The sequence below is a fragment of the Asterias rubens genome, chromosome 5 (assembly GCF_902459465.1).
Source record: "Asterias rubens chromosome 5, eAstRub1.3, whole genome shotgun sequence".
Lineage (NCBI taxonomy): Eukaryota > Metazoa > Echinodermata > Asteroidea > Forcipulatida > Asteriidae > Asterias > Asterias rubens.
In genome coordinates, this window is record NC_047066.1 from 8,895,614 (window position 1) to 9,039,792 (window position 144,179).

General features: G+C 38.5%; 4 protein-coding genes across 4 annotated transcripts; 2 read left to right on the plus strand and 2 right to left on the minus strand.

Moving 5' to 3' along the window:
* Positions 1 to 2,035: 2,035 nt before the first annotated feature.
* LOC117290121 (fibropellin-1-like) lies at positions 2,036 to 35,545 on the minus strand. The gene is made up of 34 exons (XM_033771377.1): positions 35,490 to 35,545; positions 32,653 to 32,823; positions 30,462 to 30,708; positions 28,630 to 28,685; positions 27,947 to 28,066; positions 27,634 to 27,756; positions 27,384 to 27,506; positions 27,139 to 27,258; positions 26,889 to 27,011; positions 26,644 to 26,763; positions 26,405 to 26,521; positions 26,154 to 26,276; positions 25,904 to 26,026; positions 25,659 to 25,778; positions 25,420 to 25,536; positions 25,169 to 25,291; positions 24,919 to 25,041; positions 24,535 to 24,648; positions 23,139 to 23,258; positions 22,794 to 23,051; positions 20,636 to 20,752; positions 12,103 to 12,219; positions 10,956 to 11,066; positions 9,926 to 10,042; positions 8,811 to 8,962; positions 7,198 to 7,489; positions 6,449 to 6,559; positions 6,169 to 6,326; positions 5,258 to 5,371; positions 4,530 to 4,600; positions 3,994 to 4,034; positions 3,577 to 3,673; positions 3,077 to 3,182; positions 2,036 to 2,527 (listed from the first exon to the last, which is right to left on the minus strand). The coding sequence occupies exons 3-34, from the start codon at positions 30,659 to 30,661 to the stop codon at positions 2,456 to 2,458; spliced, it is 3,999 nt and encodes a 1,332-aa protein (XP_033627268.1). The 5' UTR covers positions 30,662 to 30,708; positions 32,653 to 32,823; positions 35,490 to 35,545; the 3' UTR covers positions 2,036 to 2,455.
* An 11,787-nt stretch (positions 35,546 to 47,332) lies between these two features.
* On the plus strand, positions 47,333 to 62,000 carry LOC117290340 (phthiocerol/phenolphthiocerol synthesis polyketide synthase type I PpsD-like). The gene is made up of 5 exons (XM_033771678.1): positions 47,333 to 47,506; positions 53,644 to 53,944; positions 54,080 to 55,551; positions 56,040 to 56,133; positions 56,296 to 62,000. The coding sequence occupies exons 2-5, from the start codon at positions 53,677 to 53,679 to the stop codon at positions 61,845 to 61,847; spliced, it is 7,386 nt and encodes a 2,461-aa protein (XP_033627569.1). The 5' UTR covers positions 47,333 to 47,506; positions 53,644 to 53,676; the 3' UTR covers positions 61,848 to 62,000.
* A 6,039-nt stretch (positions 62,001 to 68,039) lies between these two features.
* On the plus strand, positions 68,040 to 70,370 carry LOC117289937. Its single transcript, XM_033771140.1, has one exon. It carries the CDS (start codon positions 69,062 to 69,064, stop codon positions 70,091 to 70,093), a length of 1,032 nt encoding a protein of 343 aa, XP_033627031.1. The 5' UTR covers positions 68,040 to 69,061; the 3' UTR covers positions 70,094 to 70,370.
* A 38,458-nt stretch (positions 70,371 to 108,828) lies between these two features.
* On the minus strand, positions 108,829 to 126,923 carry LOC117290122 (solute carrier family 13 member 5-like). Its single transcript, XM_033771378.1, has 13 exons — positions 126,918 to 126,923; positions 126,501 to 126,766; positions 125,036 to 125,177; positions 123,295 to 123,458; positions 122,747 to 122,971; positions 121,574 to 121,693; positions 120,862 to 120,981; positions 120,125 to 120,241; positions 119,541 to 119,629; positions 118,633 to 118,751; positions 116,427 to 116,588; positions 114,812 to 114,949; positions 108,829 to 109,147 (listed from the first exon to the last, which is right to left on the minus strand). The coding sequence occupies exons 1-13, from the start codon at positions 126,921 to 126,923 to the stop codon at positions 109,016 to 109,018; spliced, it is 1,800 nt and encodes a 599-aa protein (XP_033627269.1). The 3' UTR covers positions 108,829 to 109,015.
* Between the last annotated feature and the right edge of the window lie 17,256 nt (positions 126,924 to 144,179).

Genomic DNA, 144,179 nt, shown 5'->3' on the forward strand with positions numbered 1-144,179 from the left:
TGCATTCTACGTGACATCAATCTACAATCTATCGTTAACCTGCTTCTGTACATTTTATTAAATTGAATATTTATTAAATCAAACAAATCGCTGTGCCCAATATTTTATCTGTTTTTTGCCTTTAATGACTGCTTTGATTCCTTTTAAGAGTTCTGATGTCATCATGTAGTAAAGTTGGCAAGTCACGCAAGCAAGCCAGTGATAGAGCTCTTTCCTTTATGAAGCACCGGCTCTCCCATCTCTAAAAATACTAAGCCGTTTTGTCCTTCAAAAAGGGTTTTAAGACCTACCTATTTTCCTATAGGCTGTGGCAAACTTTGAAATTACTTCTTGCCCTGTTGAATGAAGTAAACTGAAAAGAGAAAGTTCTCCAAGCGAAGTGTTATTTTCAAGTACAAAGTGTTACTGAACACCAATAAATTGGACTTTATTAGTCTTTGAAATAGAAGATGCAATAAATACCTTTGAAGAAAGTAGCACAGTAACACCGCAAATAAGTGCAGTGGCCATTAACAATTTTACAACAACTCACAAACATGCCCAATAGTAGCATTTCAGAGTTTACTTCAATCAGGCATACATTAATCTTGTAATCCCGTTATTCACTTTTCAGATAAAATTATGTTACATTATACGGTTTTGTGCTTGTCTTTTTGTGGACGAATGGTGATGTGAATCCTTAATGTAACTATGCCGGTATTACCGAGATGGGGGTGATTAGGTGTAATTGTACGATAATCTTTGGGGAACAAACTCTATCAAAAACGAAGACGTCATTTTCGTTTTAAGATGCACAAGTCTCTGTATTGCATGCATGCATTTCGAATCCCAAACCGCTTTTCATGTAAAAGTTTAAATAAAATATTAAATTAAAACAAAAAGGAATAACAATAACACGAGTTATGTTCACGGTGTCCCTCGAAACTGATTATGTTGTCGGTAAGTCCGGCCTTGTGCTTAAAATGCAACTCCGAATGCTTTTAAACAATTTTTTTGTCTTGAGAATTTAATTTTTTTATTTTTTTTTTACTGGTCACTTTTAAGTGACCTTAATCATCGTGAGGAAGGGAAATCTCTGCCGAAGGTTTTGTTGATTATAACCATTTTGTATCCGTCCTTTCCTCCCACGATTTATGTATTCAATCTAAAATATCCTCTTCACTGTTATTGTATCTCCATTCACTTTTAATTCCTGTACATACAAAGTAACTTCCTAACTTACCATCGGTTATTTCGATTCCTGCAATCGGCAAGCTTGAACGTGCACAAAACCCTTGACAAACCACAAAAAGCTTCAGGTTGCATTAGCATAATGGATCTGTTAATTTATTAAAATAATTGAATATTATATAAATGTTGATTGTAATGATTGAAAACTATAGAGGTAAGGCCTATAATCAGCGTATAAATCTAATTTAGGCCTACTCTTCTAAAAAAAACGAAAAAAAAAAACACCGTATAAACATAGGTTACATAAAATAATTTTAAATGGGATTATTCACATACAAATGAAAAGTGTTTTCTCAGTCATCAAAACAACCACTTTAACAACCGCTAAAACAAAACATACAATAACAAGAATTATCCACCAAAAAAATATAATCAAGAGTAGGTAATTAAAACAGTCAACATTCATTTAGCAGTTGAAAACTAGGTTATTACAAAATATCCATTCCTGCACGCCCCCTTATCCCTACAAATCTATCTAGAAAATGAGTTATTGTTCTGTCTGATGGTTGAAATGAATTCCTAAAACGTAAGCTAAAATTAAATAGAAACGCAGTCAAATTAACTGTTACCAGTAAACAATATATTCTAATACGTAGTCATAAGACACCGAACATGAGTTCTAAATGAACAAACTTTACATATTGCATAATATTCTTGAGTAAACGGAATGACTTTACGACATAAGTACTTATATTCATGCGATGTTTTAATTATTGGTAACACAGTGTTATTTATAAATATATGCTTTGCGGTAACACCATGTATGTATTTACTTGCTATAGGTAGAGTTTGTTCATTTGAGAACTGTCTTGCTATATATTTACCGCGGAGTAGATTTATCGGAATTTTCGGGAGATTTCTCAGCGTCTGAAAAGAACTGTCGTGCTTTTTAACTATGCTCGATCGTCGGGAGAAAATATTATAAGCTCTGCAAACTATTTGAACGACAACAACAAAATAGTCCCTACAGGATTAACAAAAGTTTGATATAAGATTTGAGGCATTGCATGGTGAGGTTTCAATATTTGGTCTGCGATAAAACCATGTGTTTATCTTCTTGCCAGGTAGATTATGTTCTTTAGAGAACTGTCTTTCTTTATTCTACTACCGCGGAGTAGATTTATCGGATGTTAGATACTTTGTAAACGTTGGAACTTGACAAAAGACATTGTCCCAATCCTCGCAACGCGTCTGATGAAGATATATAAACAAACTTCAACAAAACCTATTTGTCCTCAAACTCTAAGTAAATGTTCACATTTTGCTCTCCGGATCTTGGTGACGGGATCATGTACATCTGCGAAAAAAAATAAAAGTAAATAAAATTATATTTTTGTCTGTTCTCGTATTTCTGGTTTTTATTTTATTTATATATAAGGTTTTAACATTTATTATTTCCACATTAACGTTGTAAAACAGGCAATAATATATTATACATGTTCCAAATAATACAGTTAAGCCAGGAGGAAACAAATATTGTACACTTTTAGGATACTGCAGGGGGAGCTCACTAGGAAGCAAAGCAAGCTTGAGTCCCAAACAGGTACACCCCTGTTATTTGTTCTAAGGATGCATTTTCTGGATGATATTTTTTAAGCCGAGTTGTAAAGGTCCATGCATTAAAGTATTGGATTATCTGTGTATCCTACGAGGCTGTTGATGATTTTATCTCAAAACAAATGAGGCACTTGTGTTAATGATTGTGTAATACCAAAAGTATAACATTTAAAAAAAAAAAAAAAAAAAAAAATACTAGTAATATCGAAATGTTATCCATATCTTTATCTCAATTTTATTTTATTTGAATATTTTGTTGAATATAAATACCGTAGCTCTTAGACAATACCTGATCATCTTGGTTCTCGGTCATTGTGGTTAGAACGGTCACGATGTTCTTGAAGGAAGGACGCTCGTCTGGTTTTTCCCGCCAGCATTTCAGCATCAAGTCGTAGCTGTAAAATTGAGTGGTATTAGTAATAACAACTGTACAAAGCGCCATACCAAGAACATAGTGCTTACCAAATGGAGAGAAAAATGAACAAAAGAGTAATACAAACAATTCCAACGACCAGCCAAGAAAGCAAAACAATAGGAGCAAGATGATTGTTACAATAGAAGAATCTTCATGAGGCGTTTCAACAAAGATTATGATTTACTTTTTGGAGCTTACAACATACACAGTTCAACATACACAACATACACATGCACATCAATGGAGACAAGTACACAGTCTAAAATCACAGTTTCTTTATCATAATTATATCTTTTTGTGCGAGGAGGAGAACCTTAAAATGGAGAGATGTAGCAAGTCATTGTATGAAAGTCGTGTATCCCATAAATACGTACATCTTGACATGGCAGTTGGTTGGTTTAGGCATGCGATATCCATTCTTCAATTTCGACGCTAGGACACCGGTTGGTATCCCTGGGTATGGTGTACCACCTATTGGCAAACAATATGCGGAGGTTTTGTAATTGAACTAACAATTAAATTCAAATTCTTAGATTATTTTTTATAAATTCGCACAGAAAAGTTATTGCAAAAAATATAAAGTTGCCTGTTCCCTTTTTTCTTTTTATACTTAAATGGAACATTACTTTTGGTAATCACTCTTACAACTAAGTAGTACTCCCTCAAATAAAACCTTTCTTGGTGAGAACTAAAACATTTTGAGAACCACTTCCCTTTGAACAACCCAAAACCACATTAAGAAGTGATATGGTTATCAGATGTTATCCCCCAAAATACAAGTCATGTCTTACCAGCAGTTGCAATCTCCCAGAGGAGGACTCCATAAGACCATCTATAAGAGAATGTTATGATAAGCATCATTGAGATTGAAGCAACCTACGGTTAGGAACAGGAGACTTGTAAACGTTAGGTGGCAGCAGACTTACCAGCAGGTACATTTGATTTGTTCACGTTTTTCGGAGCATGCTCATATTCCGAAGAACACTTGATTAACCTGGGTAAGTCTGCTGCCATCTATAGAGTTCCCCCATAGTCCCTCATTTGGTGTAATGTACAACAATCTTAGGTCATCAATTTGTTCATTCCAAAAAGTATCGAGTGAAAGATTTTCTCTGAAACATTTAACATTGCTCAACTATTTTGATTAATTCTTAATTCAACTGCCTTAAAAAATAGCTTATTTATTTGTGTACACCCAAATGGCAAATTGTAAAATCCTACATAATTTCGCCAATGAATGTTGTCTACAACTAGACCTTTCCATTCAACTTATAGGTACAAAACATTTGGGATGAAAAGAGTTTAAATTTCTGAACTGTAAACTCACACGTCACTCTTTGTAGTGTAAGTCTTGCTTGTCAAGGACTCCAAAGACAACCAGCGTGCAGGAACACGAGTCTAAGAGGAGGGAATAAAATGTTAGGCAAGGTAAGGATTTTATACTTGTGGTAAAAGCATCCGACTCATGCTCTGGTGTTTCTGATCAGCAGAATGGGGTTCGAATCCCAGTCGTGACGCCTGTGGCTTTAAGAAAGACACTTAACCATGATGCTTCAAACTTCTAACGGGACGTAAAGCCGTTGGTCCAGTGTGCTGTGCAACGCACGAAAAAACACCCGGTGTACTTACCGAAACGAGAAGGAGTTCGCCCCGGTGTGTTCCTGGCCTCGATTTCACAAAACTATTCCTAACTGAAGACTAATCTTAGGACTTAGGACGAGTCCCAACCCTGCACTGTAGCATGCAGACCTTAAGATTAATCCTAAGTTAACTCGTCCTAACTCGAGATAAGACGAGTCCTGAACTCTTGTGAAATCAACGGCCGGTTTGATTGGCAGCATATTGCGCCACAGCACATTGTAAACTACTACACTGTACTATGTGAAATGAGTAGGTCTCATAATTTAAACGTAGTCCCACATGTCCTGTAGAAAAAAACTAGATGTGTGCTTAGAAACAACCGTATTAAGCGCCCAATAAAATGTTTTGTATTTTTATTTTATTTTTTATTAGGGGATAATAGCAGGTTGATTGTTTAAGAAGGATTGTTTTTACTTTTGACGTCTGCACATAGGTATCTTCTCCTCGTGATAAACCATAATCAGAAATCTTTGCCACCAGATTTTCATCCAGAAGTATATTTCTTGCCGCCAAATCTCGGTGTATCACCTATAATATGTAAAAGTGCACACATCGAAAAAGAAGCTCACATTATCAGTTATTAAAAGAAATTGAACCATTTATTAATAAAACAATAGAAGCATTTTGTTGTCATGTTCAAAGATTTGTTATGGTGGCATTCTAACATTTTTTTTACTGTCATGTTGGTCTTTGTGACTTCAACATGTTCCTCGAAAAGTGCCGAATTTTTAGGCCAAAACTTTGAGCTTTGTCCCGCCTAGATACTCTAGTCTATAAAGTGACAAATAACGGGCCACATCTTTTTTATCATCAGCCATGCAAGTTTGGGCCCAATTTGATAAAGCCTGTAAGCACAAAAACCTGCTGAGCACAGTAAAGTATTGCTCAGCAAAAGCAAGTTATACCAGCCATCGTTCTATAAAGTTGACATTGTTGCGACTGGTGTCGTACTCGTTTATTTTAGTTATAAAATAAATTTCTTAAAGGAACACGTTGCCTTGGATCGGTCGAGTTGGTCTTTGAAAAGCGTTTGTAACCGTTTGTTATAAAATGCATATAGTTAGAAAGATGATTTGAAGGTAGAATACAATGATCCACACAAGGTTGCCTCGAAATTGCGTGGTTTTCCTTTTATTTTGCGAACTAACACGTTCGGCCATTAATGGGAGTCAAAAGACAAACAAAAGGCTTTTTCAAAGACCAACTCGACCGATCCAAGGTAACTTGTTCCTTTAAGCAGTATTTTCTGGATACATTCAAGTCCGCTGACTGGCATAAATAACGATACAATGCTAGTTTGGTTTTTCTTCTGTCTTTTTACTCACTCCTGTTGCAGCAAGGTGTTGCATTCCTTTAGCGACATCCAAAGCAAACTGGAGCAAGTCAGAAGACATAGATTCTTCACCATCCATTGATCGAGCATTCCTGAGGTAGGAACGAAGGTCACCATTGGGAAGATACTCCGTGGCCACGTATAATTCACCTGATGTTTTTACAGAGTGATATGAGTTAAATGTCATTTCTACAACTCAATTTGAGAGCACTATTTATTAATGAACTGTTTCGTCTCGTAACTGACGCAATATAACTTGTGAATGGTTTTACCTTCGTGTTGACACGCACCAAGAAGCATGACAATGTTTGGATGCTGTCCAATCTTGGTCATGGACAGAAATTCATCCAGGAAGATCTTTCTCTCGGCTGGGGAGGCATGTTCTGAAATCAAAATTGCAATGACACTGTTATGCTTGGAGTCATAGACAAACATCTACAAACCACTTCTAACACATATTTAATACTTTGTTTAAATGCCAGTTAGCAACCATCTAATTAATTTAGTTACTATGCAGATGAATTTATTTAAAATATCATTTCCAACTTGTAAGAGAATGAGTGTGAGAAACATATTTTAAAGATTGAGTGGCCAGGGCCAAGATCGTTTACCCGCTTGATTTTTCCTAACATAGACCGGTCCACTGTTTCAAGAGAATTTCCCATTGACTCGTACACAAACCAGCCTTAATAGTCTGTGGTGTCAACAGTATTAATAATAACTGTTGACACACAGTACAAATCAGTACAAATATCATGGATCCGCCCCTGGACTGGTGCAATACAACCTCCATCTCAAAGACTGTGGTATTGCTGTCAGTTAGTTTGTCTCTCGGTACAAGGCTGCTATGATTAGGCCTAGATAAACAATGCTAGTTGTGAAATGACAGGGTTTTATAAAGCGACCCAAATGGACTCTTGTGCACTTGATTTGTTTTAATTTTTTTTTTTAAGTAAAACACTTTTGAAGATAATACTGTCATCACCGAATATTGATGTAAGGTGTAGCAATGCTTATTTACCTTGCAGCTTCTTGATTGCAGCCTTGCAGAGTTCTCCAGCAATCATTACTCCACCGTACAACACCTCACCAAACTGCCCCTTCCTTAGTACTTTTGTTCCTACAATAAAGTTGTCCCACAATACATTCCATGGTTCAGCCCATGTAGGTAAACCAACATATTCATAGGTTGGAGATACATGAACATCTCGAACTGGCTCATATCCAGATGCTAGATTCTGACCAACTGACCCGGAGTCAATTGCAGCTGTGTTGATTTTATCGTCGTCTGTTATTCTGTTTTCGTAACCCGTCTGTGGGAAGTTTGGGCAAAGTACAACTACATGTATTATTGTAACGCATTTTTTTTAAACCATGCGAGCATTACTCATTATGTCACATTTTATAAAGGAATTTAGAAGCTCATAGGACCAAAGCATTTTCCTGACATCATCCCCCACTAAAATCCCGTTTAAATTTGTTCAGTCACTATTCCCTATATGTTTGTTTGGGTCAGGTTTTTCTCCGTCTCACTTCAACGGTATGCCTAAAGGCTAGAACATATTTTTGTGTATATTCTTTTGTATTACCTTCTTTGAACAAGTACATAAAAAAATGACATTGGTGCAAAAGGGAAACCCCGAACAGGCACACAGGCCCACTAAATGGGAACCCTTGTTTATACTTAAAAAAACAAAAGACAAGGAACAAGCACAACTACAGCCAAACAACCGAAGAAAACACAAAATATAAGCAAAATCACAAAGAGGAGGGAAAAACTACAACTACTGGGTGTGACAGATACAACCAAAAACAAAACGAACGAAAAACATTACTTCCAAAATGAGGTAAGGTAAATCCGTTAATATCAATGTGGCTCAATCATATTAGTGTGGCCCAAGGTTTTACTTTAAAGGAAATTTAAATTGTGTTTTTTTTTTGCTAAAAGAAAACGGTAGCTGACAGGTTAACAACTTTATGTTATCCACCATTTACATAAACTTAACATGTAGAAGTTTGAGACCAATCGGCCATCTGGGTCAAGAGAAAATTGCGATAAAAACTGATAAAAGCACCAGCACGACAGTGATGCAAAAAAAAAGAAAAACAAGAATAAAACGCTCACTTGATAAGCGATGAACTTCGAACGGGAAATTAGTTTTATTAGGATGTCTCATCATCATTTGACCGGGAAGTTTACTGTAAATCTGTGATTTTAACGTTTTTTTTGACCAACTCTGTAATGTTCCTTTTTAACTAAAAGCAAAGCTTCATTGTTTTTGTTGTCATTTCGAAATGAGTTATAGATGGTTAGGCCATAATGGTATTGCAAGTTTCATTTAAACTCGATGCCAGTCTTAGGCCGTGTCCGAATTGGTGACTTTGGCTACAACTACGGCTAGATCAGCGCGTCTGCCAGTGTTCAAGAATAGGGAGACGCGCGCGCCCTAGCCGTGGCTGTAGCCGAAGTCGCCAGTTCGGACACGGCCTTAGTCTCAACCTTTTCATGGCGTAATCGCTGTTTATGATCAAGGTTTTCCAGTGTTTGGATGTAACTTTACAGTGCTGTGTAGCTTTTACAACTAGTCAAGTACGCCCTCTAATATAGTTTTTACAGATATCTTGGTTTCTTACCATTTCTTGGTCCCGCGTTGGTTCTTGTGGTTTTCTCTCTCGATATCTGAGAAAGTAAACCAGACACCCAAACACAAGAATGACGACCAAGATGATCATGCAGATGATAACTATAGTCGTAGTTGAATCAACTGGAGGTGCGTCATCCGTGGCTGCAATGAAAAAAAAAAACACTAATGAAATTAGTTATTGAAATTATTTTACGAGTTATTTCAAATATCTATATCCTATGATAAAGACCATAGTAATGCGCAAATAATCACCATGCTGGGTGTGACAGATAAAAAAGAAAAAGAAGAAAAAAAAAACATATTGCAAAATTAGGTAAGGCTATAATCATTTGATATTTTAACACTTTCAATTACAGGTGTCACGATAACAATTTGCCGATAACACTTGTTACACTAAACAAAATGTTCACAGATTTACACTAAACTTACACCGTCTTAAGATGATCAAAGTAGAAAGTTTACCTTAAAATAATAGTAGCTGTGGTGCTGCAGTTCTTGAGAAATGAGTAAACCAATGTAACGAAAGTACTTTTTAAATGCTTAAATAATGTCAGTCTGCTGAGACGAAACTTGTTTTCGTGATTTGTGAAAATTAGTTTAGCATGTAAACACGTATTTTCATGACATTGTTTTACTCAATTCTCAAATACTATACAGCACCTCAGCAGGGAAGCTTCAAACGAGCAGGCAAACGAGCATTCAAGTTCATTTTCACGCGCTCGAATTAAAGCTGTTTTGCCTCTCCAGTTGTTATGCGTTTCAAAATCAGAATTCGGCCATTCAATTTCGTTTTGAGTCGAGTCAAATTCCTTTAGCCCTCTGTTCAATTTAGCGTATCGTCATTCTTTTTCGGTACAGACACTCCTCAAGAAGCGACTGCGAATTTGAATGCTACTTTGATGGATTGTTGAATTGAATGATCATTTTGTTAAATCGAATGACGCAACATTACATTTGACTAATCATAAAACGAAATCGAATAACCTTTTTCTGTAGCATTCGATTTTGTGCGAAATAGAGTAGCTTGGTCGTTAAATTGGTTGCTCACTTGCCGAAATTGACCGAGAAAACCTATCTGTTATAAATAATGAGTAAGTTTTTAACCTGAAGGAATTTCACAGTTCAACCCGGAGAATCCATTTTCGCAGACACACCCATATTTGAAGTCAGAAAGCTGGTAGCAAGTGCCTCCATTCTCGCATGGCTGCACAGAACAAAGATCTAGAGGGAAAAAAACATACATTATTCTACAATCAAGTTAGCCAATTGTGGTTGTTGGTGTCTTAGCATGCTTCTTGACTTTGACATTACTAATTCTCAGATAAATATTCAAGTTTAGTGAAGTTTTGGAAAGAGTACATTATGGCATTCAAAACAAGTTTGTATGATAGAATCTTTCGAGACATGATCACCAACAAACTACATCAATATTTGAGGAGAGGAAGTTGTCCCTGATGGATGTATGTTGTCTGCAACAGAGGTCTGTCAACTACAACTATTAGATCATCAGTAGTGAAGAGACAACGTATAGGCAACGTATAGGCCTTACCCGGGTGTTGTCTATATATATTCCCTCAACTTTATACTTTCCCCTTAATAATATTGTGGTGGACACTCCACAATGTCACAAGTGCAGTTCCTACCTAAAAAATAAACCTTCCCCATGTGTTGTCTATGATAGTTTTTCTTAAAATTTCCTTTAATAAAAACATTGTGGGGTGCACCCAAACGCTCCAAAAGTACCAAAAACTCACCACACAATGTCCGTCCTGAGAGCACACCTTCCATCACAAGTCAGTCTTGTGTAATATTAGCGAGGTTTAGCTGCACGTTACGTGAGCAAAAACGTGAACATCCACTTCAAAGAGTTGTGTTGTTTCTAGGTAACGTCACCTCTAGGGGCTTTTTTATTTTTATGCTCACGTATGAGGTGAAAATGGTAACTTCACGTATTCTAAAAACGTGACATTTTAACAACACAATAACTGACGTTCACGATTACGTTGCTCGCGTAACATGCAACTAAACACTAAAGAGTGTCAATACTGCAAGTTCTCATTATCTCTCAATTATCATAAAAGTGCATGCATAGTTATTATTAAGCCAACCCTTAAAAACCCATAAGGAACCTTACCTGGAATAGAGCAGTCTTGACCAATATAGGCGGCGGTGCAGATGCAGGTATATAATGGTGATTCATTGACACATGTTGCTCCATTTTTACAGGGTGCGCTCACACAGACGTCTGAAAGTTCAGAAAGTAATACAGATGACTACATTTATTACTTTATTAGCCAATATCAGTGTAAGGAGCCAACTTTTACAGCGAGTTAATGACCGGGTTCTTGGCTGGCCGCTGTTAATGGACCGAGCAAAACAAAAATGTATATGCACCAAGAAAACTCGAGTTGTAGATTCAAATAAGCTACTGAAACAGTAATGTCATTTCAAGAGAAAAAGACAATTTTTGGGGTGTAAAAAAAAACCTCGGATAAAAATCCGAAAGTTCTCATCGCTGCATGGTTTAAGCAATAAAATAAATGACCCTGTGACTTGGATAAACATGCACAAATGATAATAAATAATAATAATAATTAATTTTTTTAAAGCGTTTTACATGCACACAAATCTCAAGATGATGTACACAAATTGTTGACATAATTATTCTAAACATTATGCTTAAAAGAAATAAGCACAATACAGCAAGATTACATTGTTTAATAAGATAAACAAAAATACAAACACTGAGATAAAACAATAATGGAAAAAACAACAACACAACAATGAGATACATAAACACAAAGTGAACATAAATTATTTCTTTGGAATTGCCCAAGAGTCTTTACTATAGGTTTTCTCCGTCAAATTCGGCAAACGAGCAGTCAAATTCATTTTCACGCACTCGAATTAAAGCTGTTTTGCCTCTCCAGTTGTTACTGCGTTTCAAAATCAGAATTCGGCCATTCAATTTCGTTTTGAGTCGAGTCAAATTCCTTTAGCCCTCTGTTCAATTTAGCGTATCGTCATTCTTTTTCGGTACAAACACTCCTCAAGAAGCGACTGCGAATTTGAATGCTACTTTGATGGATTGTTGAATTGAATGATCATTTTGTTAAATCGAATGACGCAACATTACATTTGACTAATCATAAAACGAAATCGAATGACCCTTTTCTGTAGCATTCGATTTCGCGCGAAATAGAGTAGCTTAAATTGGTTGCTCACTTGCCGAAATTGACCGAGAAAACCTATCTGTTATAAATAATGAGTAAGTTTTTAACCTGAAGGAATTTCACAGTTCAACCCGGAGAATCCATTTTCGCAGACACACCCATATTTGAAGTCAGAAAGCTGGTGGCAAGTGCCTCCATTCTCGCATGGCTGCACAGAACAAAGATCTAGAGGGGAAAAACATACATTATTCTACAATCAAGTTAGCCAATTGTGGTTGTTGGTGTCTTAGCATGCTTCTTGACTTTGACATTACTAATTCTCTGAAAAATACTCAACGCGAGGAGCATTGAGATTGTGAGTGATCAGATGAATTGCATGGTTTGGGAACTATTTCCCACAGTTTATGCACGCGAGATGTCTTGACTTATAATAATAATATCGAAGTTTTATATAGCGCACGTATCTACCAAACAAGGTACTCAAGGCGATGAGTACACACAAACTTTAATAAAGATAGACTATTGCATTGATGAACTATGAGACCTAATTATTCAGCACCTAATAAGGTTTTATTGTTCTCCGGCGCAGACAGCAGCCACAGCCAAGAACACCAATTATTTAGCACCTAATAAGGGTTTACAATGTGCTACGGCGCATACAGCAGCCGCAGCCAGGAACAGCGGGGCTAACCCCTTCTCTTTTCGATAAGTGCCTGGTTTATTTTACGTATGTGGAGGCAGCGTTGTGCCGTCCTTGAGGCAGCGAGAGGCAGACGGTGAGTTAGGAGGGCGCCACCATGCGGCGGAGTTTGGTTATGCCATTCTAATGCCTCCGTCGCTGGTCGGTTGCTTTTCCGACTTCCAATTACAGTTACCAAATTAAAGAGTCAATCCGAACCCACTGATGTTTCGAGGTTTCAAATTATTTTAGGCCTCGTTCGTCACCCCCCTCCACACGTGTCAGAAGTGGGATTGACTGCTGTAATTTCAAACAACAAAAGCGATGTTGTAGGCATTGAATGGTATCAAAGTTTGTCCAGTCCTGTGTGCTGCAGGTCTTGTGTAAATAAGCTGTTGAAATGAGTGCTACTGTAAAAGTCAGCAAGGATGGTGGAAAGTCTCTTCGGTTCCCTCTTCAGCAAGGAAAGCTCTCACTACAGTCGCTGGAGGACTATTTCGAGGGTGCCATCGGCGTCACTTATATCGATAAGGATGGTGAGGAAGTGGTGCTACCCAAGGTAGACAACATGATTCTACCCCCTGAAGACAGCTGGGAGGACCATGTCTACTCCGTCGTTATCAGAGAGCAAAAACCACAGATATCTCCTTCAACAGCCCCCAGTCTCACACATGTCGTGATGGCACCTGATCGGAAGCTTCACACCTTCGAAGGCAGAGAAGATTCCTCCATAAAATCGGTTACAGTAGAAGAATTTGTATCGTCAATGAAAAACGCATTCCAACGATACAACGTGCCACTTGACCAGAGGGGACAGTTTTTGCTGGATTACCTGCGTGCCGGCCCAAAGATCGAAGTAAGGTCCCTCCTCTCTGGTGGGAAAAGCGCCCAGGATTGTTTGGAGTATCTTCAGTCCTCATACGGAGAATCACTTACGAGTGGGGAACTACAACGCCAATTCTTGCAACGCCGACAACGCCAAGGTGAGTCAATCCGCCAGTATGCTATTGACTTAGAGAGACTCTTTCATCGATTGCAGAAAAAGGATCCAGGCCTGTACAAAACCCCTGACACAATCATTAAGGAACAATTCGTGGATGGGATCGAGACAGAGGGACTGCGTCACTCATGCAGGGATCTCCTTGACCGAACTTCCGAGATTTCATTCTGCGAGCTTAAGAACTGGGCAGTGAAGAGAGATGAACGCGAACATGCTCATCATCAAACCACACCTCGAAGCGCATCCGCTCTGCAGGTTCAAGAAAACTCAAGAGACAGAGTCACCTGTTTGGAGGAGCAGATGAAGAGAATTCTCAACAAACTAGATGCCATCACGAGTCATGCCAATGTCTCCTTCCCCAGCAGCGGGCCCCAACACTGGCAAGGCGGACCCGAATCTCCATCCCCACCCAGATGTTACAACTGCGACCAGTTCGGGCATTTTGCTCGTAACTGCCCGGCCCCTCGCCGCCAGCCAAGAAATGTTTTCCCGACACACCCGACACCTCCCCAGCAGTCGTATCCCGGTCAGCGATTCACCCAGAGCCGTAAGAATGAGATGGGAAACTAGCTCCCTTGTCTGTTTCGAGCCAGACAGCCAGGGGGAAAAGTGACGGCTTGCTTAACTGTAATACAAGAGAATTTATGACCAAGGCGACTGCTGATTGTTTTACTGTCAATGCACTCTTTGGTGAGCAACAGGTGCCTTGTCTTTTGGACACTGGTTCTATGGTGACAACTATCACCAACAATTTCTACGTCACACACTTCAAGCCAAGAGGTATACAACTGATGAGCGTACCAGAGTATTTCCAGCTGGTATCAGCCAATGGCACTTCCATACCATACACTGGAGTTTTTGAAACCAACATCTCAGTCTTTGACATCACTGTTCCATCCAGGGTGGTGCTCGTCATTGAGGACTCCCGGGTATCAACCATGGCATCAGGTATTATTGGAATGAACGTCCTGAAGGAATGTTGGAGCAAATTCATGACATCTCAGGGACAGACCCATCTGAAGAAGATTGAGCCACATGACAATCACAAAGTGTGGGAGAGTGCAATGCAGACAGTGCAGAAACGTGAAGAATTTACATCGAACCAAAATCAGATTAGTAGAGCATATCTCCGTCGGGGACCAGCTGTTATAATCCCTGCCAAACAGATGATGATTTTACAAGCCTCAGCCAGCCCGGGTCCAGATAACACAGCGTACGTTGCAGTATTGGAATCTGGTGAATCATCCAATCTCCCCAATGGTATTCAATTGAATAGGTCATTAGTCAGTGTCCATGGGGGAAAGTTCTCCTTCATTGTAGCGAACGACACAGATCGAGATGTTGTCTTACCAGGTCATACCTGCATCGGTACTCTATATAACGGAGAACTCATTACACCAGAGGACGAAACCCACGAGTACAACATGAAGCAAAACTCAGTGAATTGTTCTTCGATGTCTACGTCTGACAAGAATGATACACCGTCATTTTTGCATGATCTGAAGTTGGGAGATCAATTTTCACACGAAGAGGCTTCAAGATTCGAAAAGCTGCTCCAGAAGTATGACAGTGTATTCTCGAAGAACGATGGTGACTTGGGCCACACTGACACCGTCAGACATCGCATTGATACAGGTGATGCCTCCCCCATTAGTCAGCGATACCGGTCACTTCCACCATCACAATACAAAGAAGTCAGGGCACACATCCATGAGCTGCTTGACAAAGGGATCATCCGAGAAAGCTCAAGCCCATGGGCATCCCCGATTGTAGTCGTGCGGAAAAAAGACCACTCAATTCGCTTATGCGTGGATTACAGGAGACTTAATAGTTTGACGACAAAGAACGCATTTCCGTTGCCCCGAATCAATGAGTCTCTTCAGGCCCTTGGGAATGCAAAGTATTTCAGCACCATGGATCTGACGTCTGGATTCTACCAAGTTGCCATGGAAGAGAGTGACATCCAAAAGACTGCCTTCACAACGCCTTTTGGGCTGTGGGAGTACACCCGCATGCCCTTCGGCCTCTGCAATAGTCCAGCAACGTTCCAGAGGTTGATGCAGCGATGTTTTGGTGATGAAGCCTTGCAGAGTCTTTTAATATACCTTGATGATATCATAGTATATTCCGCCAGTTATGAGGAACATTTACAGCGTCTCGAAATGGTATTTCAGCGATTACAAAAACACGGTTTAAAGCTGAAATTTTCAAAGTGTGACTTCTTCAAAACTCAAGTGAAATATCTTGGACACCTTATCGTGGCCGGAGATGGGGTGAAGCCAGACCCTGGTAAGATTGCAGTAGTAAAAGACTGGCCAGTGCCAACAACTGTCACAGATCTGCGATCGTTCCTTGGCTTCACTGGGTTCTTTCGCAAGTTCATTCACCGATATTCTAGCGTCACTGCACCACTTCTCAAATATCTCACAGGGACATCGCGTAAAGGAAAAATCAGAGACGGACAGAGGAGAATAGAACTTGACGAGGCGGCACATTCGGCGATACAGTCACTAAAGTCAAAGTTGATTGAAGCCCCGGTGTTGAGGTTTGCAGACTTCTCGCTACCATTTACAGTGGAAACAGATGCAAGCAGTAAAGGGCTTGGTGCCGTGCTCTCACAACAACAACGCGATGGCTCAAAGTCAGTGGTAGCCTATGCCTCACGATCACTACGACCAGCAGAGAAGAACGATAAAAATTACTCGGCATTCAAGTTGGAGTTGTTGGGCGTACGCTGGGCCGTGTGTCAGGCATTCCGGGATTACTTGTTTGGAAACAAGTGCATCATTCTCACTGATCACAATCCCCTCAAATACTTGGATACCGCAAACCTGAGTGCAGCTGAGATGCGGTGGGTACAGCAGTTGTCAGCATTTGACTTCAAACTAGAATACCGTCCTGGACGAACGAATCAAGCGCCAGATGCCCTTTCGCGACTTGACACACGACCAGTTGATGCAGCTCTCAATTTACAGTCCACCCCAGATGCTGAGCTATCATCTTGTACCATCCGCGCCACTTGTGGTCCAGTTGGTGTAACCACAGAATTTCCTCAGATGTTGGCCCATCAAATCCAAGTAACTACTGACGAAGGCAGCCAAAGTTTACCGGGCTATTCTGCAAAGATGCTGAGAAGTTTACAAGATGAAGATTTCATTCTCCAACGGGTCATCCCCTACGTAAAGAGACAAAGACGTCCATCAGAACAAGAGAGGCAGAACGAACCAAGTGACGTTGTTTCAGTTCTTAAACATATGAACCAACTCTTCTTCAAAAATGAAGTCCTGTACCGACGTTCTATATTGCAAGGAGACGGTATGTGTGAACGATTGGTGACCCCTGCCCGACTACACGAGGAGATATTGACTCTTTTTCATGATAATGCAGGACACTTTGGCGTAAAGCGAACCCTGAAGCTGATACAACCCCTCTTCTACTGGCAAAGAATGGAAATCTCCGTCCACACTTGGTGTCACCAGTGTGAAAGATGCAGTGTAAGCAGATGTCCTACTCGTGCTACTCGGCCCCCACTGGGAACTCTACGTGCCACAGCTCCCCTTGAGGTAGTGGCTATGGACTTTACTGTACTGGAGCAGTCATCTGATGGGTATGAAAATGTACTTGTACTCACAGACATCTTCACGAAGTACACTTGGGCAATCCCTACAAAGGATCAACGTGCACAGACTGTCGCCAAAATGCTGGTGAAACATCTCATCATACCATTTGGTGCTCCGTTGCGTCTGCATTCTGACAATGGAAAGTGTTTTCTCGCTCAGGTAGTGCAGGAGCTTTGCACGTTGTATGGCATCGGACAGTCCCACACCACACCATACCACCCCCAGGGCAATGGGCAATGTGAAAGATTTAACAGAACGCTCCATAACTTGCTTGTTGCCCTGCCATCCCATAAGAAGACAAGATGGACCGACTCTATTCCTCATTTAGTGACAGTCTACAATAACACAAAACATTCTAGTACTGGTTACGAACCCTTCTACTTGATGTTCGGGAGGAATGCTCGCTTACCCCAGCACCTTGTTCTTGGAGTGGATCGTTCTCAACTCAGCGGCGTCAGTGCTGGCTCCTTCGCTAAAAAGCATTGTGAGAATCTTGATAAGGCGCGGGCCCTTGCTACAGCGAACTTAGACAAGAAGGTAGAATTAAGAACTTCTGCATTTGAGAAAGATGTATTTGAGAGGCCCCTTTGTACAGGAGAATTCGTATTAGTCCGAGACCGATCTCACAGAGGAAGGGCAAAGATTCAGGACTATTGGGAAACCGACCCATACATGGTAGTGAAACAGCCTTTCAAAGGACAACCAGTTTATGTGGTGCGAAACTCAAGTGGACGACAAAAAGTGTTTCATCGCTGTGAGCTGAAACATTGCCCTTGGGATGCCAGACCCCCAACCACCCCGAGCACAGAAGACGATAACACTATTGATGGTGTAACCTCATCATCAACGAGCGATGACAACTGGGGAGTGACACTAACCCTTCCCAAACAGCCACCCTCCAACGCCCCCATACCAGCCTCTTCTCCTTCAGACGAGCCCCTTGCAGTAGTTCCAGCCCCCTCTCCTTCAGACAAGTCCCTTGCAGTAGTTCCAGCCCCCTCTCCTTCAGACGAGCCCCTTGTAGCAGTTCCAGCCTCTTCTCCTTCAGACGAGCCCCTTGTAGCAGTTCCAGCCTCTTCTCTTTCAGACGAGCCCCTTGTAGCAGTTCCAGCCTCCTCTCCTTCAGACGAGCCCCTTGCAGTAGTTCCAGCCCCCTCTCCTTCAGACGAGCCCCTTGTAGCAGTTCCAGCCTCCTCTCCTTCAGACGAGCCCCTTGTAGCAGTTCCAGCCTCCTCTTCTTCAGACGAGCCCCTTGCAGCAGATCAGCTCTGTGCACCAGGTGAGAACTTTATCCTCAGAACTACCCATGACATCTCATCTGTGGAAGGACCACAGATGTCACCAACTGACACAACTGGGAGTGCTGAGACGACTACCGAAGCTATGGCAGCCGCAGGAGTGCCCAGGAAACCGAGACGCTCCAACCGCACGACGAAAGGAAAACCCCCAAGTAGGTACCAGTTTTCTAATGTTGTTCGCTTATTAACTCAAGTCAAAGATATGATGGCAGCCACTACTGAGAAAGACTTGAGTAGCTCTGATACAGACTAATTATCAGTATGAACTATTGCTGCTCCAATCCCCAATTACATGTGGAAACAGAACTGAATTGGAATGTGTGACAAAATACTGTCGTATTTATCACTGGAATAAGAACAGTTGAGGTGAGGAAGCTCAAAGGACCCATGGGCATTTCAACCTTGCTTAGTTTTCCAAAATTGTGATAATAATTGTATGTGCATTTATCTACTCACTAGTAAAGTCTTGCCAGAACAGTTGAGTTGAGAAGTTTAAAGTAGAAGTTTAAAGTAGGAGTTTAAAGTGAGGAGTTTAAAGCAGTTGTGTGTTACTCTTAAAGGTGTTGTATTTAACTGTTAACTTGTTTGACAAAAGTTTTTAAGTGTTTTAAAGTTTAGCGATAAAGTTTTGACTTGTCGTCGGGGCGACGACAAATTTGTGTGGGAGAAGATGTGGAGGCAGCGTTGTGCCGTCCTTGAGGCAGCGAGAGGCAGACGGTGAGTTAGGAGGGCGCCACCATGCGGCGGAGTTTGGTTATGCCATTCTAATGCCTCCGTCGCTGGTCGGTTGCTTTTCCGACTTCCAATTACAGGTAAACTTTCTTCTTTTTGCAAGTGTGATTTAAATATATAAACTTTAGGGCAATAAACCGGGTATAACAAACATCATTTAGATTTATCCATCAGCCCATTCAAGCTCTGGATTGTATTTTATTTTTCAGTAATTAAAGTTCAGTCAAAGTTGTAAAGTAGATAAAACTGTCATGGCGCCGTCCATAGCAACCGCGCTCTGCTGGTACATGTGCGTTTATTTAACACGAGCCTGAGGTTTATTGTATGTGGTGAAATAATTCCTGTAGTTAATGCATCTGTGAAATGGGTAATTTACAGTACAGTTATACGTATTAAGTCTAAGTTGATTGAGCAATGTGGGCATATTTTGACGTGGTGATCCATAGTCTAGTTATGCTACAACAGCGCCCTCTACGTCATTGGTAGACTTGTGAAATTGGTACATGTATTGACATAGTGTGTTAATTAGCTTGCCATGGTGTATTATTTGGAGAAGGTTGTCTATTATTATTAAGCTGATGACTTTAAGACTTTAGAATAAATCTATATATTGTTCTGATAATGCTTAAGGGTTTTAGGACAAGATCTGGATAATCCCATGTATATTGTTTTGACTGGTAGAAACTAACTGTACTGCTGGATATAATTGTTTAATACAGGTCTTACAGATACAGGTGTATATTTCAAAACAGAAGGGTTGCAAATTAATTAATTGAGAGTTGCATTATTTCACACTCAGTATTTTACCTAATTGGATAGATTTTGGTGCACACACACTGCATGTATTTATCATACTAATGATTTCTTTTATTTTCTCTTTTCTCTTTTACTTGTTAATTGTTTACTGTTAACTTTGTTATGCCATTCTAATGCCTCCGTCGCTGGTCGGTTGCTTTTCCGACTTCCAATTACAGTTACCAAATTAAAGAGTCAATCCGAACCCACTGATGTTTCGAGGTTTCAAATTATTTGAGGCCTCGTTCGTCACCCCCCTCCACACGTAGGTCCCATTTGAAATAGTTAAGGTGTAACATGTACGTACATGTTAGTTATCGTACACCTATTGTCAGTTATCGTCTGCGTACAGTAGTGATCATGTACATGATAGTTACCATGTAGACCCATGTATAATAAGTAGAGTACCTCTATAGAAATTGTGAAGTTTGATTGGTCGGGTTCCATTTCCTCCCTCGGGTGTACAAAACGCCATGGACCCCATCACAGCGTGCAACAATTGTATATTGATTCTCACCTGGGGCAATTTCACAATAGGTTCCTGTGTATCCATTGAAGCACTCACAGAAGATAGAGTTCCCGGGTAATGTGATACAATTTGCATTGTTTTTACATGGAGAAGAGTCACAGGAATCTAAAATTAAAAATATAATTGTGTAAAATTTCCATGCATAATCATCAGAAGGTAATTCCATTTTATGGAAAATTTGTCGTAGCGACTGATTTCTTTGAACCAGCGGGTAAAATTACATCGAGTTTTCTGATAATGGTAGTATACTGTGTTCCGTTATAAGACAAATGGTATGTACTCATACTAATTGTTAGCACAAAAAAACTTATTTGGTTATGAACAATCGAGAGCTGTTGATAGTTTAAAACATTGTGAGAAACGGCTCCCTCTAAAATTACATAGTTTTTGAGGAAGAGGTAATTTCTCACTTTTAAATATCGAAATACCTGCCGCCGTTTTGGGGGAATTGAAAGCACAGACAATATTTTGTGCAACATGGGTGTTATTTCTTTCAATATTCTCTTGCAATTTCGATGACCAATTGAGCCTAACTTTCACAGTCTAAGATTGTTTATTCTATGCATATGTTTGGATACACCAAGTGAGAACACTGGTCTTTGACAGTTACCAAAGGTGCCCAGTGCCTTTAAAGGGAAGGTACACTATTGGTAATTGTCAAAGACCAGTGTTCTCACTTGATGTATCTCAACATATGCATAAAATAACAAACCTGTAAAAAATTTAGCTCAATTGGTCAACAGCCACTATCAACAGCTCACCAAGGCAGTTTTTAAGTTAGTATTTGTTTTGAGTAACTACCAAACGTGTACCTTCCCGTTAAGAGCTATCATTGGCCAAGAGTTTCCATTGTTCAACATCAAAGATGGCGGCTTTAAGAAAATATATAAACACATGTTGTACCTGGTGGTATCTCACACCTTGTGCCAGTGTAATCATTATAACAAAGACATTCGTATGAGAATGATGTCGAGGATTTTAAGCACACGCCAGATACACAAGAGCTATGTGACAGATCTCATGAAGATCCGAAGGGCTCGTCTAGACTTCGAGTTCAATGGCTCGAAAAGGCCGGAAAAGAGAGCTGCAATTTGGTGTTTACCTGAGTTGGATGACATAAAGCTTGGTTTGTCGGTGCTCAAGACATATTCAGCAAAGTCCTTGTTGAGGATTGATTCATTTACAGAGCGGATAATTTGCGAGTGGTGTTGTACGGTTCGATGAACGAACAGCAAAATGAATGTCAACAGTAACGTATTGTTGATGGACGCCATCTTCGAGGATCAATCAGGACAGTCAGCAACAATAAAGACGACAAAATTTCACCAACTAGAAAACATCAATCCCCAAAATAGCGAATGTTCTCGAACTCGCAATTACAAACTGACAGATTGATGCTACCACAGATGCAGGATGACGATAAAGAAAGGACGATAAAAGCAGATAAAAAACAACAAGAACGGAGACAGATAAAACCTCGACCGCCTGCAGTCGAAGGGCGCCCTCATATAAGTTGTGATACACTAAGTGTTGGTCTTTGGATAATACTGTTTACCGAAAGTGTCCAATGGCTTTTAAGAGCAACTTTATCAAAAGACGAGCAAGAATGTGTTAAAAAGATATCTTCCTCACCAGCTTAAATTATTTAAAACCATTATACACTTTCGGAACAGAAAAAAAAAAAAAGTTCACAGATTTACACATAATTTACAGGGTTTACAGAAGGTAATGGTGAAAGACTTCTCTTGAAATATTATTCCATGAAATGCTTTACTTTTCGAGAAAACATTAAAACAATTATCAATTCTCGTTGTCGAGAATTACTGATTTATTTGAAACACATGACATGACACGGCGAAACGTGCGGAAACAAGGGTGGGTTTTCCCCGTTATTTTCTCAGACTCCGATGACCGATTGAGCCTAAATTTTCACAGGTTTGTTATTTTTTATATCAGTTGTGATACACGAAGTGTGGGCCTTTGGACAATACTGTTTACCGAAAGTGTCCAATGGTTCAATAATAGTATAATAGTTTTTAAACGTTGTGTTGAGATAAGGATTGCAAAACTGTCACTAAAAAGGAATGAGTCAGAGACTTGTAAGATGTAGCTTCTTGTTAAGAGCAATTTTATCAAAAGACTTTACCTTCAACAATCGTTAGAGTAAAACTGCAGGTATTGATGTTGTTGGAAGCATCTCTGTATGTGTACATTATTGTGGTTTCACCAACAGGGAAAAAGTCGTTAGGATTGTACGTGCTTGATACCAAAAAGAAGCTTCCAGAGTTATCAGTTACTGTTGGTAGAGTCCATGACTCTTGCTTGCTAAAACTACCAATTGGAACCTCAGAACTAAAGTCAGCTGGACAAGTTACTACTGGTGGTGTTGAATCCAACCAATCTGCTGCAAAAAAAAGTAGTTTAACACAGTTAGTTTAAACCTAAAGACTCTACCAATTGGAATCTCAGAACTAAAGAAAATATGACATACTTTGACAGTTTGTTCCAGTAAAGCCTGTAGCACATTGACAGACATAGCTTTTGGTTCCAGGCAAACAAGTTGCCCCGTTCAGACATGGGTTTGAAACACAAGGAGGAGTTGGACTTGCAACTGCAAGTCAACCGGAAACAAAAACATATCTTGGCGACATGGAAATCATACACAAATAATACACTGATCAAAAAGTTTCCAAGTCTAGATTTGTTTGTGAAATTGATGGTAAGCATTTTGTGAAATCATCTTTTTTGTGGAGAGCGCATGCAACTTTAGGAAGATTTTCCTTAATTTAGGAATCAGCTAGTATACAAATATTGAATGGATCAGAGTGGAATGGGAGGAGTATTATCGAAAGGTAAATTTTGGACTGTTCCATTTCACGAAGCGAAACCCCGTGAAATGGAACAGTCCAAATTTTACGAAAATCAATGTTCACACAGAAAACTCAAACACTGCGATGATCAGAAGATACTATACTTTATAATGGTATTAAATTTAGTTAAGTCACACCCCAATTTACAAATATAAAAAATTAATTTCTTGACATCGTAGAACTTGTGTGTCGTTTTTTGAGGATCTAATAGAGTTGCAGTGGCCTCAAAACTGTTGGTTTTAAGAAGAATGGATCACAGTTTGCAGATTTGGGAATTAGAAGACTTAGTTTTAGGCTGGAAAATTAACTTAAGTAAGAACATCAATGATCAGATGAGGTTAATACAGCTCAATTTAACAAAAACTTCTTATGTCAACAAATCTGGATATATTTGCTACACATAACTGATGCTAAAAAAATCTGTAAACATTCGCATTTCGTGTTTTTTGTAAAATTGAACTTGAACTTGAACTTAAGGTTTTAAAAAATCAGTTCTTATGTTATTTACAAATTTAAGAGTAGACCCCAACCCGAGAGGGCGCTGTTCGTGACGTCAATCGAGGCAGACTTTGTCTGTAATGCCGTAGAGTAAACACAATTGCAAAGTACATGTACGGACCAGGTCGTGAGTTTGTATGTTTCAAAAAAAGGTTTTTTTTTGTTTTTTTCGGCAATCCCGACCAGGTGTATTGCTGCTGAATGCGGAAAAACACTTTTTGAAACGTACCAACTCACGACTTGGACGTACATGTACTTTGCACGTGTGTTCACTATACGCATTGCAGGCAAAATCTGCCTCGATTGACGTCACAAAAGGGGTAGGCGGAGTTAGCCCCCAAACAACTTTATATATTTTTTGAACATATAAATCGTGACAAACAATTACAAACAAAACAAAAATGTTTTATTGTTCGCAAGCATATACTCTTATGTTTGAAAGAAAAAAAAATCTATTTCCAGGTGACTTTAATGATGAAAATGTAATTACTACATTTGAAAATGTTAAAAAATTATTACTTTGACAGTTTATTCCAGTAAAGCCTGCATCACAAACGCAGGTATAGCTATTGACTCCTGGTGAGCAAGTTGCCCCATTCAGACATGGGTCGGAATTACAAAGGTTTGTAAAAACTGAAAAGCAAAAGAAACAGCAAATCGTTTCCATATATACATACATACAAGTAACACAGGGCTTTTATATAGCACATTTTCCCCCCACCCTTCAATTAGTGGGCATATCTTTATTTTGAAGTGCAATTATTCTCTTTGATAACCTGAGGCTCAATTAAGAGTGTTGTTATAATGATTTAGAATTGTTCGAAGAATATATCAACATTGATATTCAGCCACTAACGTAATGAAAGTTGTAATTACTATTGGAGTTTTAAAATTATGACTAACCTTGACAGTGTGGTCCAGTAAAGCCTGCAGCACATTGACAGACATAGCTATTGGTTCCAGTCAAACATGTTGCCCCATTCAGACATGGGTTTGAAAGACAAGGAGGTGTTGGACTTGTTGCAGCTGGAAAGAAAAAGATAGAAGCAAAAACTTTAATGATGTTATATTGCAGACAATGTTACAGAAAGTTTAGAATTGAAAGACAAAATTGTAACATATAAAAATCAGGAGGAATTAAAGGATTATTTACTTTGACAGTTTGTTCCTGTAAAGCCTGCAGTGCATGTACAGACATAGCTATTGGTTCCAGTCAAACATGTTGCCCCATTTAGACATGGGTTTGAAAGACAAGGAGGTGTTGGGCTTGTTGCAGCTGGAAAGCAAAAGATGGAAGCAAAACTTGAGTGATGTAAGATTGCAAACAATCACAAGAAGTTCAGAACTGAAAAAAAAAAACAATTTGTCATATATAAGAACAGGAGGACAGAAAATATGACTTACTTTGACAGTTTATTCCAGTAAAACCTGCATCACAAACACAGGTATAGCTATTGGTTCCTGGTGAGCAAGTTGCTCCGTTCAGACATGGGTTTGAAAGACAAGGTGTTGGACTTGAAGCTAAAAAGCAGAAGATAGAAGCAAAACTTGAATGATGCCATCAGACAAAGGCATAAAACATTTATAACTAATATAAAAATGTGTCACATACTAAAACAGTCAGGAGTGAAAAGATGACTTACTTTGACAGTTTGTTCCTGTAAAGCCTGCAGTGCATGTGCAGACATAGCTACTGGTTCCGGTCAAACATGTTGCCCCATTCAGACATGGGTTTGAAAGACACGGAGGTGTTGAACTTGAAGCTGGAAAGCAAAACATAGAAGCAAAACTTGAATTATGTTATTATGCAGTGATGGCACAAGAGCTTTAGAACTGCAAGAAAAATTTGTCACATTTAAAAACAAGAGGAATGAAAATTATGACTTACTTTGACAGTTTGTTCCAGTGAAGCCTGTAGCACATTGACAGACATAGCTATTGGTTCCAGTCAAACATATTGCCCCATTCCCACATGGGTTTGAGAGACAAGGAGGTGTTGGACTTGTTGCAGCTGGAAAGAAAAAGATAGAAGCAAAAACTTTAATGATGTTATATTGCAGACAATGTTACAGAAAGTTTAGAATTGAAAGACAAAATTGTAACATATAAAAATCAGGAGGAATTAAAGGATTATTTACTTTGACAGTTTGTTCCTGTAAAGCCTGCAGTGCATGTACAGACATAGCTATTGGTTCCAGTCAAACATGTTGCCCCATTTAGACATGGGTTTGAAAGACAAGGAGGTGTTGGGCTTGTTGCAGCTGGAAAGCAAAAGATGGAAGCAAAACTTGAGTGATGTAAGATTGCAAACAATCACAAGAAGTTCAGAACTGAAAAAAAAAAACAATTTGTCATATATAAGAACAGGAGGACAGAAAATATGACTTACTTTGACAGTTTATTCCAGTAAAACCTGCATCACAAACACAGGTATAGCTATTGGTTCCTGGTGAGCAAGTTGCTCCGTTCAGACATGGGTTTGAAAGACAAGGTGTTGGACTTGAAGCTAAAAAGCAGAAGATAGAAGCAAAACTTGAATGATGCCATCAGACAAAGGCATAAAACATTTATAACTAATAGAAAAATGTGTCACATACTAAAACAGTCAGGAGTGAAAAGATGACTTACTTTGACAGTTTGTTCCTGTAAAGCCTGCAGTGCATGTGCAGACATAGCTACTGGTTCCGGTCAAACATGTTGCCCCATTCAGACATGGGTTTGAAAGACACGGAGGTGTTGAACTTGAAGCTGGAAAGCAAAACATAGAAGCAAAACTTGAATTATGTTATTATGCAGTGATGGCACAAGAGCTTTAGAACTGCAAGAAAAATTTGTCACATTTAAAAACAAGAGGAATGAAAATTATGACTTACTTTGACAGTTTGTTCCAGTGAAGCCTGTAGCACATTGACAGACATAGCTATTGGTTCCAGTCAAACATATTGCCCCATTCCCACATGGGTTTGAGAGACAAGGAGGTGTTGGACTTGTTGCAGCTGGAAAGAAAAAGATAGAAGCAAAAACTTTAATGATGTTATATTGCAGACAATGTTACAGAAAGTTTAGAATTGAAAGACAAAATTGTAACATATAAAAATCAGGAGGAATTAAAGGATTATTTACTTTGACAGTTTGTTCCTGTAAAGCCTTCAGTGCATGAACAGACATAGCTATTGGTTCCAGTCAAACATGTTGCCCCATTCAGACATGGGTTTGAAAGACACGGAGGTGTTGAACTTGAAGCTGGAAAGCAAAACATAGAAGCAAAACTTGAATTATGTTATTATGCAGTGATGGCAAAAGAGCTTTAGAACTGCAAGAAAAATTTGTCACATTTAAAAACAGGAGGAATGAAAATTATGACTTACTTTGACAGTTTGTTCCAGTGAAGCCTGTAGCACATTGACAGACATAGCTATTGGTTCCAGTCAAACATATTGCCCCATTCAGACATGGGTTTGAAAGACAAGGAGGTGTTGGACTTGTTGCAGCTGGAAAGGAAAAGATAGAAGCAAAAACTTTAATAATGTTATTTTGCAGACAATGTTACAGAAAGTTTAGAATTGAAAGACAAAATTGTAACATATAAAAATCAGGAGGAATTAAAAGATTATTTACTTTGACAGTTTGTTCCTGTAAAGCCTGCAGTGCATGTACAAACATAGCTACTGGTTCCAGTCAAACATGTTGCCCCGTTCAGACATGGGTTTGAAAGACAAGGAGGTGTTGGGCTTGTTGCAGCTGGAAAGCAAAACATAGAAGCAAAACTTGAATGATGTAATATTGCAGACAGTGGAACAGTTTAGAACTAAAAAAAAATTTGAATGGTACAAGATTCTAGATTAGTTTATAAATTTAAGTTGAGAACTGAAAGAAGGAAAAAAAATCGTATAGTTTACGAAAACAGGTCAGGAATTAAAAGATGACTTACTTTGACAGTTTAGTCCAGTAAAGCCTGCATCACAAACGCAGGTATGGCTATTGGTTCCTGGTAAACATGTTGCCCCATTCTGACATGGGTTGGAAATGCAAGAGTTTGCTGCTGGAGCAACTGGAAAGCAAAAGAAATAAAAAGTTTTGATCAAAGATACATTTTTCAAAGACAATCACTAGATTCACTATAGTTTTCTCTCAAATCTAGACCTGAAAGAAAAGTTGTCCATGTGTAAAAAACAGGTCGTACACAAACACCACAATGGGCCTAAAATGGGCTTATAGATGCTATTTCAGATTTTTGGCCCCAAACATTAAGAAATATATTGTTTTGAGTGAATGGTATTTCAAAGAGTATCACCCGCTCTAACGAAAACAAGTTGAACTTTTACTTTTAATGGTCAGGAAACATGATAAAAATTTAAAACGTTTCTTATAAACGCATAAGAATTGGTCACGTGATATATTGTCGGGATCCCGACGAAAACTAATTTTGAGCACTTTCACTGCTACTAATAATTGGCGGACTTTTTCGAGCAATGGCTCAAATGAAAGCTTGTAACTTTCTCGACCCCCATCAATAAATACCTATAGATTGAATTCTAAATAACAGTTTTTGGGTCAAATCGGCCAAAAATCTGACACAACATCTTTAACCATGGCTGAAGAAAACGAACTTACCGATGGAGGACTTCATATTTGTCCAATACGTTACGTATTCCTGGACAACCGAAAACCTACAGAAAAAAATGATGTGTGATTAATAGCCGAAATTCAAGACATTATTCCTTGAAGAATTCTCCGTTTTAGCCCATAAATGCACATGTAAGGGCTGAATTGTGTGACAAGCAGCAACATAAACATGGACTAGGGTTACTAATGCAATGTTTGACACACTGCCATCTTAGTTATGTCAACCATCGTATTGCATCAACATTCCAAAGCAAATCTTCGTCAGAAATGTTTGGATATCATTATAGGTTTTCTTGGTCAATTTCGGAAAATGAGCAGCCAATTTAATCATCAGCTTATTCTATTTGGCACGAAATTGAATGCTACTGAAAAGAGTCATTCGATTATTATTAGTCAAATGTAATGTTGCGTCATTCGATTTTACAAAATAATCATTCAATTTAACATTTCATCAAAGAAGCATTCAAATTCGCAGTCACTTCTTGAGGCGTGTGTGTCACGAAAAAGAATGACGATACGCTAAATTGAACAGAGTGCTAAAGGAATTTGACTCGACTCAAAACGAAATTGAATGGCCGAATTCTGATTTTGAAACGCAGAAACAACTGGAGAGACAAAACAGTTTTAATTCGAATGCATGAAAATGAAATTGACTGCTCATTTGCCGAATTTGACCGAGAAAACCTATACATTCATTCTCTTTTTTATTTTAGTTTTTATAAATAAAGGTCCTATCTCAAAATCATTTCAACCAAGGTTTGGTTTATAAAACTTGGATTCTGGTCTGTACAAGTGATGCTTGCGGACACATCGGGGTTAAATTTGTTGGCTCTGCTTACCGCGGAATTCTACGCTTACAGCCTTAACAATAAACTACTATTAAGGCCACATAATTTACTGTAAGCAGAACCACGGGATTGGGCACAGGAAAAACCTACATAAAAACTGTCTCTATAAAGTTGTGATGGTTTTGAGAACAGTGCCCAATTTCACAAGAACGTTTAATCCGAAAATACTGCTTGACAAATTTCTTTGCTTAGCAAATAAAATAAGTGAGTCACCAGCCACAACAATTTAAGCTTTAGGCTGGTAACCTATTTCTGTTCAGCAAAACTGTTCTCTTTTTCTAATTATGATTTGGGATGCTGACATCCTTACTCGCAGCTATAAGAGCAGCCGTCGATTTCACAAAACTCTTCCTAACTTAAGACTAATCTTAGGACTTAGGACGAGTCCCAACCCTGCACTGTAGCATGCAGACCTTAAGATTAATCCTAACTCGAGATAAGACGAGTCCTAACTTGGTGAAATCGACCCCTGAATTGCAAAGGACGCGGCTACAGCGTGTTCGAGAAGGAGCGTGCAAGGTCACATCCAGCCACATCAACCTATTATGACTACGGGGCATAGCCAGAGATCGAAAGTGTTTGATTTTTCCCCCGAGGGAGAATTCCCGAACTCACATTTGGCCATGGTATCGAATCGACTTGGTGGGCGAGCGCTTTCTGCACAAGTTAATCATGTGCTTAGCAGGTTTGTGTGCTTGATGTATCTGGCCATGTGGCTTATAACAACACATCGTTTTAAGAGTTAAATCAAATTGTATCTAAATACCAACACAGATGAATTTTCACGCTAACACAATGTTTCGATAAGTATGATCTAGTCGTCTTCAAAACTTGTGTAAACTTCATTTAATTTCTGCTGAACAAGGCTTTTCTCTTTTCAAAAAGGTTGTGTGCTTCTAATCTCAATAAAATTGTGTCCCTGCAACATGACGATTGTGTGTTCTGGTCGTTTTCAAATTATGGCATACTTACTGAAATTCCAGATCACCAACTAGCTCAACTGGAGCATTCCAAGTGAATGTTACCGGCAGTGTCTTGACGAGCTGTCCGTGTGTGTGTGTGATAGTCCCTTGACCATCGGTATCTCCTGGGCATGCAAGGTGCTGATAATCGCTGTCTGATAGCTGCCAAGAACCCACGATAGAACCATCAGTGACCTGGCGGGCCTGCATAATGACGCCCTTGAAGGTGGTCGTGCTAGGGTTGGCGCTAAGACGAACTAAGTGAAGATACATTACAAAGAAATGTTTGTTCACACAGCAACTCCGGTATTCCTTAATTGAATGTGGATTAGATTTTTTTTGTCTGGATAACATCTGTCTACCTTTCATTCATTCAATTGACATTCATTCATTCATTTTTATATATACACAAAACTGGCAGCTCAATTATGTGGCAAACAAGGTAAAAATTTAATATGGATAAAAATTGCCCGATAAAAGACATTAAACAATTTACAACCGCAGTACGGGGTACTACTAAAAGGCACTATAACAAAATGCTCCGTCTGAGTTATTTTGATCGCATTACAAGGAATAATTATTTTAAACAAATATTATATGGACTACTTAGTACAAGTCTTTTTGAAGACTTCGTACGGTTTATAGTTATGACCTAGCACAACCTATGACTTAAATTATACGAGCCATAATTATGAATTTCTTGTAATAGCTAAATGTCCCATTTAATTATTTCGTTCAGATGTTTATAGCTCATTTAGTTATTCAATTAATTGTAGGCTATACGTAATACATGTCATTTTTAAAGATTTTTTTTTACCTCAAACACCTTTAAAGTCACCTGGAAGTGGTATTTTGTCAAAATAAAGCTTTTGCCCTAAAATATGTGTTTTGCTAAGTAGAATATAAATACACAGTTAACTAAGGTTTAACAAAATTAGTTTCCATTTTATTAACAAATTTAAAAGTAGGCCCGACCGAGAGGGCGCTGTTCGTGACGTCAACCGAGTCGCGATATTTAAAGCACGACGGCTCTAAGTGTTTGCTACACAGCGCTGGAAAAGACGTCGGACCGGACCACTTTGCAAACGGACCCCATCTTTAGTTGTTTTGCTGCCTCCAGCAGCAACACCAGCAGCAACACACCTGATCGACATTGCCGGAAATATGCAACAAATAAACCTTTTTTTCGAAACGTACAAATTCACGACTAGGACTTGCATGTTCCTGCACGTACGTGTGTTCGATGTCGATGTTCGATCGAGCCAAAGTCTGCCTCAATTGACGTCACAAAAGGGGTAGGCGGAGTCACCCCATACAACTTTATCTATTTTTTCAACATATAAATCCATACAACAATTTTCAAAAAAAAATGTATTGTTCATTAACATAACTCTAATTTTTAAAGAAAGAAAATTCCAGTTGACTTTAACTATTATGATCGCATAGACAACTTTCAGAAAAGGCGAATGACGACAGGCGAATGGTTATTGTGCCATCCCTCCGATCAAAAAAGTAGGATTTCAGTCTTCACCCATTACCAACCCCTGGAAAATTATGGTATGTTTTTGTTTGATACGGTGTCGCATGCAGTTATGTCCTCTATGCAATACTATCCGGAGGACATTATTGCATATGCAATAATGTTCGCCGGACGGTTTTGCATATGCAATCGTGTCCGCCCGGACGCTACTGCATAATGCAGTTGTGTCCCCTCGGACACAATTACATATGCAGTTGTGTCCGCCCCGTGCAAAAAAAATCGTCCTTGCAGTAAATTAAACGCCCTTGGTCGACGGAACACGTTCGCCAATTGTTTACAAGCTAAGTGCATGTCATGAATGCCATGGGAAATGTTCGGCCGTTGGGTATTCGCTGCAATCATAAAATACGGTCATGTACATGTCCACCGGACGGTTTTTGCATAGCCCCGGACACAATTGCATATGCAAAAGTGTCGGGAGCGGACAGTATTGCATGGCGGACACAATTGCATCTGACAACGGCAATTATTTAAACACTCAACCCCAACAGCCCGAAATGTTCACCGGAATAATATGAGGATTCGAACCCATGGGTTCGAATCTAACCCGAGTATAGTTAGTGTGGATTTCTCCCATTCCCCGAATGGCTTGGATTTTTTTAAAGCACTGTTTAAAACATCAGTAGAAGTGTTTTTAAAAAATCAAAATCAAAACACCAACCTGTTACTGTTTCCCCCGCAGCATAGCTGTTGCCAGAAATCAGCTCTAGTTGGTAGGGACTTGTATTGCTTGGCTGCGAGGATCCAGGATGGCTTGGCGTCAGAGATGAACAGGCCTGACTTGGTGCGCCAGTGGATCGGCATGTACCACTCCGAAGGACCAGAAAAGGCACTAAAAAGGAAAGGAGTTTAAACTTCATGATGAATTGTTATGATTAATTGACTGCAGTAGACTTCAAATGAATCACTTCTAGCTTATTTTAGTCTGAAAATATAGACCCAAGGTCTCGTCGTTTTCTTTTACATACGCAACTGGATGAATACATTCACATATGACATTTATGTATGACCTCAGCTCTATTTTTTTTTATGAATGCACCTTTCAAAAAAAGTGTGAAAACAACTTCCCAATGAAAGACCTTTTTGCGTTTTGGGAATGTTATTATATAAAGACTGTATATACGTTATGCATCGGTGGTTTCGTTGGTATATGGTGCCCATGGTGGTTCACATAGAAATACATGGGTTTTTGTTGTTTCGTTCGTGTTTCATTGACGTCATGAATGCCCCGACTCGTTTCTCAATGGGTGAGTTCGAATAGCTTCCCTGGGTCGACCCCGGTGTGCTCATCCAAGTGGCGTATTTAATTTTTTCCAGGACGACCGTGGGCACTGATAATTACCCCACGTTCGTACTGAAAAAGTCGCTTATTTTTTTTCCAGGACGAACGTGTGCAGATACTAATTTTTTACCCACGTCCCACCTAGGAAAAAAAATACGCATCATCACGTGACCATTCTCGTAGTGACGTCAGAGTACCTCGGGCCAGCCCCCAAGTGCCCCTATTCAAAAGCGGGTCTTGGGGCTGGCCCGAGGTGCTCTGACGTCACCACGTATTTTTTCGTATTTTTTCCAGATGTAACGTGGGTAAATATCTATACACGTTCGTCCCCTAAAAAAAAATAGGCGACTTTTCCAGGACGAACGTGGGGCAGTTATCAGTGTCTACAATCGTCCTGGAAAAAAATAAAATACGCCACTTGGATGAGCACACCGGGGTCGACCCAGGGAAGCTAAACGAACGCAACCATTATTATGTTTTCCACATTGACATTGTTCTGTCACCTCGTCCTCAAAATAAGACCGGCTTCTTTAGTTTCTTGACTGCAGTTTCCATTTTGGGTAATAATATTCGGATAATCTTTTTGTTTTTTTGATTTCGGGTTTAGAACTTCATGTACTTGGCATCGCGTATTACCATGCATCTGGTGATCCGCTTTCTCATGAGCGAAACATTTGCAGAAATGCGAACCTTTTTAAACCTTTAAACTGCATCCGATGTCACGATACTTAGAAGATATAATAGATGGGGAACTTATGACGTCATCATGTGAGTCCCCTTTCAAAAAAATATTCGGAATTGAGGTAGAAACAGAAATCATTAGCTGATAAACAGTTGAGACTATTATCGTTATCGTTGGCGAGGAAACCTTAAGATAGAACGTGCGTATCACTGGTACATAGAGTATAACTGAACTTTATGAAAAACATTACGCTTCAAAGTGAGGAGGCAGGTATGTAGCGCCCTCGAGTGTTGCTTTAGGGAAAGTACACAATGCATGAAATAGCGGGGGTCTAAACGCACGACACAGAAGTTCTTCGATATTAAAGCAGGCCCTGGATAAGGAGATTGTTCAATGCTATATGGACTGGCAAAAGCCTAGGCCTGTGACTTGGGTGGTGTTCAAGTGACCCGGGTTAACAATAGCGACCTTCCGATTTTCGGGACGGTAGCACACAGGACGGTAAAAAATTCTAAGCGTGTTTTTCCCCAGGGAAGATGAGGCTACTTAGCATCAAGCACCCACTTTCTGGTGTTGTGCAACTCCATTCAAGCGTGCATGCACTGACCGAGCTTTCGATTTCGCTCACACTCCCGTCCTATATGTAAGCTGTTTTGATTTGTAGCGCTGTGGACGGCCGGCCCCGGGCGGACCATGGACCATAGACCCAGCTCATAGCTCTATGCATGGAGATGTAATACATTCAAGTACATGTAAATAGAGGGTACTCTAAACACGCTTGGTTGGTTGCGCCCATGTGAGAAAGAAGGTACATGTACAACGTCCATTGATGCTTAGTGGCCTCATCTTTCCTGGGAAGAAAAATTAATACACTATGAGGTATTACTGATTGTACATAATAGATATCAGTGTAAGGGAGCAGGAAAATCGATCGACGCATGCGCCAATCTGAAGTAGTCTCCGTCGTGTAGAGATTGGGAACGCTATTTTGGTGATACACGTTGTATGGTGTGGGAGCCTTGTGATAGACTTGATTCAAGCCCCGTTCTCGTGCGAGAGATCCTAAAAATCATATCCGACTTCAAAATGTAGTTATTGTGGTCCCGATAATGGTCAGGCACAGGGGGGGGGGGGGGGGGGGGGCTAGGTTGGGGAATGCCAACCTCGCCAAAGGTGTCTGTCTTTAGGCGATGGGACATAAAATAGAAGGACTCTCACGGGACAGGGACTTGAATCAACTCTATACCACCATGCGGTCCTAATTAACGGGAGCACTCGAGCGTGAGCATACAGACAACTGTCTTATGCTTTCATCCGTCCTGTGTGCTCCGTGCCGAAAATCGAAAGCTCGCTAGTATGGCGAGGAAACGGTTTTCACTTTCCGTCAGAACATTCTTTAATTTTCAATAAGATCATTTCTGAGATGGAGAGAAACTTGTTTACAAAGGTTACATTTTAACATATAAATAAATGTTCCATAATAATGTTTACGCACTGGGTGAATATAGAAGGGAAATAATTAAGAAGTAATTACCTAAAATGGAGAGGAATAAAACGACATCCACATTTCTTGAGTCCTCCACTGTGAGTGTTTCGAACGCGTCGGTGGGGGCGCATCGACCTGGTTGGCAAAGGGTGCGTTCGTTAAGCTTCCCTCGGTCGACCCCGGTCTGCCCCGGTACGTTCGAACAGCTTTGACGGGACTCACCCAGGTCAGTGCCCTGCTTGTGGGATGGGTCACTTGGGGTGACCTGAGGTGCATGCCGTCACCACGAGAGGGCGAAATTATAAAGGCACCGGAACCATTTTGGTAATCGTCAAAGAATTGGTGTATCTCAACTTAATGAATAGCATAATATCAAGCCTGAGAAAATTTGGAATAAAAATGGGTCGTCAAAGTTGCGAGAGAATAATGGAAGGAAAAACACCCTTGTCGCACAGGTCGTGAGCTTTCAGATGCCTTGGATTTGAAACCTCAGCCGAGGTCTCTTTTTATATTCAGTTCAAATATTTTAGCGGAAACTTACTTCTTTCTCACAGACTTGCTTTTCTGCCTCCAGTGCAACCACAGTACAGCAACAACAGTCAATGATTGTAAACCAGCTATAAGACTGAAAGCCACCGTGTAGTTTCCTATGGTGTCATAAGTCAAGCCTGCTGGACACAAAGACACGAAACAAAATGAGACACGGATAGTTTTGTATGGTGGCGCAGAAAGTTTAGGCAAAATATTGGGGAATCGTGCCTTTGCATGTGCGTTGTGACGTGAACTCTGACTCTGTAGAACCACCCCCCTATCCATAAGTATTATCGACGTCTTATGTAGCGCACGTATCTACAAACAAGGTACTCAAGGCGCTGAGTGTTTTGTACAAACTTTTACAAAGATAGGTACTATTGCAGTGATGAGTTTTGAGACCCAATTATGTAGCACCGTTAGGGTTCACAAGGTCAATAAGAGAAGAGCTTTGGAATATTCGACAATCGGAACTTTCAATCAGACCCCGATTCAACCACCTGGAAGCGGCCTTTCACTTTTTGACCTGGGCCGAATTTCTTAGAGCTGCTTAGCACAACAATTTGCTTAGCTAGAAATTTCTTCCTTGATAAAAACCGGATTACCAACCAAATTTCCACGTGGTTTTAAGGATAAGCAAACAACAGCTCAAATAATACTGAACAAGCAATATGCAACAAATGGCAATTTGGTTGGTAATCCGGTTTTTATCAAGGAAGAAATTTCATGCTAAGGATATTTTTGTGCTTAGCAGCTTTATAAAATTAGGACATGTAATCAGAGGTGTGGACTCTGATTCAACTACTTGGATTTAGACATCAATTCAGATTCAATCATTATGACTTTGACTTGGACTCGACCCAAAATACGCAAAACTCAGACTAACACTCCACAGTTATGACAATTTGCTTTAAGGCAAGATAGAAAGTTGCCAGAGATTTGGATATTAAACTATTGGGTCTTTGCAGATCTTTAATTAAACACAGGTAGAATAAACATTAAATTGCCTTAAATGTTTTGTTCCACAAAGAGATGGCCCTTTAGACAAATATATTTCGCTTGAAATATTTCGTTTATGTTGTAGAATTGATAATGTACCATCACAAACCCAACACTAATCTGCCGTCCTATATAAGTAATAATGCGACTTAGGACAAATGCAGTATATGCCTTGACTTTGCGAGAACAACTATGTAACTGTCGTGAAGCCTACAGGAATTGCACCTCCAGGATTATGGCTGCCTTGAACAGGTTGAACACCAGATGCATCAGTTGTTGTTGGGACCGTCCAAGTTGGATTTGCCGATGTAGTCCTAAAGTCACCCGGGCATGTCAAACTTGGTACTGTATTGTCAGTTCCTGTAAGGGGGAATTAAGCTTAATTAAGGATGAGGAATTCTAACAGTTCCGCAACAAGAGGTTAAGTTAATTTGATATAACAACATTGAACAATCTACCCCTAGCATTAAAGGCAGTGGACACTATTGGTAATTACTCAAAATAATTATTTGCATGAAACCTTTCTTGGTGACGAGTAATAGGGAGAGGTTGATGGTATAAAACATTGTTAGAAACGGCACCCTCTGAAGTGCCATAGTTTTCGAGAAAGAAGTAATTGTCCACGAATTTGATTTCGAGACCTCAGATTTAGAACTTGAGGTCTCGAAATCAACCATCTAAACGCACACACCTTCGTGTGACAATAATGTTTTTTTCTTTCACATTCATATCTCGCAAGTTCTATGACCGATTGAGCTCAAATTTTCACAGGTTCATTATTTTATGCATACGTTGAGACCCACCAACTGTGAAGGCTAGTCTTTGACAATTACCAATAGTGTCCACTGCCTTTAACCGTAATGATAAATACAGCTGGTGCTTGGTTTTTAGAACCAGTGGTTTCATTGGATACAAAGAGAGAGGAATGTGGGTGCAGCTGACAAAATCACATCGGACCAATCAAAACAAGGTACTTTCGTCGTCTGGATGTAGTGTCCAAAGTATAAATGATTTGAATGCATATCTACGTGCGCAATGAATGTAGGTGAAAGGTGATTAGATGCCACTCTCTGGCGTAACTCACGAGGCTCGAAGTGTCACGTGTTATGTTCATGCTAGTTATTTGTTGTTATGTTTCCTTAAAGGCAGTGGACACTATTGGTGATTACTCAACAAATATTAGCATAAAATCATACTTGGTAACGAGTAGTGGGGAGGGAGCTGTTGATAGTATAAAACATTGCGAGAAACGGTTTTCTCTGAAGTAACGTAGTTTCAGAAAAGGAAGTAATTTCCCAGGAATTTGATTTAGAGACCGTAGAATTAGAATTTGAGGCATTAAAATCAAACATCTGACAATGGTGTTTGTTCGTTCATAATTATCTTGCAACTTCGACGACCAATTGTGCTCAAATGTTCACAGATTTGTTATTTTATGCATAGGTTGAAGAAGTGCGAAGAATTGTCTTTGACAATTACTAGTCTTTAAAGGAACTGGCCTACTATGTTATTGCCAATAAGGATGTTAGCAGTTTTTTCAAAACTGAATTGAATTGAATTGAGATGAATACCTGTAGTTGACACATATACCAAGAACGTGCAATTCGTCGCTTGACTTGATGGATTAATCCACCTGTATGTTACTTCTGTAACACCCACTGGAAATGTGGTATTTGGTGCGTGGGATCTCCATGCCCTGCGAACAATGCTGCTGCTCTCCACAGGTTCAGGTTCAATCCAGCTTGCAACCCCTTGAATACTACTTCTGTCTATGCTGATGAAAACGTCATTTGGGCAGGTCTGTATTTGCGGAGCAGCGTCATCCAATACTACGAAAAAGGGAAATAAAACAGAGATACTTAATTAAGCCTTCTCCAACATTAAAGGAACATTACAGAATTGGCTTTTGCTTACAAAACAGTTGCTGGCAGTGTAGGCACTTTAATTAAAACCACATATACATAAACTGACAAACCTGTAAAAGTTCGAGATCGATCGGCCATCTGGGTCACGAGAAAATAGTGAAAAAAACGATTACAAATTTTGCTTTGCATCGATGCCAAAATAAAACTCAATATATTTCAAGGGATGTTTTCAACTATCGTCATCATTTGACCGTGTAATTTTTATGTAAATCTGCGATCTTCACGATTTTTGTTTTTACACCAATCGTTCCATTAAGTTTCTGGTTTCATCTTCCTGCTCATTCTAGATCAATTGACCCAAAAAATGAGAAAAATACTGGGCCCATAAATAAAGGGGCAAGTAATTAAATTATAACAACGTAAAAAAGTCAACATTATTTTGTTCATACGAAATACAGTTGTTCCCCCCCAAAAAACTATTTTGTCTCGAAATAATTCCATCTCCTTTAAAAATATTCCGTTCGAACTTTGGCATTAGTATTTCAAGGGGACGAATTTATATTTCGAGGAAACAAAAGTAACTCAACCCTAATTGTACATTTTCAATGTTTATGTTTACCTGTCCCTTTAGGGGCCCCGTAGATTTTCAATACTCTGCATGAATACTAGTAACGCTTATCAATTTTTCACTAGTGTTTTTTTTTGTCACATTTGTAACTTCACTCTCACCTGGTATTGCCACAAAGAACGTGCAAAGTGCAATATTTGCCGGGCCTGGAGGAACCGGGTTGACGATAAACTCATACCCAACGGTGGTATAAACCCATATGGGAATTGAGTGGAAGTGGTTTGTCCGTACAGGCTTCTTGAAGAATCTGCCGGTGTAGCACTGCCATCAAGATCGAAAGCAGAAATAGTGTGCCAAGTAGCAAGGCTTGTCCCTGAGGTGGTAGCTCCCTCGCTCCCTCTTATATATTCCATCGGACAATTGAATACTTGTGGCGGTATAATGTCTGTGGTGAACAAGTAAATAAGACAAGTTATTAAATAATGCATTACGGCCAGTTACCTTAAAACCCGAACAAGGGTGAATAAGTAAATAAGACAAGTTATTAAACCATGCATTACGGCCAGTTACCTCAAAACAACCTGAATCTCCGCGGGATCTACACTTTCTCATCCATTCTCATAAACTTAAACTATTCCTGTGACGTCACTCTGATGGTGAAATGGTGCTGCCATTCTGCTATGTAATCAATAGGAAATAGTTTAATAACAATACAATCCTTGCCACTGTCTTATTGTCAACAGCCAATACATGTGAATACCAACTTGTATTATTTTGAAAGTATTTGCGAACAACGGTTGGAGTTTTGTCAGCTGGTGATATTTGCCATGGTCAATTCTCATGCGCATTATGCAATGACAGGCTCATTTAGGGAGGGAACATTGTTAAACGTATGGAGTATGCGTCAGTTAGGAATGCAAATGTTACGCAATAATACAAAATGATTTTGCCATACTAGTTTACCACTAGGCTTAAATGAATGAGACAGTACCTTGAGCATTAGCGTGGTACACAGACAGAAATTCCACTTCCGCTTCAACATCTGTCTGGTAGGTTTGAGGCAGCAGTGTTGTAGCTGAGGCCCCGATAGCCTGAGACTGCAAGACCGAGCCGGAGACGGGGAGGGCTGAGGGGGGACAACGAGCCAGAGACGGGGTAAATACCAAAGCAACGCCGCGCCGATGAGCAGTAACACTGTGCCGATGCTTCTTTTTAAGAAAAGATGATAGCAACACTTTTTACCCCTATAGCTGAGCTTGGCTGGGCGTCACAATTTCGCAAAATGAAAAATTATTCAACCGTTTCAGTTTTCCCTAAAAAAACAATTAATAACTAAAGACTGCATGTGCACGTAGTTGAGCTGACATAAAGGTATGCATTGTTATTCGAATCAGTATATCGACCGCGACCTTCAAAGAAGAACACTTCCCGATGACAAATGAAAGTTAGATTGTTCCTTTATAGTTTGTGTCCTGTTCTCGTTTAAGTGTGAACTTCCGTGATGTAAGGGTTATAATAACCGTTATTGTCAGATTATCAAGGTCTTTTGATTCAATGGATGTGACAAACGAACGGAGCCCAATTTCATGGCTCGCCTACTATTTTCTTATATACCAAGACAACGACCGATATCACGACCAGATTGGGGAAACCGGTAGGGAGACCCCCAACACGTAGGCCTACTGCTGCGCTGACGTCAGATGTTGTGCCGAATTCCATAGAGAGCTTACTCAGTCAAATTCCACACCAACATTTCATGGAAGTACATCCACATGCATACTTAGGGAGGTTAAGCTGCACGTTAGGCGAGCAAAAACGCGAACGTCAACTTGAGAATTTTGTGAGTGTAAAATCTCGCGTTTTAACCATACGTGAAGTTACCACTTTGTACGCCAGGTGCGTATTTGCAGACGCCATACGTGAGCATGCAATAAGCCCAAAGTGGTGACGTCACCTAGAAACGGCACAATTTTCTGACGGGGGTGACCTGATGTGCGTGCCACGACCACGAGAGGGCGAGTGTGATCGTTCGATTAGCTCTTGTCAGGGGCTTACCCGAGTGAGCAAAGCGGTGTCGACCCAGTGGAGCCTATCGAACGCGCCCTTTAATAGTCACTGCTCTTTTATCAAATGGTATCATTGTATCCAATGGAATCACTTGATCGGAACAGCAGCCAAGTCTAAACCGCCCCTGCCGCCAACCCCATCGTGCCGGCCACTCAAGCGAGAGCGCCCTAGTCCACGGAATGGTAGCTGTCATGGCGGCGTTCATGAACCCAACAGACCTTTCTTTTGCAACGTCACAGCCCGAGTTTTTGCCAACCCAGATTGGAAAACTATGGAAAACCATAAGTGCAAATCAAGGAGAGATCGCTATTGTTGGTAACAATGTAGCCAACCTTGTTAATTTTGTTTAAAACAATACAACGTATCATGAGAGGTATTTTATTTCATTGCAAATTTGCAGACAATGTTGATTTTTGTTAAAACATATGTTAAGACACAGGGTGTCCCCCCCAAAAAACTATACACTTTTGAAACGGCTGCCGACCAAAATAATATATTACAATGGGTCAAAAAGTTGATATGTATGAATAGCTTATGTACCCAACTTTCACATGACACCGACGCACAGTGGGCCAGAATGGGATGAAAGTGCGCCAAAAATATAAATCATTAAGTTTTGTGCAGGAATGTTCACCTACTTAGCTTTTCCGACCCGTAGAACCCAATGGTGATAACTAGATCGGAGTATGACGTCAGAAAAATACCGATTTTTGATTGGTCCTGATGTAATGGACTGTTTATCACGGTAAAATTGTGACTAACTGCTTGCATCTGTGAATAATTCTAGGCAACCACGACAAGAGTTTTCAATGTTTGATGCATCATCAACAGAACTAACAACTTCAAATAATCGCTTTTTTGGTAAAGACGCCATTGTGCACTGCGGCAGTATCCCTCATCACAACATATGAGACACCAAGTACATTGAAATTTCAACTGCGCAATCAGACATAAATAGGGGTATCATATTGCACCTTTCCGGCGAGCGCAGCCTTGCTCGGGTGTCGTGTTTCTCAGTGGAGCGCGCCATACGTAATAATCAGAAAAGGGGCGAAAACGTACAGTGATCGCTTCAGAAAAAATGCTCTAAAATCATGTATCGCAGGTTGTCGCAGCTAAATTTGGTACCAAAATGATGCAAACAAGATGCTCTATTAGAAATGAGTAGACTTTAGGCAGCAATCGACGGCAATCTTTAGTTACTGTATTGCTGAACACAGAAAACGTAAATTTCATGTCAATGTTGACACAACTGTCAGCATTTATTCATAGAAAACTTCAACAAAAATAAAAACTGATTTAATTTCCTTCAAATATGAACCCTAAACTAGAGCCAAGTGAAAGTTTAGCTCCGTAACACAATGCAAGGTGTCTAATTTTGCTTTATGAAGATTTTTGCAACTATTTTCATTTTATGGCCAATTTCTGTGAATTTACATACCTTTAAGAGGTCAATGACAAGTCAATATATATATTTTTTTGCGTAATTTCCTCATAAAGTGGTCCCTTGGGGTATAAGCAACCTCAAAAGTGTTGAACAAGTTAAAACTAGCAGGGTCACGTTTCCCCCTTTTTGGCGCACTTTGGTTTCGGCCTGGCCCACTGTGCGACGAGTTCGAAACAGTTCATGCTCGGGTGAGCACTGCTCACTTATGTAAGCCCTTTGGCGCTTACACAATTCAGGGTGATATAAATTCATGTTTACTGCGAACAGTTTGGGTTTGCTGAGTGTTATAAAAAACAAATTGGGGGGAGGGGGGGCTATTAAACCGTTTTTGTTGTATGCTCGAGTTAACAGGAACCGCATATGTTTTCTTGTAGCATTTTAACTTTCCCTGGTGGACTCAATGGTATGTTCATGGAAGTCCGGACGGGGTGATGGTACAAACTGTACATCTGAGACTATGAACACAAACTTTCAGCCCACCTTTTCAGGAATAAAAGAATGCTAAAAGGCAGTGGACACTATTCGTAATTACTCAAAATAATTATCAGCATAAAACCTCACTTGATAGTGATACAGGTTGACAGTGTAAAACATTGGCACAAACGGCTTCCTCTGAAGTGACGTAGTTTTCGAAAAAGAAGTAATTTTCCACGAATTTGATTTCGAGACCTCAAGCTTAGAATTTGAGCTGTCGAAATCAAGCACCTGAAAGCACACAACTTCGTGTGACAAGGGTGTTTTTTATTTCATTTAAATCTCGCAACTTCGACGACCAATTGATCTCACATTTTCACAGGTTTGTTATTTTATGCATATAATGAGCTACACCAACTGGGAAGACTGGTCTTTGAAAATTTACCAATACAAATTCTTATACCGATCCCCATATAAGCAGGTTTCAGAGGTTAGTACATAATTAACTAGCCTCTGAGACCTGGTAATTGAAACAAATCTCAAGAAATAGGTCCTGGAGGTTAGTATACAAACATATACTAACCACTGAGACCTGGTAATTAAAAATAAGGGAATCAATGTGTGGTGAAGAGGTTTTCTACTATAGTGGTTTAATCCCAACGAGGCATGGTTCTAGATAATTTTACCGAGACGAAGTCGAGGTAAATTATAAAGAACCAGGCCTCGGCGGGTTTAAACCACTAGTTTGAAAACCGATTCAACACACTTTGATTCCCATTCATAAATACCTTTTCGGTCAAAAACATCATCACTTTTTGGTCAAAAAGTAAAATAAATTCAAAAATTATAAATTGTTTAATGATTTCTTTCAACACAACAGCCCTCCAGCTATGAAATGGTGAAGCCCTCCGCCGCCCTTGGGTAAAAAATCTCCTTATAAGGGAATGCTGCGCGCGTTGCGCATATCGCGTGATGTGGCACACTGTTTCAGCCGTTGCTCTCGACCAATAGGAATGAAAAAACTATCTTATAAGAACATGTGCAAGGTTGCGTGTCACGCCCATGAATTAACACTTTTTACCGGTCATAAGAAAGGTTTATACACACCCACGTGACACGGTCTCCACCAATAGGAATAGCGAAACTGTCTGAGGTATTTATGAATCATGATTAATACATTCAAGTTCTGTTTCAAATTTCTGTATCCATCCCCATGTTAAGAATTAGGTCATGGAGGTTTAGTACAAAAACATACTAACCACTGAGACCGTGATATTCCTCCCCATGTTAAGACATTTAAACGCTTTTCATTCAAATTTTGAGCAGACAACTTATATTGTTTAATGTTTATACAATCATAACCACACTACTGCACAGTGAAATGGTTCGTTTAAAATGCTTTCTGTGACCGAACGCTACTGCCACAGTAGGCGTCTGTAGCCAAGAGTTGTTGTTTATTAATTGTGTACCTCTTTTTATTGATAAAGCAGTTTGCAACAGCAAATTCTAGGCCTCAAAAGAGTGATTTTTAAGAGTGATTTACACAAAACGCACAATACATTTCCTTTAGATAACGCTCGTTCTGTAGTCGAATTCAGTCAGCTTCTTGATTTCACAATGTGTTAAAGGCATTGGAAATTGGTTATTATTCAAAATAATTATTAGCTTAAAACCTTTTAATTGGTAACGAGTAACGGGCGAGGTTGATGACATAAAACATTGTGAGAGTAAACTCTCCCTCTGAAGGGACGTAGTTTTCGAGAAAGTATAACAATTTTCCACGAATTTGTTTTCGAGACCTGAGAATTTGATTTTTGAGGTCTCGAAGTCAAGATGAAGGCACACAATTTTGTGTGACAGGGGTGTTTTTTTCTTTCATAGTTATCTCACAACTTCGACAGTCAACTGAGCTCATATTATTTTCGAAGGTTTGTTGTTTTATGCATATGTTGAGATACAGCAAGTGAGAAGACTGGTATTTGACAATTACCAATAGTGTCCTGTGTCTTTAAGTCTCCCCTCGTTGCCCTCGAAACCCTTTATGCAATTTCCCCGAACATATTAAAACTTGTTATTATTATTTTTGTATGATAGACTTAGCAAATGGCACACCATTCAGATTGTTTGTATGAACTGTACGGCTGAAAAACCTTTATCGCTTACCAGGGTATCATTTGCGAGGGGTAATAGGTAACAATACAGTTTTTCAAGCTGTTTGGTCCCATGTGTTGTGTAACGCATGTAAAAGAACCCAGTGCACTTAACGACAAGAGAAGGGGTTCGCCCCGGTGTTCCTGGTTGTGGCTGCTTAATGTGCCGTAGCACCTTGTAAACCCTTATAAGGTGCTAAATAATTGGGTCTCAGAATTCATCACTGCAATAACCTATCTTTCTGAAAGTTTGTATATACTCAGCGCCTTGAGTACCTTGTTTGGTAGATACGTGCACTATATAAGACTTCAATATTATTATTATTATTTATCATTGCTGCCTTTGAGAATATGACCTTCAACGGATCTCGGCACGTTTGGTAGTTCCACAAAACAAATATTTACTTAAAAACTTACTTGGTAACGAGCATTGGAGAGCTGTTGATAATATATTGTGGGAAACGACTCCCTCTGACGTAATGTAGTATTTGAGAAACAGGTAATTTTCCCTAAAATCATAAAAGACTTCTAAAGCTACGAATTTTATTCTCATCTGAAAGCACACAAATTCGTCCAACAAGGGTGTTTTTTTCTTACATTATTATCTCGCAACTTCGATGACCAATTGAGCCCAAATTTTAACAGGTTTGTTATTTTATGGTTATGATGGGATACACCAAGTGATAAGACTGTTTTTTGACAATTTTATTACCAAACGTGTACCCTCCCTTTAAGGTGCACGCTATCCATTCACAAATTATTAATCCTCAAATCAACCAATGCCAAAAGTTTAAATTATTTGTACCTTTTTTGTCTTCCTATATTTTGTGCAAAATAAAACATGGCGTCAACATACATCACAATATAGTTTGTTTGTACCATTGTCGGATTCAATTACACCTGTGTGAATTATTGAAAGGTGCAGCGGGTATTATTTTTAGGCCATTTTGCCAGTTGTTGACTCACAAAGAACTTGCCACGGTCGCTGCGTGTGACGTTCGTGTGAGGGAGGTCAACATTTTAACCTACTTCTACACTTGTTATTGTTGTAATTTACTACACGTCTCATTCGGGCTGTTGTGGCTTTTCGTGAAATCGCAGAAGCGATTAAAGAGATGAAAGGTCTTCTTGCATTTATGACGTTGGAATGCTAATTAAATTGGTTGATAACGTGTTCGTTTACCATTTAAATTTGTCAAGCAACTGAAAGCACACAATAATTAAAAAAAGAGGCTTTTTTGTTCTTTCAATATTTTCTTGCAACCTCGATTACCAATTGAGTAAAAATTTTCACAGTTTTGTTATAATAGGAATACTGGTCTTTGAAGGTGTCCAATTAACCATATTTTTATTTTCACCATAATATGAAAATGGTGGCGATATAAAGTGACCCTCACAAAACCCACTACAAGGCTGAATGAAGGGGTGTTAAAGCGCATACTATAAGGAAAGCTTGTTCACCCGTGTCCTAGACGGACCTTTATCATCCTTATATGTGGGTAGTTGTGACAAGAGTTATACACACATTTGAAGAAGAAAAAAATGCTGGAAAGTCACTGGAAAAACCGATGACGTATTCCGATGACGTATTCTCATAATAAAGAACAGACTTAAATACCCCTTTTGTCAAACTGGATATTGTATGAAAAAAGCCTTGAACCACTATCCACTAAACTTGTTTGTGTTGTCCATGGCCGACGGGTGATGAACAGAAATTGTTTGGGTGATATCCTTTATCCAGGGCCGTCCGCATACGCGCTCCGGTATAGGCTTGAATAGGGTGTGCTCGTGGGACCCTACTATTGGTTGGTCTTCTTCAGGTATCACCCTGTGTCACCGCATATAAAAAGCAGCCACATCAGCTGTTCAATTTTGATATTGCAGAATTGGGCTTGGGAACACCCAGTTCCAAATGCGTCTGGTTGTTTTCTTTGAACACAAATGTTATTATAGGATGTGGTTGAGACTGTTATAAAATCACACTATTGTATGCTCGATGGGACATTGTATCTTCTAGACGAAAGGTAAGCTTTTAATTTTAATTTCTGGGAGTTATGTGTTACTTAACATTTACATTGTTATGTAAAGTTAACTCTGTTGTAAAATCTGACCGTGATATTAATTGTTTCTAAAAAATAAAATGCTTTTTGAGTTAAATTTCAGGGCACACAAACTTTTTTTTTTCATAACCGCATTTTACTTTGAAGTGTTTAATTCCCCTAAAAATGCTTTATACCATCGAAAGCTGTTGTGGGCGTCTAACCCAAAGTTGTTGAAGGCAGAAGACACAATTGGTAATAACTCAAAATAATTATTGGCAAAAAACCTTTTATGGTGACAAGTAATGGGGAGAGGTTGATAGTATAAAACATTGTGAGAAACGGCTCCCTCTGAAGTGACATAGTTTTCGAAAAAGAAGTAGTTTTCAAAAAAATTGATTTAGAGACCTCAAATTTAGAAATTGAGGTCTCGAATCAAGCATCTGAAAGAATACAACTTCGTGTGACATAGTATCTCGCAACTCCGACGACCAATGGAGCTTACATTTTCACAGGTTTGTTATTTTATGCATTACGTTGAATTACACCAAGCCAGACGACTGGTCGTTGACAATTACCAATAGTGTCCAGTGTCTTTAAGCAATAGGCTGATTCAGCTGATATATTATCTGCTGAATCAGCTTTATGAAGTTGGGCCCATCAAGGCTTTCCACTCTACGCCTATATTCACTACTCCATTCCGGGTTAGGCAATAGGGTTGAACAGATGGCGGCCACAACCCACTTCCTCCGCAACTCCAGGGGCCCGATTTCAAAGAGCTTCTTAAACACGAAAAGTACTGCTGATAAGCATACAAAAATCGCAACATACCAGAATAAGGTTACCAGCCAAACTACATCACTTGTCTTCAATTTGTGACCGGTATCCTGCATGCTCATTTCTGCTGAGCTTTCTGCTGAGCAGAGAGTTGTCTAGTAATCTTTTTTTTTTTTTGCTAAAGCAGCTCTATGAATTTGGGTCCAGATCTTCAGCAGTCCTCGGCAATTGCTCACAGTTCAGTCCCAACCTCTCCTTCTAAATTGTCTTCCCATTTCTATAGTAGCCCTCTTGTTCCAGGTTCCTCATTCCAGTATGATGTTAGCCAAGCTACCTTCCGTGACAAACAATTGCTCAGCATTGGGGAAACAAATATTACCATGTATTTATTAAAAGGGAAACATTATCGTTAGCAGCTGCACTTGAGAACAGCACAGTTGGGTAGAAAGTTAACCCACGTGAAGACTATTTTCCATTTTTATTAAAATAATTGGTCGAACTTTTACCGATTTTGCTTAATTTTCTTACCCATTGATCGAGATAATTTATTTTTCCAAGCACTACTGTCGTTAATTTACCCCAGTTTCTTGTGGTTTCCTTTCAAAACACTTTCTGTAGTGTGCACAAATTAAGTTCTTTTGATGGGAATTTTATTAACTACAAACTAAAAGGAACAATAAGGGAATCAATGTGTGGTGAAGAGGTTTTCAACCAGTGGTTTAATCCCACCGAGGCCTGGTTCTTGATAATTTTACCGAGACGAAGTTGAGGTAAATATTATCAAGAACCAGGCCTCGGCGGGTTTAAACCACTAATTGAAAACCGACTCAACACACTTTGATTTCCATTCATAAATACCTTTTCGGTAAAAAAACATCAACAGTTTTTGGTCAAAAGAAAAAATAAATGCAAAACATTATAATATACCTTAGGCACGACGTCATATTAGTAGGGCGCCTTCACCTAGAGGTCAAAAGGAGGTTGTTCATTGGCCAATACTGTGCGCTGCGCGTACAAGTCCGTGCGTCTCGATTGTTTCGTCACCGTTTTCCTCTAAGATGGCGGCTGGATGACGTCAATGCATAATGCCAATTGTTCAATGATTTCTTTCAAGACAGCAAGACAGTTTATCCATTCTGATCGGTCGAGAGGGCATCACGAGGGGTTGTTTAAACGGATGATATAACACCAGTAAAAAGTGTTGAAACATGGGCGTGACACGCACGCTTGCACCTGTGCTTATAAGACAGCTTCTTAATTCTTATCGGTCGAGAGCAACGGCTGAAACAGCAACAACACGCGATACGCGCGACGCGCACAGCATCTCCTTATAAGGAGTTGTTTAACAAGGGGCCTTACCATTTCATAGCTGGAGGGATGTAGTGTTGAAAGCAATCATTGAACAATTATAATTTTTGCATTTATTTCACTTTTGACCAAAGAGTATTGGTGTTTTTTTTTTACCGAAAAGGTGTTTATGAATGGGAATCAAAGTGGGTTGAATCGGTTTTCAACTAGTGGTTTAAACCCGCCGAAGCCTGGTTCTTGATATTTTACCTCGACTTCGTCCCGCTAAAATTACAGGCCTCTTTGGGTTTAAACCACATATTAGTTGCAAACCTCTTCACCACACATTGATTCCCTTATTATAATCCGTGATCGTCACAACCTTGTGCAAGAATAACCAGGGACATGTGGGTCATCCAGATACCAGGTGCAAACCGAAAATTTGGTATTGTTGATGGAAACGAACTTGAACACAATTCCTGTAGATCAGACCAGACTACTATAGTATTCGATCAGACTATAGTTATAATCTCTTCTTGGAAGCGGTGTTGGTTCAAAAAAGAGCCGGAGGATGTGGTTTTGCCAGAGAGGAATTGTAATTGAGTTTTGAGACTGCCCTTGTTGCATGGCATTTGTTGATAGACTGTTGCTACTTGAACAAAATAAAATAAAAATGTAAAAAAAATAACATCAATAACCTGCAGCAACAGAAGTACGCCCACCCCCAAATGGTGAATGGAGGCACCCGCATACCCCTACCCCCTATGACTAGTCTAGGCCTACTGCGTGTGCATGGACGATGATTATCCTTGCATGGTCTACAGGCACAATGATACTTTTTTCGTTTATCCCTTTTCCATACAAATGTGTCGTCCTCTTTAAATTGTTTTACTCAGATGAAGAGTCAAAACAAGTTTCTCAATCACTTTTATAGGAATCTTCCTCTATATGCTTACAGATAACTGAATAAAACACCTTGGTAAACCATGTCTTTAAATTAGTGGCATTACAGACTCTTGGTTATAGAAGCCTTGTGATAAAGCATTCGTTCAGTATAATTCGGAAGTATAAAGTATTAAAAACAAATTTCACTGCGAGGCAATGTGGTTATCTAAACATATTTATTCGTTTGTTTGCCCCAGAATTATAATCTGAGACGGTTAGTGCCAGTAACTTTTCTCAGATTGTGTATCCTTAACATGGGTTTATTCTTCCTATATTGAAATTCACTCCGGATTTTCGGCGATGTCTAAAAAGTACGATCCTTTTGAAATTAAATGTGCAGGGCTATCAATCAAATACGGTTCCAAAAACCAAACTAATGCTTACTTGTATAACCTTGATTTCAAAGAATACATCACAAAAACACAAAAGCTTGCGCCGGTAGTTCCATCAGTTGATGCTGCTAACGGTCATGACTCACGGCATTGACGCTCCTGTATTCTAATCAACTGGTCCCAATTTCAGAGCTGCTTTTAAAGTACAATACGCTTTTGCTATACAGAACAAAATTACCAGCCAAAATACCATGTCAAAAAGTACACTTTGTGACCACTCATTTGTACTGAGCAGAAATTTGTGAACAATATTTGCTGTTAGCTCCATAAAATTAGGCCCTGTCGCACAAGCTGTTTTTCGGTGGGGTTGGTTGGGCGCTGCTGAGTTTTCAGTCCCTATTTCCGCTGGAAAACAAACCAACGGCATTATTTCACCTTTTCACTAGGGTTTTCATCCCGCAGTTAAAACTAAAACTTTTTCCACTTTTCTCTTCATGTGGCTATTGGCTAATACGGTGATTATGTTCGCTATTCCGAGTGTCGTTTGATTCTCAGAGAGTCATACGAGAAAATAATTATATCATAGCTATTTTTCTTAAATTACATCTAAAAAAAGGGAACGTTCTTTTGGTCTTCTCTCCGTTGTATTTTATGGCTAATATACGGTGTTAAGTTTGCTTTTTTTGAGAATCCTTTGCTTCACAATCAGAATAAATGAATTAAAATGAAATTAATTTAGAAAAGAAATCCAACCTTTACTTCGAGTAGGCATACGTCTTACTCGAAGTAAAGGTGGGATTTCTTTTCTAAATTAATTTCATTTTATTTCATTTATTCTGATTGTGAAGCAAATGTTTCTCCAGAAAAGCAAACTCAAATAAAATGAAATTAATTAAGAAAAGAAATCCCACCTTTATTTCGAGTAGGCATACGTCTTCCCTCCTTACGCCCTCCTCAGTCAAGCCTTCTCTCATTGTGCACCAATATCATCCCCTGATCCCCCTCTCTGTTGGTATTCTTTTTCTGTCAAGCAATACTTTGCTGTACTTAGCAAGTTTCTGTGCTTACAAAATTTGTGAAAATGAGCCCCGATTACTCGCCTATAAACTGTTTTTCAATTTGAGCTGCTCAATTTCAATTCATAACTTATATATTTGAGTATCCCAACACTTTCTATATCTTATTTCGCAAATGTTTATGTAGCTACAACCTTTATTTTCATGACTCAGCTTAAAACACTTTTTTTAAACTCTTTAACATGTTGTTATAGTATGATTGTGAAAGTACCGAACCCTGCACGTTTCAGGAAAAGATGGGCTGGCCCAAAATAAAACGCCAATCAACCTTGAAGTTTTTTTGCCATAGTTTGTTTTTCTTCTGTATACAGTATCAGCGCTTGACTGATTTCTACTGTAAAGCACCAATTAAAGCCATTGGACCCTTTCGGTAAAGAGTATTGTCCAAGGCCCACACTTTGTGTACCACAACTTCTATATCAAATAACAAACCTGTGAAAATTTAGGCTCAATCGGTCATCGGAGTCGGGAGAAAGCAACGGAAAAACCCACCCTTGTTTCCGCGCGTTTCGTGACATGCGTTTCAAATAAATCCGTAATTCTCGTTGACGAGAATTTATATTGTTTTGCTGTTTTCTCAAAAAGTAAAGCATTTCATGGAATAATATTATTTCAAGAGAAGTCTTTCACCATTGCCTTCTGTAAACCCTGTGAGTTATTTGTATATCTGTGATTTTTTTTTTTTTTTTCTGAACCGAAAGGGTCCAATGGCTTTAACAACATAATTTACGCCATTGTAGATTTAATCCGCATCGTGTGTTTCTTTCCCTTTTGGCATTCGTGACGACGAAACTCCTGCTGCAGACAAGTTTCAATGTTGTTTATAAACTTGAAACTTGAAACGCATTTAGACTACAATTTGAGAGTCCATGCCAAGAGGGTATACATTGTGGCGATTCAAGATGGGTTAAAATATCATCTCCTAAAAAATAATAGAGTATACATCATCATACAAAAATTAACATAGTTTAAGAAAACTATAAATTCTAAATAGTAAACTTGCGGGTACAACCATGTTAATGATCTCTTTTTGTGGAGTGTGTTGGCTCTGAAAAAAAAAACCCAGTGGTCTCGTCGCTTCGAACAGTATACTCTGCCTGTCTTCAGGAAACATACTTTTCTTAAAAAGGTTTCGCAAACAGAAACTGTGAAACGACTATGTACATTCTCAATAAACGCAAAAAAAAAAAGCGCCAAGCACTTCCAAAAAAAAAGAGAGCATGTTTTTAAACATCATAATGTGAAACAGGACGAAAGTAAAAAGTTGTTAGGATCTCGTTGTCGCGTCGTGCTGTGTCGACCTCTACCTTTGACGAACTGTGCCCTCGTGACTTGTCCAAGGCCTCATAGCATAATGCGCTTATTTATAATCCCTGTAAAGCCAACCCCTACTCTGTGTTGCACTTTGTGGACATTCCTTTTGTTATGTACAGGTGAAAATTATATTCTTCAACACGGTAAAAAAGACTGATTGGACTTGTGTAATTCCACAGTGTTTCAAATCCCTACGTCATGTCGACCTCTTTTGTTTTCAAATTAAGACCTCGTATGAACGTTTAAACACACATACAAACGCCAAAGAAAGTAGCTTGTACGTTGTAATCAAGCTAAAATAAAACAACAACATTGAAATGGGCGTAGTTTGGAACTGTTGTTTGCAAGCCGCTCCCAATGTTAACAAAACGATTGATTTTTTTCTCTTAAGATTAAACTTCTTTAAGCGAAGGAGCCATAAAGTATGGAAGCACCTCAGAGCGCCAATCAAAAGGTGGCAATCGTCGGCATCGGATGTCGCTATGGCAACGGGGTCGACAGCGTCAAACAGTTCTGGGAGATGCTGACAGAAGGCCTAGACTGTACAACACCAATACCACGTGATCGTTTTGACGCAAGCTACTTCCTGAGTCCTGGAGATAAAGCAGCGGGGAAACTGTACACCCAAAATGGTGGATACATCTCACAGGATCCATACATGTTCGACAGACAGTTCTTTAAGATGCCACCAGGTAGATACCTAAATCAATTTCAATTTTAAACTTTGGCCAGACTAGTTTAATTAACTTCCATCGTGCTGTACTTGCAATACACACTTCCATCACTATACTATAATTGTCTTTTCATTTTCATCCTGTTTGTATCAGATGAGGCAGCTCATCTCGACCCTCAGGTCAGATTGCTTCTTGAAGTCACGTGGGAGGCTTTGGAGAATGCTGGGATACCCGCGTCAGCATTACGAGGATCTCAGACCGGTGTATACATGGGCGTCACTGCACAGGAGTACAACTCATTTACAAGTACACCGTACCACAACATGAACCAGTACAGCAACTCAGGCACCAACTCATGCATGGTGTCCAACCGTATCTCCTATGAGTTCGATCTTCGGGGACCAAGTTTCTCAGTGGACACTGCCTGTTCATCGTCTCTTTATTCAGTCTATTTGGCATGCGAGGCACTAAAACGAAATTCATGTTCTACTGCGTTAGCTGGTGGGGTCAACTTGATACTGATGCCTACTGCTACAATTGGCTTTTGTCAAGCAGGAATGCTGGCAGGGGATGGGAAATGCAAAAGTTTCGATCAATCAGCTGACGGTTATTCTCGAAGCGAAGGGGCTGGTGTGGTTGTCCTGAAACTCTTGAGTGACGCCTTGAAGGACGGAGATCGTATTTACGCAGTCATACGAGGAGGTACACTCAGTAACGATGGACGTACTCCGGGAATAGCAAACCCCAGTTACGAAGCACAAGTTCACCTGGTGAAGAGTGCTTGCCGCAACGCCAGAGTGCACCCCTCAGAGATAGTGTATGCAGAGGCCCACGGTACTGGAACAAAAGTTGGCGATAAGACAGAAGCTGGTGCGTTGGGTGAGGTCATGGGAAGCCATCGCGGACCTCAAGACCCTCCACTCTACATCGGTTCTGTTAAATCCAATCTGGGTCATACGGAGGGTGCAGCAGGGGTGGCTGGAATCATCAAAGTAGCACTGAGTCTACATCAAGGACGTATCCCCCGTGTAGTCCACTTTGAAGCACCAAACGACAACTTGGACCTCAAAGCTCTTCAGATTAACATTCCTAAGACGTTGACCAACTGGCCTAAAGAAGACAGACGTAATCTTGCCTGCTGCAGCTCCTTTGGCTTCGGTGGAGCAAATGCCAACCTTGTTCTGGAGAGGTCAAATGGTGTGTCAAATGGCATCAAGAGCTCGATAGACAAGAAGGACACCCTGGCATGTCTTCTCGTATCTGCAGCCAATCAAGAAGCTCTTTATCAGAGAGTACAAGAGTGGAAGAAGTGTTTCATTGAAGATTCAGACAACGGAAACAAGCTTGTGTACAATGCTTCACTGTATACCGCAGCTGTTCGATCTCATCACCACGCCTACCGTATCGGATTCATTGTTCGATCGAGGGAGGATGCTCTTGAACAGCTCCAGCATAAACTGGACAACGTCCCTCAAGATAAAGCTCGATATGTGGAAGGCATAGCTTCAGCAACTTCAGACACTAAGCAGCAGATAGTCTTCGTGTTCTCTGGTATGGGAACACAGTGGTGGGGCATGGCAAGGGAGCTCATGCGGACGCAGCCTGTGTTCGCTTCGAAGATTAAGGTAAACATGATAATTAGTTTTGGGAATCCATTTTCACAAAATTGTGATACAATGTGTCTTAATCATTATGAACAAAGGTAAGTTCTTTTTGAGAGTGGAATGTTAACCTGCGACCGCCGGATTGAGGTTTCGGTGCTCTTACTGTCTAATACATGTTCCACGTCACCCTAGTATTTCGATACTTATATGATTTGGCAGTCAATATATATATATTGTTTTACATTTGGGGTCACTACCCAAATCACCCCTGGTATCTCTGCAAACTCGTGATTGGGTGGTACACGGTACGGGCATGTGAACCCCAAGGTCGCATTCTCAAATTCTCCTCTATTCAATGTTTTTGCTGCTAGAATGAACAAAATAGGTACATAATGTGTTTTGTTGTTGGTGGATATGTGGGCGTTCTAATTTTGTTTCCTTAAAATAATGTGATTTATTTTTGTATTTTTATATGTTGTGTATTTTATCTTTACTTTAAATGTTTATAGATTATTGATGAGATTCTCCGGAAGTGCGGAACTAAGTGGTCGTTGGTTGCCATGCTGACAAAGGAAACAAGCAAAGAATTGATAAACAAGACGGGTAAGTATTTCCCTTTTTCCATATCTCTGCATATGTTAGGGGTTATTTCATTAAACTAATCTAGGTGCTAAAATTGAAAAAGCAATCTTTCTCTACAAGCGTACTAAAAATGTTAACCTGCATCGTGGTTAAAAAGAGATATTTGATCTTATCCTATTACAGAAATCAGCCAGCCATGTCTTTGTGCAGTGGCCATCGGACTTGTGGATCTTTGGAGGCAGCGTGGTCTGGTACCCAACGCAGTGGTTGGACATAGTGTTGGAGAGGTTGCAGCTGCCTATGCAGCAGGATTACTCAGCTTGGAGCAGGCAGTAAAGCTCATCTACCGCAGAGGGAGGGAACTACAAAAGACCAGCGGATCAGGCAAAATGGTAGCTGTCTTGCACCGTGTTGAAGACACCCTACAGCTAGCTAAGAACAACAAGTATGGAAAGCTGCTGGATGTAGCAGCTGTTAATAGCCCAACTCAGGTTGTATTTTCTGGAGACAGCTCGTCTGTCGAGGGTTTTGTTAATGATCTTAAGTCTGATAATGTAAAATGTGTTGTACTTAAAGTCAATAATGCATTCCACAGTAGACAGCAAGATGTCGTCAAGAATCCGTTTATTCACAAGGTCGGCAAGTTCTTGAATACGGAGAAAGTGGTAGGTAAGACCAAAACTCTGCCCATGATGTCGACCGTAACTGGTCGGTATCTAACGGATGAGGAAGCCAACTCGCCAGCGTACTGGTTTCAGAATGTACGTAGACAAGTCTCTTTCATGGAAGCCACAAAGAAACTCGCAAAAGACGGCTACCGTGTATTCGTCGAGGTCGGTCCCCATCCATCGCTGCTTCCTGCTCTTCGAGGGACATTCACAGAGTTCCAGGATGCAGATGGCAAATTTATCTCTACCGGGTCATTAGTGAGACCACGAGATACCAGTAAGATAGCGGCAGATTCGGAGAACCTTCTAATGTCTCAGATGAAGCTTCATGTGAGCGGTATAAAGGTTGACTTTCGACATTTGTTCCAACCAGCCTACCGCCGCGTTGTATCGATTCCACACTACCCCTGGCAACGAGAGAAATGCTCAAGCATGACGCAAGAGGCAATCAAGAACTTTCTGTTTCCAATAGAAGAAGGTAAACATGTTCTACTTGGTGAGCAAAGCCAGACATTCTACTTGAAGGAGTCCCCGGTGAAGATATGGCGGGCTAACCTGAATGCGTCTAGAGTTCCTTGGGTGAAAGACCACGTACTGCAAGGTGCAGTAGTTGTCCCAGCTGCTGCGTACACAGAGACGGCCCTTGCAGCAGCTAGGTCGTTGTTCACTAAACGTTATCCAATGGTACTCTCTGGTTTGTCATTTGATCGTTTCATGTTCGCACCCGATTGCGAAGGTTGTTTGGAGACAACTGTAGAAGAGAAGACATCAGATGAGTACTTGTTCACACTCAGAAGTCACGAAGAATCAACCAAGAAATGGACACAGCATTGCCATCTCAACATTACGCGGCCCGTAGATTATGGTAATGCCCAACAATCCTCTGCAGCTAAAGTCGATGTTGAGAGAATTTCCAAACGATGTACCAAAGCTCGACCAACCGAAGATTTCTATGGTTTGGCTCGTGAGTGCGGCTTTCAGCTTGGACCGACATTTAGAGGAATGGTAGCTTTTACCTATTCCGAAGATTGCAAAGAGGCTTTAGTGACTGCTGAAGCCCCTCCCAGTGTGCAACGAGAATTCCATCGTTTCGTGTACCACCCAGCCTTTATGGACAGCATCTTACAGTCATTCGCTGTTTTGATGTTGTTAACAGGTCAGGAGAAACAAGGCATGTCCGCCGAATCGTCGCGATCCATATACCGCGTTCCAAAAAGTATAACTCGGTTCGTTCTCCATTCAGAAACGCCACCACGTGTCATCATCCACATGAGGGTGAAGCACACTAACCAACAGTTCTTTTGTGACATAGATGTGGCAGACAGCGAAACAAAGAATGTATTTTGCTCAGTGAAGGAGCTTGTGTTTGAAACCATTCAGGCCGAAAAGATACAGCATCAGGTGTGGAGTACATCCTGGAAAAACCTCGGCACTCTTGATGTCTCATCAACGCAATCAACGGCTGCTTTCCAAAAGAGGATCGTCATGTTTTCTGACGGTACGGATACAAGTTTATCCTTGATACGCCTGTTGAAAGACGATGGCGTCGATCTGGCAGTGATCGAAGGTAACACGGATATAACAGAGAAGGTGCTTGAGGTCCTATCTAAGTATCAAGACACTGACACAATTTTCATTCTGATGAGAACCTCTGAAGCTCTTGGCATTGACTTGAACACAAAGTCTGTTATGTCGCAGAACCAATTCGAGAAGTTGCAAGAAGATGGCCCGTTGGCATGTTGTGCTGTTTTTAATGGTGTCAGGCAGATGGCTGGTAGAATGCAACTACAGTTACTTCTTATCACAAAGGGAGGGTACAAGACCAACGAAGGAGATGACATACAACCTTTTGCTGCAGTTAATCAAGCTGTTCCGATGATCTTGGCACACGAAGAAAATAATCTCAGTGGGAGTTTGATCGACTTACCGATCACAAGAGAAAGTGAAGACTGTGCTAAGATCGCATGGGAAATACTTCGAAGAGAAGATGCTTTTCTACGTGACGAAAATTGCCTCGCCGTCCGAAATCTAACTTCTCGGGGAACGTCATTTGACATTTTAACCCCACGGATACAGATGGACAGTATATCGGAGAGTCCAGGAATTGTCCCGGCAACATGCTGGTCATTGGATGCCCAGGCATCTTCTGGTAGCATCTTCGTAGGAAACACTCCTTTGAAGGCTACTGATGAAGTTGACGAGGAATCATTCCCCGTTAAAGTTGAAGCCTTTCTATTTTACACATCTAGTTCGGATGTCACAAGTAAGCATGCTTCATTTTTGTGTACGTATGCAGGCAAACCAGGCAAAGAGTCAGATCTGGCCCAAAATAGTAGTACATTCATTGGAGTGACCACTTGTCAGACGATCTCGTCAGTAATGGCAGCAAAGTTCTCGAACCTGACAGAAGTGCCTAGTTATTTGACCAGCAGTGAAGCTGTCAGTATTGTTAGAGATTTCCTACCCTATGCCGTCTTGTTTGATCAGGCTATACCAGTGTCTTCTGGCATGCGATTTGGCTTCAAGGTCGATGTTATTGACGGTAGCGTACTAGCAGCAGAACAGTTAGCACGTTCCTCCGGAGCTGAAACAGTTATTCTGAAAGAAGGCGACGAAGGCCGTGACACCAAGAACTCAAGTACCACAGTAAGAGGCTCCAACAGTGTTGATGAGTCATCGATCGATATTCTGTTTCTGTGCACCAGTTCATCAACACTGGACAGATCCCTGAAGTCGTTGTTACCGAAGCTCAAAAGAAACGCCACTGTTGTGATAATAGAAGGGACTCACCAGAGAAACCATACACATCTTCCAACTCTCCCTCCTAAAATGAAAATGATGATGTTTGATCCCAAGGTTCAGGCCGTAGTTGAGAGTTTAACAACTGAAGATATGTCACTTGCTTTGTCTGATCTCTGGAAGATGTTTGACCCAATAACTGAGGGTCATTTGTCATGTAATCTTGAAAACTTCAAAGACTTTTCATCCCTTGCTGCATCAAACACACCCATTCCTGAGGAAGAAATCATTGAAGTAAGCGAAAATGAAGTTCTTCTTCCATTATCTCTTGAACAAGATGGCTTCATTGCTGACAAAGAATATGCGTACTTCATTACTGGAGGTACAAGTGGGTTCGGTCTCAAGTTGCTGGAGTGGTTGGTGGCCAGAGGAGCTCGTTATATCCACATTGGTTCTAGGCGACCAATGAATGATGAGATCCAGAAAGTTATCCAACAAGCTGCTACAGTAGGTGCAAATGTTCAGCACATTCAAATGGATATTTCCAACGCCACTGATGTCGAGAGGGAGTTGAAGAAAATGCAAAGAGGGTCTGATAACTGGCCAACCTTGAAATGTATTTTTCACTGTGCTGCTGTGTTCAATGATGGTTTTCTCTACAATCTGACAACTGAATCGTGGAACAGTGTAATGGCACCTAAGGCCTATGGAGCTTTACTACTACACCAGGTGACTGAAAAGTTAGGGATTAAGCTTGATAGATTTCTAATGATCTCCTCAATTGTGTCTCTCATCGGTAATGCTGGTCAAGCGAGCTACTGCTCCGCCAACGTCTTCCTGAACGCATTGTCACATTATCGACACACACGGGGTTTACCGGCAACTGCAATACAAGCAGGAGTCATCAGCAATGTTGGCTTTGCAGTGCGTAAGGATCTACTCCGTATGTGGCAAACGAACGGTGTCGACAGCATGACTCCGAATGATGTTCTAGGTGCCATTGGTTGTGCGTTGAAAGCCAATGTACCACAACTCGGTATTTCCGGCTACTTCAACCGCAATCTGTACGCCAAGAGACATCGCGGTCTCATGCTGAAGCACTTCACGGAAAAACAAGGAACAGTGTCTATGATGCGAAGCATATTTCATGATCGAGATGTTTATCTGGCAGCGGCTGAGAACACACTGCGACAAGTTATTCTGAAGCTCCCGGTTCCTAAGGCTCGTGAAAAGGTCATGGAAAAGTTGGCCGAGTTCTTAAGCGAACAACTTGGGCTAACAGATCCTGTTCAATATGATTCGTCACCTATATCTCTAGGTCTAGACTCACTTAAGGCTTCAGAGTTCAGCCAACAGGTCAACCAACAGTTTGAAGTCAATCTTGGAGCTCTTGATTTTCTGAACGATAAGAATACAATCGAAGAACTCGGGAAGACTATCACAAAATCCATATTCGCAAAGGAAGCAGATGCAAGAGACGAAAGTGTGGAAAGTGACAACAGAGACTCTTCTACTCCAAAGGTTGTAGTCGTTGAGGGCGAAGCACCTTCATCCGTTGCAGTCAAGCTTGTCTGCTTTCCTTCAAATGGTGCAGGACCATCTCTGTATGCTTCCTGGATTGGACACTTGATTCGATATGGCATTCAAGTATTAATGATTCAGCTACCAGGTTGGGAAGGTCGAGATGACGAGCAACCTTTAAACAACTTAAGTGAGATCACACGACTGATACGTGACAACTTAGTGACTAAACTAAATGGATCGCCTTTTGTATTTTTTGGTCATAGTATGGGTAGCTTGATCGCCTTCGAAGTTGCACATCTTCTTGTAGCCGAAGACAGATTGAGTCCCAAACATTTGTTCATCAGTTCATGGTACGCACCAACAGTGCCATACCCTCACCCAGAAGAGCTTAACATTTCACACAGAGCATTTGATAGAATCAAGGAGTTGTTGCAGTCGAATCCACAAATGCTTCGGAAAGTATTGAAGGAAGAGAAGGTGAAATTTAGTTTTCTGGACAACACTACTCTCTCCAACCTACCTCTTATGCGTCGGTTGGTACCCTGCATAGAAGCTGCATCTAGCATGTGTAAGTCCTACCCAACCAATCCGCGGAAACCAATGAAGTGCGGACTTACAGTTTTTGGCGGGAAAGAGGACACGTTTGTATCTCCAGGATTGCTTGATGGTTGGGAAATGCAGAGGACCAGAGAGTTTCGATTCAAGAAGGTTCTGCTTCAAGGTAACCACATGTACATTCTGACCAGATCTGCAGAGGTATTAAAGGAGCTTTGCAATGTATGTACATCTATAATCAAAAGATAAACGAAACACTAGTACGTCCAGTTCATACTGTTGTGACATCGACCAAGGTATGTCTGGTTGTTTGTTATTGGTTGAGTTGCATGTTCTTTGCGGCATAAGACATAAACAACTGTATTACTCTCAAAAAAGAAATTGCATTGCTCAAACAAGTTTAACAAACACCACAAATATAAAAAAAAGCAGCTACACAAAGCAGATAATAATAACTATTGCATTCTAAACAACGCACATGGATTTAAGACTAAAATCCATACACACCAAGTCAGACTATGTACAACAAGATACTCGGTCGTAGTTTCTACATGATCGTCCACCAATGAAATAATGACCCTTCCCATGAAATAATGTTAATTGCACATAGCGCGTGTGCAATAACATTTTGGTTGGCAAATGACGGAACACCGCGCTGTTTTGTACACGGCTATAACGTCTCTCTTAATATTTTGAGGTACGTCACAATGCCAACTCAAAACGAGGCGATGGGCGCAGCCACTGCAAGTGATGGGGAACGTGCGCCCATATCCTCATTTTGGGTAAGAATAATGACGTAATGCATAAGTATTAACAGAGGCGTATAAGAGATGTACGCATGCATGAATGTTGTTAGCATATTTCATGGTAAGGGTCCACTATGATTGAATGAGATTCATTGCAGTAATTGAACCGGTGAACGATCTCTTTTGTTTCGAATGAGACAAAACTCTCTTTTTAAACGAAACCATTGTTTAACCGTTAATACTGTACGTTTTTCAGGCACCGATGCATCTGTATTTAGGGACAACAATATGGTATTACCTTTATATTGGTATTGGGGTAAATATTCCGATTAGTCAATTTAAATTTTATTATTAGTAACTACGTAGTTGAGGAAATGAATCTAACAACACCAAAACAAACGGTGACTCGCTATTTTATTGATGAGTCACCACCTTAGGCATTCAAGTTTACCACTGACATTCAACATAATTATGTTGTTTAAACAGCTCAGTGAAATGGCAGCAATTCAAACTACCACGTGGTATTACAACTTAGAAACTAATACAATTCTTGTGTTTTCTTTCTTAAATGTTTGGTTTGTTAAATGTACAAAATAAACTCAAGAACAACTTCGGAATATTTTGTTTACATTTATTTTTTATTTTTTTTAGAATTCTATTTTTTTCTCAAAATAATATTTATATCGGGTAAGTCTACGTAGTTTTTTAACCTTTCGCTCAATGACCTTAATTCAATTAAAGGCAGTGGACACTACTGGTAATTACTCAAAATATTTGTTAGCATAAAACCTTTATTGGTGACAAGTAATGGGGAGAGGCTGATGGTATAAAACATTGTATAAATTAATGTTTTCTTTTTTTAAATAATATTACTAGCAACATTTTATTTGATACGAATGAACGGTGTATACCAGCATTAGGCTTTAGTGTTAAATTCAGTTTCTCGTATAGAAAAAAAAATATTAAAGAAAATGTTTGTTTTTGTAGAACTATTTTTACCCTCTCCGAATTACAATTTGGTGGAAGAATGATAAACGCCAAGAAACATAGTGAAGTATTTAACTATGATAGCAGTTTTTTAATGGTTTGCATAACTTGTCTATATTAGTACTTAGAACTTACAAAATGTTTCAAACTTGTGAACCGGGCTTCAGTTAAACACATTGAGTTTTATAATCACCCTCAAAATATCATTCGCAAGTATTTGTAAACGTTTTTACAACGTTGTGAATTTATAAATGTTTATTGATTCTTCATAACTACGTACTTGTCGGAAACCTTCATAGTATGAGACGGACGCTAACGAGACAATTCTGTCTTTGTAATGTGGGTGTGGGTGTTTTTGTTTTTCTTCTTCAGGTGGACACTGTACGTGAAGGTGGCCAAGTCCAGCAACATGTTACTAAAGGAACACGTTGCCTTGGATTGGCCGAGTTGGTATTTGAAAAACATTTGTAACCAATTGTTATAAAATGCATATGGGTAGACAGATGTTGTAAAAGTAGAATACAATGATCCACACAAACATGCCTCGAAATTGCACGGTTTTCCTTTTACGTCGTCGACTAACACGGTCGGCCATTTATGGGAGTCAGATTTTTGACTCCCATAAATGGCCGACCGTGTTAGTTCGTACAGTAAAAGAAAAACCACGCAATTTCGAGGCAAATGTGTGTGGATTATTGTATTCTACTTTTTAAACATCTTTCAAACCATGTACATTGTATAACAAACGCTTACATACGCTTTTCAAAGACGAACTCGACCGATCCAAGGCAACGTGTTCCTTTAATGCACATTTAGTGTCATTTTAAAGAAGAACACCTAAGCTTTCTATTCATATGCAACATAATGCAAGAGGGTAATAAATAATAAAAAAAAATATACATGACTAACAAAACAAAGTTTCCCCAGAACATGACAGAACATGACAGGCATGGTATTGACAACTTTGTTTCCATATCTTAAATAATGCATCACACTTTGTGATTATCAAATGGTTCACCTGAGTAAAACATCTTAAATCGTACCTTATTATTGCGGTGTTTGATTTCATTTAAACAAAATTTGTTTGATAAACAAGAGGTAACGAAAGGGTCACTGTTGCCAACCTGTTAACCAATTCCGGATCAAAGATGACCTGGGTCACGGGTCATAAGTTCTGGAAAATTGTGATCCAGAATGTGGATTAAAATTACTTTTAGGCTAACAAAAACCCTTGGTTTTGTTCCGACATTTCTGCGTTCCGACAGTGTTTTTTTTTTTTTCTTTCTAGGAACATACGATTTTTTTAACATAGGGGTGTCGGAATTTAGAGCAGCTACCAACGTCAAGAGGTCTTCCCGCATTGAAATTTGTTGATCAGATACTCTTAACAATGGTTTAAGAAAATTACAATATAATTATAAATATTACTTTCATATCAGAAAAATGCCTAGCGGTTTTCAGACGCATTATTGTATTTACTCAGAGGTGGATTTGTTATAACCGATACATTTATTATTCAAGGTGTGACGAGCATAATAAAATACAATTTATAAAAAACACATTTCAACTGATCCGTTAATAAACATTTTCCATTATTTGTGTCCCTTAAAGGCAGTGGACACTATTGGTAATTGTCAAAGACTAGCCTTCATAGTTAGTGTATCTCAACATAAGCATACAATAACAAACCTGTGAAAATTTGAGCTCAATCGGTCATCGAACTTGCGAGATAATAATGAAAGAAAAAACCCACCCTTGTCACACGAAGTTGTCTGCGTTCAGATGGTTGATTTCGAGACCTCAAGTTCTAAATCTGAGGTCTCGAAAACAAACTCGTGGAAAATTACGTCTTTCTCGAAAACTATGGCACTTCAGAGGGAGCCGTTTCTTACAATGTTTTATACCAACAACCTCTCCCCATTACTCGTATTTTGAGTAATTACCAATAGTTTCCATTGCCTTTAATAATGGGGTTGATACTGTTTTCCCCTTCGCCCGAATAATGAGGTTGATACTGTTTTCCCCTTCGCCAGAAGAAGACAAAAAACACGCACTCTTATTACTGGGCTAAACGAAAATAACTTTGATAATATATATCTTAATTCATTATTATCATACAACTGACTTATGTTTGGTTGAACAAAGACACATTGACTAGAGCGGGATTTGAACCTGCGACGTCGAGATAAAAATGCCGAGATAATTGCGTACCGCCACCCCCCCCCCTCCTACCAGCGAACTGTGTACAAACTACTTTCTAAAAATTTGGGTTCAGCATCTCCAGCGGACAGATTTCACTTGGACACCGGCACTCAGCTGAGCTATCTAGCCAGTTTGTTGGCGGTCCCTGTGTACGGCAGCTGCCGGCCAGAACTTCGTTTACCTGCGAACGGTAGAATGTTGGTCTGCTGCCCTCTAACGTTTGAAAAGTGTCACTAAATCTAAAACGCTTATGCGGCATGATCCAGCTGAATTTTCGCTACTCTGTTTTTAGAAAAATTGGTTTGAGGTATTGGGGTGGGGGGGGGGTGGGGGGGGGGTTAAACTGCCGTGCATTAATGTCAAACAAGTTTTTACACAAAAATGCAAGAAAGTTCCATTTAATAAAAATGGAATAACGCTGGGAAAAGAGAACCGGTTCTATTTTATGGTTTCTAAAAAAAGGCAAGCAGTTTTGATTTTTTTTTTTTTTTTTTTTTTTTTTTTCGTTAAAGGGTCTATGTACTTTTTGTAGGACAAAAAACACAATGTCAACAGATTTACACTAAACTTACACCGTTTGAAGATAATGATGGTAGAAAGCTTCCCTGAAAATATTAGTTGCTGAGGTGCTGTAGAGAAATGAGTAAAACAATGACATGAAAATAATTTTCGTCTCAGTGATCATGAGACGAAAATCATTTTCGCATGTAAAACGTATTTTCATGACATTGTTTTACTCATTTCTTAAAAACTACAGCACCTCAGCGACTAATATTTTAAGGTACGCTTTCTACTTTCATTATCTTCAAACGGTAAGTATAATGTAAATCTGTGCACATTAACAAAAACAATCCATATATTAAGTAAAAACGATAAATCAAATCAGTTTGACTTCGCTCTTTTTTTCCCAAGTTGAACACAACAACTATAAAATATTTCCTTGGACAAAAATCTGGCACATGTTTGATTTTTTGTGAAAACAAACCCCAAGTTAAACAGCAAATTTTTGTTTAGCCAAATACAAATTCTCTGATCACATCTTAAACGTATTTCAGGTTCTAAAGGGCCAGCAGCCGATTTCACGAAACGCTAGGATCAATCCTATCTCGAGTTCTATTCTTAGGAGAAGTTCAATGCGTCCTACGTATTTGGATACGGATCTGAACCCGTCCTAAGTCCTAAGATTAATCCCAAGTCAGGAAGAGTTTTTTGGTGAAATCGACGGCTGACCGCTGACCCAGTACTGGGCCAGGCGGTTGAAGATGGGGCTTAAATCGGCTAATTATATCATTTTGACTTTTAGATTACGGGTCGTACTGACCAAGAAGTGTGCTAAGATCCGGGTTCTCGGGTTAAACTGGAACCAGTGAAAAGGTGACGGTCTATGTTGATGGTGTTAACACTTTGCAAAGGATTAAAATGGCGTTCAACATTGTCCGAAAGGCCCGTGTACAACATTTTTGGACTAGTTTTTATTTCTATTAATTAAACGCATGTTTTTGTTCTTGTTTAGTGCAAGAATTAATAATGAAAACAAAAATGTTACACGTAATAGAATAATGAGAGACAATGTTACTTTTTTTTTTTAAACGGATATTTAAGTTTTACAATTTGTATGCGTACTTGCTAAACAATCTAGCAAGAATAATAATTATTGGCAACAAGTGGAAATAAAACACCGACATGACAGTAGTGTTGCTGAAACGTGAGCTAGGTTGTGAATTATGACATTTCCTGGGATGTCGGCGTCTATGTCTGCAGGTATAATAACTATGTTTAATGTATGGACAAATTGAGTTATTTAATGCACAAATTCATCCCGTCCCCGGTGGCTACTCGTCTTTAAAGGGTGCATGTATTTTGTCCTAACACAAAACACAATGTCCACAGATTTACATTAAACTTACACAGTATGAAGATAATGATAGTAGAAAGCTTCCCCTTTAAATTTTAATTACTGAGGTGCTGTAGTTTTTGAGAAATAAGTAAAACTAATAATTTCTGTCTTAGTTTTAGCGTGTACAAACGTATTAACCAGTTAATATGCTATTGTTTTGGTATAATACCATAACTGGTGAATGGGATTTTACATGCTAAAATAATGTTCGTCCTGAGACGAACATTACTTTTTGACTTGTTTAACTCATTTCTCAAAAACTACACAACCTCAGTTGCCAATATTTGAAGGGAAGCTTTACACTATCATTATCTTCAAACCCTGTAAGTTTAATGTAAATCTCTGGACATTTTGAAAAAGTACCCGAATCCTTTAAAAACTAAAATATACATTCAATATTTACCGGGGGTGGATTTCACAGAGAGTTAGGACTAGTCTTATCTTGTGTTAGGACCAGTTCCTAACTTAGGACTATCCATGCAATTTGTATATCTCCTAGGACTAGTCCTAAGTTAAGACTGGTCCTAACTCTTTGTGAAATCGACCCCTGGTACATTAAGACGTTATTGATGATCATCAAAATGTCAAAAGGCACTAACCCTAGGGATGGTCTCAACAAGTGTCCCTCGACTGCGGGTTGTGTCCTTTGAACCCCTTCTTGCACCGACCATTACGCGTAATATCATTGTTTCATTGCTCATTGGTAACATATTAAAACCGCTCTACCTGTAATTGGCGACTCAGCGGATGTGGATGGCTTTACAACGTGTAGTTGATGATCCAATTACTCACACAAGAACTCGGGTTGATCCATCTACACGCTAGGAAACACTCGCTATGGTAGTTAATCTACATCACTTGGCTAGTGCACAACACACCTGACGCAGTGTGTGCGTGCATTGGGTAAGGGATATTCATGGGTGAGTTGGATGTGCTGATCCGAGAGGGATACATGATGTGCATGAAACATTATAACTCTCTCGTCGGCTAAGAACATCTCCAGCAGGAATTCAGCCGCTGAAAGCGCGCTTTATGAGTTGATGTACGAAGGACTATCTGTCTCAAAACCGGGGGAATGTTTTACCTGCGTTGCTGACCTGTCCTTAAAATGCACGAGCGGTTGGGCACGCATCATTTATTCACCATTGAGTTGTTTCATTAACCTACATTGCGTTATACAATGGTCGTCGTCTGTCGCCAACCACGACTCCCATCAATACAGCAGGCTGGCGGCTATGATGCGAGGAGAGTCTGAACGCAATATTTCTCGACTGCTCTTCAACATTATTCAATGCATTGTTCAGTTGTGTGTAGCCCCATTATAACATTCCGTTTTGGAAGGACTCCGTTTACTGTGACAATGATGTCGTCGGTTTTAATACAATGTGTCGTCTACGTTCAATACCTCAAAAATGTCCTGACAACAGACGTATGCAACAAGGCATCTTATTGACACGTCCGGTATGCAAGCAAGCCAAGCGTGAGTTTTATAATTGCTAGGAGGTTCCATCATCGGGTATAGTGGGCTCCGCCGCTGTTGTGTAAAGCTACATGAAACTAATCGTTTGCATCGATATAAACGCCGTGGCTATTGGGGAGCATTACCGGCTGTGGTGACCGACGGTTTAATTATGGCGGCCGGGCTGAGTAAGCTTCTACGGCAAAGCAATCGGGCACCGCCGAGCGTTCGCCGAAAAAGACACTCATTTAGCCGGGTGAGAAAGCTCCGAATAGGTAATCAGGATAGTACGACATCACCGGAGAATTCGGTCACCCTCCCGGCGGGTAGTGGGGGTGCTACTGGTGGGGGCCCCGCTACCATCGGAGGAGGAGGAGCAGGAGAAGGGGGAGGAGGAGGAGCTGCACATGCGATGATCATCACCAATGAGGAACCGGATATACGGCGAGAGATAAATAGTGTTAGATTCAGGGACGATTCTTATGGTACTTGTTCCGACGACACTGCGGTGGCATTACCCGGAATGATCCCATCGTCGGAATCACCGGTGGTCCGGAGTAAATCTGGACCTATCCTAAAGAATAAGTCTGAACCGAGCACGTCAAGGGTTAAACCGGCCGGACAGGGTATCTCGTCATCGGATCTTGAGGATGTACCCCAACCGACTAAGAAGTACGTGACGAATGTACGCAACCGTCGCGTCATGAAAGAGTACAGTGCAGTCAGTCGCATCAGCGAGAATGATGATCCTATATTCGAGGTAAGTCTGGTGTCGGATAACCTCTACGAGTGGAACATCAAGCTGTTCGAGGTTGACCCGATCTCTCAACTTTACAACGACATGCAGGTCACGAAGACGACCTCTATCGACTTCAATATGACATTTCCGGACAATTTCCCTTTCTCCCCGCCGTTTGTCAGAGTGACAGCACCTCGCATTGAGAACGGTTACGTGCTAGACGGAGGGGCCATCTGCATGGAGCTACTCACCCCACAGGGCTGGTCGAGCTCCTACACCATCGAAGCGGTCATTCTGCAGTTGGGGGCAACCCTTGTCGCAGGCCATGCCCGCATCTGTCAAAATAAGAAGAAACTATTTGGTGAGATACCATTCAATAAACAGGAGGCACTTGAGAGCTTCAATAACATTGTGGAAACTCACAAACGCTATGGGTGGTTGAATCCACCTGGTGAGTTTAGCTGATTCTCTGTTGATCGGTTGTGATCAGAATCCCCTATTGTCTATGACGTAATCATGACCTCATAAGTGAGTGTTAATGCAACACGTTGCTGCGTTTGCTTGGAAATCCTTGCTGGGAAAACACTCTTGCTCTGGCAATACTGTTCTCAAAGACGTAACAGTAACCTGTACATGCTTCATTTTTGAAATGTTCAAGTAAGGCTTTTTCTCCTTGAAAAATTACACCCTTTGAGGAAATTGTAAATTTCTACCGGAGCATTTCATGAGCACGAAGGCAATGACCAGAGGGGGGGGGGGGGGGGGGGGCATGGAGGCAATCGCCTTCGTTTCCTCCGTGAATAATCAGGCCTCACGTAACGTAGCAACAGTTTTGACGTTCGCAATGAGAATCATTTGAACACATCGATCGTATTCGATGTCATGAATATTCATGAGTTTAGTGACGTCATGTTGACGTCATATTATAAACTGAAGAGGAGCAATGACAGTGCCTTAACTATTAATGTGCTAATTAACTACGTGCCTCGTCTTTGTAAAAACGCAAAATTATGCCGAATTACTCTTTCCGTCTGAGAGTAAACATTGCAGTGTGTAACGCCGCAATTTTTAAATGAATCGCAATAGTTCAAATTATTTATAGATGTAATTTTGTTTTACAGTCATAGCTGTTTGAAGTTGAATTAACTTGTATTATTTATTTTTTATTCTTTTCCTTTTTTAGAGTCACGAATACTCTCGGGTATTTTTAAAGCTAGTGAACAGAAAAATATCATGACTTTCCTATTATGTATACAAAGTCAAAACGAATGTGCTTTAACTCCTATTCGGTTACACAATCACCACCACGGTGTTAGCTCTCCATTTATTCATTTGGCTGCAACAAACTCATTAGCATAATTTATTAAACTATGTCAATCCTATTTACACCACCTGTTGCACAAACAACAAGACACCATTCAAAATATGACGAATGAACAATTACGGCGAGTTTAAGATGATACGTCTTTGTCTTAAATACAGCAAACTTTTGTTGACATTAAAATCGGGCACAGCGAAAATTTAAACTACATTTTAATGAGCGTTCAGACTTACCTAAAGAGACTGGTTATGTTATGGAAGTTATATGATATATACATTTATGAGCCAATCTTGTTTACCATGGTTCTGTAACTCAATGTAAAAGAATCTGTTGAAAACAAGTAATGTACCATGTCTTTGAAATGAGTTACTTATTTTTGGGGGGTCTCATTTGTATTTCTTGTGGTACGGGACACTCTGTTAGGACAGGTTTCCCTCCAAAATCCACTAAAGATCTCCGTCACTGAAATACATTGCAAGTAAAATCTTGCGAGTCGGCGATGTATCTCTCATCCAAATTTGTGGGTATAGTTTTCATATTATTTAACCCTATTTCATTATTGATTAACGTCACTGTGAGGGATAACACTAAATCTTGGTTATGTTTTGTTTTTTAATGATGTGTAATTTTTATTTATTAGGCCTATTTCATTTATTATTAAAGTTTTTTAAAGGGAAGGTACACGTTTGGTAATTGTCAAAGACCAGTCTTCTCACTTGGTGTATCCCAACATAAGTATAACATGACAAGCCTGTGAACATTTGAGCTAAATAATTGGTCATCGAAGTTGTGAGTAAATGATTAGAGAAAAACGCCCTTGTTGGACGAATTTGTGTGTGTTCAGATAGTAATATCAGACTTAAAGTCTTTTATTATTTTAGAGGGAAGTTACCTCTTTCTCAAAATATGCTACTTCAGAGGGAGTTGTTTCCCACAACGTTGTATACATGTACTATGAACAGCTCTCCAATGCTCGTTACCAAGTCTATTTTAAAGTTAACATTTGTTTTGAGTAATTACCAAACGTGTACCTTCCCTTAAATATTTTCAAATGTAATTAATACTTACTTTTATAGTTTTGGTGGGGTTAAATATTTGGGAGGCGATGCCTTCGGCAGAAGCATGTGAGGAGGTAACCCAAAGAAAGAAACCTGGTTTCTTCGCATTCTGAATTGGGTTTTAACATAACTGATATTTTATTTGTTAGACATTCGGCTAGACATTCCACACTATGTAATTTGACTCTGTGATTATGGATTCATCAGACTCGGCGCTAACGGTCCCCAACGGGTAGCCAGTTTAATATGATTTAAACTGACGCTATAGACGTCCTAAATCTAGTTTATTTCCCACAGAATACTTTTGACATTTCGCCAATCTAAAAAAAAAGATGGAATTACAGTCTGTAATTCCTTTTTTTTTAGAATTGCGAAATGTCAAAATGTACTCTGATGGGAAGAGGCACTACAGACGTTTGGTAATTGTCTAAAAACAGTATTCTCACTTGGTGTATCATAAAATAACAAAACTGTAAAAGAAATTCACAAATATTGTTGATTTAAATTGCAGGAGTATAAAAAAATAAAGAATAGACAAACACATTTGTTGCTCAATTATGCTCAAATTTTCACAGGTTTTGAATTTTATGTATATGATGAGATACACTAACTGTGAAGGCTAGTCTTTGAGAAATACCAATAGTGTCCAGTGCCTTTAAAAAGCAATTCCACCAATGAACAAACGTAAAACCGATCGTTGTTTAATCACCCATAATAACGTGAATGAACATTGACAATGTTACAGCGTGCCATTGCATTTTGGCGCGGCCGTTTGTGTTGTCACAATAATTAATTATGATAATACTTTGAGGATCGCACCAAGCATGCAGGAAATCAAGGTCCATTTGTTTTGTGTAGGCCTTGTTCAAGCTGGACTTTGCTTTTATTGGGATATTGTGCAGTTTGATAACGTTTGCTATTGCCGGGTACTTGTCTACAAACTCAGGCACTCAAGCAGGGGCGCTTCTTTAAGTACTAACATTCTACACGTAATAGACTTGCGATCAGGTTGGTCAAAACCTGGGCCAAATTTCATAGAGCTGCTTTAAGCAGAAATATCGCCTAAACATTTTCTGCTGAACAAAAAATAAGCAGGATACCAGTCACAGGTTGTACATGGGAACTGGTAATTTGGCTGGTAACCTTATTCTGGCAAGCATTGTTTTGCTAAGCCATTTAGCTCTGTAGTGTGAAACGTGTCAGCGAATGATACTTGTTTTCAAGATCTTATTATTTAGTCGAATCGTATATTTAGTCACATCGTACATGTGTATATGTATTCAGCTCGTTATGCCAAAACTCCATTAGCGCCATTTGTGCACAAAATCGTTATGTCAAACGTCAATAAAAATTAAATTTATAAACCTTATTTAATTAAGCAACAAATAAGCTCAAATTAACCCAGGCAATACCTGGAAATACAAACATTACTCTTAAACTAATCATAATTAAACTATTTTTGACCCCCCCCCAAAAAAAAAAAAAAATAAAATAAAATAATAATAATAATAATAATAACCTCATAATATGATTGTCTGCATGTGCTGACTACGTACATGAAACATTGACCTACACTGACGACCAGGTGGCATTGTTCTCCCATCCGGCACTAGAGTCAGAATGCAATTACCACGTTCATAAATTCATTTCATCAACGGCCTTTCGAGAATTTTATTCACCATTCACTTTTCCACTTCGCTTAGAAATGCTGGCCCTCGTTTCTGCGCGGCCGAAACTATAAATAGGTGCTCTCGTTTGAATGGATTACAGATGGCTATTTTCTATACTGGGCCCAATTTCATAAAGTAGAAAACTATGCTTAAAGACACTGGACACTATTGGTAATTGTCAAAGACTAGTCTTCACAGTTGGTGTATTTTATGCATAAAATGATAAAAACTGAAAATTTGAGCTCAATCGGTCGTCGAAGTTGCGAGATATTAATGAAATAAAAACACCCGTGTCGCACAATGGTCACACGAAGTTGTGTGCTTTCAGATGCTTGATTTCGAGATCTCAAATTCTAAATCTGAGGTCTCGAAATCAAATTCGTGGAAAATTACTTCTTTCTCTCGAAAACTACGTCACTTCAGAGGGAGCTGTTTCTCACAATGTTTTATACTATCAACCTCTCCCCATTACTCGTAATCAAGAAAGGTTTTATAAGATAATATTTATTTTGAGTAATTACCAATAGTATCCACTGCCTTTAACAATTGTATGCTAAGCAGTTATGGGCAGGTTACCAGTCACAAGTTTTACATGTTATTTTGGCTGACAACCTCATTCCAGTAAGCATAATTTTGATGTGGTAAGCCTACTTTGTATGCTCCATAATTACAGCCGCTCTTAGAAATTTAACTCATGGTTGATGTTAAGTATTACGATAATTCGGTGAATACGCGCGAGTTTTTTTTTCTCGCTCACTGCAACAGTAACAGCAGGTCTATACATACTTGCCTGCATGGCGACGAATATATGAGAAATTTTTTTTATTTCGCCTTCGGCAACGGACGATAGAAGTATAAGCGGGAATGTGCACTCCACTGGGTTTATCACGTACACTAATAATGGCACACTGGTTAAAGGCACCGGGCACTATTTGTAATTTATACACAAAATCATAGCATAAAAACTTACTTGATGACAAGCAATGGGGGGGGGGGGTTGATAGTATAAAACATTGTGAGGACACGCCTCCCTCTGAAGTAACGTAGTTTTTGTTAGAAAGAGGTAATTTCTCACTCAAATAATCAAATACTTCAGCTGAAGCCTTTTAGTATGCATCTGAGAGCACACACAGTAATACAACAAGGATTTTGTTCTTCTTCCGTTATCTTGCAAATTTGAATACAATGAGCAAAAGTTGTCACAGTTTTCTTAATTTATGTTGGGATACACCAAGTGGGAAGACTGGTCATTTGACAATTTAATACCAAACGTATCCAGTGCCTTTAAAGACTTTCGTCGTCTACAAAACGGAAACAACAATGAGTTTAACGGACGGTGAAAATGCTTCACGGATCCCACATTAAGTGTAATGGGAGCATTCAGGACCCATATTCGGGTAATTTTTCAATTCGAAAAGGGAAATGTGAAGTTCGTGTCGGATGAGAAAGCTATTTCATTATAGTGAGGCGTGGTATGTCTCCATGCTGGAATATATATTTATTGAATTGGTAATATCTGATGTATGTGTTCACGGCAATATTGGTTGTTTTTGTGTGCACTGTTCTGTAAACAGAAATACACAATAGGCAACATGGATTATTACCTTATGATCTGGGGCCAATTTCATAGGGCTGCTGAAAGCCATTATACACTTTCGGTACAGACAAAAAAAAGTTCACAGATTTATAAATAATTTACAGGTTTTTTACAGAAGGTAATGGTGAAAGACTTCTCTTGAAATATTGTCCCATGAAATGCTTTACTTTTTGAGAAAACATTAAAACAATATCGGTTCTCGATAGCGAGAATTCTGGATTTATTTGAAACACATGTCATGACACGGCGAAACGCGCGAAAACAAGAGTGGGTTTTCCCGTTATTTTCTCCCGACTCCGATGACCGATTGAGCCTAAGTTTTCACAGGTTTGTTATTTTATATTTAAGTTGTGATAAATGAAGTGTGGGACTTGGACAATACTGTTTACCGAAAGTGTATAATGGCTTTAAGCAAAAATTTTGCTTAAGCACGAAAATAGCTTGCTTATTTTACACATGTTATACTGGACAAAATGTCATGACATATACATTGCTTGTGACTTGTAGTTAGCTGTTGTTTACTTAGCATAACAATTGAGTGGAGTCCTGGCCGGTAATCTGATTTTACTAAGCATGATTTTGTTTGCTTAAGCATAATTTTGTGCTTAAGAAGACCTATGAAATTGGCCCCTGGGTGATGTTTGCGCGATATAATTATCCATAAATGCAAATGGAAGCAACTCAGTATGGCAACATAACACTACTACTGGTTGTGCCTTGGGTACTATACGCCTCTCTTAAAGGAACGTTACAGAATTGGGTTTGCTAACACAACAGTTGATGGCAGTGTAAGCACTGAATCCACCATACACATAAACTGATAAACCTGTAGAAGTTTGAGATCGATCGGCCACCCGGTTCACGAGAAAATAGTAAAAACAAAAACGATTACAAATTTCGCATTGCATTGATGCCAACATAAAAATGAATAAAAAACATAAACTCCAAATGCGAAGTTATATTATTTATTTCTCATCAAATATGACATTTCAGACAGAAATGTTTTAAGGGATGCTTTCAACTATCATTATCATTAGACCGTGTTAATTTTATGTTAATCTGTGATATTCACGATTTTTGTTTCTTACCAATTCTGTAACGTTCCTTTAATACTAAATGCAAGAGTACTCACAAAACGAGGCCCTATAGGCGCAGCCACTGCACGTGGTGGCGGATGTGCGGGTCTAACCTCATAATGGGTAAGAATGATTACGTCATGCATGAATATTAAGAGAGGCGTATTCTACCAGGTACCCAAACGAAACAAACATAAATGTAGGCATTTTGGCCTTTCATTTTTTGTTTAATCAAGTGCTGTTTGTATATTTGTTTATTTAAACATTTTGATGTTTTTTTCTTATAAGTAATCGGTGTGTGTTAGTTTTATACAACATAACGCCAAAGAGTACAGAATGTAAACATAAATATTTTTAATGATACGTTTTTTTGAACAAGATTATAAATATTCACACACAGAATCTAAGTAAAAGTAACTATTTAATTTAAATGTTTATGAGTAAGGAAACCCGCACAAATCTCTAACAGCAACGATCCGTTTAAATAAAATTACGTGTTTTAAAGACATTAATTATACGTCAAATTGGTGTTAATATACCGTGGAAACATGTTTGCTCGTTTTTTATATATATATATTTGCTCGTTTTTATAATGTTGAGAAAAACAGACACACAGTTAAATCAAACTTTTCAATAGAACAAATTGTGTTACAAAACGACATTTTGTAGAGATTTCATTTATACGAGTTTAACTCAAATTCAGAAACTATATCAGACAACAATGAATTTATACAATGAATGATAAAGGATTTCAAATTTATTGGTTTTCTGTTTCTTTTTTTCTTCTTCACAAAAAAACGTGACTTTAATAAGGCCCTAAACAGGAATTTATTTGGAATTGTTCTTATTTATATAGTGGAGATTTATTTAGGCCATTATATTTCTTGCAAGACACGTCACATCATCATCAACTAATTGGAAATGTTTTTATTTATATATTTATTTTGGCCTATTTATTTGTTAGAAGGACTCTTTACATTTATACAAATCGAATCTTTATATGTAGCCAGTGTATTGTACTTCGCTAATTTTGCGAAGACCTTAATTCGCAAGACATGTCACATCACTGGGCCTTGGACTTAAATTTAATTTGAGTGGTTCTTATTTACATCTTGGACATTTTGTTATGCCTATTTATTTCTCGGAATTATTCTCCACGTTTCTGCAACATTTACTTCGTTAAATGTGCACATTACGTCATGTACACATCGTGCAAAATATGATCAGACATGTGCACGGTATAGAGATACAAATTACATCTCCTCTACTCAGAACTATAAGGTAATTGAAGGCAGTGGACACAGTTGGTAACTACTCTAAATAATTATCAGCATACAACCTTACTTGGTAACAACAAGCAATGAAGAGCTGTAGGTAGCATGAATCATTGAGAGAAACGGCTCCCTCTGAAGTAACGTAGTTTTCGAGAAAGAAGTAATTTTCCACGTATTTGATTTGAAGAACTCAGAATTAGATTTTGAGGTCTCGAAATCAAACATCTAAAAGCACACAACTTCGTGTTTACAAGGGTGATTTTTCTTTCAAATTATCTTCTTATCAATTTGAGCTCAAATTATAACAAGTGAGAAGACTGGTCTTTGACAATAACAAATAGTGTCCAGTGTCTTAAAGTGCAATTTCATAAACCGCTATGATCCAAGGGTCCTTAAAGGCCCTGAACGTTGGTAAATAATCGTTGTCAAAATAATTTAAATGGTCACGAGCGATGGGGAGCTGTTGATAGAAAAATTGGGAGGAACGGCTTCCTCTGAAGTAATGTATTTTTTTTTAAAGGTAATACTCACTCAATAATGCATGACCTCTGCTGAAGCCTTTTGATATGCATCTGAAAATGGTAATTTCATATACGTAATGATCTATAAAGGCACTACAAATATATTGCTTAGGGGAAAAAAGTCAAAATAAAAAAAAAGAATGAAAAGAAAGCTTATTTTTGCAAAAACAAATCCTTTGGTGACCACTCTTGATCAATAAGCACCATTTACCAAGGTCCATTTTTTACAGAGCTGCTTAATATTTAAGAAAAAAAAATATATACTTTATATAACTGACATACAGATCCTTGTAATTTGATTGGTGGAACTTACTTCTCGTGACATTCACTATTACTCCCATCCTCACTGGCGATCAAAAAGACCGTTTCGCCCATGAGGAATAGCATTTCCCATGCAACAGTTATAGGATCATCCTTGTTCCCAATGTTTTGAGCAGTACAGCGCCGCCGCGCCGCTGCTGAAACAAAGGAGCACCTGTGCAAAAGGTTGTGATCTGTTTGTGCATTGTTGCCGTTACGCAGCGCTATATGATTTTTGGTTGTTAGTAATTTGTGTGATTTATACTTTTAAAATACATCAAATGAATAATAATAATAATAAATAATAATAATAATAAGACTTGTAATGCGCACATATCCACCCTGCTGGGTGTTCAAGGCGCAGTAAAACCAAAAACAAAACAAAAACAAAACACAACACAAAGAAAAACAGACACAACAAAATTAGTCATTGAAAACCTGTGACATAAGATAAGTTTTGAGAAGAGACTTGAATTTTTAAGATCGAAGATTAAGTGGTAGAGAGTTCCAGATGCGTGGCGCGGCTGAAGAAAAAGACCTGTCACCCCATGAGTGTCGAGACGTGGGTTCAATGAGGAGAAGCATAGAACTTGATCGAAGATTCCTTGATGGAGTGTAAACTTGAAGCAGTTCAGAAATATAGTGGGGAGCCTTGCCATTAAGAGCTTTGTGGACAATGAGCATCAGCTTGAAGATGATTCGTTGAGAGATAGGGAGCCAGTGTAGTTGTTTCAGAATGGGGGTGATAGAACAGGATTTTCTAGACAGTGTCACAATGCGGGCAGCAGTATTTTGGAGCCGTTGAAGTCTGGAGATCTGGTTGTTAGGAAGACTGTAGAGAAGAGCATCTATATGTCATTTATATAAAACAAATATTGAGTGGCTTTAATTGGTTGAATGGAAGGAATATTACCGCTCGGTCAAATTTGGACTGTTCCATTTCACTCGGCTTCGCCTCGTGAAATGGAACAGTCCACATTTTACCTTGCGATAATATTCCTCCCATTCCACTCTGAGCCACTCAATATTTGTATAATGTAAGCACGACATAATTGTGCTTACCAGGATAGCGTTTCCAGCCACACTACAATGTCACATGTAATTTTTTTAATGGTATTCTGATCAACGCTGCTAAGCAGTTGTTAAGGAAAATGCTCTGCCTAAAGGCACTGTACACGTTTAGTAAATGTCAAGGACCACCAGTGTTCTAACTTGCTGTATCCCATCGTAAGCATTACATAACAAGCCTGTGGAAATTTTGGCTCAATTGGTCATCGAAGTTGCGAGAAAATTATGAAAGAACAAAAAACCCTTGTATGACGAATTTGTGTGCTTTCAGATAGGAATGAAAGAGAAGTCTTTTATTATTTTAGTGAGAAATTACCTCTTTCTCAAAAACTACGTTACTTCAGAAGGGGTCGTTTCCTACAATGTTTGTGACTATCAACAGCTCTCAAATGCTCATTACCAAGTCAGTTTTCAAGTTAATATTTGTTTTGAGTAATTACCAAACTTGTACCTTTCCTTTAAGCAACTCGGGCACATAAAGCTTAAATATTATATGCAAAAGCAGTTTAACAAAAGCCATACAAATTGCACTAATAGGGACATTGTAGTTCTGAGCATGCAATTTGCAACGACATAGCTGCTTTTTAGCTCATAACAATGGTCGACCTCGTGAGTTTTTGTGCTGACGAGGTTGAATTTTTGCTTTGAAATGTCACGGCACGTTCAGGATCGAGCTTTGTGCTGTGCTGTGTGCATCTTAATCTTGTGAAATGACCCAGACCTTGTTATGATCTCGCTAGTGCAGTTGTTGTGTTTGTTCTTTCCATAAATTCATGACTATTGTTTCTGATCTAGTCTTCATCCCTGTATGCACAGCAACAACAACAATGTTTAAAAATATAAAAAAGCAAAAACATACTCCAAAGTTTGGTTTAATATTATCGAAATTGCATATAGCGTAAACGACCGCCGTAGTTGACTGTAAACAATCCAAAAGTGGACGCGTGTACAAGCTGCCCACAACTCTACGCCAATGATAGCCTTTGACGCGTGCACGTTTCATCAAAGATGGCGGTCAATGACTTCATGTGCAATCCATAGGGACACGTTGTATTGGATTCTGCGCTTTGTGCTATAATAAGCGTCCAAATAAATATGTTATCTAACCAAGAAAATACTTTACCCGTATAACATAATGGTCATCACCAATGTGCCTTGAAATGTTGTGGTTTTTCTTTCGTTCCTTGAACTAAAACGGTCCGCCGTTTAAACCGAAGTTTTGACTCCACAAAATGGCGGACCGTGATAGTTCACGAAGTAGAAGAAAAACCACCCACTTTTTGAGGCATCTTTAGACGGTCATTATATTTCCCCCTTGGCACTGTACACTTTGGGAATATTGTCAAAAACCAGTTCTCACTTGGTGATCCCATCATAAGCATAACATAACAAGCTTGTGAAAATTAGGGCTCAAATGGTCATCGAAGTTGCGAGAAAATTATGAAAGAAAAAACATTTGCAAACTCAACTTAAAAAAAAACTATCACGGTGTTTCATAAACTTCAACGTGGTACTTTTTTTGTAATAAGACTTGGGGACAATTATTTATAGTATTCAAAGACCATTGTTAAACTTTACTAAACAGGAAAAGCAAGTTTAGATTTGTAACATAAAACAAAGCGAAAAGGGGATCACTTTGTACTCGTGTACCTTTTGGCTGTACTTTGGGTACTTACAAGTTGCAATCTTTTGGGGAAGAAAATGTTAACCTGACGCATGGAAAGTGCTCCATCATTTTTGGTGTGATGTTAATTTAATTTTATCAACGATTTGAACTATCTACAAACTACTGATGTTGCCTTTTAAATTGTCTCTGATTTGCTCTTATATAAGCTATTATGTATCATATTTTGATGTAAACGATAATTATTTGCCACAATAAAACAAATCAAAAACATTATCTTAGAGAGTTTTAAGAAATTATTTCCAATGCCTATACAATTTGTTTCAAATAATGGAAAAAGATTGGTCGTTCATTAATTTTGTTACTCGCTTTTACTACCGTAACTTATACACATAAACTTGAACCATCTAAACCATATACACCATGCTAGCTGTAGCTTATCCCATCCCATCAGCTTGCAACTAAATTAATTTGAATCAAAATTTATTTGAATTGGTGATAAAGCCAATCTTCAAAATCAACGGGAACCAAAATACAGCAACAAATAATAACAATAATCGTTCAGTGTGGGTTTTTTGTGAATGCTTGACTTCAACGACTTTGTTGGCAAATATTGGAGTCAAATACTGCTAATATAAGTATTACTGTTATTTTATTTCTCTCCGCAGGTTCAAATAATGAAAAAGGTCGATTTGATAAAAGGCATGGACAAGGCTGAGAAAAAAATAAAGTGAGCTAAGCCGAACCCAACAAAATCCCCCCACACACACCTTCAACTGGGTCTCAGTATGCTACAGCTTCTTAACCCCGGTTTGATCTGGCTTGTATAATTGAGTCAAAATGGTCAGTTTTTAATCGTGTTCCACAAACTCTCCAACTAGGTCATAGTACGCTACAGCTTCTCAACCCCAGTTTGATCTGGCTTGTATAATTGAGTCAAAATGGTCAGTTTTTAATAGTGTTCCCAAAACTATATTGACGCAGAGGAAACGGCACGTAGCAGATATACTGTATAATATAACAGCGGCTTCCTATTATAGCGCGCATATTTATCACTCAGTGATGCTCAGTGCGCTTTAAAGGCAGTGGACACTATTGGTAATTACTCAAAATAATTATTAGCATAAAGCCTTACTCTGTGACAAGTAATGGGGAGATGTTTATGGTATAAAACATTGTGAGAAACGGCTCCCTCTGACGTGCCATAGTTTTCGAGAAAGAAGTAATTTTTCACGAATTTGATTGCGAGACCTCAGATTTAGCACTTGAGGTCTCGAAATCAACCATCTAAACGCACACAACTTCGTATGACATGGGTGTTTTTTTATTTAATTATTATCTCAAAACTTTGATGACCGATTGAGCTCAACTTTTCACAAGTACGTTATTTTATGCACCAACTGTGAAGGCTAGTCTTTGACAATTACCAATAGTGTCCACTGCCTTTAACATACAGTATTTCCCTGCAAGGTTTGTTGAACTACGTTTGAATTATGAGACCTACTCCTTTCACATAGCACGAGCTATTGATTTAAAGAAGATGTGGCGCAAAATTGCTGCCGATCGAATCAGGAAAAAAAGTGCAGTGGATTCTTATACGGGAGTTACACAGCACACATGACCAACGGCTTTACGTCCCATCCGAAGGACGAAGGGAGACTCGAACCCACACCATAATTAAACATATGAATCGCAATGAATATATCAACAGTGGTACACTTCCCGGCTGTGTGGAGTATAAATTTGTTCACTCCTTTGTCCCCGTATAGTTGAAGGCATTTGGCACTAATGGTAACTACTCAAATACAACCTTTCTTGATTACGAGTAATAGGTAGAGGGTGATACTATAAAACATTGTGAGAAACGGCTCCCTCTGAAGTGACGCAGTTTTCGAGAAAGAAGCAATTTCCCACGAATTTGATTTCGAGACCTCAGATTTAGAATGTAAGTTCTCAAAATCAAGCGTCTGAAAGCACACAACTTCGTGTGACCATGGTGCGACAAGGGTGTTTTTGTCTTTCAAACTGTGAAGACTAGTCTTTGTCAATTACAAATAGTGTCCAGTGTCTTTAAGATAAGATAAGATAATTATCAGAATGTTTTAAATCAGCCAATGTTCAAGATGTTAAAAACCAGTCCCATCGTAAGTTGTAGTGCACCTCGATTTGTCTAGAAAATTACAATAACAAAATTTTATTAAAAAAACCTCACAAAGAACATAAAAAAAATTAAAAAACATGACATAATATACAATCATAGCAGAAGAAAACTTACCTAATGACAAACCAGTTCCCATTAAAAGCACGAACTGCATCAGGATAGGTTTGCTACTTCTGAACACTACTTTTTTTTGTAGAGCGCCCCGGGCTTTAATTAGATTTCCCCTACGGAGTCCCTGATGGACGGACACCCTTTGTGTTCTCCAGAGGAAGTTTTCTTGCCTAGCAGTAAACACACAACAATCGTTTTTGTGCGTGTCATCGTTAAAGAAAAGCAGAATTCATAAGTACTGCTGGAGCGAGCATGCAAACAGCTTCGATAGTACTCGTCATTTTTAAAATCAAAGTTCAAATCATTTTCTATGCTTATGAACGTGTTTACATTAATGACTGGGCCTAGTAAGGATGTGGATGACACAAACAACATAATTTCGGAGGAAATGCCTTAGAATCAAACTACCATGTATTGAGGTATTACAATGTTGGTTTGTTAGTGACTGCTCCTATAATTGGTGACCAAGTACTGTTTGAAGCTTTGCATTGTGTGGAGAAATAAGGAGAAACTATAAATAAATATTAAACTTGCGGGTACAAACATGTGTAAATCTCTTAGGGTGAGAGTTGGCTCTTAAATGAGCCGGTTTGGTCTTGACGTTACGAACAGTATACGCCTCTCTTAATATTATTTTATACATAACGTCACAATTCTTACCCAAAATGAGGCTATGGGCGCACGTCCCCCATCACTTGCAGTGGCTGCGCCAATCGCCTCGTCTTCGTTGATGGAACAAAAAAAAAAACTAAATGCAGCTGTTGATTTCACATTTCGAGAAATAATTTCCTTCACAGGAAAGTGGTTTTAGTGGAGGGATTCAAAAACATTTCAATCTGAACAACGTTTCTGCATGAAACGTTTCTCACATTTTGTATTCCAATAGTTTTCCATAGTTTCCCTCCACAAAGCTCACCCTACTTGAATAACATTTGATGAAATATCCCGCTCATGGTGAAATAATTGTTTTCAGCAAGACTAGTCAAACATAAGTAAATTGAGAATTAATGCTGTGACATAACTAAATAAACTGAAATGATGATAAATCTTATCCCAAAAGGATATGATATTTCGCATTAATCTCTGCGGTGTCTGTTGAAGAGTTTCCACAAAGTCATTTATTGTGAAGGGTACCCAGGGAAGGGGGAATGTTCCGCTCAACTTGGCATTTATTATTGGTTAATCAGGCATGATAAAACGATTAAGAACCTCGTTACATGTCAGTAATAGTAACGTATTATGTTTCATTGCCTCCGACTCAAAAGCTGGAAGACGTTTAAAGGGTCCGGGGACTTTTGTTTTGTAGAACACACACAACACAACATGTCCACAGATTTACATTAAACTTACACAGTTTGAAGATTATGATAGTAGAAAGCTTCCCTTGAAATTTTATATACTAAGGTGCTGTAGTTTTTGAGAAATGAGTAAAAATGAGCATGTAAAAAAGTATTAACCAGTTATGCTATGGTTTTGGTATAATATCATAACTGGTTAAGGGGATTTTACATGCTAAAATAGTTTTGGTCTCATGAGACCAAAACTATTCTGTGACTTGTTTTACCCATTTCTCCAAAACTACACAACCTTAGTTAGTAATATTTGAAGGGAAGCTTTCCACTATCAATGTAAATCTGGGGACATTTTGAAAAAGTACCCAAATCCTTTAAACTTACGAGGTTTAAAGATAATGAAAGATTCTCTTGGACTATTACTTCGTGAAGTGTTGTAGTGTTTGATAAATAAGTAAAACAATGTCACAAAATAATTGATTTAACGGATTTACGCGACTCTCCTGATAACATTGCTCTGTGATTTTGAAAACCTTTGTTGTTCTTCAAAATTAAAAAAATCTGAATGAAAAATGTAGAAGAATAAAATAAAATTAACATCAAAACATTTCATTTCGAAAGTGCCACGTTTTAAAAAAATCGCCGAAAATCCGGAGTGAATATTATGTTCGCGTAGAATAAATAATCTCTCTCAGGAATACAAACTCCGAGAAACGTTACCGCGCTAACGCTTCTCAGAAGAAAAAAGTATTTGAGGCATACAAATTGACACTACTTTCCACAACCAAGTGAAATGTTTCTCAAAATACTTTCTCGAAAGCTGCTAAAGTCTTCTAACCAAAAGTTTGCAACGCAATTAATTTTAAGAGTGATTACCAAAAGTACACATGCCCGTCAAGGCAGAAATCTGATAACTCCATGGATTTTAAAACTTTGCAATTAGTGATTAAAATATGTTTCAATTAGGCCTATACGTCAATCCCCACTGAAACTAGCTTCATGTTTTACTTGCAATCGTTGGAGCTAGCTGGTTGGAGACGGCGTGACGTATATGTAACGGTTCAATTACGTCACGAACACGACAATGTCTATTGTAAGATAGAAGATTAGATTTAACTTCTTTGTCTAATGGCAGCCAGTCTGTTCTCTGAAAAGGCCAATACGGCTAAGCCTGCCCACTCAGGTTTTATTGTAATAACCTTGGAGAAAGTCCATGTTATAACGTACACAACGAAGGACAAAGTATACACTGACCTGAATCATTTGTTGATGTATTGTTGCAGAATTTGTTTTATTTGTTTGCTTTGATTGAGTTATTGCCAAAACCACATTACAGTCAACAGCTGTATGGCATAAATCTTACAATATTGAACATTACAGATGAAATCTGAGAATTTTTTTTATTTTACAAAAATGCACACTAAAAAAAGGCGAACAGTCCGTAAATGAAAATTTCATTGACACATTTTGTGAGATATTTTACTTCAAACATTCACAAGAAAAATCATTTACGCCTAATAAAGACATTGATGATAGAAATACAAGACACGAGATCATGGTGGACTGACATAAGAGAATATTGTACTATTTGTTCATTCAGCAACCCATTCATGTAAGGCAGAGGGCTTGTCCTGAGTCCGGTTAAGCTACACATGTATGGTTTGATAGCGACAATGATTATGCACTCGCAGAGTGGAAACCACTTAGAGAACTGCTGAGAGGAGCAAGCTTTTGTTGAGGAATCTGCAAATTTGCTCTCACTTTACATGAGGACGAAAAAAAAAAAAGAAAAAAAAACACAACTTGATTATTGCAACTAGACGTTGAGTTTGTAAGCGTGACAGCGAGTGCTGACCAGCAGTTACCTTGCTAGGTATTTTATAATTTGATTGATCAGCTGATCTGGCTACCTTGAAAAATACAGATAAATTGGAAGCGCGTGTTAGTCTAGACAGTATCATGCAGAGTGGTTCTTTATATGGCAAACTGAAGTCTTTATTTTCATCCATTGTCATGTATGCCTTAGATTTATTTTTGAAAAATAGTGTTTAATTTGTGTTGTTAATGAGTGGCGATATCCAGTATAGGGACAGCGACAATGACAACGACCACGACAAAGGCAACAACAACAGCAAAAACAAGAGCAACAGCAGCAGCAGCAACATCAATATCAACAGCAACAATGATCATACAACAACGGCAACATCAACATCAACTGTAGCAGCAGTAACAACATGAACTGCAACTGTAGCAGCAGCAACGACAACATGAACTGCAACTGTAGCAGCAGCAACGACAACAACGACAGCAACATCAGCAGCAACATCAACAGCAACTTATTTAACTGCAGCCACAGCAACAGCATAAACAGCAACAGCAGCAGCGACGAACGATGCAACGACGATGATGACGACGACGACGACGACGACAACGACAACAACATTATGATTTGACAGCAACAGCAACGGCAGCTGCAGCAACAACAACAGCATCAGCATCAACAGCGACGACGCCGATGACAACGGCAACGACCACGACAACGTCAATGGCAACGGCAACAACAATGGCATAACAACACAGAAACAGCATCAACGGCAATAGCAACATCAACAACAACGAAGACGACGATGACGACGACAACAATAACAATACAATATGATTCAAACGCAATAGTATAAACCAACTTTCTTTACCGGAACAAGGCAAAACAACATCGACTGCGGTTCTTTTTTTTTGTATTAAAACAGCTGAACCACGGCCCAGTATTACATTGTATGCCGTCAACAACTGTTTCATGTTTGCATAAGCCGCATGCACGCGAAGACTATTTTTCATAATGAAAAACTGACACTCGACAAAACGTAGATGCTAATCATAAGAGAAGTGTTCACCAAACACGACCAGATATCGATCCAGATATATTATTTGTATCCCCACTCTGATTATAATTTGCAGCGAAGTATTTTTTTGAATAACATGCGTGTGTGACAGGAATATTTAATGGCAAAGAGTGAGTGACTGATGGGTTCTGTTAAAAATGGGTAATTGGTGAAACGTTTCATTTTTTGAGCTGCGTTTAAAACTGCGTTTTTTTGTTTATGTTGACGTTGTTGATGTTGATGTTGTTGTTGTTGTTGTTGTTGTTGTTGTTGTTGTTGTTGTTGTTGTTGTTGTTGTTGATGTTGCTGTTGCTGTTGCTGTTGCTGTTGCTGTTGCTGTTGCTGTTGCTGTTGCTGTCGTCGTCGTCGTCGCTGTCGTTCTTGTTAATTTTGTTGTTGTTGTCGTCTTCGTTGTGTTTGTTGTTGGTGTCGTCGTCCAATGCCCAATGGTTGGACATTTTGAATGGTTAAGCTGTTAACTTGAGGGTATCATCGGTATTTACATATTATTATGATACTTAATGTCTAGATAATAGGTAGATGACAACAAGTGTCAAAAGCAACTAAATGTAAATAAAGTTCATTAAGCAAAAAACGACCAAAAACAAAATTAGAGACCCCCAACAAACAGAAAAACAAAACCCAAAACAAACACCCAAACCCAAAACCTCAAAACGTTAAATTGAAACAGACTTTAATGTACGTACTGTTTTGTCTCGTCCAACAACTCAAAACAATTTTCTTTGAGTTGACTTTGGGAAGACATCGTCCTAGTAGAAGCAAGGTGTGTTTTATGTGTTGTGAATACAGATGCCGGTTGAATTCTATAACAAATTTACAGTCCACTCAATTTAGTCTCGCATTGAATCTTTTTTTGGTCGATGTTAATTGCTAAAAGATGCAATTAAGATTATTCATGGTCTGATGCAAGGATCTTCAATTCTTATTTCGTGCTTAATTTCTCGATCCAAAGAATTTTTTTTTTCAAGGGAAAATGAAATTCACCTTGGCATTGGGACTTACTGTTAGATGGTCTGAGTGTATTATACACACTGTCAGGTATAGAGAGGAAAGATTTGAAGGATCCCGTGATGCAGGAACAACATAATCCGAGCGAGGACACTATGGTGACAAAACCGTGTCATTAAAATATCCTTTGGGGGTAATGTCGTTGTTTGCAGAATGATAGTTCTTCTGTTCGGTGGCCATTTTGTGTTTTCAACAAGACAGTTTGCGCCATGCACATGGATATTTAATTACTGAGATAATCAGTTTCGTGATTCATATAGCTGAAAAGCTGAAGAACTGCTTACCACTGAATAACGAATTGGGAGGAGCAGTGTAATATATTTCTGCAAAGCATAATTTGTAAACGCTTTATACACACGTTTTGAGCCATCATGGAGATGCTAGCAATTATTTTGCTGACAATTTGCTGCTAAGCAAAACAATAAGCATGAAACTAATCAAAGACAGTAACATGGGAAAGGGTATCATGGTGGATAACCACAAGCAAAAGTGTTTAGTGTGCTTAGCTACTCTTTTTTTTCCAAGAATTTGGGCCTAATGCCCAATTTTACGGATATGCTTTTAGAAGGCCTTTATTGCTTCACAAAAGTCAGCTATATTATGCAGAAATGTCGCACAATGCGACATGCTAGTGTGGCTTTGTTGTGTTTTTAGCTACTTCTAGTTCTTAGAGAATATAGGGTAGCTACTAGTTTCTTTCACGTTCGTTTAAAACAGGCATGTTCGAATTGCCGTGTGATATAAAGGCCCGAGCCGAAGGCAGCTTGAAATGGGTGGTCTCTCTCCCTCTCCCACCCCATTTCCTGTCATTTACCCACTTTACCCTCATCATATACCTTTCACATGTTACTTTTTTGTATCCAAACCTTATGTTCATCATTCGGGACCAGTGCTTTATAGTTGCTATTATCCGCAGGTGCACTGTCCCGAAGGGCTACTTTAGATTGTTCGTTTCGTTTAGATCCCAAGGGGAAAATCTTATCGGATTTATTTGCCGAGTCATCCGAGTGTATTAATTATTATTCGGCGAATCTTTATGTATACTTACTATACACGTTTTTTTTTTTTTTCATCAGATGCAAATCAATTAGGTGTATGTTTTGTTTCACATTATTGGGTAAAGGATGCGCTCTTCATGTATTTCCACACGTGCAGGTTGCAGCTGCTACCTGGCTCAGCTATGCGTGAGTGTAGGCCTACTTGTTGTCTCAGGGGAATACGTTGTTTTTGTATACAGGTAAAAGTAAAAAAGGCAATTGAGAGAAATGAACAGCAAAATACCCGGCAGTGAATTTAATAAGTACTAACTTAAAAACTAACTTGGTAACGAGCATTTGGGAGCTGTTGATAGTATAACACATTGTGGGAAACGACTCCCTCTGAAGTAACGTAGTTTTTGAGAAAGAGGTAATTTCTCACTAAAATAATAAAATACTTCTAGCTAGAAGTCTTTTATTCCTATCTGAAAGCACGCAAATTCGTCCAACAAGGGTGTTTTTTCTTTGATCATTTTCTCGCAACTCCGATGACTGATTGAGCTCAAATTTTCACAGGCTTGTTATTGTATGCTTATGATGAGATACACCAAGTGAGGACACTGGTATTTGACAAATTACCAAACGTGTACCTTCCCTTTAACACGTTGTAGCATCATATCCCTTTTATGTCAGCCTCTCATGTAAAGATGGAAAGCCTCTCAAACTATTATTAATAGTTTGACTTTCGTTTGGGTAATTTCTGGTTCCGAACCGTGTTGATGATCCGGATACGGATTCAAGTTAAAGCCAGTGGACACGTTCGGTAAACAGTATGTCCAAGGCCCACACTTCGTGTATCACAACTTATATATACACAAATTTTAAACGTGCAAATTTGGGCTCAATTAGTCATCAGAGTCGGGAGAAAATAATGGGAAAACCCACCCTTGTCTCCGCACGTTTCGCTGTGTCATTACATGTGTTTACTATAAATCCGTAATTCTCGTTGTCGAGAATCGATTTTTTTTTTAATGTTTTCTCAAAAAGTAAAGCATTTCATGGACTGATATTTCAAGAGAAGACTTTTACCATTACCTTCTGTAAACCTGTAAGTCATTTGTAAATCTGTGAACACTCTATCTTCCTCCGTACGCGTTGATTAAGTGATAACAACTGAAGGGAAGCATTGTTGGGTAAAAAAAAGCGGGATTTAATTAATTTTCCAGTGTGTAATCCTCCTAACAAATAGTTCATGTTGTCATTGATTAATTTTGGTTGGTAAATTAATCACTAAACTAGTCAATAACCCAATGTAGTGACGACAAGGAAGAAAGTTTCGATTAAAGATGTGTGAGGAACTTAATGCCAAGAAAGTCACTCCTGGCGATCAAATAGGGACTGGACACCCAATTCACATAATGCCCTTGTGGGATTTGAACTGGGGTCCGTAGAGGTGGAAATGGCAAGGAAAGAAACCAATATCAAAGCAATTGGACACTTTCGGTAAACAGTATTGTCCAAAGGCCCACACTTCATGTATCACAACTTATATACATACAAATCAAAAACGTGAACATTTATGCTTAATCGGTCATTGGAGTCGGGAGAAAAATAACGGGAAAACCCACTCTTGTTTCTGCACGTTTCGTGTCAAGACATGTGTTTAAAATAAATTCTTAATTCTCGATATCGAGAATTGATAAATGTTTAGTGTTTTCTCATAAAGTAAAGCATTTCATGGAATAATATTTCAAGAGAAGTATTTCACCATTACCTTCTGAAAACCCGGTAAGTTATTTGTAAATATGTTAACTTTTTTTCTGTTCCGAAAGTGCATAATGGCTTTAAACGCCTACCTCACAGCCTACTCCTGCCTCTAGAGCAAGACTTTTGCATGTTTATTAACCAGATGTCCTCTACCCTAACCACTCGTAGTGAAGAAAGAAATAAGAAGAACAAGAAAGAAGGAGGTAAACAAAGATGAAGAAGATTGAACAGACAAATTAAAAACACCCTCAGCATGTTATCACAAAAGTTACATCTCCTCCCATGGCGCACTAATATGTATTTTTCAATTTATTATTTAGGGATTGTTTGGCTTTCAATGTGCGCTAATATTTGTTTGGAGCCGTCCAGTTAACACGAAATTAAACACTCGGATCTTTACTCAGCAGGCAGACCAAACAGGCGAATCGTGTCCTGGTCTACGACTGAGAGGGGCTACATCGATATATCATAGATTGTTTATACCTCGTGGTACACGCACCTCGTTTCAAATGATATGTCGTTTATACTTCGAATACCAGGTGACACTGTATAGACTTGTTGACAAGTCGTTGAATTTATGTCGCGGTGATAGCGTTCCGACTCTATCCGCAATTCCCACGACACTGGCGGTGTTCTCGCAAGTATACTGCTCCCACGACTACTGTCTCGACAGCCAGCAGCTTCGCGCGAGAGCAGTGATATGGGGGTAGAGTAGTCTTCAATCGCAGAGACCTGAATCATTTCGCCACCACCACGACTTGAGTATCTCACCGCGGCAGACCACAAGTCTAGTGACACTGTGGCAGATCTGAGTACGGTTGCAGTGAATCTTCAGCAAAAAGAAGAGAACATAAAAAAAGAGTGTTCCAAATGATTTACTTCTTATTTTGTCACAAAAATACATATGATTACCTTCAGAGTGTCTCTTGATGAAGGCCGTATGTATTATTAAATTAGGCACAACAGTTTAAACAAATAATTGTAAGTCGTTTGCAGCGCTTGAGCAGTGGGGTAAGTTGACTGTAACCATGCACCAATGTGAAACACGCCAGCGATGACGCAGCAAATAACACTAGATCTTGATTGAAAGAAGTATTTGATAAACTATAAGTTTATATATTGTATTAAAGGCAGTGGACACTATTGGTAATTACTCAAAATAACTATTATCATAAAACCTAACTTGATTATGAGTAATAGGGAGAGATTGATATTATAAAACATTGTGAGAAACGGCTCCCTCTGAAGTAATGTAGTTTTTGAGAAAGAAGTAATTTTCCACAAATTCGATTTCGAGACCTCAAGTTTAGAATTTGAGGTCACGAAATCAAGCATCCGAAAGCACATAACTTCGTGTGACAAGTGTGTTTTTTTACTTTCATTATTATCTCACAACTTCGACGACCAATTGAGCTCAAATGTTCGCAGGATTGTTATATTATGCATTTGTTGAGATACACCAAATGTGAAGACAAGTCTTTGACATTTACCAGTAGTGTCCACTGTCTTTAATACAATCTAAAAGCTGAAATCCTCTTAAATTGGACCTAGATACATTTCTGTGGGTGTTGTGTAAGTGTGTCGTTACAGCAGCAATTCATGATTTTAGTGCTCTATTTAAAGGTATTTATTCTTGCACTATTATTATTGTTCATCTTTTGTTGTACTCGTCATGTCCGAATTGGCGTCTACATCTCCGGCTACGGCTGTTGCTGGGTACCGCTATATTGACGTCCTTATACTTCAACGCAAGATGACGATGAGTGGGAATCTAGCAGTAGCCGTAAGCTGTAGCCGTTATATAGGACCGGTCGAATTTGCACATGCTGAGAAACACTGGCCCTCACCCTACATGGCTTTGACATTGGATGTTGAACAAACTACATTGCTGCTGAAATAGATTGACAATTATTTGCAAGACCGCGCCTTAAACGAAGCAGACAGACCTCGACTTACATCTGGTATTGGATTAAACACACTAAATTAAGCACTGACCTTTCAGTATAAAAAAACAACTGTAATCGGATGGGGGGGGGGGGAAATATGACTTTTGTAACGGTGCAATAAAAAAAATGTATTTTTTCTACAAATATAGATGTCAGATGGTTATAAATAATAATAATAATGAACCATATTTGTATAGCGCATATCACAGTCACAGAGAAGTCCCTATGCGCTTTGAGATGAAAACAAAAGAGAAGTAAAAGTTAATAGAGATGTGAAGTTAATACAAAAGCAAAATACACTTAAGAAGGTAGCACTGCATAAATCCTGACATCTTATGGTATGACTTTGTCCTCGATAAGATGCAAGGTATTACTTAATTGACTTAAGATTGGAGGTTATATTAAAGCCTAAAATCTTACCATCAACTGGGTTAATCATGAAAAATGGTAAGATTTGTGTCTTATAAGCCTTCACTCTAAAGTCACTCTGTTAGGATTAAATGCTGTGCTACCTTCCCCTTTCTATTGTTGACCATCCGACTGGATTTTTCGTTAAAAAAGTTATATGATATTCCACTTACAAAAGTTAGAATTTGCGAGTGAATCACACCATAAGATTAGTATGAGGTATTTTTTGTTTATTTCGAAAACGATAACGAATTACAAATACACTTCGAAAGTGTTCCACTTGTTTTCCTCCATTGAGATGAACGGCTTAATGGCAGCGGACACTATACATGTATTAGTAATTACTCGAACTAGTTTTTAGCATACCTTACTTGGTTACGATGAATGGGGAGCTGTTGATGGTTAAAACATTGTGAGAAACGGCTCCATGTGAACCAACATAGCTTTCGAGAAAGAAGTAATTTTCTTCGAATTTGATTTCGAGACCTCAGTTAGAACTTGAGGTCTCGAAACACAAAACTTCGTGTGACAAGGGTATTTTTTCTTGTATTATTATTATTTCGCAACTTCGACGACCAATTGAGCTCAAATTTTCACAGGCTTATATGTTGAGATACACCAAGTGAGAACTTTGACAATTACCAAAAGTGTTCAATGTCTTTAAACTTTATACAAATGAGGAACAATGGTTGGTACAATTACTGAAATGGTGAAGAGGCTTTGTAACAAGTAAACTAATAAAGTTCACTCGATTGCGTTACATTCGAGCAAACATTTTAATAAGCAAGTAACTCCTAAACACGTATATCACTTTTTTGGTGGGAAAAACAAAATAGTTTTGCCCGCACATCACTTTGTACAAACCAATGCAAACTGAGACCAAGAGATAAAACACTTGGTGAAAATACTTCGAGAAATCAAAATGTCACAAACGCGTTTGCACTTTGCACACAATATCTTCTGCGCTAAAAAGCACATCGAGATGGTCCACTTCGTGAAAATAATTACAAGATGGCAGCTATAATGGTGCTTTGTATAGTTAGTACTAATGAAAGTAATTTTGAAACAATTACGAATAGATTGTATAAACAAAAATGCACATATGATTTTTTAGAGATAGGTCACTTCGTGGTACGAGCGATGCATTAAAAGTGTTGACATTTTGTACATTCAATACTTTGTGAATTCATGGATCTTAATATATTTCACAATCGATTGCAATTGTTTTTGTATTTCTTTATTGTTTTTTTTTTAGATCTTTATACAGAAGGCAACATTAGCTCAAAGACTATTATACATTATATGGTCCTGTCTGAAAAAAAATACATGACATAGTCGTTTGCACAGTAAACGATTAATAGTTTTATTCAACCCAACATGACCTGTGAACCCAAGTTCCTTATTAAGGGTGCGTTCGCTTAGCTTCCCTGGGTCGACCCCGGTCTGTGGCGTGTTTTTTTTTCCAGGACAAACGTGTGCAGATAATTACCCCCGGTGGTCCTGGGAAAAAAAAACCGCCACACACCGGGGTCGACCCAGGGAAGCTAAACGAACGCACCCATAATGTACAATATAAAAACTCCCGGGTCCGAATAAACCAGGTGGATGCCATGGACTTGACTCATTTCGAAGTCAGTGGCTGCTCCGGAAAAAATGTGTCAAATTTACCCAGAAGTGTTCAGTTTGACACGGGTCACGCACAACAAGAAATGCAGGTGGAATTCGAGTTTTGTTTTCAAGAGTACGGTGATTGAGACTGGCTCTCTTGCTACAATTTGCCTGGCAACTTTCATTGCTTTGTGGAATGTGGATGCAATTCGCCCCTTGGATGGCAATTAGTATTGTGTTTATTAACTACCCCATATTTACCAACACTCCGCTAGTTGCGTGTTCGGCTCCAGTTGGTCGCGTTGTTAGCAAACACGGAACCCCCGGCAGGATAGCTGGTACAACACAACTGACTCGCGGGGTTCGAGGGGCGCAATTTGTTAACACATTATTGCGTAATACGTTGCATCTATCCACAGCCTAGTTAATTAACAGTCACTGCAGTAGTGTGAATGTCTTTGTCTTCATCCAATATAAAACGCCCTTTTTAAGAAACAGGTCACTTCTCACTTAAATCTTAAAAGACTCCAGTTCTAAAGCCCTTTTAGGCATCTGAAAGCACACAAGTGCAAGAAGGGTATATTTATTTGCATTATTCTCTCGCAACTTCGATGACCAACTGATTCAACATTTTTACAGATGTGTTATTGTATACGTATATAACACTGGTCTTTGACAATAATCAACGGTGTCCATGGGTGGACTGGTCTTATCTCAAGTTACGAAGAGTTACTCGTCCTAACTTAGGACTAGCTATACGTTTTTGATATCCCCTAGAACTAGGACTAGTCCTAACTCTTTGTAAAATCGACGTGCCTCTGACGTAAATGTAAAGCTAGTGTGCACCACACGCTAAGAGAAAAAGCAAATGCATGCCGATTACAAAGCACTGAACCACCTTTCAATGATATCACGATGGCCTGAGTAAACCCGAAAGTCACATCAATGCCAGCCGCTAGCTCCACTCCATTAGCTTTTCATCATTAATGGCCATCCATTTATCACAATCAATAATGTCAATTATATGCCATCTTTGCGGACCTTCAAAGCCAGGCATGCCTTCATAAGAAAGTGAAACTCAGATTATTGACGCACGTCCTGTGATTTGTCTACATCGAATTCATCTGAGTGTAATGTCGCAGAATAAAATGAAGAGGTGATATTAGGGCCCTATTTCATAGAGCTGCTTAAGCATACAAAATGCTAAGCACAACACAATTTTGCTAAACATAAATGGTTACCAGCTAACATACCATTTTACATGTACACAATGTAACTGGTATCCTACTTAGTTGTGCTTAGCAGAACAACGACGGCGACGACAACGGCGACGACGTCGACCACAACGACTACGACAACAACAACGACAACTAACAAACCATTTTTCATGTACAAAATGTAACTGGTATCCTACTTAGTTGTGCTTAGCAGAACAACGACGGCGACGACAATGGCGACGACGTCGACGACAACGACTACGACAATAACAACGACAACAACAACAACAACAACCACCAAACTAACATCAGCAACACACCAACACCGTCACCACAAGGACCACAGTAACGACAACAACATTTAAATTGCTAGGATGCCCTTTATTCTGCTTTGAAGGCATTACATTATACTCTTGGGGTCGACTATGTTTGAGGTTATACCTACGTCATGTTTTGGATTTTTTTTTTTTTTTTTTTGTTAACTTTACGAGAGTCATAAAGAACATACGCAATGGTATTTGTAATGGTCTTTATATTACACTGGTCCAAATACACACACGCTGCAAGCGAAACTGGTACACGTTATATTACTTGTTACGACACACCGTACTTTTTATAATGTTAAGAATGACGGGTTGGGAAGCAAGAGGGACTTTACATTATCAAACAGTCTGAGTCTTAGGCGGATGTTTGTATGAGATCGGGCCATACAGCACAGCCGCCGGCTTTTGTACATACAATTCATTACACGGTAAGTAAACCATACTAATAATGATTTGAGAGCTACGAACGAAGCACTGTTATACCCCCTGCCCCCCCCCACCTCTCGTGGACGTATCAATCATGTGACCTCTCAGCAAACGAGCTAGCGTCGCTGTCATGGCGACAACTGCTCACATTGAAGCTTCACCCTGCACAGAGGGAACTATAACTTAAGTGATGGCGTTGAGTTGTGTGCCACACAATATTGCGCCTGTTGTAATGGCAACGCGGAGAAAATGCGACAGTTAATCTGTGTTATGTTTTCATAGTATGCAGGTTAAAACTCATGTAGTCATTGCATTACATGGTGATACCAATTCAAGACGATAATCAAATATCAGCAAATGGTAATCTCTTTTCAGGTTTGGTATCAGCGTTAACAACAGCATCAACATTAAAAATTTGGTATATCTCCTTATAACTTTATTTAAAATTAAGTAATGTGATGATTTTTGTGGATGTACAGAAACGACATTATTTCAATCTTATACTACTTAAAATCTTAAATAAATAACTAAGAAAGTATAGGTTTAAAAAAAGAACGTCTTCCAATGCAAGTTTCTCGAAACAAACAACTCATGTAATTTTGTCTGTCCATCTTACATCTCATCAAGCATCCGCTTTTGAATTTTTTTTTTTTAACATATTATTTTTATGTGGGTGAACCATACATGTGGAAACCGTACGTTGGAATATGGTTTATTGTTGAATAGTAGATGTATATACCATTTCATTCATTGTGTGACATTAATTTGAATGTCTCATGGTTGGGATATTTGAAGAAACATGTGAAACAAGTAATTTCTAATAAATTGATACGGCGCCATGACAAGCACAAACTCTCATAGGTATATTATAAAATGCATTATTATTGTGTAGGACCTTGGTCATGCAATACCAAAGTCAATACTTGTGCTTTTAATTATTCACCATGCCGATTAGCAATCCGGCAGACAACGCTTAAAGGCACTGGACATTTTTGGTCATCGAAAGTTGCAGTGGACACTATTGTTAATTGTCAAAGACTAGCCTTCACAGTTGGTGTATCTCAACATAAGCATAAAATAACAAACATGTGAAAATTTGAGCTCAATCGGTCATCAAAGTTGCGACATAATAATGAAAGAAAAAAACACCCTAGTCACGCGAAGTTGTGTGCGTTTAGATGATTGATTTTGAGGTCTCGAAATCAAATTCGTGGAAAATTACTTCTATCTCGAAAACTACTCCACTTCAGAGGGAGCCGTTTCTCACAATGTTTTATACTGCCAACCTCTCCACATTACTCTATACCAAGTGAGGTTTAATGCTAATAATTATTTTGAGTAATTACCAATATTGTACACTGCCTTTAAAACACAGCCTTGTTGCACAAGCTTTCAGAAGCAAAACAAAAAAAAAACAAAAAAAAATGCTTCTCATTATTGAAGTTTTAGTGAGAAATAACCTCTCCCTCAAAAACTGCATTACGTCAGAGAGAGAGCCGTTTTTCTTACAATGTTGTATACTATCGAACAGCTCCATTTGTTATTCTCAAAGTCGCTATCTTGAATGCCAGTGCCTTTACCGACTTGGTGAATGGTTGTGTTGAATGTTGACAAACCTAATTGGGAGTCAGTAAAAATGCCCCTAGTTGATTAGTTTAGCTATTGATTAAATTGTTATTACAATTGTTATACTTGTTAGAGTGATGCGTAGCTTCTATACAGCCCCAACCTTCAGCATGTAATACTCCAATATTGGTGGCCTCTACCTTCAAGCGGCAATTCATCAATGCAACTTGTTGATCTCTCTCTCTCTCTTGTCTATTTTTGTCCATTGTAAATAATTATAATTGAGTGTGGTCATTTGTTTGATTCAACGGCTGTTTTATGTATCTGTCCGTGCACAGTAATTTACGTGGACGCAATATCAAGTTAGTCTATACTCATAAGACGTTTGTCTCCAATTTATGACTAAACGGAATCGTAAAGGTTTAATTTGCATTTAACAATTACTCTTATAACATGGAGGAATTAGCTCTTAAACGTCAGAATGGCAATTTTGAAAATATTGTGTACGTTTTAAGAACTTGAAAAAGTTGCACAACTGTATTAATTCAGTTTCTTCGAAGACATGCACACTTTGAACAGATTTCAACAGAGTTTAACATATTAACGGACAAAGATAACTCAGAAATATGGGAACTTAACTTTGCAAGATCAAACAACGGTACACTTAGTTTATGGGATTTGAAACTGTGCATGCCATGGTGGAAGTATAGCTAAGAGAGGTTTGCGGTATACACACCATGTGAACATATTTTTGAGTAGTTTTGGTTTTGAAAAGAGTCGATTGTAACCACGACAAAATGTTTCGATCAGTATGGTCTGATCGTCCTCGCTCGATCTTCAGAAAGATGACCAGAGATTACTGGTCGAAACGTTGAGTTGTCAACCATCGGTTGTTCAGAGCCAAAAGAGATATTCCAATAGTGTGATCACAAATCTCCCTTAAAGGCACGTTGTACGTGTTTAAAATTGTCAAAGACTAGTGTTCTCACTTGGTGTGTCTTATCATCCCACCATAAAATAACAAGCTGTGAAAATGTTGGCTTAATTTGTCATTCCCAGTCGAAGTTGCGAGAAAATGATGAAAGAAAGAACAAACTTTTAGCGAAGTCTTATATTATTTTAGTGAGAAATGATCTCTTTCCCAAAACTGCGTTACTTCAGAGGGGGCCGTTTCTCACAATGTTTTATTTTATCAACAGCTCTCCAACGATGGTTACCAAGTCAGTTTTTAAGTCTATTTGTTTTGAGTATTTACCAAACGTGTACCTTCCCTTTAATGGTACAATAATAATAGTGCCGATTTTAGTTTAAAACAGTTATATCATATTTATCGATCGTCTGCCGTTTCCCCATTTAAGTCACGTATGATTATGTGCAAAAACACTTCATCAAAATAACATGATTGACTAATATTTTTAAATGTCAAATCTAAGCTCGAATGAAAAAAAACCAGCGTTTTAAGGCGAGCAAATATATTTTTATATGAAAAAAGTATGATGTATGTAGAACGAGAATAAGTTACAGCTTAAATTTTTATTTTAACGAATTGATTATGCTTGAACAAAAATACATCTGAAAAGCTAAGTGCTGCGCCACCGAACACCAAGTTAAACACATCAATTTACGTAAAGAGAATTGTTTTTGTCAAAATATCCGCTCGTCTGCGTGGTAGTCATGGTAAAGTGCACTTTGTACTTCAGTTTTTGTCCTTAATTGAGTAGCCTTCGCTTCTGATGAGTATGTTAGTATTTTGTTTAATAATATTCTTTGACGGTTCGAGTTCAGACACTAATATTTTACGATATGAAGTTACCATTGTTACCTATTGGTAATTACTCAAAATATATATTAACATAAAACCTTACTTGGTAACGAGAAATGGGGACAGGTTGATAGTATAAAACATTGTGTGAAACGGCTCGCTCTGAAGTAATGTAGTTTTCGAGAAAGAAGTAAATTTTTACGAATTTGATTTCGATACATCAGAATTAGATTTTGGGGTCCCGAAGTTAAGCATCTGAAAGCACACAACTTCGTGTGAAAATATTATTTTTTATTACATTATTTTCTCGCAACTTCAACGACCAATTGAGCTGAAAATTTCACAGGTTTGTTATTTTATGCATATGTTGAGATACACCAAGTGAGAAGACTGATCTTTGACAATTACCAAAGGTGTCCTGGGCTCAATTTCATGGAGCTGATCATGAGATTCCTTCAGGAGTACCAACCAAATTTTCATTTGTACGCAATTTAGCATGGCGATTCGGCGCGCTGCCCATGGTGGCGAGGCTTGATATCTTGCTTAAAGGCAGTGGACACTATTGGTAATTACTCAAAATAAGTATTAGCATAAAACACCACTTGGTAACGAGTAATGGGTAGAGGTTGATAGTATAATTTTCCACGAATTTGATTTCGAGACCTCAGATTTAGAATTTGAGGTCTCGAAATCAAGCATCTGAAAGCACTTCGTGTGACAAGGGTGTTTTTTTCTTTTATAGTTATCTCGCAACTCCGACGACCAACCAAGTATGTTATTTTATGCATATGTTGAGATACACCAAGTGAGAAGACTGGTCTTTGACAATTACCAATAGTGTCTAGTGTCTTTAATAATGTTTGGTGTGAATTGTATAAGGGAAGCAGCACGGCTGCACTGGGAGTGATGTCTGTTATGTATCATTACCAAGTAGCAAAAAGATGCATACGTTCTGAAACATCTTGAAGTGAATTAAAGATTAAGGCATTACTCTACCACAGTTTGCTGCGTCTGCAGTTTAATTTGTTTGAAACCCAATTACAAATACATAGTTTTGTAGCACTACTGATTTAATTCTCTCCACACATTGTCAATTTAATCAACTACAAATTAAAATTCTGGGAAAAAATCGCTAAATTTAAAGAAAACAATAAAAACTACAATTAGATGAAATGTGAGACCGAGAGAAAAAACGAAATCAACAAAAACTAATAGTATTACCAAAGTTTTCAGTCTGCCAACAAGCTTGTTTTCTCTAAAAACTGCAAAGCGACGCTGTTTCTCATACATCAAACATTAATTTAAAGGAACATGCATGGGTAGAAAGATGTTGTAAAATTGCAAACGCTTTTCAAAGACCAACTCGACCGATCCAAGGCAACGTGTTCCTTTAATCACTAAAGGGACCAGACACTATTGGCAATTACTTTAAATAATTGTTAGCGTAAAAACTTACTTGGTAACGAGCAATGGAGAGCTGTTGATATTCTGAGAAACGACTCTCTCTGAGGCAACGTAACTTTTGGGATAGAGGTAAATTCTCACTCGAATAATAATTAGAAGACTTCAGGCCTGAAGTCTTTTATAAAAGCATCTGAAAGCACATGCATTTGTGTAACAATAACGCTTTTTCTTTCTTTATACTCTTGCAACTTCGATGACCAATATTGAGCCAACATCTTCACAGGTTATTTAATGCATATGTTTGGATACACAAAATGAGAATAATTATTGGTCTTTGACAATAACCAAAGGTGTCCAGTTCCTTTAACAACAACGCCGTGAATATTCTGGGGTTTTCTTTTCTCGGGAAAATTAATTCCCCCTTAGAATGATGAAATGTTCGTGCGTGTTATACTATCAGCGAGGCAAGACTCGACAGCATTACCTAACATGACGGATAGTGATTAATGCACCTTCGATTGTTCATTGATTTGACCAACCCAATTTCTTGCCAGCCACTCCGGACATAAGGTTTGAAGTGTGTTATACAATGATGTAATGATTTCTAGACCCTTCTCGAGTCCGCGTGCTTGCGAATCTCAACATAGAGTCCAAGGTCCTTCGAAGAAGAATACATTATGCGACATTTTTGTTTCTCTGGGGACGTCTGAAGGACGTTATTTTTAGCTTGTTAATTCCTTAGCGGAATAATGTATTAAACTCAAGGCCAACGAGGACATCATCGATAGGGACATTGGCTGACTGGCGACATTGTCAAACCATGTGGAACTAATTTTAATGTTAATAATTAATTTGTTCTTTTTTTCTCGCACAGAAAATAATATTTTGTAATTAACATCTCAAGGGCTTCATTTTTAGTCTGTTAATTCTCCACCCAAATAACATATTAATATAAAACATACGGAAATCGGTCGACTGTAAAAAATGTTAAATTGTCAAACCATTTGGAACTGATTTGAAATTTTGCCTGAATAAGTTTCTTTGTCTCTCAAAGATAAATATTGTTTGGAAGTTGGATTTATAGCGATTTTTTTTTAACTGGGTAATTCTTCTCCAAAATAATGTATCAATCTCACACCAACAACAATGCCATCATCAATAGAAGCATCGGCTGACTGGAGAAAATGTCAAACCATGTGGAAATAATTTCTAATTTATGATAAACGTGTTTCTGTTTTTCTCACACAGATAACAATATTGTGTAAGTATTGTCTCAGGGGCATTATTTTTAGTCTGTTAACTCTTCACCGGAATAATAATGTATTAATCTCAGGAGGAGAACAAATGACAGCAATAGAGACATCGGTTGACTGGAGACATTGTCAAACCATGTGAAATTCATAAATAAATGTATGTTAGATATGTTTCTTTGTCTCGCACAGATAACTTTATTTCTCGTTTGGAAGCCATTTTTTGAGACTGTTAATATTCTCTCTCTGAGCATTGTGTCAATCTCAAGAGGGAAAAACAAAATGACAGCATCAAAAGGGACATCGGTTGAATGGAGACATTGTCAAATCATTTTGAACTGATGGTTTGAATTTCTGTTTTGGATATGTTTCTTTGCCTTGCATTTCGTCTGAAAACAACAGACAAATAACAATTGTTTACAAGTTCGTCTGAAAGGCATTGTTCAGACTGTTAATATTCTCCCTCTGAACAATTTGTTAATATCAAGAGGGAAAAACAAAAAGACATCATCAAAAGGGACATCGGTTGACTGTAGACATTTTCAAAACATTTTGAACCGACGGTTTAAATTTCTGTTTTGGATATGTTTCTTTGTCTTGCACTTCGTCTGAAAACAACAGATAACAATGGGAGACTTTGGAACGCTGGGTGGCAGCAGACTTACCAGGTATATTTCCTTAGACCTTTTCAAAAATACCATTGCGCAAGCGCAGATTGTTGAATGAAGCGCACAATGGGTCAAATTCGATCACCAGCTAGACTACACTGCACCCCACTCCAAACTTTACGCGCGCGCCCCAGTATTTGCGAACAAGTCTATTGTTTACGTAGTTCTGAGCATGCGCACATTGCCGAAAACAATGGATTTTACCTGGTAAGTCTGCTGCCACCAAGAGTCCCAAAAGTCTCCCATTTCGTTAACAAACAATGTATTCATCTCATGAGAAAACAAAAATGACAGCATCCAAATTCAGCCTGTTAAAGGGAAGGTACATGTTTGGTAATTACTCAAAACAAATATTAACTTAAAAATTTACTTGGTAACGAGCAGTGGAGAGCTGTTGATAGTATAAAACATTGTGAGAAACGGCTCCCTCTGAAGTAGCATAGAAATTGAGAAAGAGGTATTTTCTCACTAAAATAATAAACGACTTTTAGCTAGAAGTTTTGTATTCCTATCTGAAAGCACACAATCGTCCAACAAGGGTGTTTCTTCTTTCATCATTTTCTAGCAACTTCGATGACCGATTGAGCTAGATTTTCACAGGCTAGTTATTTCATGCTTATGATGGGATACACCAAGTGATAAGACTGGTCTTTGACAATTACCAAACTTCTACCTTCCCTTTAATACTCAAAGAGAATAATTTATTAATTTCTAGAAGAAGAAAAAAATGGCAGCATCAAAAGCGGCATCGGCTGACTGGAGCTATTGTCAGACCATGTAGAATTAATATAACATTTATATTTGGAAGAGTTTCTTTGTCTCGCACAAAGACACGAGCGATGACGATTGAAGGTAATATATCACCAGGTCAGCCAAGAATACAACAATCAGTTCTGTTTTAACAATTGGACCGAAGTAATAATAAGCTAACTCACAATTTGGGGAAAATTACTATACATATAGTTAAATGCATAATAGATGAGGTAATTTTAACGTCAATCCATTTAACTGCGCTATATATTAGCACAAGGTCATGTTTGTTCTGCTATACCGTTATTATCCAAACCAATTTGTATAAGAATGTGAGACTTTTTGTCTTTAAAGGTATTGGACACTAATGCTAATTACTCATAATAATTGTTAGCAAAAACACTTACTTGGTAACGAGTAAATGGCTGTTGACAGCACAAACTACAAAACACGATGAGAAAGGACTCCCTCCGATGTCACGTAGTTTTTGAGAAATAATTAATTTCTCACTCAAATTAAAATACTTCAGGCTTTCAGCCTTTTATAAGGCGTCTGAAAGCACACTCAGGGTGCAACAAGTGTGTTGTTCTTTCATTATTCTCTTGCTACTTCGATGACCAATACTAAGTCCAAATTTTCACAGGGTTGTTATTATATGCATATTCTGTTCGGATACGCCAACCTGGGAATACAGTGTCTTTAGTAATTGACTGAGATTGACCGCTGGTTGACCGTTGGTTCAGTCCTTTTTACTTGTAACATAATATTTCATTGATCTGTACATTTTTGTTTAAATGTGGAATTAAATTTATAAATTGAGTGCTTGCATCAACAAAACAAACATATCAATACAAATAAAAAAACGAAACTAAGCGATTGTATTTTTTCCCCGTCATTTATTCATTGATGCCTTTTACTGAAAAAAAAACCCAAAACAGATTGTTTACGAGTTAAAAGCGGGTTAAAAGCACTTTAAAAGCAACTTTAAAGACTGTAATTTAAGCCTACACAAGATTACAATCAAAAGCACTTTCTTGTCTGTATCAGTGAGATCTTAAATCTGAAAGCTTAAACTATAAAACTTTAAACACGTTGTTTCCCTGTGGTACGTAACGTCGCTATAGACAGTTTTAATCACAAATTATTCTTATCAGACTTCTTCTTTCGAGTCCATCATCTACTCTTTAACTGTTTGACCAGGGGTGGATTGCACCAAGCGGTCTTAAACTGGTCTATGCGCTATAGCCGGCTAACTTGAAACGCGCTTAGAAAGTCTTTAATTATAGACCGATTGGAATAGCGCGGTCTATAATTATAGCAAGTCTTAAATCTTAAGTCTGCTATTAGCTGGCTATGCGCTATAATCGTTCTTAGTATTTTTTTTTTAAGATGGCGCTGCATTTGTTAGTTGTAGACGATTTGATTAGACGAGCTCTGCGACGAGACCAAATATTTAGATATATATTACATATACACCCATGAGAGGCATTATGATGATGATACATTGTATCGTAAATAAATATGTTCCCAAGAGTGAAAATGATTGGATATCCTATGATTTTAACCTAAGCAATAAGAACAGTGCCGTAACGCCAGTGCTGCAGATGTGCTAAGTATTATGGGACATTTGATATTGCATTACTTTTCGCCGACTTATCTAAGACCGGCTTATTGCAATAGGCTTGATGACTGACTAAGCTAAGACCGTAGCCGGCTATAACTGACTGGTCTTAGACCGCTGACTAAGACCGTTTTATTGCAATCTGCCCCAGGTCTTCAAGGCAGCATTAGGACTGCTCCTCAAGGGCTGGGCATCGTAGAAGATGTGGCATATATCGGGGTGATGTGCCACATTCGCATTTTGGTATACATCCCCATTTCTTCTACCAATACACCACGTAATGCATGAAGGTGTTGGCAACTATTGTAAATTTGCTACAAGCTGTGTCACAGTGCGACCTGAGAGGTTGTCGAGGCTGGGTATGTGATTTTAATCAGATTTTAATCACATATACCCAGCCTTACAATAGCGTTTACACGTCATTATTCACAATTGATAAAATCACTTAACTCACTTTATACATGAATAACTTACATAGATACCAATGCCAGCAGAGTAACAAGTAAAAAGTATTTATCTTTTTACGGGACATAGGCCTACTGTGGTTTCACTGGCCTGGTGACCAGTCTTTTTTATTATATTGTTCTTTTCCATGCTGTGCATTTTAAAATATGTCTTGCGCTTTCGATCATTTTGTTTTAGTGTCGCAATATGAATTTATTTATTATTAACATTATACTAATATAATTACACCTCAATGCTAACATTCCCAATCGTTGAAACACACTAAAATCATGGTGGAGCCTCCCAACATTTTATTAATTCAACAACTCATATGTAAATAAATTCAAAGAAATGTATTTACTTTTTAACGCTAAGTTACGGGAGATTTACCTTGTTGTTTCCGTTAAAAAAATAATCCCTATTTAACAATGGTGAGAGTAATTACTTACGAAAAAGTCTGAAACTTGGATACAAATTCAAAGGTATGTTGAAATGATGGCATTTCTACCGTTTGGTAACCCCTGGGGTTATAGATTCCAAGGAGCTTTTGGGAACAGTATCCAAAGCACTAGAGAAGTAGACAAATGAGCAGGATTTCTTTATTTGTGGAAAAAAACAATGTCTGATTTTCTTCACCAGGCCGACATGAAAAGACTGCATTCAGCCAAAAGACTGGACAATCTCATCCCTTATTTGATGGCGCAGCTGTTCTGTTAACGTATTTTCCCCTAGAATGTGTACGCCTGTTGTTAATAACTTATTGGTAATTACTCTAAATAATGATTAGCATAAAACCTTACTTGGTAACGGGTAATGGGGAGAGGTTGATAGTATAAAACATTGTGATAAACGGCTCTAGCTCTCTAACGTGACGTAGTTTTCGAGAAAGACGTAATTTTCCGCAAATTTGATTTCGAGACCTCAGATATTTTGAGGTCTCCAAATCAAGCATCTGAAAGCACACTTTCTGGTGACAATGGTGTTTTTTCTTCCATTGTTATCTCGGAACTTTCACGACCGATTGAGCTCAAACTTGAATTCACAGGTTTGCTATTTTATGCATATGTTGAGATACACTAAGTGAGAAGACTGATCTTTGGCAATTACCAACAGTGTCCACTATCTTTAAAAGAGAAAACAAAATCATCCACAACATTAACAACAGTATTACAAATGTCGACAAACAATTTGAAAAAGTATTCAGAGCTGTGTTAGGAAAATCAAACATTTCAATGCTCGACTGCTTATTTTGTGCACTGTGTTTACTATACAACTAATTTGTTGACGCAAGGGCAGTAAACTGTCTTCATTTAAATAATATAGTATTAGTATATAGTTCAACTATTCTAAGATTATTCTGTTCACACATTTCTTTAATGCAACAGACAATGCATGTACATAATACATAATAGTGTTTCAATGAAACTGCCATCTCGCCCGAAGCACAATATCTCAACCAAAGTTGGCGTCAGGAATCTCGCTACCCATCCCCAAAAATGTAAAATAATTCCCACTAAAGCAGTCGACCCTCATCCTGATCAGAGACATTCTCCCCTCGGGCATGCTAGCTGTGAGATAATCAACTACCCCGTGTAGAACTCCCGTTCATAATACTTCTAAGTGCCACATTAGTCAAAAAAAACATTTCGCCCCATTGTTGAAATTACTTAACTCTTGCGAAACGTCGCTGCGATAAGTAGAGCACAATGGCGTCAGTGTTCGCTTAGTGCAGCCCCCCCCCCCCCCCCAAAAAAAAGGTTAAATGTTGAACTTAGTATGATTTAAGTGTTTCCTTGTGGAACTAATACTGTTATAAGACCACATATATAGTTATAAAACCATGATAAGTTTGTTTTGCACATTGAAGACCGCGCTGTGATGACTATGGACTGGCATATTTCGGTCAATCTACATCCCCAGGGGCCTGTAAGTAACCAGAAGAGGGACCAAAATGTCCTCCTCTGGAAATGATGAGTCCCTCTTTTGGTCTCTAACCCCCATCGGGGGGGGGGGGGGGTGATAGACGTACTCTATAGTCACTTCGTTTCCAATACATATGGGTATAAAATAACTGGACTGTTAAAAAACTGTCCCGTCACTCTTGTTCGATGCTTTATAATTAGCTTGAAAATGAACAAGTTATTAATTGTTTTTTTTTCTCCAATCTTATATCAGACAATCTAAGACCTGTGTGCCCCAAGGATTTATGTTCGCCATGATTCGTTCCCTCAGGGCTCTATGCTTGGCACGTTGAGTTGTTTCCCCAGCTCTATGCTTGGCACGTTGAGTTGTTCGCCCACGAAGGGTAGTTATACACGTCAAACATAGGAATGGCTAGCGTGTTTATCAACACGTTAACCATGACGATGCCTATGAAGTTCATCATTGCACCTGATTTTGCCTGGAAGGGGAACAAAGAAAAGACAAGTTAATGTACACGAAATCATTATCTTAAAGGGTGTTGGTACTTTTTGTGCGACACAAAACACAGACGTCCACAGATTTACATTAAACTTACACGGTTTAAGGCTGATAAGGGTAACAAGCTTCCCTGATATTATAACTTGCTGATGTGCTCTAGCTTTTGAGAAATAAGTCAAACAATTTCACAAAAATATTGTTTGTCTCACAGTGATGAGACGAACATTATGATAGCATGTACAACATACGCGTCTCTCCTAAAAATATTGCTCTGTGAATTTTACCTTTTTTTCTTCTTAAAAGAATTACAATTAATGAGGCTGAAACTTCTACAGGTAATTAATGCATACAGATCATTATATTCTATTCACATTGAGTAGGGATTCATGTCATGGCTAAAAGTTTGCCAACAGGCATAAAACCCTTTAGATGTATACAAGCAAGGCATGCTTTTACACGATAAACACATAAGGCACGGTACTTTTAATAAAAATTACAGTGACGGATGCTCTTCAAACGAAACTAGACAGTCCATGAATGATGTTTTTTTCACTGTTACGACGAAGGCAGGAAATTTGATTTAGATTCATGCACTCAATTTTAGAGTTTATTTATGCTGCATGATATTACAAATTTTTACCAGAGGGGAATTTTCATCAAAGTTGGTGCTCGTGTTTTCTTTAATAAACATGTAAGTGTCGAGCGTACTTTTCCCATCACCTATGTGGTTCTCGAATTTGCAAGGCGTGTTTTAGCCGAACGGTCTAGTTCACCCGGACTCAGGCTTTGTAAAGCATCAGAGTGTGGGTTCGATACACAGTCATGACACTTGTGCCCTTGTGGAGGTAGTGTATTGATTCTGTTAGGGTGTAAGTCAGGGTCCAGCACTCAGTATCACGCAGCGACACACTTCCAACAGTTACTATGGGTGCGTTCGTTTAGCTACCCAGGGTAGACCCCGGTCTGCCCCGGTACGTTCGAATAGCTTTGACGGGTGTGCAGCACCCTTATGTAGCCCGAGCCCTAAATGTAGCCCCGACCTAAATGTAGCCCCAAACATGCCCTAAATGTAGCCCCGACCTAAATGTAGCCCCAAACATGTACCTACATGTAGCCCGGACCTAAATGTAGCCCCAAGCATGTACCTAAATGTAGCCCGGACCTAAATGTAGCCCCAAACATGTACCTAAATGTAGCCCGGACCTAAATGTACCCCCAAAGATGTATCTAAATGTAACCCGGACCTAAATGTAGCCCCAAACATGTACCTAAATGTAGCCCGGAACGACATGAATAATTAATAAGCCGATCTTTAGACAATCTTTGCAGCACCTTATCTCAAGAAGTATAAGGCCGATTTTTAGACTGTTTGTAGGTACAGACTCCTTGGGGGATGGAGGTTTATTTTGAAGAATAGTGACCTCAAGTTGACCACTATTTAAGGGTCAACCGGAAGTGGGACCATATCTCAAGAACTATACAACAGATTTTCAAACTCTGTTCAATTATAAACTCCTTAGGCATAACATATTAACTTGTGAAAAACCGTGACCCCAAGTTGACCTCTACTTCCGGGTTAACCGGAAGTGGGACCATATCTCAAGAAATTTACAACAGATTTTCAAACTCTTTTCAATTATAAACTCCTTAGGCATAAAACATTAACATGTGAAAAACCGTGACCTCACGTTGACCTCTACTTCCGGGTTCTCAAACTGTTTTCAGTTATAGACTCCTTGTGCATAAAAAAAATTGTTTGAAATTATACTTTGACCCCATGTTAACCAAAAAGTACACAGCCAATGATAAAACTTTTTCCAGTTATATACTCTAATTCGAACATTGCTGTGAGCATTCTCGTGGAATTTCTCCTATTTGGTGTAACTGTGTTTACCCATTACTGGCATTGTTCAGCCAACGGTACGGTGTCATGTTACAAATCCCGGAATATTCTTCAGTGATTTCGAGAATTGAGTCTTTATTGAACAACAAATTGCAACAGTAATCATGTCTTTTTAACGCACGTTTTATGCCATGTTTGTTTACATATAACAACACCCACAACAGGTCACGTGACGCACGGAGCGCAGTTGGTCTATTGAGTTCAGTTTAGTATGCATGTTTTTTATTTGAAACGAGTCAAACAACTCGCCCTTACATTCACTGTAGCAATAATAGTGTGTAAGGGGAGAAGCGAATCATACATGTAGCTGTGTGTTCGACCATCAGATGAGACAAGTGTGATTTGTTTATATTTTATTAGATAACTGCATCTTTATACAGAGTTTTACTATACTTGGGCATGCGCCGTTTGTATGATGGTGCGGGTAGGAGGAAAACGCATGTTTTTGGTGTCTGTATCTGTCTCTGTATTTAACAATTTAGCCACTGGACCGCCCAGCCGCCTATCGATATACTGTATGTCGTAGGAGGAAACCTTGCTAGCTTGTGTTTGTGTTTGTAGAAAAAAAGGAACATCAAAAGAATCATCGATAGTAATTATTAAGCTAATGAAGCTAATGATGGTGAAATAATTTAGCTCTTACCCCCCAAAAACGCTCATTAGTAAACACAAAGGAAACTGCATGACATTGAGCCCTTTCACACAAGAATTTTCATGAAGCAAGTTCCCATCATGATAGACCTGGGTGACTAGTGAAATTTACTACGCAACTAGTCGCACCTCAAACCCATTTTCGACACTTGTCAAAATAAATTTTGGATTCTCAAGATTTGTGCCGCAATGTGCCGCAAGCGCAATATTAACTAGACATTAAGTGTTTGTGAACAAACACGAAGCTGTTCCGTGTTGTTTTGCTGGGATTATGTGCTTCATTGCCCAAGGAATCAATAACTGGAAAAAGGTTTTTCAGAACAGTTGTGTAGCTCTTGGTACATTTGTATGGTCATACTTCCGGTTGCCCGTAAGTAAAGGTCAATATGGCCTCACAGCTTCCAAAGACTAATATGCAATGCCCAAGGAGTCTATAACTGAAATAGCTTAAAAATTGGTTGTGTATATATTGATATATGGTCCCACTTCCGGTTGACCCTGAAGTAAAGGTCAACCTGGGGTCACCATTTTTCAAAGTTAATATTTATTGCTTAGAGTATATAACTGAAAAAAGTTTGATCATTGGCTGTGTACTGTTTGAGATATGGTCCCACTTCCGGTTGACCCGGAAGTAAAGGTTAACATGGGGTCAAAGTTATTTCAAACAAATTTTTGATGCACAAGGAGTCTATAACTGAAAACAGTTTGAAAATCGGTTGTGTAGGTCCCACTTCCGGATTAACCGTAAATAGAGGTAAACCTGGGGTCACGCCTTTTTAAGTTTTATTTTAATGCCCAAAAAGTCAACAATTGAAAAAAGAAAGAAAATATCTTGTGTATATCTTGAGATATGGTCCTACTTCCGGTTTACCGGCCTTATTCTTCTTGAGATATGGTGCTGCAAAGATTGTCTAAAGATCGGCTAATTAAATATTCATGTCGTTCCGGGCTACATTTAGGTACATGTTTTGGGCTACATTTAGGTCCGGGCTACATTTAGGTACATGTTTTGGGCTACATTTAGGTCCGGGCTACATTTAGGTACATGTTTGGGGCTACATTTAGGTCCGGGCTACATTTAGGTACATGTTTGGGGCTACATTTAGGTCCGGGCTACATTTAGGTACATGTTTGGGGCTACATTTAGGTCTGGGCTACATTTAGGTACATGTTTGGGGCTACATTTAGGTCCGGGCTACATTTAGGTACATGTTTGGGGCTACATTTAGGTCTGGGCTACATTTAGGTAGTTGTTTGGGGCTACATTTAGGTCCGGGCTACATTTAGGGCATGTTTGGGCTACATTTAGGTCCGGACTACATTTAGGGCTCGGGCTACATTATGGTGCCGCACAGACGGGGCTCAACCGGGTCAGCCCCCCAGTGCCCTGCTTGTGGTGTGGGTCACTTGGGGGTGACCTGAGGTGCATGCCGTCACCACGAGAGGGCTAGTGTGATCGTTCGATTAGCTCTTGTAAGGGGCTCACCCGAGTGAGCACCGCGGGGTCGACCCAGGGAAGCTTATCGAACGCACCCTCTATATATAAAGAGCTGGTTACAATTGTTGGCTTTCTTTTCATTGGTTTGCGGATTTTAAGAGAAGTCAAATTAACAAGTTCTTAACAATACGATGAAACCGGTGATTGAGTTGTAAATGGTTGAACAAATTTTTACCGTGCCGTTTCTATCTACTACACATTGAGTGAGTATAATCGAACGGGTTGTTTTATGGTCTATTCATTGGAATTTAAGGTAATCGAAAAAGGCCTGGTCAATACTTTGCAACGGAACAGAGGTTGAAATGGAAAAATAGTATGTCCCCTTCAAACATTCAGGTTTGTTATTGCTAGTGGACCCAGGGTATCAGCCAAAGCCTTACTAATTACCTGACGACAAAGGCAGGGTGCAAATGTGTTTTTCCTTAAATTAATTTAACTATAGTCAAAACTCACAACTAAACGTACTCCAGACTATACATACACTGAATACTGATTGAATTAGCGTAAAGCAGGTGCAGTCCAACAATAAAAGCTTCAATAAAGTAATGACATAGCAGTATTGATAGGCAAAATTTGTCTGACGATCACAATATTCAGACGTTTTGGAGTGGCGTAACTATGTAACTCCATAGTGCACTACGCATTGCATTACTACCTCGCACAGCATTGTCTATAATTGGTTATTTGTACAATCAATTACTCAATCTAACTTTGCATAATTATTGCCTATACCTGCTTAAGGTACTGCACTCAAAGAGCAGACAGTCAATGTTACTGATAACCATGTGAGTTTATTGGTTTGTGTAAGTAAAATACACCTGAAAATATAGTGCCAAACATATTTCCCGGTGAAGAATTTCTCAGCGTTCATATTTTGCGAGACATAAAGTACAAATTAATGTTCAAGTCGGGGATTTTGTATCAGATTTTTACCATAGAGTATCATCCAGTTGGTGTACACCGTGCTGCTTTCAAAAATGTGTTCACTTAAAGACACTGACACTATTGGTAATTGTCAGAGACCAATCTTCTCACTTGGTGTAGCTAAACATTTATGCATACAAAAACAAACCTGTGAAAATGTGAGCTCACTCGGCCATCGAAGTTGCGAGATTATAATGAAAGAAAAAACACCCTTGTCACACGAAGTTGTGTGCTTTTAGATGCTTGGTTTCGAGACCTCAAATTCTAAATCTGAGGTCTCGAAATCAAATTCGTGGAAAATTACTTCTCTCTCGAAAACTACTCCACTTCAGAGGGAGCCGATTCTCACAATGTGTTATATTACCAACCTCTCCCCATTACTCGTTACCAAGTAAGGTTTTATTCTAACAATTATAGTGTCCACTGCCTTTAAAAAGGGTAATATAGGCATAATTGACCATTACCGTAGTGCTCAGCTCCCATTCAAACCATACGATTATAATTTCTTTGCTCAATAATCGACATTTTCCGAATTAAAATTTTAGTCAGCAAGAGTTCGAACCTCATTTTAAGATACAATAGTTCTAAAAATAAATATATAAAGCAGTTTATCTTAATCGTTAATATTGTAAGTAGGCCTACTTGTAGTCTGGTACCGTATCACTTACCATATCAAGTACAGTGACTGTACCATAGGAGAATACGATTGCATTAGGCGGGGTTGCGACCGGTAGCATAAAGGCATAAGAGCAGGACAATGCAGCAGGAATCATAATGTACAATGGGTTGATGCAAATACTCTCAGCCTGTAAATAAAATTAATATCAAAATATTAACCAATGTCGTCATTAACAAAACAGTGGGCGGGAACGACTTAAAGGCAATGAACACCTTTGGTAATTACCAAAGACCATTATTCCCACTTGGTGTATCCAAACATATGCATAAAGCACTTAATATGTAAAAATTTGACTAAATTGGTCATCGTAGTTGCAATAATGACAGAAAACACACCCTGTTGGATTACTTTGTGTGCTCTCAGATTTAAAAAAGGCTTCAGCTGAAGTCTTTTGTTATTAATTTGTGTGAGAATATACCGTTTAAAAAAAAAACACCTTATTTCAAAAGGAGCTATTTCTCACAATGTTTTGTACTATCAACCTCTCCCCATTACTCGTTACCAAGTAAGTTTGTTTGCTAACAACTAATTTGAGTAATTATACCATAGTGTACAGTGCCTTTAACCTGCCAATTGTTTGAGTTTAAATCCCAGTACAATCATATCGATCAGTGCTGGATTTGTGTAAGCATGGACGATGGGACTGTTAAGAAGAAGACGAAGTAAGAAGAGCCTAGTATTTAATGATACATTCTTAGATAATTTAAGAGGTAATTCTGAATGCGGGATCAAATTGAGTTGGTACTTGACCCAATTGAAAATATTCCAATTTGTTATCCTTTTTAGATAACACTTCATTTTCAATGTCATTTGGCGTACATGTTTCATGCTATATGCACACAGCACAGAATTACAAATCCTTGTGGTTATTGGTCTAGGGCATCTTATTCACTTGTTGCTTGTATTTTCCTTCAGTTGACAATTTATATCCTCGTTATTATACTATATTATTAATAAACCTCATGGGAATAATGGATAGCATAATAATACTATAAGACAAAATGATGGATGCTTTGCACGCGTGACATGAAGAGAATGTTTCAACGAACTAAAATATTAAACCCACGAATTAAAATATTAAACTCGGCTTCACCTCGTTTGCACTGTACATTTACGATTTCAACTAATGACAAAGGCGTCACCATTGCACTCAACAACAATCATTGTGTCATTGTGGTTAATAGCCATCCAAAAGCAGTCAACATGAGTTTGGGGACCGAGGTTTCGATTAAGAATATTAAAGGGTAAATGTTATGTTATGTTATCGGCAAGGGAAAGGGCGGGGGATTTCTGGGATCTGTTTCCCACTCATTATACCCAACAGTCTAGTGTTTGTGTTCATCGCAATCGTGCTCCACTTTTCCCAAAGTAGGCCTATTTCTTTTATTCAAAATGGCACAGACAAAACAAATTAACGACAATGGCTGGTACTAGCAAATAACGTACGGGCCTTGAAGCTTCTCGTCTCTCGAGAGAAAAACGATAAGAAAATGCATTATTATACATCGATCGGACCACTGACAGACTTTAAGCTTTCACTATTAAGGTCCCCCAGCATACAATGCAGTGTTTTCGTCAATTGACAAAACAAAATGGAAGCTCACCAACGCGGAAAGAACGGGTAGGAAAATGGTTGCCGTGGCGACGTTGCTGGTGAACTCTGTAAAAATACAGATGACGATTGTGATGATTAGGATGAGGACGGGTGCGGGAACGCCCTGGAAGACTCTAAACTGGTCTGCGAGCCACTGGGAGAGACCGGATTCCTATAACATAATGATCAAAGGGCACTCCGTTAGAATCAACAGGTTTTTATTCACCGCCAATTAAAATCATTCCAGGGGCAAATTTCATAGAGCGGCTTTAGCATAAACTATAAATAATAGCTTCAAGACAGTGGACACTATTGGCAAATGTCAAAGACCAGTCTTCTGACATGGTGTATCTCAACACATGCATCAAATAAAATAAAAACTGTGAAAATTTGAGCTCTTGGTTGTCGGAGTTGCGAGATAGGAATTAAATAAATTCACACCCTTGTCCTTGTCATCCCTTGTCTGTGTGCTTCCAGATGCTTGATTTCGAGACCTCAAATTCTAAACTTGAGGTCTCGAAATCAAATTCGTGGAAAATTACTTCTTTCTCGAAAACTATGTCACTTCAGAGGGAGCCGTTTCTCACAATGTCTTATACTATCAACCTCTCCCCATTACTTGTTACCAATCGAGGTTTAATGATGATAATTATTTTGAGTAATTACCAATAGTGTCCACTGCCTTTAAATATGATATTTCAGACATGGAATATTACAATGGATGGTTTCTACTATCATCATCATTTGACCGTGTAAGTTTTATGTAAATACATTTTGTTAATGTTTCTTTAACTACTGTCTGGTTAGCACAAATGAACAGGATAATACTTAGTCACAACTTTTGGTAAGTTAAACTTTGTTATGCTTAGCTATTTTATTGTTTGTTCTTAAGCAGCTCCATTATATTTTGCCTAGGATAAAGATTGCGGTAACCCTTGCATGGCCGCTCGTATAGTCATGTTGTGTTCTGGGAGTCTATAATATGAGGGTGGAGCCATCTTGTATTTCTTCCAGTTGAATCAATGTGATCAAAACCGAGGCTGGAAGCAAAACATCAGCATTGTGAGCAATCATTATTGCTTTATGCATATATTTATATTTTGGAGAGTTCATTTTTACAACCAAATATCAATATTTTCCCGGCCATTTTCGGCATACAAATTTAACCAAAAAAACCTACTCCATTTCACTCGTATTGGAGCAAGTTTGCATAGTCCTTATAGAACGAAACCTATATTTAAGTTCACTTTGATGAATGTGAATAATGTCATCAACTGAAAATAGAGGGCGCTCATTATTGTTTGATCAGAATGGGCGCAAGTACTCTGCGAAAAGCTGCTTCAATTTAAAAAGCTGTTAGTTCGAGTGACGACGTCAAAACATTTCCGAAAAATAAAATCACGCGGCGTTTAAATTTACTGCTTTTGTAGAAAAATTACAGGAAAGACATATTAATTTATCGCTCGCCTTCTTTCAAGAGCATTTATTTATTAGATTTGTAAACGTTTTGTAAATTGTGGCATTCGAGGACATGTAGCCTGCGAATGCAAAATAGTGTTATCAATTATTAACTCCATTAACGAATAATAAAACGTAGACATGTGGCTAGTGCAGGTCTCTGGTAACTTACGTTTTGAACTTTGAAGGTTCTGCGCATTACTAAATTTCCGAGTATTGTTTCCCTTGCTCAAATTACGAGAATTTTCAATTTCCAATACGTTGCTATTGTTGTTATTCGGAAAGTCTTTTTGTGCATGTTTGCCAGGCTAGTTCATTACACTGTATTGAGTCTCTGTGTTAATAACTGTTCTTTGGTTTGAAGCTGCTTATTTGTAATCTGCTTATTTGTAATTGTATACTTACCCCCCATCGTATGTTATTGTTCATAAGGCGATTTACAAATTATTATTAATATTATTACTATTATTATTTATTCGGCATACAAACACATACAAAATAGAAACATAATCAAAACAAAACAAAAACCAGGGACATATTCCTGGAATACAAATTGTTTCTTATTTATTATTATTAGTAGTATTGTTATAGTAATATTATTAATTTGATTATCCCTTTTTTGTTTTGCTTGTTCGTTTTTGCTTCGCTGTGCTCTGTTGTTGATGACCTGCAGCAAAACGCGGATCTGAGTATACGCGATTCATATATTGTTAAGTTACCTATCATTTGTTTTTGTAAACAATTGTTGGGTTTCTTACTTTGCATCCATCGGCGAGAGCGAATCCCCCACCCAAGAGAAATACCACATTCCACGGTAGCTTCTTCTGAACCATAGACCAGGATAATAACGGAACCCGTGGACCAACCGGCGTGCCATCTAGTCAAGAGCGAGAGGATACCAAAAAAAACGGTTGCCAGTTAATTTTTTTTCAGCAATCAACGTTCAAATTTGTGTGTTGTTTAAAACAAAACATGTGTTACCACAAACTAAGCAGCGGTCACGGTACTGACAGCATATGCATTAGACCTGAAGGAAGATTTTCACAACGTGGTAACATTCACGAACGGCCTCAACTGTTGGTTTGTTTCTCATCGTCTATCGATTGAATTTCTACATTAAAACGAGTGAATATAAATACAAAATAGTACAGAGGAACTCCAAGGTGAAAATTTTGTGAAAAACCTTTGCTTCACTAGATAAAGAAATAACCGCAGTCTCAGACTTGAAATCAAGTCTACACTAGATAGAGACTGTATAAGAACCTTAAGACCAACAATTACCGGCTCTAAACTCAAATTAAAACTGTGTAAAGAATGCCGTTAGAATTAAGTTCAATGTGGTTTGAAACCTCAATAGATCGATGACGTCACATTTCAAAATGTATGTTCTGTTTATTTCCCTCTTTTTTTGATCTATTTGCAAGCCTATTTAAAATTGATCTCAGATGATGGCAAGTTTCAAATTGTGCTCTGAAAAAGCATGAAATAAAATGACATTGTACAACCATTTTAACGTATAATGTTGAAGACCTAACTTCTCAAACTTCGAATGGGACAACTATATCTAATGGAAAAAGAGTGCATCATAACACAAAATCAATATTGGTCTACTTTATACCCCATTAAGAATTGGGTTAGACCAATGACGTACCGCATGGTAACTTACCTCGGAAGCACAACACATTTGGTGGCTTTGAAGGGAAAATAAATAACAGAAAGCATATGAAGACAACTGCAGTGGCGTCGGTTACATATCTAAAAAACGGGAAAATAAGATAAATCATAAATAATATGAAAAGAAGGTTCGTTTGGAAAACTGCAATGACGTCGTTCCCCGACCTTAATACTTATTGATGGTCTCTTAAATGTGGGATAACAAACGCATGCTCTCATTTTTATAAAGATGTTACTAGTTGAGCTCATTGTTGTGCTTACTGTACTAAAGCACAACATTGTGTAAAATAAAGGTCAATAACAACCATTAAGATGAATTGACGCAGAGCGTGGGCTTTTTACAATGAGCTGTTTTTGCCTTTTTTTTCTAATAATATGCTTATAAAAACCACGTAGGTTGGCTAGCTCTTGTTTGTTGACAGAACACAACGAGTCTGGAAACGGTATCCTGCAAAGCAGTAGCGAAACCATATCATGATATGCTCTTGACTCGAGTCGGTGACTTGGACTCGATTCGGACTAGAGTCGCCAGTTTCACTGATTTGTGACTTGACTTTACTTGAGGGAAATACTTACTCTGTAACTGGGAACAGCCCCGCCCACCCCATTGCATCAGGGATGAATGACAGTTCTTTTGTCAGCCAGAGAAGCGCTAGGGCTACGAAGTGTACCAATACCCATGACTCCGCCCACCTGTTGAATAGATTAATATGAGAAGAAGAACTTGTCAAATTATTTAAGAGAATAATGGTTCCAACAACCGCCGGCCCGTATTGCATTAAACCAGCATACAATGTACAAACGATTTTTAATATTACATTAAAGGAAAACGTTGCCTTGGATCGGACGAGTTGGTCTTTGAAAAGCGTTTGTAACCGTTTGTTATGAAATGCATATGGTTAGATAGATGTTTTAAAAGTATAATATAATGGTCAACACAAGTATATGACTCGAAATTGCGTGTTTTTTTATTATTTATTTTTTCGCCATGGCCGACCGTGTTAGTCGACGAGGTAAAAGGAAAACCACGCCATTTCGAGGCATATTTGTGAAGATCATTGTATTTTACCTTAACGACTTCTTTCTAACCATATGCATTAAGACTAATTCGACCGATCCAAGGCAACGTGTTCCATTAAGTAACAAGTAAATATAGCTTTAGCTACTCCCGAAGCCCTCTATTTGGAAATGAGCTTAATGATTTTTGTTTTTGTCTCCTTAGTTGTGTAAAAAGGAATAAAATTGGGAGTATTCCACGCTGTATGAACAGGATAAATAAATAATCAAATTAAATTAACCCTTTTTTTACTTACGAAATTGGACCAAGAGCGTCGTACTGTGCCCGAATGACAGCCTTGATTTTCTGCCCTTTCTTTTTTTGTCCGTCTTTGCATGAGAAACACGAGCTGCAATCACGACAACATCCGAGTATCCTGCCAGAATAACCCGACACAATCAATAATTCACACTCTTCAAACTTTGATTACTCTCAAAGTGATTTAAAAAACACACCACAGTTCTCAGTAGACATAATGTTGTTTAAGATTAGTTTATGCTTCACCTTTTGAACCGTACTTGTTTAACGAAATAAAAATGAAAGGAACTATCAAAAATTTTATTATGATGATATTCTGTGGCACAATCTGTGGTGACGCTGGGACCTAATTTCTGGCTCTGCTTGCCGACAAAGTCTGCGCTTACGGTCATCATTCTCCGCTTACCGTCCAATTGCTTCATTTATGCCCTATACATGTGTAAGCAAATAATGCCTATTATCGTAATAATGCTTAATATTATTTCCAAAAGCAAACCTTCCCTCTGAACCCTTGAAATAAGTTCGCTGCTTCCGTAAAGCCCGATTCTTTGCTTACGGTATAAGCAGATCCATAAAGTTTGGCCCGAATTGAGAGGGAGAGCGGCCCCTCCCCACTCAGAACCTTCGTTCCCACCCCTCCCCCTATTCATATGTCGGGTTACGCCACTGGAAGCATTGCAAGACAATGCTGTAAAAAAAAAACAATGTACCTTCTGTCGATGAAGAAGAATTGCAACCATAGCCATCCAATCAGAACGCATAGAATCATTGCCGGCAGTGCGAAGACCAACCACGAAGCAAAATTAATACCAGCCTCCTCTCCGTACAAACTGTGAGAAAGAAACAATTATTTGGCAACTCAAATTGTTTTAAGACTGAGTATTATATTAAACAAGACTCTTTCTTGGCTCACCATGGACACTTTCAATTGGGAAGCGGGCGAACAAAATTACAGCTGGTATTTATACAGTTCTGTTTTGACAACAAGAAAACGTATTCAAATAGAGGGAAGTCCGCTCAATTTCAAAAAGGTTTAATTCTAGCAATTAGGCAGCAAGGGTGTATTAAAAGAAATTAGAGGACAAACTGTTTATGACTTCTTCTTTTTGTTATCAGAAAAGCCTGAACTAAAAATCCTGACTTCTTTTCAAGTCTTGTCGTTGTATTTTTTTTTATGAATTTGTATGTTTTATTTGTCGTATCAAAAATGTTAACATGTATTATGTTTTCATTACAAAATTAGTGTTAAAATTGCATATTCAGACTTTAACCTTTTGAATTGATTTTTTACTGATGAAGCTCAATGAGTAAATCTATCGTCGTGGCTTAAAGTCACCTGGAAACAGAATTTTTTTCTTTCTTTCAAACATAAGAGTATATGCTTACGAACAATTTGTTTAGTAATTGTTTGTCACGATTTATATGTTTAAAAATTATATAAAGTTGTTTGGGGGGGGGGGCTGACTCCGCCTACCCCTTTTGTGACGTCAATCGAGGCAGACTTTGCATGCAATGCGTATAGTAAACACACGTGCAAAGTACATGTATGTCCAAGTCGTGAGTTGGTACGTTTCAAAAAGTGTTTTTCTGCATTCGGCATTGCCAGAAAAAAACAAAAAAAAACTCACGACTTGGTCCGTACATGTACTTTGCAATTGTGCATTACAGGCAAAGTCTACCACAATTGACGTCACGAACAGCGCCCTCTCGGGTCGGGGTCTACTCTTAAATTTGTAAATAACATAATAACTGATTTTTTAAAACCTTAGTTTAGTTAACTGTTTATTCACATTCCACTCATCAAAACACATTAACTTTAAACACGCGTATTTCAACTTGGTCACAATTAAAGGTGGTAACTTATAGTTTCAATAATTACGTACTCGCCCACCACTTCGCTGAGTACGAGGTTAGTACCCGTCCCCGTGAGTGTGGCCGTACCACCAAACGATGCTGAGCACGCAACACACAGCATCATGCCTTTACACAAATTGCTCTCTGCTGTTGATAAGGAAGACATGTCGATATTATCTGCTTTGTCTTGCTCCGTTGAGGGTTTGACAAATTCGGCATCGATTGCAGCTTCGTTCTTCACGAGTTCTAGTTTACTGTATGGTACAAATAATAATTAAAAGGATATGGGTGTGTGGGTGTGTTTAGTACAAATTATGATGAGAAATTATAAACAACAAAATGGACACCCACGACGTAAACTCCAGGTCCTTATTGTGTTGTCTTATTGTTTTTGTTTTTTTTTGTCATGTGTTTATTAGAGAACCACAATGGAAATTATGCTTTTTCTGTCGACAGGCATTTTTGTTTTAACTAATACATGTGGAGCTTATTGGCTATGTTTGGATCAAGTTGTAAATGAGTGACGTAATGTTTTTTTATGCCCGGTAATCGGCATAACACGAAACTACAGATTAACCTTATTTTCACATCCTCATCCAAGCGGGATGTGCTTTTAAGCTTCGTCGTGGTTGTGTTGTGTTCCTCTTGATGTTCCTTGTCATCTGTCATCTGTATGTTGTCGTATCTTGAATCCAGCAAACCGTTTTCGTCTGGCTGTTCATTGCCCTCCGACTCTTTACCCTAGAAAAAAGTGCCATAATAATACTGTTATAAAAATAATGTTATTGGAAAGATATTTGTTTTAAATCATTCAGTACGATGATCTACACAATATACCTCGAAACTGTGCGATTTTTCTTTTACTTCGTGAATTCAAACGAGAGAAGAGCAACATTCTCCTTTCAGACAAAAAAAAAATGCTTGAGAGAAAGTTCGTTGTACTATATTCTCCACCTGATCATGTTAGTCATTTCATTGTCACTGTATTAAACGGTATTAAAAGCCACGGTCCACTGAACTACCACCACAAAATTACAATTCCAACAAAATTATAATAATTGCACAATGATGTTGAAGCGCTCAGTTTCGAAAATGACCAAACGAGGGCGCCCTTTTCCCGTATTTTGGTTCGACCACTATTAAAGCAATTTAAATGTTCCTTAGCAGAGACACACAATCTTTGACTTTTGTTTGTGCGGGAGAATTGAGCCACCCAAACCATTCCAAACCCAAATTCAGTCAACACTAATCACGATTAAATCCTGTTGAATATAAATGCATCGTCAGTTTCCAAAGGTGAAAAAATGCCAACAGTTTATTTCTCATTGCCAGACCATAAGGTAGCAAAGAAAGTTAAGTTTGGCAAAAACCAGTCAACTAAAAACAACTATTGTAAACAAATAGAATTTAAAGACCTTGGACACTATTGATATTTGTCAAAGACCAGTCTTCTCACTTGGTGTATTTCAACATATGCATAAAATAACAAACCTGTGAAAATTTGAGCTCATTTGGTCGTCGAAGTTGCGAGATAATAATGAAAGAAAAAACACCCTTGTAACACGAAGTTGTGTGAGTTTAGATGGTTGATTTCGAGACCTCAACTTATAAATCTGAGTTCTCGAAATCAAACTCGTGGAAAGTTACCTTTTCTCGAAAACTATGTCACTTCAGAGGGATCCGTTTCTCACAATGCTTTATACTATCAACCTCTCCCCATTCCTCATAACCAAGTAAGGTTTTATGCTAATATTATATTGAGTAATTACCAATAGTGTCCACTGCCGTTAACTGACAATTTGTGAAAATGGTTGAAAGTCTGTAAATGAACTAAAATTACTCAAACGAAACTGAATGCAATTAATGAAACCTTGTCCGCGCAGCAACTAAGTCGAATGCAAAAAAGTAGCTGACAAAAAAAATAGTTTGAATAAATTGGAGAAGCTTGAGGGAACCTGAATGCGTGTATACACCTGGGTAAATTTTGGCTGAATTTACCTGGAAAACCAATTTATAAACCTAAAGTTTCCAATGGCTTATTATATTCAAGTATAGAGACAGGGACCTAGACTAAACAATATGCGTGTGTTTGAGGTACTCTGGGCTACAGTAAGCATATAGCTTACCCGTATACCAACACTCATGATTAAAACAATTTGTAACAAGATATATGGAGTAAATTGCCTGCAACTCTGAAAGTTCTGTTTTTTCATTATTCATCGACACAGTCCTAGAAAAATGGATTGATAACTAATTAGTAGTAAATTATGTCGTTTATGAATGAGAAACAAACACATTATACACAATGGACCCATCGCTGAGCATAAACTCACCGATTCTTCTTTCCCAACGATTTGGGCAAGTACTGAATTCACGATTGGCACCATCATGGCGGTGGTGGCGGTATTGCTGATCCACATGGACAAGAAGGCAGTGACTGACATAAAACCAAGCATCAACCTGTGGGAAGTGTGCATAAAATATACGAGGAAATAATCAATCTTAACTTTTACGACACCTGCCGTCGATTTTACAAAACTCCTACTATACACCTGCCGTCGATTTTACACCTGCCGTAGATTTTACGGCTGCCGTCGATTTTACACCTGCCGTCGATTTTACGGCTGCAGACTTTAAGATTAATGCAATAGTTAGGACGAGTTACTCGTCATAACTCGAGATAAGACGAGTCCTAACTCTTTGTAAAAACGACGGCGGTAACTCCAGGACAATTAGACCGACAGAGATTCTGTCCCCATATGGAAAACTGTCATGGTCTTGAGGATATTAATTCAAAAGAGGTGCTATCAGAAGGGGGGGGGGCACACAAAATCATCCTTGGGGGGGGGGGGGGGGGGCACCGAATCTCCTGACACACCGGTAGGAATATCAACTCAAAGGCATGACATCTTGCTTCCACAGTTGTTCATTTTGTGGTTCAACAAAGTTACCGATAACAGTTGCTTCTTACACACTAATTGAGACACATTTACAAACAAAGGTTTAACAAAAAATATGTTGTCATTGTTTAATTAATGTGTAGCTATCTTCACCAATAGGAACAGTGTAACTCCTTGTAAAGTAGTCATTATAACTGTTGTTAAAGAAACACATTGTCTTGGATCGGTCGAGTTGGTCTTTGAAAAGCGTTTGTAACTGTTTTTTATAAAATGCATATAGTAGAAAGATGTTGTAAAAGTAGAATACAATGATCCACACAAACATGCCTCGAAATTGCACGGTTTTCCTTTTACCTCGTCGACTAACGCGGTCGGCCATTTATGGTAGTCAAATTTTTGACTACCATAAATGGCCGACCGTGTTAGTTTGCGCAGTAAAAGGAAAACCACGCAGTTTCGAGGCAAACTTGTGTGGATAATTGTATTCTACTTCAAAAACATCTTTCCAACCATATGCATTTTATAAAAAACGGTTACAAACGCTCAGTTATAGACCAACTCGTCCGAACCAAGGCAACGTGTTCCTTTAACATTATCACGTCTGGTCTTGCCTGTAACTGTTAACTAGTTATTCAAATGCTCTAGATGATATTACAGCTGGATAAACAAGCCACCTTGTTTGACAAAAAATATATGCTAAAATCATAAAAATCAGTTTTGATTTGGGGTTAAACAAAGGCAAACTGATTAGAGTGGGACTCGAACCAACGACATCCGGATTAACGTGCCGGCGTCCTACCCAAATGTTGGCTAAAACTATGTGGTTTAAGAAACTAAATAATATTTGTATACATTTTAATAATTTACGAGACGTGAGTTTTACCTTTTTGGTTGAGCACCACACAGTAGCAACACTCTCAGTGCAATACGCCGATGTAGATTCCAATGTTGTATAGCAACAGCCACCATTAATCCTCCCATACACAAGAAGTTGGTATCCTTGAGGTAGTTACGGCATACATCATCTGAATCTTGAAGACCGAGTAGAGGGAAGAGAAGAACCGGGAGGAGTGCTGTGACAGCCAGGGGGACTACCTCGCACGTCCAGTACCCAGCCATAACAATCACCACCCAACCACATTTTGCCGGCTGAAAAAAGGGAAAAAGTTTTAGTTTTCAATTTTTTTGAAGAGCTCCCTCTAACCATAAGTTTCGGATAGGTGTAAATTTCAAAAGAATATGTTTTTTTCTACAAGTTAATTAATAATCAATGGACCTTATGGAATGTACGCCAACGTACCACCATGGAGGTAACAGTTACTTTCTTTCGACCTCCAACATTGCATATGCAATCGTGTCCGGGGGTATGCAAAAACCGTCCGGTGCGACATGAAGTTGTGTCCGCCATGCAATACTGTCCGCTCCGGACATTTATGCATTAGCAATTGTGTCCGGGGCTATCAAAAAAACGTCCAGTGCGACAGGTGTCAGATGCAATTGTGTCCGCCATGCAAAACTGTCCGCTCAGGACATTTTTTGCATTTGCAATCGTGTCCGGGGCTATGCAAAAACCGTCCGATGGGACAGGTGTCAGATGCAATTGTGTCCGCCATGCAAAACTGTCCGCTCAGGACATTTTTGCATTTGCAATCGTGTCCGGAGCTATGCAAAAACCGTCTGGTGGGACAGGTGTCAGATGCAATTGTGTCCGCCATGCAAAACTGTCCGCTCAGGACATTTTTGCATTTGCAATCGTGTCCGGGGCTATGCAAAAACCGTCCGATGGGACAGGTGTCAGATGCAATTGTGTCCGCCATGCAAAACTGTCCGCTCAGGACATTTTTGCATTTGCAATCGTGTCCGGAGCTATGCAAAAACCGTCTGGTGGGACAGGTGTCAGATGCAATTGTGTCCGCCATGCAAAACTGTCCACTCAGGACATTTTTGCATTTGCAATCGTGTCCGGGGCTATGCAAAAACCGTCCGGTGGGACAGGTGTCAGATGCAATTGTGTCCGCCATGCAATACTGTCCGCTCCGGACACTTTTGCATATGCAATCGTGTCCGGGGCTATGCAAAAATCGTCAGGAGGACTTGTACATGACTGTACATGTATGTCTGGTGTAAACGAGCGTGCATGCACTGAACCTTCATATGAATTATTCACGTATTTTATGATTGCAGCGAATACCCAACGGCCGAACATTTCCCATGTCGTTCATGCCATGCACTTAGCTTGTACAAAATGGCGAACATGTTCAGTCGACCAAGGGCGTTCAATTTACTGCAAGGACAGTTTCGCACGGGGGCGAATACAACTGCATAAGCAAATGTGTCCGGGCGGACACAATTGCATTATGCAAAACCGTCCGGCGAACATTATTGTCTATGCAATACTGTCCTCCGGATAGTATTGCATAGAGGACATAATTGCATATGCGACACCGTGTCCGAAACGGCGACTTCGGCTACAGCTAAGTCGCCGTTTCGGATACGGCCTATCACCCGATAATATTGCCAATGTTTTAATAATACCACTAGTCAATGTGAACTTCTTTAAAGCCATTGTACACTTTCGGAACAGAAAAAAAAGTTCACAGATTTACAAATAACTTACAGGGTTTACAGAAGGTAATGGTAAAAGACTTCTCTTGAAATATTATTCCATGGAATGCTTTACTTTTTGAGAAAACATTAAAACAAGTATCAATTCTCGAGAATTACAGATTTATAGTAAACACATGGGATGACACGGCGAAACGTGCGGAAACAAGGGTGGGTTTTCCTGTTATTTTCTCCCGACTCCGATGACCGATTGAGCCTAAATTTTCATATGTTTGTTATTTTTATAAATATAAGTTGTGATACATGAAGTGTGGGCCTTGGACAACACTGTTTACCAATAGTGTCCACTGGCTTTAAGCGTCATGGTTTTCCGTTCCAAATAAACCCAAAGTAACAGTAGGGCCTACACTTGACACACACTAATATCTATTTTTGTGTTCTCTCTTAATCTTGTACAGCTTTTATTTTTATTTTTATAAACTTAATTTGTAGTCCTCCGAGCAGCCGCGGGAAAAGGTGTACATGCTGAACCCACTGACAGAAATAAATAAATAAACGAAATATAATGTACCTAGCATAAACGATGTTTATTGTACACATAATGGTTGATGATTGAACCAGAATTCCAACACGAGAGTTAATCTCTTCTTCGAATGTAGATTTGCAACGCCCCCCCCCCTTTCCCTCTCAACAAAACAACATAAAATCCGAAATGAGTACAAACAAACTTTTAAACAAAATAACAGGTAAATAGCGAGGGATGACTACCCGAGCCCCATCCACAGAAAAAAGCATGCCCAAAGAGCACGTTTGTTCTTAAGAGAATTTTTTTTCTTTTCTTTTTAGGCCAGCCCATTCCCACTTTTCCCACATTCTTGCACTGGGATAGTCGTATTGTTCATGAATCCACCTATAGTGATTGGGGCTTTTATTCCGCCAGTTCATTCAAAATAAAGAAAAAAAAAAAAAAAACTCGGACTTGAGTTGACTGTGGAATGTATTTGTTTCCTCGTTATAAGACCTATAGTGTTATGCAAATAAGGTGATTCGTGTTCGTCTTCGGAGTACTCAATAATGGCCTCACTGCATACAGCAATCGGGTTGGGCCGGCCTCACCTGTAACATACCGCAATGCAGCAAACATTGTGGGCTAGAAGGTACAACATGGACACAGAGCTAAAAAGCTCCAACGTGGGAGTTGAACGTCGCGTTTTCTGACGAATTTTACTTGCAAATTATAACAACATTCAAAGGATGGCCAATCGTGTGCAGGTACAATACTTTGCAGTAACTTTTGAAAGTGATAATCTTTGTATTACAAGGCCTTGCCAAGTTTTGTAGCACAAGAAGTATAACGCTGGTAGTTGTTTTTTGGTCACTGGCCGGAAAAATGGCACTGGTGTATTCAAACAAGATTCATTTTCAAGCCCTTCATCACGTATCGGTATTAGTTCCACGAATTACACCCGAGTTGCGAAACTCTGCAGTGTAAAAGTCTCAACCAAAGTCGAGCCTATCGTAATTTTCTCAGGTCAAAGACTTGGGCAGCTGTAAGCGGTGGACCAAGACTGAGAACGGCTTGAGAACACCCAGCAGCATCAACGAGAACAAAGATACATTAATGAAACTGTTTCGTGAGCAACATCTTTGTGTTTGACACTTAAGAAACTGTTATCATTATGTGAGTTGAAGATCTATGGATTATGTGGTTTGTGGACGTTCACTGGAGGTCGCCAAAGGACCAAGGTAATGACAACTTTGCCGCATCCGACCTCCACTAGTTTTAAAGGCACTGGACACTATTGGTTACTCAAAATATTTGCTAGCACAAAAACCTACTTGGTAATAGGCAATGGAAAGCTGTTGATAGTATACATACATTATTGTGAGAAACGGCTCCCTCAGAAGCAACGTATTTTTGTTTTGAGAAACGTTCTCTCACTAAAATATTTGAATTGAGTTCGAGACCTCAGCTGAGGTCTCGAATTTAAGCATCTGAACGTACACAACTTGTGCGACAGGGGTGTTTTTTTCTTACACTATTCCAACTTCGACGACTACTAGAGTTCTACAGTGACAAGACTGGTCTTTGACAATTACCAATAGTGTCCACTGTCTTTAAGTTCACCTACTCATTTGCGCGATTTGCCTCTTTGGTAAAGGTTGGACTTCATCTCTAGTTTTGCTTTAATCCACAAGCAACTGAAAGTAAACAAGCACTAGCAAAAATTTGTTATAGACACCATGTCATTATAGTATGTCCCTTTTTAAAAAGGAATTGTTACTATACTTTACAAATGGAACCATTCTTTAATTTGTAGTTTCACAGGAATAACAAATTGAATTGAACTGTATAAAAACAAACTCCTTTCTGACAAATTGTGCTGATTCAGACCTGTGGTGAAACCACATTAATTATAATCCGTAATTAAATGGCCTTTCAATGAAAAAGACCCCCCCCCCAAAAAAAAAAAAAACACAAAACAAATTAAGATAATTGCTTGATCACAATAATGGAGGTCGGATAACGCAAGTTGACCTTCAAGATCAAGACCAAGATCAAGACAAGATGAAGACTGCAAAGAGTAAGATAAGATCTAACCCGTTCTCTTGCAGAGTCCCACCCCTCGTACCGCCCCTTGCCCCAATCTGCGATCTTGTTGATGTTGTCCTTGCTTGTAGAGTTTTCAAGGTGACTTCAGAGTTTCTTGGCATTTCTTAATTTGCATATTGGTCGAAGCCAATGATGCTTTTAAATTAGTAGACTAGTCTTACTGGAAATTTATGTTGGGTTGAAACTTCAAGTCGTCAGTTGTCATGTTTATTTATAATTGTCATAAGTTTAAATTTCAAATATCGTAATGTGTATAAAAGAATAGTCGAAAGTCAACCTTAAACTTTGACAACAAATTTCCTACAAAGATATATATTTTTTTTTGTAATTGTAGCAAACAGTTACGAATAATACAACAAAATGCCCACACAATATATGTTTTATGAGCTGCTTTGGTTTATTTATAGCTCTGTGGGTGCAAAACCTACCACATTAAAGTTAGAATAACCAAGCAGTCAAAATATTTATTTATACCCACCATTCACTCGATGATTAATGTTGATTAAGGATTATAAACATTCAATTTAGACCAGCTAAATTCATAATTATACTCCGAATCAGCATTACATCAAGTCCGAATGTAGATATTTTCTTATGAGCATAACTGTAAGTCTTTAACGAAAGTAATATTAAGAAAATAAGTTAAATTTAAATCACCATTCATTTGATGAATAATGTTTGATTAAGGATGTTCAGTAAATATAAAATTTACAAAGCTAAATTAGTATTTACGAATTCCTCACATCAGCATTTCATCAATTGAATGCAGATGTCAAAATGTAGATATTTTTAACTGAACATAACTTTGAGTCTTTGCAAAAAAAAAAAACACATGAAGAATATAAGCAAACTTGAAATCACCATTCATTTGATGAATAATGTTTGATTAAGGATATTCAGTAAAATATACAATTTACAAAGCTAAATATTAGTATTTACGAATTCCTCACATCAGCATTTCATAAATTTTGAATGCAGATATTTCAATTGAGCTTGAAAGAGACATAAAGTGTTTAAAAATTTCAAGCATTAACAAGACAAAGGAATATCACAAGATTGCTAACCCTTGCTAATTCACAACAAACTTATAATAAAATGAGGTGGTCTTGTAGCAAAACACACGATTTAAAAGCTGTAGTCCTGAAATGCAAATCGTTCATTGTTTAATCATCAAGGGTTCATTGCAAACAACTTCCCTGAACTACTTAGTTGTGAGCGCTGCGAACAAAAAAAAAGAGAGAACAAAAAAAAAAAGACCTGAGAAGAAGTGAGAAAATTAGCAGATTATCCACGATGAAAGATGCCAGTGATGCCTAGGTTTGTATAGTGGTTTGTATGAATGGTTGGGCCCTAGCTCTATGGTTAGATAGTAAAGGTCTAGAGTAGGATAGGCCTAGAGAAAAGACTAACGCTCTCTAACAACAGACTTACTGGCTTTAGGTAAAGTATAAGGTGTGACTGGTGTAGTTCTTAGTCTTGATTCTAAGATACTCGATCTTGAAGCAAAACTAACAGCTACCCAGTCACCAATAAAGCCACAACCCGAGTAGATGTCCCTGATGAGTGACTGGAAGCAAGTGACGTCTGGTGATTGATGCAGTGGTTAAGTATAAGAGGTGAAGTATTGTTTCCAAAGGATTTTTTAACCGTTTCCCTAAACATGCTAACTTTGTTCGTGTTTTGTTGTTTCTTTCACAGTCTGTAACCAGTTCTACCCGAGTGAGAGTAAACATGTTGTGACTGGAAGCAAGTGAGGTCAGGTGTTTCCAGCAATGGTTAAGTATAAGAGGTGAAGTATTGTTTCCGCAGGATTTTAAAACATTTCCCTTAACATGCTAACTTTTTTTTTTTTTTTTTTTTTTTTTTTTTTTTTTCACAGTCTGTAACCTGTTCTACCCAAGTGACAGTAAGCATATTGTGACTGGAGGCAAGTGAGGTTCCGGTGCTTGCAGAAAGGGTCAAGTATAAAGCCTGGATCATACTTCCTACGAATGCGCATGCGATACGAATTTTGACGCCAGAAAAAAACCCACAGTTGAGAGGGCAGCCACGTGACGTCAAAATCTGCTTCTAATTCGCATTCGTATCAAATGAAGTTTGAACCGGGCTTAAATGCACTTAATACTTTTGGTAATACTAAAAAAAAAAAATATCATAAAAACGTAATAGGTAAACGAGCATTGGAGAGCTGTTGATAGTATAAAACTTTGTTAGAAACGGCTCCCTCTGAAGCAGCGTTAGTTATTTTTGAGAAAGAGGTAACTTCTTACTCAAATAATAAAAGACTACAGCTGATGCTTTTTATCTGAAAACACACAAAGTAAGGTGCAACGAGGGTGTTTTTACAGGTTTGTTATTGTATGCATCCGTTGGGATACACCAAGAGAGAATAATAGTCTTTGACAATTACCAAAATATGTCCAGTATACCTTAATAAGTGTGAAAGGAAACTATCCTTTCCTTCACAGTTGCTTACTCTTTTTCACAGCCTCTTACCGTTCTCCTCATATCATCAATTTTTTTTCGTTTTTCTACAGTATGCGAAAGTGGATGTTGTGGCAAGCATGTGTGCACAGATGGCAACTCTTAGACACCGTAGACGACACTAGTTTGGTAAAGTATTGGGGGCTATCTCAGATAATGTGTATGGTGAACCTGAGTGAAGTGACCATAACAAAAAACTAACTTTTCTAGAAAATTGTTTCTTTCCAGAAGGTGATCATGATTTTGTCTTGAAGTTGATGATGCAGTTGGAGTTCTGAAATCTTCACTGATAATGCCTACCAGGCAGTGACTATGGGGGCATTCATAAGATTTGGTAATGTATTCGGCTAAAAGTTACATTATTATACAAGTTACTGTTGAAAACTATCAACTAAATAAGACCACAACTCAATCAAGAACTCCGACGATTATGAACAATTCTGAACACCAGCTTATTATTTTTTTTGGAGGGAATACCAAAACATGATGTAATCATCAATTTGAATCGCTCAAACAAAATCTCTGAAGCAGTATAGGCAGAATTATAACCAGTGGTCAATATCATAAAAATAAAAAAAAGTGAAATGCTAAGCCAGCCAACCACGGCGGTTAAACATTTTACAAGAACCAGTTTGCTAAAAAAAAAAATCACTTTAAAAAATCCCCCCAAAAATGAAGACCTTTATGAACATTAGAAATCTGCCCCTTGCAAATGTTCGTAAAGATATGTCAATGGATATAAATTAATAATAGTTATGTGCCTATAACAAATTAATTTCCCCTCAGTTAAGCAGTCTCTGGTGGAGTGGTGACGACAACCGAACCTGAGTGAACATGGGAGGAGTCAACAACAGCCTACTTGGTAGTATATTTGTATATAAATATATTAGTAATGTTAAATCTGATTTTAAGAGAAGGTTCATCCACCAATTTCAGCAAAGAAGATGTGTATAATGTACCGGGTTTGAAAAGATACGAATTACTGTTGAAAAAGGAAAAACTCAATCAAGAACTTCTGAGGAGCTTGAGGAAGTCTATACATCGGTTATATTGATAAACTTTGGAGGTGAAAATGAAACAAGGATGATATCAAATGTTGAATCTCTTTAACTCGAAATCTCCCCCAAAAAATTCTTAAGTGAAAAAAAAAAAAAAACAGTTGTAAGCAGCTGACAAAATACTAGAACCAAATGAGATTCTACAACAGCTGGCTTGAACAACAAGCCAACACAGAGGTAACCTTTTTGTAAAGAACCAGAGTTTAACTTTCTTTACAAAATTGTACTTGTACAATCCGAACAAATCGAAAGGAGATTCTGAAACAATGCGAAGTCGGCTCTTCCTGCAATTTTTACAAAGATGAATAAATATGTGTGTTTCTACTAAATTTTCCCTCATTTGAGCAGTCTCTTTTGGAGTGGTTACTACAACTTGACCTGTTTGAATGACCATTTTGGAGGATACTCGGAGTGTTGACTACAGCTGGACCAGTTTGGATGTCATCCATGTGTTTAAGAACTCAAAGAGTGGTGTATAATACAAACCGAACTTTTTGGATGAGCATTGTTTGAGGGTACAAGTGCACAGACCACATGGTAAACTTGAAGGATTTTGTTACTTTTTGTAACACAAAACACAATGTCCACAGATTTACACTAAACTTACACCATTTGAAGATTTAGATAGTAGAAAGCATACCTTAAAATATTAGTTGCTTAGGTGATGTAGTTTTTAAAAAAATGAGTAAAACAATGTCATGAGAATACGTTTTTACATGCTAAATTAATTTTCGTCTCATGATCACCGAGACGAAAGTTATTTTCATGACATTGTTTTACTCATTTCTCAAGAACTACAGCACCTCGGCACGTAACATTTTTAGGGAAGCTTTCTACCAACATCATCTTCAAACTGTGTAAGTTTAGTGTAATTCTGTGGACATTGTGTTTTTTTGTCTTACAAAAAGTACACAGACCCTAATTAAAGAAAATAATTATAAATTAGTTTCTTTGAAGAGAAATTCAGCCCATAAATTCGGCAAAGGATTTTCAGGATAAGCAATTTTGAAGCTGTCGATTCGTCGATTTAAAAAAAAAAAAAAAAAATTAATTAATTCCCATCATTAAGTTTGCAATAAACAAAAACTCGGTTAAAATGCCAGGTGAAGTTTTACAGAAAAAAAGTAAATAAATAACAATGCTTTAGCACAAAAGGAAAGACAAAACAAATTGCTGGACTTATGTGTCGTTGAGTTGAAGAGATGATTGGAGCTAGCTGGATGAAATTTTCTTGCACATTGCTAGCATTCTGACTTGACTACTCACTGAACTCCGAGTCAGAGCAACTGATACCTGTATTAAATGAGTTTACGAAATCTCATATTTTAAAGCCATTGGACACTTTCGGTAAACAGTATTGTCCAAGGCCCACACTTGGTGTATCACAACTTATATATAAAATAACAAACATGTGAACATTAATTTAGGCTCAATTGGTCATCAGGGGTGGAAAACCCACCCTTGTTTCCGCACGTTTCGCCGTGTCATGACATGTGTTTAAAATAAATCTGTAATTCTCGATAGTTTTAATGTTTTCTCAAAACGTTAAGCATTTCATGGAATAATATTTCAAGAGAAGTCTTTCACCATTACCTTCTGAGTGTAAACCCTGTCAGTTATTTGTAAACCTGTGAACTTTTTTTTGTCTGTTCCGAAAGTGTCCAATGGCTTTAACAATGGTTTATTTTCTACCATAGATTGAGATGATGACCTTGGAGATGACATACACCCAATATCGAGGCTAACCAACGCTTAGTTTGCCGCCTATATGAAGAAGGACTGTATCAATTCTAGACATGTGACTCTCCACTACATGTTCAACTTAACTGCTGAAGTGACGTATGGTATGCTGAGGCTAACCAACACCCTTTGAACTGTGTGCAATCATTTGCAGAACTATAAGTCCAGTTATGACTTACAAACTGTTCAAGTAAGTCATGATGTTGATCCTTCACTTGACACCTGGGGAGTCTAGACCGATGTCCCACATGATCAACTGACACAAGCCGGACCATGAGGGCGCCTTACTAAAAGAGGACGCTGGACGAGAGGATCGACTCGGGCCGTGTCTGATTTTTGCGGCTGTGGCTCAGGCTGTCGCTGTTGATAAGGACATCAAATTATTGCTCCAATTAATGTTCACATGACGAAGAAGCCACAGCCACTAGCTCAGATACAGCCTTAGTCTATTGTTTACTTAGTAGTTTTTTTTTTAATCTGCCAAAATCCAGTACCAAATTGTACAAATAGCTCTGATCTCCCACAAGTTGATTTGATAAAATTGGCATTTGGCCTCATGCCAAGCAATGTTGGTTGATAATGAACAAAATAAATTAAAACAATTCAAGTATCAACAATACCCTCTGGATTTTGATGGTTTCAAATGTTCCGATGTAAAAAAAAAAAAAAATTGATTGAATACATTTAGATAGACCTTCGTCTAGTGAGGTTAACTTGAAAACTCACAGGTGTTTGTGGAATTACAAGTTGTGGAGTGACCTACATTAATTTGATGGCAAAAATTGAAAATGTTCATGGCCTCATGAAAATATATAGCATGACTCTGTGGTAATGCAATCACAAACCATGGCAAGTCACATCAGGGTCGGGATTCACAAACAAATAAAATAATATTTATCACATCGATCTGAAATGCTAAACAAATTGTGGTGTCACAATACGAATTACTATGGTAATAAAGTTTGCAACTGAATCTTGGCGTTTTGTGAAACAGAGCCCATTCTCATCATAACTGAAACATCTCGCTTTAAAGGGAAGGTACACGTTTGGTATTTACTCAAAACAAATATTAACTTAAAAACTGACTGGGCAAGAGCTGTTGATAGTATAAAACATTGAGAGAAACGGCTCCCTCTGAAGTCACATAGTTTTTGAGAAAGAGGTAATTTCTCACTAAATTAATAGTAAAAGACGTCTAGCTAGAAGTCTTTTATTCCTATCTGAAGGCACACAAATTCGTCTAACAATGGTGTTTTTTTTTGTTTTTTTAATCATTTTCTCACAACTTCGATGACCAAAAATATTGAGTCCAAATTTTGTTGTTTTATGGTTACGATGGGATACACCAAGTGTGAAGACTGGTCTTTGACAATTACCGAACATGTATAGTGCCTTTAACTCTTGCACTAAAACCATAATATCACTCACAATATTTCATAACTAACACCTCAACCTCAACAATCTATTCAACACGCGCATTGAACAGCAATAGATAACTCATCTTCTGAAACAAGTATTTTGGGGTTATTGACGCTTAAAATAATGTAGTTGTATAACATATTATTATAAGTTTATGTCACTTTTTGTAGTATTTATTTGCTGTAGAAGTTAGGTAGTTGCAATGAAGCCCAAAATAAGCATTAAAGTGTTTTGATGAGTGGAATGTAAATAAACAGTTAACTAAGGTTTTTAAAAATCAGTTCTTATGCTATTTACAAATTTAAGAGTAGACCCCGACCCGAGAGGGCGCTGTTCGTGACGTCAATCGAGGCAGACTTTGCCTGTAATGCGTAGAGTAAACACAATTGCAAAGTACATGTACGGACCAAGTCGTGAGTTACGTTTCAAAAAAACAAAGAATTTCCGGCAATGCCGACCAGGTGTATTGCTGCTGAATGCAGAAAAACACTTTTTGAAATGTACCAAGGTGACTTTAATATTTATTGCAATTATTTTCTTAATATTCTTTTGAGTGTTATAACAATCACAGAGCGACTTCTCAAAAAGACATTTTGCTTATTCAGCATTAGTAAATCTTAGTAAGATATGCCTACTGGTCACTCAAATTAAATAATATGGTACGTGTGTGACATGGGTAACATTTCAAAGAGCTAGATTTAACATTTCAGCTGACTAAAAAAAAGGGCAGGACCAGTCAACAAAAAATGTACATGCGAAATGATTTGGCTCGTGTGCTTATTTTTGCTAACAATTATTGTTCAATTATTGTGCTAATAAATAGCTTCTTTTTAAAAAACATCATTAAAATGTAATTTTGTTTCTTATAAACAACGGATTGTTTGATTTACATTATATGTGTAGCCAGACGGATAGTATGGATTGCTGGGAATTTGAAATGGTCCTCGGGTGTTTCAAATTTCAAGTATTTCGCCAGGGGACCACATTTGCTAGACATGATGACACTTTCACCTATTACTTTAAGTACTTGTGTAGTAATTATATTGCAATTATGAACTCATAATGTGAGAATGGTAAATAAAAGTCAATAGAGGGCCTATACAGACAACAACAAATTAATTTAATAAAGATGGTCAACCTCACTGTGACTCGTTGTGATGTGTAAGTTATTTGGGATATTAAATATTATTATTATTATTATTATAACACTTATTACAACTACGATATTTGAATGGGGGGGGGCATTAAATTTGCTAAAAAACATTAAAGGCAGTGGACACTATTGGTAATTACTCAAAATAATTATTAGCATAAAACCTTTCTTGGTGACGAGTAATGGGGAGAGGTTGATAGTATAAAACATTGTGATAAGCGGCTCCCTCTGAAGTGCCATAGTTTTTGAGAAAGAAGTAATTTTTGACGAATTAGATTTCGAGACCTCGGATTTAGAACTTGAGGCACGAAATCAACGATCTAAACGCACACAACTCCGTTTGACAAAAGTGATTTTTTCTTTCATTATTATCTCCGAAGTTCGATGTACGGCCATTACTGGTTTTGTAGCTGCACTATAGAAAATCTTTTGCAAATAATGGTATAACAAACCGTGTCTGTGCCAATACTGATTTGGTAACGGCCACCATTGGGCCGGCATTGAACCAAGGTTGGTCATAATATGCAAATTACAAGGCAGGGTGTCAAAGCTGTGCCACAAGATGGCTTTAGAATGTAAAAACAATTAAAACTTACAAAGTAATTCGTATGACAAAGGTGTTTTTTTCTTTCATTATTATCTCCCAAGTTCGATGACCGATTGAGCTCAAATTTTCACAGGTTTGTTGTTTTATGAATATGTTGAGATACACCAACTGTGAAGGCTAGTCTTTGACAATTACCAATAGTGTCCACTGCCTTTAACATCCAATCTGAAAACTCGCACTAAAGTTCCATATAAAATCCTCTTGTTAAAAATAATAACAAAGAACCATTAAACAAGTTCATCTGGATTGTTAAAGGCCATGAAATAAAAGATTCGTTTTTACAAATCCAAAATATGTTATAATGTTTTTTTACATAAAATTTAGTACTAGTAGTTACGTTTCACTCCTAAGCTAAGGGGCTTTGTCAGACTGGTGACGAAGTCCAATAACGAACTGCCTTTTTACCCTTTCTTGGTGGACATAGAGGGCGTTGTAGGCGTGGTTTGGACTCAGAGGTCATAAATGTTTTGGAGCTTTTTAGCTAGGACGGAGGTTTGCCTGTACTGGGCCAATACTGGTTTTGCGGCACACCATTGGGTAAAACAGGCAGAAAACCTCTATTGGCTCAATACTGGTTTTATAGCTGCACACCATTTTTTGTCAAAATGGTACCATATAGAATTTTTTTTTGGGGGGGGCCAATCATGCCAATACTGGTTTTGGCAAAACGGTATTAAGAAATATGTTCTAATTACTAAACCGACTTGATATTTAAAAAGGAATTAGGCCATGCAAGTTATTGAACCTGATGGTACCAACATTTTGAGAAACCGAATACAATTTTTTTTTTTTGCGCTAAAATATATACCTCCTTCATTATTTTATTGGTTTTTACATAGCATTTTTAAATTAATTTATTCATTGCAGCTGGGTTTTTTTTTTTTTTTTTTTTTATATTATGGACAACTACACTTTATTGTAATGGACTTTTTTATTGCAAAGTAATTTCATTTAAATTTAATACATCTTATAAACTTTTTGCAGTTTTATTTTAATAATCAAAACTGACGAGTTAAAATGCTGGTTGAATTTTCGTCTGATATTATGAAAGTTTTACTTGTGTTTTGGCGGCACACAATTTTTGCTAAATGGTAGAAAACCTCTGTACGGCCATTACTGGTTTTGTAGCTGCACTAAGTTCATCTGGATTGTTAAAGGCCATGAAATAAAAGATTCGTTTTTACAAATCCAAAATATGTTATAATGTTTTTTTACATAAAATTTAGTACTAGTAGTTACGTTTCACTCCTAAGCTAAGGGGCTTTGTCAGACTGGTGACCAAGTCCAATAACGAACTGCCTTTTTACCCTTTCTTGGTGGACATAGAGGGCGTTGTAGGCGTGGTTTGGACTCAGAGGTCATAAATGTTTTGGAGCTTGTAATCTCCTAATGAAGCTCCTAGCTTTTAGGAATGAAACGAAACTACTAGTACTAGTAAAGTAACTGCACTGGGCCAATGTCGGTTTTCTAGAGGCAAACAATTTTAGTTAGGACGGAGGTTTGCCTGTACTGGGCCAATACTGGTTTTGCGGCACACCATTGGGTAAACAGGCAGAAAACCTCTATTGGCCAAATACTGGTTTTGTAGCTGCACACCATTTTTGGGTCAAAATGGTACCATATAGAATTTGTTTTGGGGGGGGCCAATCATGCCAATACTGGTTTTGGCAAAACGGTATTAAGAAATATGTTCTAATTACTAAACCGACTTGATATTTAAAAAGGAATTAGGCCATAAGTTATTGAACCTGATGGTACCAACATTTTGAGAAACCGAATACAATTTTTTTTTTTTGGCACTAAAATATATACCTCTTTCATTATTTTATTGGTTTTTACATAGCATTTTTAAATTAATTTGTTATTTATATCATGGACAACTACACTTTATTGTAATGGACTTTTTTATTGCAAAGTAATTTCATTTAAATTTAATACATCTGATAAACTTTTTGCAGTTTTATTTTAATTATCAAAACTGACGAGTTAAAATGCTGGTTGAATTTTCGTCTGATATTATGAAAGTTTGACTTGTTTTTTGGCGGCACACAATTTTTGCTAAATGGTAGAAAACCTCTGTACGGCCATTACTGGTTTTGTAGCTGCACTATAGAAAATCTTTTCTGGACAATTCCGTGTTTTTTTTTGAGCGCCACGCCATTTTGGCAAAATGGTTTAGACAACTTTTTCTGGGCCAACTGGTTTCGAAGCAGCACACCATTTTTGCAAATAATGGTATAACAAACCGTGTCTGTGCCAATACTGGTTTGGTAACGGCCGGCATTGAACCAAGGTTGGTCATAATATGCAAATTTCAAGGCAGGGTGTCAAAGCTGTGCCACAAGATGGCTTTAGAATGTAAAAACAATTAAAACTTACAAAGTAATGTATTGTTGGGATTTTTTGCCATAAAATACCCCCAAAACTGTAATTATTATTTGACGAACTTTTTTTTAAAATATTGATTGCAATAATGTAATCATTTGGAATAACTGTTAATCAATATCACAACCATGGGTACAAATTCAATGGAAATTGACTTATAGATTATACCACTCGGTGCTTAATATACATCATATTAGGCTGTAGGTTGCTTGTATTGTGCGTTTTACTACTAGTAGAATCACATGTATTATGTCTTTAAGGGTGCAATTAGTAGAATATTTAATTAATTAACGTATTAATTACCCACTGAACAATCTGGCCAGTAACGGGCACAGGCATGGTGTCATCGAAATGACATGGCAGCCCCCCTCCAATTATCAGCTGCAATGCAGTTTGCTACGCCCCGATTCTTCACAAAAACAAACAAATCAAAGTTGTACACTTACATTATCTCCAATGACAATTAGCAGTGGCGAGGCAGTCAGAGGAAACGCCACAAGAAGAAGTGTCTTCTTGAAAGCCCATAGAAACTCAAAGACGGCTCTACATGGAGCCATTGGTGGGGCAAGGGGTAAAAGGTTCCGGTGTGTTTATAACTTCTCGGCTCCTACACAAACTGACGCTTGCAGTATACAACACACTACCTCGTTAGGGGACCCAAAGTTGAACTGGTCAGTATAAACCTTGTTCCTCGCAAGAAGTGATCCAAAAACAGCCTGAAGTGAGCTAGCCTTGAGAATTATTCACACCAACAGACACAGAAGATATTTGTGTACAAGTATTTTATGAGTACATGTACAATGTGCAAACATTGACATGAGATATTACAACCAGAGATCGTTGATTCGACCATGGAGATGATTCGACGTGGTAGGCCCTACCATAATTGTAATGACCCGACCCCAAAGGTACACAGTATGTATGATAGTGGGGGCTGTTAAACTTATCTGCGTATTAAAGTAAATAATTATTTATTAACCCTTGTGATAGTATTATGAAACCTCAATTAATGTGAAGACCTCCATAGTGTTTGCGAGTAGTTTTGTTGATCGTTTATGAGAGAGTTTGTTCGTCAGTTCTAATTAGTGGAACACGTGATTAAAGTAAGTTTTTAAACTTTGTTTTCGAAGTGTTTTTCTTGAGTTGGAAGACTTGAGATTGTGTTTATTTTGTAGCCTAGAGAGTTTTTGTGACACGTACCCCCGTGGGGTCGGGGCCACCTAAAGGGTTCAGGACCGTTGCTGGAAGGCCCGGTGAAAAAAAAAATGTGTTAAGGCACTTCATTGATACACGGTCAACATTATTCGAGGCAAGATTAATTTCTTTAGGGCACTGGGAACAGAAATGTTTCACAACGTCCATGCACTGCCTTTGAGTGGCGAAGTTGATTTGTTAATTAATGCGCCCTCTATTGACGAACGCATAATCCACCTGACTGATCGCTTTTCCTGCATTTAGCTCATGTAGCACATTATCGATGCACTACAATAAATGTTCAATATTTTACTGCCTTGCAAATAAATCTTGTTTTCCAACAAACTGTACTCTGTCGGAAAATTAATGCATAACCGCAAAGTTGGATTTTGATGTTGGTAAAAAAAAATGTGAGACAATTTTATCAAACACAAACAGCTATATGAACGTGTTTACAGCTACACATTAGCGTTTCACATACGATTTGTAAAAGATTTCCTGTTCATTTATAAGCACTTACTGCCTATCTCTATGAAGCTGGGCCACTATAGTCGATGATGTGGTAGTGGAACTTAAAACGACATTACTGTAAATCTTCTATTTATAAAGTTTTTCTAATTTCCACAGTAAAACTGTCACTTTGTCTGCATGAATTATTAGTTCTGATAAATGTCGCCCTCTATTGTAAAAAAAATAAAATAAAAAAAAATCAGCATGTTGATTTTCCGTATAACAAAAACGAGCGCATAAATAGAAGTCTGATGACAAGCAAATTGTAACTGCATGACAATAATAATAACGTTTTATATTAACTGCCTTGTAAGTAAACCTATATTATTTATAAATACCTCAGACAGTTTCGCTATTCCTATTGGTGAAGAGCGCGTCACGTGGGTGTGTATAAACCTTGTTTTATGACCAGTAAAAAGTGTTGAAACATGGGCGTGACACGCGAGCTTGCACCTCATCTTATAAGACAGTTTCTTCATTCGTATTGGTCGAGAGCAACGGGTGCCACATCACGCGATACGCGCGACGCACACTGCATTCCCTTAAAAGGAGTTGTTTACCCGAGGGCGGCGGAGGGCTTTAGCATTTCATAACTGGAGGGGTGTTGTGTTGAAAGAAATCATTGAACAATTATAATGCTTGCATTTATTTTACTTTTTGACCAAAAAGTGTTGATGTTTTTTACCGAAAAGGTATTTATGAATGGGAATCAAAGTGTGTTGAATCGGTTTTCAACTAGTGGTTTAAACCCGCCGAGGCCTGGTTCTTTATAATTTACCTCGACTTCGTCTCGGTAAAATTATCAAGAACCAGGCCTCGTTGGAACACTAGTT

What these genes read in the sequence shown, in the direction of transcription:
- LOC117290340 (XM_033771678.1), top strand. Translation starts at nt 53,677, where the DNA reads ATGGAAGCACCTCAGAGCGCCAATCAAAAGGTGGCAATCGTCGGCATC. An exon ending in GTTCTTTAAGATGCCACCAG is followed by an intron (nt 53,945 to 54,079) that starts GTAGATACCTAA and finishes TGTTTGTATCAG; the next exon opens with ATGAGGCAGCTCATCTCGAC. An exon ending in TGTTCGCTTCGAAGATTAAG is followed by an intron (nt 55,552 to 56,039) that starts GTAAACATGATA and finishes AAATGTTTATAG; the next exon opens with ATTATTGATGAGATTCTCCG.
- LOC117290122 (XM_033771378.1), bottom strand. An exon ending in CTCAGCGAAGTGGTGGGCGA is followed by an intron (nt 121,694 to 122,746) that starts GTACGTAATTAT and finishes TCTTTCTCACAG; the next exon opens with TTTGTACGGAGAGGAGGCTG. An exon ending in GACGCTCTTGGTCCAATTTC is followed by an intron (nt 120,242 to 120,861) that starts GTAAGTAAAAAA and finishes TCTATTCAACAG; the next exon opens with GTGGGCGGAGTCATGGGTAT.
- LOC117290121 (XM_033771377.1), bottom strand. Translation starts at nt 30,661, where the DNA reads ATGCAGGCCCGCCAGGTCACTGATGGTTCTATCGTGGGTTCTTGGCAG. An exon ending in CACTGGAACAAACTGTCAAA is followed by an intron (nt 27,259 to 27,383) that starts GTAAGTCATAAT and finishes TTTGCTTTCCAG; the next exon opens with CTTCAAGTTCAACACCTCCG. An exon ending in TACTCTAACGATTGTTGAAG is followed by an intron (nt 20,753 to 22,793) that starts GTAAAGTCTTTT and finishes TTTTAATTTTAG; the next exon opens with ATTCCTGTGACTCTTCTCCA.
- LOC117289937 (XM_033771140.1), top strand. Translation starts at nt 69,062, where the DNA reads ATGGCGGCCGGGCTGAGTAAGCTTCTACGGCAAAGCAATCGGGCACCG.